This window comes from Musa acuminata, chromosome BXJ2-9, assembly GCF_036884655.1.
Source record: "Musa acuminata AAA Group cultivar baxijiao chromosome BXJ2-9, Cavendish_Baxijiao_AAA, whole genome shotgun sequence".
Classification (NCBI taxonomy): Eukaryota; Viridiplantae; Streptophyta; class Magnoliopsida; order Zingiberales; family Musaceae; genus Musa; species Musa acuminata.
This window is the reverse complement of record NC_088346.1, coordinates 45,562,054-45,674,744: the sequence shown is the minus strand read 5'-3', so window position 1 is coordinate 45,674,744 and position 112,691 is coordinate 45,562,054. Positions and strand designations below refer to the sequence as shown.

The following is a 112,691-nucleotide window of genomic DNA, read 5'->3' as shown; positions in this document are numbered from 1 at the left end:
TCCTTAAATCGCTGGCCAAATTTTTACACTTGCTATCTGAAGAGAAGGGGAGAGGAGAATATGAGGTAGCAACTAGGAAACTTCTGGCCTATGGGTGTTTGATTCCCTCTTATTTATATAGACCCAATATCAACTTAACCCTAATGAATCATACCCTATTGGATACTGGGTCTCTATCCAATTATCCAAGCCTCTTATATTAGTGGGTCTCTGCCTAATAATCTCTTATTCGCTCTTATTGTATCTCATCTAAGGGATTCAATAATTCAGGAGCTTATTGGATATCCAATAAGATAGGACTTCAGCGAATATCTCATATATGAATCTCTACTCGTTGCAACACCTACCATATATGTGTGACCTTCTAGGTCCAATATCGAGCTGGTCGTGAGTCATTCTTGTCAGAACTCTTTCTGGCTCAGTGAATTATTATCTTTATAATAATTCACTTGACTCATCGATTGTAGACAAACTATGCCACTACGCCACAGTCCCTAGATGATATAAGAGAATCCAATCCTTTGGACCTATTTATCCTTAGTTATCGTGTACCCATAGTCTCCTAACCATATAATATCCTAGAGACTATATACTAAGCATGGTGCTCTCAGGCCCATACGGTTTCTCCTCGAGTCTCACTCGAATCGGATTTTCTTAGATAACTCTTTCTCTCTTCATCCGAATAACCTTAGCCAAGGATTTATCTGAGTAGGAAGACACAGGATATTCCTCTCATAATATCAAGAGTGGATGATCCTCTATTGACACTTAATAGCTCTCGTAAGGTTGGTTGCCACTCCCAATAACCGACTATACTAGATTTGAAACTTCTAAATTTATAAGTATAGTATCAAAGAGTAGAGTACTCATATAGGACATCCTTGGTGTCTCAAGTCTAAGGACCATATACACTATTAGGACTACATAATTGCTATATGATAATAAAACATCATCAACCATTCAATATTCTGTGAGCGGATCAATTAGTGAGTTCATTCTCTAATGAGCACCTGCACTGTATCCTTATTGTCCTCACACGAGCAACTATGAGATTTGTTGCATCCATCATATGAATGGGTATACAACACGCTATCTGTCCAGTTATCTTGATATCTTTCTCGAGTAACATATGACCGAGATTATTTAGGGTTTGTATTTAAAGGTGAATTAGTCTCATTATCGTGATCTCATCACGATACGATTCCCATTGTATAGAACCATGAACATCACAATGTGTATATATATATATATATATATATATATATATATAAAGTGATAAAATATAAAATAATATAATAAACAAAAAAAATGTGTGTCATGTCACACGTGTCATCACTCACATGATTGGTTTGCAAGACACCTATGACTAACACAGACAAGACCAAAGTGTATCTCGGGACTACTTTGAATTTCTTTCATTAAACGATCTGCACTTCAGAAGGACCACGGGTCGATCACCACGATCCAGTAAAGCCTTAGGAGTCCACCTATCACTTCAATCTCATGCTCAAATGCACACACACGATTCGTTTGGGCTTCTAGACGAGTAAGTGCTTTCGAGAGAAAACCAGACCATGTTGACTCTCTGGTCAATGACACCAAGGCCACAATAACCGAGATATCAACGACTTTTTCTCTCAATAGATTAGATCCTATTTACATAGGTCCCAATTCTAATGCGAGATTTACTATTTTTGTTATTAATGTGGTAGAGTTGTCCAAACTGAAACTGAACCATCGTTACATCAATTGAAGAATTTCCAAACTTGGTGTACTTTTCTAGTTTATGCTAAAAAATCAAAGATAGCAAATTTGTATCCATGTATCTGGCACTCTGATTTCCCCCAACAACTTCCCCACTCTTCTAGTTAGGTACAACCACAGTCTTCCTTTTCAGCATCAAAATTGGTATATACAAAATTTCTCATAGTGAATTTGTTCTTCAATACTTCTATGGATCCAGATTTCAGGTTAGGACATCAAGGTTGCAGCACTTGCAGCATTGAATCATGAGACAGAGCCTTAAAGAATGTTTTATCTAGTGGTTTGATAGAGTTGGATCATGACACAAGCTAACTGTTCATCATCTTGTGAGGTTCCTGACTCATGTAGGGCAAAGAATGTCTTCACATAGACAAAAGGCTGTCAGTGTCATGAATGGCAAATGGTGGAGGACAATATAACTCGCTTCTTTGTGTTAAACGAGACCTGAAACTTTATTCTTATGCAAACACAGTAGACCACTCATTGTGGGGATGAATGGACCTGCAGTAATCAATCTTGTCACATACCAACTACTAAAAACTGAGAACAGAGTTTAGCAACATAACCATTCAGTGTTCGAGAAGATACCTCCATGGAATGAGACAGGTGAGTTTAACAGTTGCATGAAGACAATTTGGAGTTGTCTGTCAATCACCCAGGATGTCTCCATCATGACCATGATTGATAACAACTCAATGTGTTATGCATGGCCATGGATAAAAGTCTTCATATCATCCAATCATCCAGGAAGCCAATTAACATGAAGATTGTTAGTTAGATAGTTCATATGAGGACATATTCCAAGTAATTTCCATGAAGATTGGTAGTTAGATAGTTCATATGAGGACATATTTCGAGCAAAAGCACTTAAAAATCAGCAGCAAAGTCAAATGTCAAGTATACCTGTGATTCTTTTCAAGAGAACAGTGGAATCAGGTCATAATCAGATCAGTCGAAGGTCCTAACGATAGAAGGATCTCATGATCATGATGTGGGAACTGCAATGGAAACAATCACCAGCTTAGTCTTCTCCTGTGAATGAAACTGAAGGTTGAATGATCTGGCAAAACAGCATGCACAACATGTCAAGCTTAGTTCAGTCACTGCCTGTTGGGACAACACAATCAAGAATGCTGAGAGTAACAGAAAAAGAAAAATACTGATAGCAGACTTCTTACCTCAATAATTATGTACTTTCTGAGTATATTGAATCATGTTCTTGTACCTCATTACCCGGAAAAATCCATTAGGTCAAAATCTTGATCCAAGCTCTAATTCCACTTTCAGCTGAAACTTCAAGCTGCATAGAGAATTACAACAAAAAAAGGGTAGATTTGCAATTACACAACTAATACATCTTATATTGACAATCATGTGACAATCCATTCCCTGAAAAATTTTAAAGATTGCAAATGACAAACCAATTACTGGTACAAGGCTCAGACTAATTCATCTCTAACATAATGTGGAACCTCAGTTCAATCTTTATTAGGTTGAAATAGTAGTTTGTATTCATATTAAAAATTAGATTGTAATCCCATGATTTATGGGTCACTTCACTCAGGCTGTCTCCCCACAGAGACCAACAACCAGATTCAAAACTGTTTACCTCCAACATGGAAGCAGAGTCCTAAGCAAATAATGATCAACCTCTAGTGTATCTTCGTAAAATGAGGGCTGAAGTTCCTTTCAATGGCACCAATAGCTGGTAGTTTCCAACTTTTGGTGATAATGAAGATCCTGAATTAAGATCCCCAGGTGACAGGGAGCTAAACCAGACCTAAGATATGAACACTGAATCATCATCATTGTCTATTGTGTCAGCTTCCTTCACTTCCTGAATCATCTTCAGAATCTGCCATGTGGTTGGCCTACTTTCTGGTGGACGGATGCAGGCAACTGCAATATCAATGATCATTGTAAGGCCTTCGTTGTTGGCTCCATCTTCCCTTGATGATCGAACCCAAACTGGGAGTTCGGATGCCATAAGAACTGGATGCTGTGATGGAGGCTTCCCTGTGAGGAGCTCCAATAGCAACACTCCAAAGGCATAGATGTCAGAACTTGGGGTCAGCTGTTGGTAAGGATTCTGTGTCTCAGGTGATCTGCATCCTATATCATGCTGATTCTCCAATGGTTCCAGAAGAAATGCGAGACAGTTGTCGGTCAGGCAAGCCTCAAAATCAGAGCCAAGAAGAACATTGGAAGACTTTATGTTGCCATGGGCTAATCGAGAAGTTTGATGTATGTATGCAAGGCCCTGCACCACGTCATCTGCTATCTTCAAACACGAGGTCCAGTGAAGTGGCTTAGTCCGTATGGATCTTGAACCTGGAATGAGTGCCACAGTTCACAGATTACTGAAATGAATGTCCAATCCAAACTAATATATTTTTTAAATGACTGATTAACATGAGGATTTTGACCTTGGCCAAATTGTGGGAAAAGATACATGTAGCCAACACAAATAGTTGGCAACAAGGCCTTGTGTTGTTACTTAACTCTTCAATGGTTCTTAATTTGTGTTGAACAAAACTCTATGCTTTGTCACAATTAAATCCAATAGATATACTGGCTCAATAACTGGGATAAACAAACTTGCTGGACTCAAGTAAAGTTAGATTTGCCACTCAAAGCTCAATTGTTTATCTTCCAATCACACACTGGGACAACATAGTAGATAAGAAAGGGTATAAGGCATGAAATTTGCAACCTTTCTTCATAACATAACATTGTTGAAATTTCTGTTAAATCACATGGCACCTAATACAAGGTGCCCTGCAACTCAGCCACAGTTGATGCAATGCAACTTGTGTTTGGTAGCTTGCATATGCAAATGAAGTCGAACAAGTTATCTTTGTTTGCAAATGTGCATTATCGATAAATAGAGGTTACTGATTGTTCCACAGTTCAAATCTGAGCTGTTGGAACTGAAATAAATTCTCTGGCGGATTATGAAATCTAACGATCTCACATGAGTCACATTAAGACTAATATTTGAGGGACTATAGGTTCTCCCATCTGCCAGGATAATGATGGCGAGACAATCTGGTCCTGAACTTCTCCAGCAAGCAATGGAGGTTGCACTAATTAGAGAATGTCTTTGAGAAGCCCAGACTCAGATAGAAGTCCTAGACTCATACATGAAGGTGGTCTCTCAGGTTCCAGGTTGGTGACAGTGTGCTCCTGTGAGGTTCACCTACTCACAGATACCATGCTCTGGTGGCCCATTCAAGATCCTTGAGCAGCTAGGACAGCATATAGATTGGTGTTGCCTCCATCACTAGCTACCAGGCTTCATAATTTCCATATGTGGATGAACAATATGTTCACATCCACTCACACCAAGTTTACTGCTGAGCTTTAGGAGAACATGTCACCTGAGGAGAGGCTCATATTCTCTCCAATTATCATTTTACCACCGAGATGGATGACAATCTCTCAAATTACAACTCTTTCTCATTTGACAAATGTCAAGAACACCTTAGAAAACTGTCCGCACTCTTAGGTTCATTGTAATGTCAAAGTTTACCATTTATGATCTTTTCCCTACCATGATACAACAACCACAGCTTGTGATTGCTCCCTACAAAATCCTTTTTCTAGTAGAATTACATGTTCACTAAGAAGAAAGGATTTACTATCTGTATATCTACATCACATAGAAAAAGCATAAGATCTCTCTAATGATAATTGCAATTATAATGGTAATGGTTACTTCAATGTTATTGGTAATGGAAATGATAATGGTAATAGTAATACTATTGGTAATGATCATAATATTAATGGTAATAATATTGGTATCGATATTGGTAATGATAGTGATAGGAAATCATGCAAGAAGTCAATACATGCTTGATACTTCTAGTTAGGTCCTAATTTATCATTAATCACTTATAAATTAAGATTGACCTACATTTTTGTGCTAATTACATGACACCTGATAAAGAAAAGTAAAGGGCAGTTAAATAACTTCAATTGAAGACAAATTCCAACAGATTTTGAGTTCAAATTCCTGTTTTATCCAAATCAAAAGGTAGATTTTCACTAATCACCCATTAGAGATTAAACAATTTTAACGAGAGAATAAGGATGGGAGCAAGTAAAAGAAGGGGGAGGGATACAAGCTCAAAACAACAAGTGTGAATCAAATTTACACCATATTGGTATTAATCGGTAACAATTGAATTTCGATCATATCAGGTACATGAGATGTACTGACCACTATGCCTCACATTTTCTACATATCGAAACTAGCCCGCAAATATATACCACGGCATATCATCTATTTCGTGCCTTTTTGGATGATGTGATAGCCCATGATGATAATACTAATAATAATGGGTATTCAAGAATTGTTTACTCCATAAAGACAGCATCTCATATTTTTGGCCTGTCCTATTCCTTATAGTTTGTTATTTTCACCTAGTGGAGGATTTAAACTTTTTTCTCCACAAGTACATGCAGAGGATGTTAAACAATTCAAATCTTGTATTCACTATGTTGGGTTAGTATTTTATTGTTGATAATTTCAATTGTACCTTTGGTATCAAAGCCTTTTTTCTCTCACACCTTGTTCCATAAATATTATGGAGTCCTGAAATCTATTCAATCTTTCCATATCTAAATAGGCATCTAAGATTTCTCTCAATGCAACAACAAGAAAAATGAATGACAGAATTGAACTGTGGAATAGCAGAATAAGAAGGTGAAGGGATCATACCATGTATAAGGGAGTGAAGGCTACCATTCGGATGGTAATCATACACAAGCAGCCTCTGTTCGTTTGCTCGGAAATAGGCCCGTAAAGGTACCAAATTATGGTGCCGCAGCCTCCCCACTGTGTCCATGTGCTGCTCGAACCCCTCTTGCGCCACTGCCCCCAGCTTCGTCTTATCCAGCCTCTTCACGGTGACAGCCAATCTACTACCCAGCACAGCCTTGTACGTCGGCCCGAGGCTCCCTCTCCCCATCATTTCGGCCGAAGCTCTCATCAGCTGCTCCAAGTTGTAGACCGGCTCCTCGTCGGCGCAGAACACCAAGCATCCGTTCTTCCCCAGCCTCTTCACCCTCTCCTCCGATATCGCCATTGCCAGGTCCGCCGCCGCCTCCAGCTCGTTGCTTGTGCTCTCGGTGTCCTCGTTGTAGCTCCCGATGTTAATCTCGGAGATGTTGTGGACGCTGTTCGCCACCGCGTTCTTCTCCGGCGTGTGCGTCTTCCTCTGCTGCTTCTTTCTCTTCTTCCTTATCAGGACCAGTGAAGCAGCAAAGATCCCGATTAGTGCAATTGCGCCTATCAAGGACCCAATTGCCGCCACATCCTTCTTGTGGGAGACCCGTGACCGTGAAGGCGAGACGGGAAGCAGCGTTCCCCTATTTGGTCCTGCTGGGACGGTGGGCCAGGGGCCAGTCGGCGAGCTGCCTCCCCAGGGGAAGAAGGTGGACGAGGAGCATTCCCTCCGGACGAGCGCACCGCAGAGACCGGGGTTGTCGGCGAAGACCGAGGAATCGAAGGACGCGAGCACGACGGTGGCGGGGACCGCGCCGGAGAGGTCGTTGTCGGAGACGTTGAAGTTCTTGAGGGACGACTGGTTGAAGGCGGGGAGCGAGCCGTTGAACCGGTTGGCCTCGAGGCGGAGGGTGACGAGGCCGTCGAGCGAGGCGAGCCCCGGGGAAAGGGGGCCGGCGAGGCGGTTGTGGGAGAGGTCGAGCGCCAGTATGCCGCGGAGGGAGAGGAGGGAAGCGGGGAAGGGGCCGGTGAAGAGGTTGCGGCCGAGGTAGAGACCGCGGAGGCCGAGGAGGAGGGAGAGGTCAGCAGGAAGGGGGCCGGCGAGGGAATTATTCTCGAGGCGGAGGACGCGCAGCTGGTCGAGGCGGCCGAGGGTGCCGTTGGCAATGACGCCGTCGAGGCCGTAGGAGGAGAGGAGTAGGCCGTCGACGCGGCCGTCTGGGGAGCAGGAGACGCCGGGCCAGCGGCAGTGGTCGGAAGCGCGCGAGAAGGGGAGGCGGCCGCCGGGGTCGACCGCGGCCTTCAACGCGAGGAGCGCCCGCGCGTCGCCGTCGATCTCGGAAGACGAGGCGCCATCAACGGAAGAAGAGAGTAACAGTAGTAGTAGTAGTGGTAGTAGTAATAGTCGTAAAGCGTGACGATTGAGCTGCTGCTGCTGCTGCTGCCGCGGCATTGAGTTAAGGAGAGACTGGGAAATGATTGCCGGAGAATCCTGCAGGGCGTTTGTGGGGATTGGGAATGATTGCATTCTTTTGGTGGCTCTGCGTCTCTCGTACTGTTTTCTCCGAGCAGAGAAACATATTTTTCTACGGAGAGGAGAAGAAGGGGACAAATGGAGAGAGACCAGCGGAGAGATCATGTAGACACGTGCTGAGGAGAGAGAGAGAGAGAGGACGCAGTGGCCGACTCCATACAGCGACTTAAGCGACGAGGAGACGAAAAATTGTGACGATACATTCAAAAAAAAGCGCGTGGGCCCGACTGCTTCGTGGCACGAATTCTTTGAGTCACGAACGGAGGAATTGACTTGGGGCGCGCAGGGTCGGCAGTAGGTGTGGGGAGTACTTCACGGCGCGACTTGGGTTGCGGATGGATCGAGACGCTAACAAAAGTAGTGACTAATGAATCCAGAAAGCGCGTGGACACACGACTGAACTTACGAGATCCAAACGGGTGAAGGGCAGTGAAACGGTGCACGATTCCTCCCACGATTCGAGTTATGAATAGAGTAATATTAAGAAAAACAAAAATAATCCAACGAACGCGTCACGCACACACCTCCTGACACGACCTTAGTCACGCAAACGAGGAGAGCTCCTTCACGCCACTAATTTTGACCACGATTTCAAACGGTACAATGATTAAAAGAAACATTACGTTATAACGACTCATGACGCATTACCTGACGGATTTAATATACGCAAATGTGAGCTCAGCTCACCTAAACATTTGACCCAATAAAATTTGATCTCTATCAGTTTTGGAGAATATAATTTTATTGAAATGTATCTTTCATTCATCGTCACAAAGTTTTGGTATATATCTTTTAGTATTTAGTTGATATACTATTTTTATTATTTTAGATTGGTGGCTCTCTCAATACAAAATAATTTTGATGTATTAAGCATCGATAAACGAAAACGAAATTCGAATTCAAGATCTTACGATAATCTATAAAAATCTTTAATATATATAAGATTTGATTTTACCCTGCATCTATAAATTCTTTGGAGTATATAATCTTCTTAAAATGTATTTTCATTCATCGCCATAAAGTTTCATGTGACTCTAATTTCATGGCTAAGAGAGCTGCACATCTGTCATGTTAGCCTTTCAAGAACAACTTCCCTACAAATTATATAACTCATTTCACTGAAGACAAATTCTTACATAATGAATCATATCAGAAACATAAACATCTCTTTTTTGCAGATTAAGAGTGTTAATGGTAACAGCTGCTGGTTATTATATACAAGCAGCTGAAAGTGTTTATATTTTCACTCAACCTGATGTCATTTTCCATAATCACATTTGTCAATGTAATCTAGATTACATACAAAGGAAGGAACAAGTGGAAATTACACAATCGAAAAACCACACCAAAACTATACTTCAAGCATAGAATCTATGTTCTTGCTCTCGACCAGAATCTGCACTTACAAACCAAAACTCACCAAAGGTATGTCAAACACTTGAATCTGTGTTATATGTGAAGGTTTCAATGATGATACTATGTTAAGCACCCAATGGAAGTGCAAGCTTCTTGAAGCTGCTTCTTTTCCTTCGCAGCAAAAGCTTTCGCAGAAAACCGAGTCCTCCTTGTCTCTTAGGTACAACCATGAGCATGCCTACATCAGGCCCACCTTTTTGCTTGCTAGAATCGGTCAAACCAGAAAGCTCACCAAGTGACTTTTCCGGCGACGGCTGTGTGATACAGTTTATCGGACTTTCGTTCATCTTGTTGAGTGACAAATTAGCATTTGGGTAATCAGAAGCTGCAGCTGGTGGGTGGTTTATGTGGATCTTGTGTTCATATAGCAAATCTGCATTTGGGTTCTCGGAAGCCGAAAATGGTGGATTTGGTGCTTCGGTGCATACGATTTGCTTCTTGTTCGGAGAGTTACCCTCCTCATTTTTTGAATAACCCTCTGATTTCATATTATCAAGTGATTTGGGCCAATGGTTTGATTTCGAAGCAGCAGGACTACATATCACCTTGTCAAATAGAGATGCATCTTTCGGTGATGCCAATGCTTTCAATTGCTTCCCTAGGTTTAAGATGGTTTCTTGGCAAGCGGCAAGTTTTTCTGAAGCTGCAACTATATCACATTCCTGCAAGATCATAGAGATATAATTTTTAGTTCTTGCTAGCAAAAAAATTTCATAATCATGATATGTTATTGGTGCAACTAAAGCAATAAAGTTAAAAGTTAGGTGCCACTAGTTGAGAATCAAATTCACATGACTTCAAATCACAACTTTGATTCAAGAGTGTGTAAAATCAGCATTAGTTTTACCTTCTCACAAATCTTCACTATAACTGTCATAAGTAACCCTGTGACAGTTATAATCAATTATAATCACACTAATCTAAGCCAGTACGTACAGATCGATAGACCCAGGGTGAGATAGGGTAGGATTTGGCTGATCCTTCGCAATTTTGACTGATGCGAGGTTATCCTTATAACAAATCCCCTTTGAGCATTTTTCAAGGCAACCATAGGGCTGATCCAGTTAACACATCATCAGTTCCTCTGTATTGACCACAAAACAAAGTCGTCAAGGACTGACATTAGATGGATTGTTACGGTACTGATACCTCCTCGTACCAACACTTGGTCAAGATAGGTCAGCACTTACCAAACGACCTAATATCAAAATCAGGCAGCTATTCTTGATTTTTTCTGCTTTTGCCTTAATTTTGTATCTTTATATATAATTTAAGAACTATTATGATTTATATATCACATAACATCATACTAATCTTAATACAAATTTCCAGTAATAAGAGCTATCAAATATTGAACTCATATAACTATATTAAAATTTATACTGCACAGTACACACCAATATGACATGCCTAATCAAATAACAAAACAAATGTTATGATGCATTAGGAAGTGTGTTATGTGGTTGCAGGAGGTCAACATGATAATTTTGCAAAATCTAGTATTGAAATTGCCCTGAAGGCATATATAATATTGATAATATGTGTGCCACACTAGTGGATTGGAATAGCAATAGTCTTCTAACTAATTTCTACAATTAGTATGTGGGATTGCCCCTAGCAATAGGATCTAAATCATCTTTCACAAATTGGGAATCAAATGAGTCAACCTCAGCCTCCTCTCTTTCTATACCAAGTTAGGTGTTGTAACTGCAAACACATTATAATACATGTAGACCAAATTCTCCTAACATTTGTACATGCTGATGATACAAAGTTTTATGTGAATCAAGGAACTGGACCATATATTTTTAACGGCTGGATGATATGATCTACAAGAAGACTCACCTAATAATTTTCTTTAAATTAGATACTGATCTTCCATAATGTAGCCACCATTAAACTATAAAGTTGTGACAAGAATATGCATCAATAATATGTTTATTTCAACAATACTAAATTAATATAACCTGAAGAGGTTATATTTAGTATTTTCTTTGCTACCAGAGTCCATGTTGTGTGGATTGAAAATAACAATGTTCCTAGAACCGTTGGAAATACATGCCACATAAAGCTAAGTTCGTACATCCATAAGTGACTTAAAAATGTGGAAAACCATAGCATCATAAAGCATTTTAACTTACTATGGCAGCAGCTGAACTTTTAATATTTGATTTATCAAATTGATGATAGTGCTAAAGTAGAAAACTACAACAAACTAAACTAAAATTTCTTGGTAGGTCTGACGAAGATACATGTGTTTATCTTGATGAGTTTAGTCTGGATCCACCAAGTTCTTCGTGGCTCCAACCAAGACCAAGAATCTAACAAGATCGGCTAGCAAAATCTGCCAAGATTCGCAAGATGAATCTACCAAGATCCTTGATCTTGGCGGTTTCAGCTAAAATGTTCACAGATAGTGTAGACCTATGCTAGAAATGGGAAGATCTGATTTAAACAATAAAAGTAAGGCTTCAAAACAAATTTATGCAGACATGTAGTTAAATAAGAATGAACCTAACCATGAAATCATGAGAAAAACATAAAGACATGTAAATTAAACAAGAATGGTGATTTAAAAGTAAGATAAGAAATAATACTATAGATTTAGCCTCAATTTTGAGTTTACCCTAGATTGGAGAAATAGCTAATCTTCCATAAGATCCTAGCTTAATTTGGATGAGAATTAAGACTCCAAGATTGATTTGACAAAGCAGGAGAATGAGAGGCTGAAAGAGAGTGAGAAAAGAATGAGAGGAGAAAGGAGGTCTCAGGTGGGAAAAGAGGTGGGATGGGCTGGAAATTAGACCATAGGCATACCACCTGGTTCGGTGGATGTACCATTCCAAAACCACATGGTATGCCTGGTTCAATCAACTTACTGAGCAGTACGGCCAGTATCAACTGGTACCACCTCATAAATTGAGTTCTGCACCCTGTTTTGGTTTCAACTGGTAAAAATCCAGTTGGTTTTGAAGACCTACATTCATAACCCCAGACCAAGTAATTATTACCCATTTCTCATTTACAGTGTACCCGTAACTGCAAAATAAGATCAATTTACATTAATAAATTATATAACTGCAGATAACATGCAAATTTGTAAATTTGAGCTTCGTCTCAATCAGCAAAAAATAACATATTGACTCAGTTAAATGAATAAAACTATGGACAATGCCTTCCAAATATTCTCACTTCTCCTTTCAGGAATACTGTAAATGAAGCAGTAAGATTAATATAGTCTTTTAACTCAGAAAGTGATTTAACAGAGCTTACTGCTTGGATTTTCTTTTCTTCTGGGCGCATATCTTTGGAAGTTTCTTTCGATGAAGCACTGTGTCAAACAAGATTAAAGATCTCAGATGGCATCTGCAGAATTTTGAATAAAAGAGAGCACTCAAAATAAATTGTTCACACCTTTCTAACTGAAGCTGTAGTTCAAGACAGGTTGCCTCTAATTCTTCACAGCAATTACTTTTTTGTTCCAGCTCAACTTCAAGGGCTGAGAACTTCTGACGAACCTCATTCAACTCAGCCTTTGCAACTGTTAGTTGTGTTTCTAGGTCTTCATTAGTCAAATTTTGGCTTATAATCTGGTCTTCAATCTTTACCTTGGATTCCTTAAGTCTTGCTAGTTCTGCTTGTAAATTGGAAATGCTTTCTTCTGATTCGTGGATCTGAGCTATCAATTCTTCATTCTTAGCACTAGATGTTTTAAGCATTACCTCCAAATCATTCTTTATAGACTCCATACCCATGATCTCATGTTTCAGTCGTTCATTTTCGTCTCTCAGTTTGGATTCAATATCTTCCATTCTGGATAAGATGTATAGAGCATTTGTTGAGGATGAAGGTATATTTCTCTCTTCGGAAATAGAGGATTCTTCATGTGTATCTAACTTATCTATATCCTTGGTTGTGTATGTTAGAGCTTTTAGTTCATTGTCACTACTGTATGATGAATCTGCATTCATGTGCTTCCTGACAGTCTCTTTCATGTCTGAAACATCTTGAAGGGAAAAACAGTGGTTTATAATCCAGTCCAGAGTTGAAGTTACTTCAGCGGTGAACTGTTGAAGATCAACCTTCCCATGCAACAGATCATTACATACAGCAACAAAATTCTCTAAAATAGTAGTGAGTTCAGAACCTTCCCAAAGAAATGCACGAGCAATGTATCTATTTGCTAAAGAAGCACCTTCATTGTCTATAGATAATCCATGTCGACCATTTTTACTTTTAATATTTCTCTGAATGATTCCCTCAACCAATTCAATAAGCTTGAGGACAGGTTTCTCCAAGACTGACTGACAAAGTTGGATACTGCTTTTACTGTTCACTATGTGTGTACTGATTGCTCCATCAAATGTATCTGATGAAGTGTTTTTAGGTTGCTGAGGTAATTTGTCATTGCAGTGTAGGGTATTTGAATATTTTGGCTCAATAGAACCATCCCAATCACCCAGAGCAGCTCTAACATCATCAAGAATGGCATTTAAACTTTTTTTCATAATATGATGCTTTTTTAAAATGACCCTTAAAATATCCTGTAGCCAAATAGGATAGTTTTCTAGTGACAACTCCTTAACTTGAGTTTCATTGTTTGTTTCACCGAAATGAGAGAGATCCTTGATTGCAACAAGCTCCTTATCTGTTTCTTCTGATAGATCAGGTTCTGTACAAGATTCTTTAGTGGTCACACATTCATTGTTATCTCTCAACGTACTGAATGAACTTTCAAAATGTTTATCCACAGTAATTACTGCTAGTTTCTCCATCTCAACAAAATCATCCATCAAACTTAATTCTGATATTCCAACACTTTTGCATGATGGTGAAGTGAGTTTTCCACATTTGAAATGCTCCAGCTCAGAAATTAAAGCAGAAGCCCATGATTCAGCACAACTAACATTATCTTCATTGCCACCATTCTCCGAAATTGATGAAAGTGGAAGGTCATGAGACACTGGGCTGCTCTTTGCTAGCTCAAAGCATGCTTGTCCTTTTGATAATTCCTCGAGTTGTGTCTCAACCTGTGATAGTTTGGATGCCGTACGAGCAAACATGATACGTGATGCCTGAAGTTCATTGTTTTTCTTAGTCAATGATTCTTTGAGAATCTTGTTCTCGTCTTGAATTGCACGTAATCTCACAACAAGAGATGTCATATCTTTGCTTGATGTATCATAAAAGCTCTCTAACCCAATTTCTGTCCTTTTCTTTCTTGTTTCAATGGCATATTCACTCAGAATTTCAACCTCATTTCTCATTTTAGCTAAAGCTGCTGGCCCTGGTAGTCGCTTCCGGACCATGACACGCAATTTTTGGCATTCTGTTTCCAGCTTAGCAATCTTTTTAATGCTCTCTAGGTGTTGCCTATGAGCAGCATCAGCTGATCTCCGATTGAATTCTCTCTCCTCATTTCGAATCTCAATCTCCTTCTGAAGAATGCAGACCTCATACTTCAGAGATGCATTGAATTTCTCTGATGAATCAAGTCTGGTTATTACTTCTGTTAATTTTGATTCTGACTTGGATATAGACTCGCTCAATTCTTTAAGCAACTGTTCTTTGACCTCTATAATTCTATTCAGGTTGCCATTTTCAATAACAAATTCAGTGAGCCTCTTATTTGTCTCAATCAACCTCTGTTCTAACATGCCTATCTTCTCCTGTTCTCTTGATATTTTGAAGGCAGCATTGTTAATGAAGAGCTGCTGGTCTTGCTTAACAACACGTAGTTGTTGCATGCATTCTTTTAATGCCACATCTGTTTCAATTACTCTTTCTTCGGCACTTTTTTTCTGAAATAAAGCATCATCCAATTGTTGCTTTAAATAAAGTGCCTGAGCTTCTGCTTTTTCCCATCCTAACAAGTAGAGCATGGTGAACTTGTAAGGCAAAAAGGAACATGTAAAAATCTTTCATTTTATGTGAATTTAGTGTCCTATGCAAAACTTCAGAAAAAAATGTTAAACCTGCAATTGCTTCCTCAGTTACTTTTGCTTGCTTCGCCAAAAGATCATCTTTAGCATTGGACTCAGTGCGAACAGATGATAGTTGTTCATTTAAGTCTTCTAAGGATCTCTCTAACTCAAGGGCCTTCTCTTTCTGAATACAATCATCAACAAATATAGAATGACTCCAATCATAAGAAAGGAACGACATTTTATCATTGGAGACAAAATAGTTTGATATTTCTTGGGATCAGATAATAATATGTATTTTTAAGTGTCAACTATCTAATAGTGACTGAAAAGAGAAATGAGAATTACTCTAGTGAATAAGTGCATTTAAGCAGATAACCATCAGGACAGCTATGAACTTAAGCTTGATCTATCAATCCAAACTCCTACTTCCTCTCAGTTCCATATTATTGAATCTCCTGAAATCTTCAGTAAATTAATTCCAGTCAATTGATACTAAATTGTAACCATTATGGATTAACTCTTTTAATCTTTAATAGAACTTCATCGAATTGCTGGAACCTAATTAGGCTTCAATATATTTCAAAACTAGAATATATTTTTTAAAATATTTTATTGTATTTCAGATCATCTAATTGCAGTTTCCTTGTCAATCTTTCCTAAATCAAGTTGCTTTTGTTCTAAATTGGAGGTAATTAATAATTAATATTTGACTTTACTTAAGTAATTTGGACTCTAACTCCTATTAATAAACATATTATATAATATATATATATATATATATATATATATATATATATATATATATATAATCAGGGTTTGCCTTTTAGGTATTGGACCCGTTTCGGCAATCTACTAGAATGGTACGTACTTGTACCGATGTACCAACACACAGTATACTAGTGCATACCGGTGTTTCGACAAGGAAGAAAAATAGGGTAAAGAGGAAGAGGTGGTGGAGGAATAGAGGAGGAAGAAGGAAGAAGAAGAAAGAAGAGGAGGAGAAGAAGTACAGTGATAGCATACCTGGAAATCAAGCACAGCAGCGACAGCGTCCAAGTGGAAGTGACAGCATCACAGCAGTGAAGAGGCAGCACTGTTATAGTATCGCAGTGGCAAAGAGGCAAAAACGAGGGTTGCGACATCGTATGTTAGAAAAGGACTCACAAACTTGCTTTTTTTTTTTTCTTTTTTAACGATGAAATGGATTGGGGCCGATCAATTTTTAATTTTTTACTATTTTAATCAGACTGCTTGAAACAGGGGTGGTCTGCATATCAATCCACACCCAAACCCATACACACTGCCCATGTCATACCGTTTCGAGCGGTACAACAATTATATATATATATATATATATATATATATATAGTTAGTTAGTTAGTTAGTTAGACTTCACTGAATTTTTTAATTTGTTAATATCTATATCAATGCCATTGTCTTAGTCCCTGACTGTAAGTTTACATTTCAAAGGAAGATTAGTTGAAAGCCTTACTGATGTGGAAAGTAACTATAACCAAATCCTGACAATTCTAACCTTCTTCCCCTTTTAAGTATTATAATATATGCAACAAAAGAAGGGAAAATAAGTAGTCTTGATAGAATAGGATATGTTTTGATTTATCAATAACATAGAAGTATTTAACAAATCATATTTCTCTGCATACATCTGACAATATTTAGATCAAGGTCATACTTTTACACTTTCCATATAAAACACATCCAAACCAAAATTCAAAATCTTGGTCCAATAGCGATTTCAACACTTTGTTGGACCAGTACAGGTTTGGCATATTTGGTGATCGACTGACTTATACTGCCCAAAATCAATAAAGAAAAAAAATGAAAAAATGAATACCAGCTAGCACCAAGCTAATATGGTCTGATACCATTCCTTGGTTGGACCTATAAATATTGGTTGGTACATGTCAATACAACTGTTCTATAAACTATAGAAAATTGTGTCTAAACATTGCAGATCATATTGAACAGAGTTGATTTATCATATATCTATGATCGATTTCAAGGTGATCTGATTAGGACTTTATAAAATGAAGCTAGAATCCTAGCAGAGGACTCGAGCAACAAAACTAACACCAAGGAGATATGAATTATGTTATCACATTAACAATGAGATATGGGCTATAATATCTCATTAATAATGTACAATTATATATATACAAGAAGGAACTTCCTGCTGATGAAACAATAGTTTAGACTAAACAACATTCCATAAAAATTCAAAGATCAAAAAGTGCTGAGTATATATTTTGAAATCCTTAGAATGTCAAAGTGTGAGGTCCTGAAACTAGTTGTATAGTATGAAATGACAGTGTAGAACTACTCCATGTATGTTTTCATGAAGCAGTCCTGAAATTTGTAGTTCAGTTGCCACCACCTTTTACTAAATGCCAATATTATAAAGCATTCAGAAAGCATTATAAAAATACAAGGAAATTATAAGTTCAGTTCACTGAAACTATATATTGATTTCGAACAAAAGGTACCCAATTATTTCTTATTACTGGCCATTCTCATATTAAAAGAGGGAAGAAGGATAACAAGCAATGACCAATCAAGCAGAAGATGTGACTATTGCTTGCCTCAATGTTCTTCTCTGTAGATCTCTTCTTCCAAATCCATGTCTTGTTATCCATGATTCTGAAAAGCTCCTATAAAGCATGTAAAGATAGCAGTAAAAAAATTGAGGTTAAAAAGTTTTTCCAATTAATAGTAAAATTAAGGCATCCTATCCTATTCAACTATTCAGCATTTATATGACAAAAGAATTATCAAGTGGATGGACTGTTAATTTCCTTTAACAAACGAGAGTTGAGATGGTACGATAGACGAGTAGTACTAGCACAAGTGCAAAATGAGATGGAAAGTGAAAAAGGAGTAGATTCTAAACAACATCAGTGATGATTGCCCATATACATTCTTAATAACCTTGTAACATCTCATGATTTATATTATTCATCATGTAAGTTTTCTAGGTATTGTAAAGTTATTTAAAATTATAAAGTTATACCCGGTGAAAGTTTGACGAATCAACATAGGTTGATGATATTAGATATTTACTATAGAAAATGAAAGAAGAAAAAGAGAGTAAAAAATTTACTAGGACTAGATGGTGAAATTTTAAAGGCGATAATGTAAACACTTCTAAGAATAAGATGGAAAGAGATGTAACTTAGAACTTAGATAAGGATAATATTAATATTTTAAATTATAAAGGCTAATAAGATTAGGAGTTTAACCAAAAAGATTCTTGGTGAAACTAAAGGTAGAGATGTAACTTTCTGGTGGTGCAAGGAAGTTCAAAAAATAATTTTTACTAAGAGATCATATTTTAAATATTAATAAAATTATAAAAATAAGAAAAATTTATAAGATATAAAGAATCTAAAAAAGAGGCTTAAAAAGAAATTAGAATGGGAAGATATAAAACTTATGATAATTTTTATAATAAATTAGGTACTAAAGATAGTGAAAAAGATATATATCGAATTACGAAAGCTTCAGAAAAAAAGTATAAGGATTTAAATAATATTAAATACATTAAAGATGAAGACCAAAGAATATTTGTTAATGATAACGAGACTAAGGAAAGATAAAAAAATATTTTTATAAATTATTTAATGAATATTCCACATGAGACTTATATTTAATAATAAATAATAATGATAGATTTAATAATCATAGATTTATTCATAAAATTAGAGTTAATAAAGTAAAAGACACATTAAAGAAGATAAAAATAGTAAGAGTATGAGGCCTGATGGTATCCCTATTGAGGTTTGAAAAAATTTAGGAGACAAGAAAGTAGCCTAGTTAACTAGCCTATTTAAAAAAATCATGAGATTTGGAAGGATGTCTAATGAATAAAGAAAAAGTTTTTTAGTGTCAATTTATAAAAATAAGAGAGACATACAAAATTGTTCAAATTATATATAGAACTTTAGAAAAGAGTTATCAAAAGTATAATAAAGCTTGAAACAAATATATTTGAAAATCAATTTGGTTTTATTCTTGGATGATTAACCATAGAAACTATTTATTTATTAAGATAACTAATAAAAAAGTATAGAGAAAAAAATATTTGCATATTATTTTTATTGACTTAGAGAAAGCTTATGATAGGGTTCTTAGATATTTATTATGGTAAGTTTTAGAAAAAAAAAGTGTATCCACTAATTAAATTGATATTATTAAAGATATGTATGATAATGTAGCTACTAGTGTTAGAATTATAAAGAACGTGTCTAGTGAGTTTTCGATTAGCATAGGATTACATCAAGGATCCGTATTAGGTCTTTACCTTTTATGTTATTTGCTGATGATATTGTGTTAGTTGATGAGAGCCTAAGTAGAATTAATTATAAACTTAAACTATGGAGGTAAACCTTATAAACTAAATGTTTTAAATTAAGTATGATTAAAATTGAATATATAAAATATAATTTCAGTAATTTTAAAAATAAACATGAGAATATAGTTAAATTAGATTGACGAGAAATCTGTTGAATCTCGTATTTTGATGATGAAACTACTTGATATATGTTTATGATTTAATCTGCGTTTTGAGTGACGCAGGATGCTTCGATCAGGATGAGACAATTAAAGCAGGAAAATCATGTTGTGCCGAAGGAACATGTCAGAAGATTGGACGTCGGGCCGGTGGATCGGTCGACGTATCGACAGAAGGCTTCGGGCCGTGAACTCGGGCATCGGGCCAAGAAGAGCGGGTATTGTGCCAAGGATATCGGAGTTGCGGAGTCAACTGGCCGATTGGGCAATAGGCTGCAGGAGAGGACGATGCGCCGAAGAATCGGACGAAGCGTCGAGGGACCAATGACATGTCGGACAACTTGGTTAATTGCTTAGGATTAATTGTCTCGATCGAAGTTTTGTTTTGTTGTGCAGGATTAACTATGATAACGATGAAGACATAAAGCGAAACAAAGTGTCGGAGTCAAGCGCGAAGGATTTGTTGCGAGTTCGAGAGTTCGACGGAAGTCCGAAGATTCGTTGGGAGTTCGCGGAGCTCGCCGAGAAAGATCGGAGCTTGCCGAAGAAGCTCGTTGGAACTCGCTAAGAACAAATCGTGAAGTCTAGGAGCTTGCCGGGAGTCCGCAGAATGGTTTCCGAGAGTTCATCGGAAGACCGCCGGAAGTTTGCCGGAAGCTCGCTAGAAGAAGTCTTGACTTGCGGACTTTGTAATAGCTTAGAAAATGTCTTTAAATTCATAGTTAGCACGTTAATTAGGGTTAGGATTAGGTGTTAATCCTATAACCCAAGTAGGGGCCAATTAGGCCCAAGTTCGGGCTGGTTTGGACCAAGTTTGGAGCCAAACCAAGTGAGCTGGAATAGTGAAGAGGTGCCACCGCCAGGGTTGGAGGTAGCACCGCCCAGGCTATGTCTTCCTGCGAGGTTGGGAGGTGCAACCGCCCCAGCCAGGAGGTGCAACCGCCAGGGCTGCGAGGCTGGGAGGTGCAACCGCCCCAGCCGAGAGGTGCAACCGCCCAGAGCTCAGTCTTCGAGCTAGACTGGGCGGTGCAACCTCCTCTGCCAAGAGGTAGCACCGCCAGAGCTCAAGTTTCGAGCTCTGCCAGGCGATGCAACCACTGAGCTCAGTCTTCGAGCTCTGGCAGAGAGGTGCATCAGCCTGAGCTCAGTCTCGAGCTCTGCCAGGTGATGCAATCACCGAGCTCAGTCTTCGAGCTCTGGCAGAGAGGTGCATCAGCCTGAGCTCAGTTTGGAGCTCTGCCAGGTGATGCAACCACCGAGCTCAGTTTCGAGCTCTGCCAGGTGATGCAATCACCAAGCTCAGTCTTCGAGCTCTGCCAGGTGATGCAACCATCGAGCTCAGTCTTCGAGCTCTGGCAGAGAGAAGCAATCGCCTGAGCTCAGTCTTCGAGCTCTGCCAGGCGGTGCCACCTCTCCAGTCAAGAGGTGCAACCGCCTGATCCCAGAATTCTGGGATTTGATCGTTTTGAGCTCGAATTTTGAATTGGGTTGGGGCCTATAAATACCCCACCCATTCAGCACTAAAAAGATACAGACCTACACCGAAATCTTGATCTTTTCTGTGATTCTAAGAAGCTCAAAAGTGTTGTAAAGCCTTTAAGTCTCCTCCTTCTGTTCTTCAAGTTTTCAATTGTAAAGTGAGGAGAGAAAGGTCTGTAAAGGTTGTCTCCTGAGCCTGTCAAAAGGAGAGAAATTGTAAAAGGGAAGTTTGGCCTTCGCCCATTGAAGGAAGGCACCTAGTTGACGTCGGCAACCTCATCGGTGGAGGAAGCCAAAAGTGGAGTAGGTCAAGGCTGACCGAACCACTCTAAATCTCTGGTTTGCGTTTATTTTCGAGCACTTTATCATTACTGCAAACCTCCCTCATTACTACTGCTCTCTGCGCTTTCACGAACAAGTTCTAAGTGCTGTTCTTCCGAATCTGCATTCAGACGTAAATTCATATTTTCATACATTACAGTTTACGTTTACGTTTGATTCTGCAGAACTGTTTTCCGTGCTTTTACGAACGAGCTTCTTTGCAGTTTACACTTACACTTTAATCCTATTGATAACTGCAATCTGTCCTCTACGATTTTACGAACGAGTTTCAGCATTTAGACGTAAAACTGCATTCAGACGTAAATCGGCTTTCCTCGCTCAATCATCAGATCTCAGTTCACATTTACGTCTTGATTCCAACTGCATACTGCCTTCTGCGAGTATACAAACAAGTTTTTGAGTTTGGACGTAAATCTGCGTTTAGACGTAAAACTGCGTTTAGACGTAAATCTGCGTTTAGACGTAAATCTGCGTTTAGACGTAAAACAGCGTTTAGACGTAAATCTGCGTTTAGACGTAAATCTGCGTTTAGACGTAAAATAGTGTTTAGACGTAAATCTGAGTTTAGACGTAAACTGCGCTTAGACGCAAAACTGCGCTTAGACGCAATCTGCGCTTAGACGCAAACTGCACTTAGATACAAACTGAGAATTTGCTTTTGCATCATAACAGTTTTTGAACGAACGCAGCTTTTGGTTTTTAATCGCTGTAAGATTTCCGCTGCACAAATTCACCCCCCCCCTCTTAGTGCTCTCGATCCTAACAAAATCCACTTAGGTAAAAGTTTTAGGGTTCTCGGATCAATTATTCGATAAGATGGAAATATTGATAAAAATATTATTATAAAGTAAAAACATAATGCTAAAAATAGTGATGGGTGTCACCGTGTCAGGAGTCCTATGTGATGATCGGATATTTTTAAAATTAAATAAAAAAATTTATAAGACAATTGTAAGAGACTAATAATGTTTTATGGATCTGAGTATTGGGTAGTGAAAAAAAAAAATACACAAACGTTTATATTGCCGAGATAAGAATGTTGAGATGGATGTATGGGGTTACTAAGAAAGATAGAAAAAGAAATACTTTTATTCGTAAACAATTAAGTTTTGCTTCGATAGAAGATAAGAGAAAATTATTTAGGATGGTATATACATGTGTTTAAGAGACCTCTAGATGCAGTAGTCAGAAGGGGTAAAATGATTAATGTTAGTGGTACAAGAAGTGATAGAGGAAGGCCTAAATTGATTTTAGTAGAAATTATAAATAATGATTTAAGTACTCTAAACTTAACTAAACATATGACTTTTTACCGATCTCAATTATGATAAAAGATCCATATAGTTGACTCCAAATAGTTGAAACTTATGACCCTATTATTATTGTTGTATCATGTAAGTTTTCTAATGACTAAGAGAGTTCATTCCAAATCGTGATGAAAATCTTCAATTGCAAAATATTCATGCCCTTTAAGAAAGTTTTGTCAACTTCCATGCCCATTTTGAACTATTTAACGGTCTAAGATATCTTCAATTGGCACATTTTAACTTTTCCTTTTATATATCAAATATATACACAACTATATGTTTTGCATTCTGCACATAAATACATTCAAACATACATGTAAATATAAACAGAATGAATGATGAGCATTGCAGCCCAAAGAACTGAAAAGACAAATTTTTAGCTGTCATATAATCGAGAATCTTCATATATGTTACGAGAGGAACACACAGTATGGAACAGAATTGACAAGCTTGTATTTAAACACCCATATCCAATTCTCTAGCCTGTAGTGTCCATAAGTTAAGACTCACTAAAATATTTCAAGTAAATAACACGACAATTGCATCTTTCTTATAAGGAACATAAAATTTATGTTCAGTTGGCTCCAGATATATGTTGCGTATTCCTCTCACTGGCGGCTGAAATGATCATTGGTAAGTCAATATACATCAGAGAATGCACAAGGAGACACTAATATCAAAGTAGATCCGTACACCTTGACAGTTTCCTTCCTCACACACTAATATCAAACTCATTCTCCTCTGTTTTTACCAAATTCTACTACACCTTTAGATCCACCATTTTAATAACAAAAGCCCAACCTAGGAATCGGTCTTCTGGGTATCAAACCACTAAATCGAGCTTAGCTCCAAATGAATCACAATAAGTCTAGCTCCCAAAAACGAGGATATATTGGAATACAAATTTGTGCAAGATTCTTTTAGTGTTCCGAAAGGAGACACTAAACCACTAAATCATCACCATGAGGTTTCAATCAAAGTAGTACCTGAAGTAATAGTGATAAAATTGCAGTCTAGCAATCCAAGAACTCTAGCACTAAAAGTTCAGAAGCAAATTAATCTGTGCAAAGAAACTAGAAGCAATCAGTTCCAACTTTTGCAAGAAGAAAAAGGAACAAAGAAGGCAACATGGCAAAACAAAGTGGCTAATGCACCTTTCAAGTGCATCCCATTGCTAAGGAAGTTCCAGACAAGCCAGAAAACAAGGAAAGAAAACAGAATCTCCAAAACAATCGCCAGTAAGAGGAAACAAAAAGGAAACCCCGAACATGTGTAAGCTAAAATTCCAAGAGAGTTGCAGACTGACCTGACTTCACCACCGAAGCATCATTCTCAGCATGGGAGCCAAGAGTTAAGGACACGAACCACAAGAAAACATGTACAGTGAAGGGTAGAAGGAAAGGAAGGAGAGAGAAAGAGGCGATGGTATTTGGCAACGCGACCGGCTCAGTTGTTCTTTTTATCTCTGTTTTATTCTTTTCTGCTCTTAATTCTTTTCGTTTCCTGTTTCCTCTTGATAGGCGTGCTCGTCTGCAGGTTGGTGGGACAAAGCACACCGATTTGTGGGGGACAGAGAGAGAAGAAGAAGAGGAGAGTACAAAGGAGGGGAGAGAAAGGTGGGGATAAAGAAAAAGAGCACGTCGAAAGCTGACTCCACCACCGGATTATGCCTTTGGGTTACAGTGGAACGGAAACAGAGGACGAAGTAAGAGCAAAGAGTAAGAACACGGGAGGCGGGTCGAGAGCGAGGAAAGTGTCGGCGGCTACGTAGATCTGTCGGTTCGTGGATCCCGTGTCTTGTCCGAGGCTCTAAGCGCGAAGCGGCGCCTTACCGTCGCCTTTTTTTGTAGGCCCCATATAATTGTTCCGAGGCGGCGACTGGTTTGTGGAGTAATATCAGGTTTCTTGATTTCGACAACGCAGATGATCCCGCACGCAACAAGCAACACTTAGCCGACTCCACCCGCGGCGTACCGGTCTAGACAACCACCCTCGTGATTGGCCGCGTCCGGGGCCCCTCAACTGGGTCCCGCATGGGACCTCCAATGAGGAAGCGGTAACGATGAGGGATGGGACATAAATATGTGGGTAGACAAATTATTTCACTGCAATAAAAATAGAAAATTTTCATATGAAAATAAATAAAATATAAATAAGCAAAAGAAAAAGATTAAGGTTGCTAGTCAACACTAATCACAAAATAATCATAAGAAATGTACATATTAATATTAAGCCAAAATATTGGTACAGTGTCACATAACTCTACGTTGGATTTTGTAGTATGATAGGGACTAATATCGATGACTCATGGTAGGTGTAACATTGTTATCATGTGAGTGACGGTGATGTCCTAACATAGTTGGAGATATACTTTAATTGAAGCCAACCCCTAATAATCTTCTACTCTACCTAAAACGATAGAGTGGTTGAAGAAAGAAGTGAGTTAGAATAGCCGAAAGGACTGTGTACTTAGTTCATCATCCGACTTAATGGTTTGGACTTTGTTATGATGTCCATAGGTGATTAATTCGCTTTAATTCATCATTTATGATCAAAGATCAATTTTAGATATGGTTGTGCAATGAAAATAACTTGACAACAAACTCAAACTCAATTTGAGTCGATCCGCGATGATATACATATCGATAAAGGAAAAATAGAATAATTATGAATTTAATATTTAATCATATAGTAGCATAATATGAATTCAATCATTAATAAGACTAAATTATTATGATCAGATTTTTTTTTATCAGATCAACCCTAATGGTTGATATGTGGCAGTAATAGTGAAAGGCTACCAACAATTATTCCACTGTGCTGCTGTAGCCATTAGTGGAGGAAAGGCTCATCATAAGGTGGCACATTAGATGACTGACAATTTACATTCTTTTTCCTCTCTTTGTCCAATCATGTTTGACTATATATGCACCAGAAAATGACTTAACCTGCAAGAGACTCTTCACCATGTACAATTGACTCCAAGATTGGAACTTGAGATTCCAAGCATTAATTGCTGCAGCAATAGCTTTGGCAAACTAAGGAAACGAACAAGAAACAGATGCCAAGCACTCCTGTTCATGATCTCTTTATGCTTGCTTTCTAGTGTTTCTTCTCATCCTCTCCATTGACTTCATCTTTTATGGTCCCTCTGTCTCTCTCTCTCTCTTAATGGATGGATCCTACAGGGGTGGGTGGGTGCTGTGTTATTGTCTGCTGATGGATTAAATATGGATGGATTCTGGAGATGTATTCTACTGGTCCAACTTTGTCATTAGCTGGAATCAGCAACACAAGACAAACACCTTTTTCTCAGAGAAAAAAGAGGATACATATGTCAAATATACAGGCTTAATGATTGATGTTGTTCCCCATTCCTAACTTGAAATAGATTATTCATTGTTGGAATGTTCAGTGCAACCTGCAGGAGAGTAAATTTTTGAATGAGTGTGATGATTGCTTGGTCCCTGCCATGTCTCTTTTTCCTATTTCATATACTCCATCTCCCTCTGCATAAAAGAGAAGTTTAGATTTTAGTGTTTGATTGTTCAGTGCAAGCTGCAAAGTGATTGAATTTGGCATAATTATTACCTGGTCCCTCTTACATCATTCCTTTTATTCTTCTAAACAAGAGAGAAGTTTCCTTTAGATTCTTATTTTAAATAAATATATACTACTTGTAGAGCAACACAAAACAATCACATTTTCCTCATAAAAACAGCAACATATGCCAAAAACAGAGGCTTAACTATTTAACTTGAAATCTACTATTTATTTGATTGTTTAGTGAAACTGCAAAGTGAGCAAAAATATCAGATGTAATCCTCCAATGCCACTCCTTTTTATATAATATCGGATGTAATTCTATTATTCTTAAATAAAATTCCTGTGGTTAGGAAGTTTTTGATGTAATTCCCGATAACTTAGTCGGATTTCTTTACATATGCAATGGTATTAACCATTAAGCATGATTCACTTTCTTATCTTATATCATCGCCTTATGTAAAAGAGTTATGTGTGTTTTACTTTACAGATGTACTCAAATCAAGAACCTGATCAAAATAAATTTTTTATGATTAGAAAGTTTCTTGATGTAATTTTGGATGACTTACATAAAAGAAAAAAAGTTGGTTGATGGAGTTCCTTGATCTACTGTTCATCCTCCTCTACCTAAAAGAGAAAATTCTCTTAGATTGTTATTCATAATAAACAAACACATTTTCCTCATAAAAAGGAAAATATGCCAAATACATGCGCTTAATGATTGGTTGTGTTCCCCATTCCTAACGTGAAATATATTTTTAATTGTTTGATTGTTGAGTGCAAACTGCAAAGTGAGTACTGTTTGGTCCCTCTCATATCATTCCTTTTTATTCAGTATACTCTTCTCCCTCTACACAAAACAGTAGTTTATTTTAGATTGTTCTTCACAAAAAATTATAATACTTTTAAAGCAAAAGAAGACAAACACATTTGCCTCAAAAGAAAGCAACATATGTCAGGCACACATGCTTAATGATTGATAGTGTTTGCCCACTCCTGATTTGAAATCTATTTTTCAGTGTTTGATTGTTCAGTGCAAACTGCAAAGTGAGTCAATTTGGTATGAGTATATTGATTGGTTGGTCCCTCTGATATCATTCCTTTCAGTTCAATTGTCTCCCTCCACATCAGATAAATTTATATTAGATTGTTATTCACAATTAAATTTATTTTAGGTTTAACATAATTACCTTCTAATCAGGTGTTGTATAATCTTCCATTTAAACTAATATTTCTTAGAAGGCAATCATGTTATGGTTTAATTTTAAATTCAAATGATTGCATATTGTACAAATTAAAATGATTAAAAGTATACATGGACCAAATCATGATGAATTTTTCAGAATACTTACATTTAATATCATTTAAAGTATCATCAATGATTTGGGTTCTTGTATTAATTGGTTTTCAGCATATGAGTGGTTTTACATCATTTCTTGCTGTGCATGGTTAATAGACAGACAACATATAATTTTGTTTGGTTGCATACAAATATTAAATTATATGAATGATCCTTAAACTTTATTTCTAAAACTATATATTTTGTAGCAATCAAAACCTTCCATTATTTATTATTGAGGTTAGCAAGAAGAAAAAAGTGTAATCATAATTTACTTTAGTATTTTGCTGATTTAATTTCAAAATTATATGTGAAATAATAATAATTAGTTCAAACTGATTGTAAAAACTATTGATTTTTCTATGTTATTTTTGATATTTTTATTTTTTTATTGATTTTGATTGTTGATTGATATGTCAAGTGCATTCTAATTTTCATTTAATCAATTTTTTTTTATTTGGGGGGTTTTTTCCTCTCAATTTTGATATTTTATAGTTTTTATTTATTTTGATTGTTGATTGATATGTAAAGTGCATTTTTATTTTAATTTAATTATTTTTTTCTTGAAGGCTTTTACTCCTTTGACTCACTTGGCTCGTCTTCCTGATCGCTCTGTTCCAGCTTCCAGTCTTTCCCCTTCCTCCGATCCTTCGTTCTACCTCCCCAGTCCCTGTCGGATCGTATCCTTGCTTTGAATCGAAGCGAAGAAAAGTAGCGGATGGGCTACGGTTGCTGAGGAATTAGGTTTTTTTGCAACAAGAAATGGGGTCTACTCGTGGAAGTCGATCGTCCACCAAGATGTGGGATTCTGCCGCCATGGATGCCCGATTCAGCTCTCTGGAGCTCAGGGTATCCTTCGGCGATGTCTTCAGCGGGTAAGTGCCGAATCCATTTAATGGATTTGTTCTAACGTACGTCAAAATCCTTTTCCTTATTGATATTGATTATTGTGCTGGTTCTGTTGATTTGGAAAACGTTGGTTTCTTCGGTATTATTGGTTGCTTGATTCTTGATTTCTTGATGCTGATTTATATTGTTCTGTTATCGCTCTTTCTTTTTGATAGTTGGGGAAGTATTAATGAATGGCTTGTGAACGAAAGATGCATTACATTTGGCAAAATGCAAAGACAACACGATCTTGGGCTTGCTGATGCATCCGAACAGTAGCATTCAAGATAGCTAGAGACATATTGGTCTTTTGTGCTACTGACGTGACATGCATCCAAGTCATACGGAGAGGATGGCTATTGATGATTGTCAATGATGGATCGAAAGTTGAAATCCATTGGAAGTTAGAAGGGAAAAACATGGTTCAAATGGACCTTATGGACAAAGGAAATTTGGTAGCTTTGATGAGTGATTGAGATAATTTGTGGATCTAATGGCATAACTACAATGTTCATTTGTTGATGGAAGGTAAGGTCCTTGGATGACTTGTAATTGTAGATGCAATTACATAAAGTCACCTTCTGAGTTGTGCCAGCAGTAAACTATTCAATATCTTAAATGAAAGTTGATTGTGTGGGAAGTAAGTTTTTGGACAAAACATACTAACCCTGCAGAATGAGAATGTCTGGAAGATAAAGAATTAAAATGAAACTGAAGATTAAGAAATAAAATATTGGTCACTCATGCCAGGTATTGGTTGCGCTGGTGTATCTTGTGGTGCCGATCAACTCTAGGCGCATATAACCCTTATTAATTTTTTTTATCTTAAAAAAAAATTAAAATATGTTTAGAAGATCTGTTGTGGACCATATATCAAATATACATATGTAAAAATAAAAAAATTAAAATTACATGAAGTTAGCACATTTTACATGATACAGGATATATGTATTACCCATGCATCACAGTTATATAAAGTACCATGTTGGTTTGGGAGGTGGATCTAGGTTCACAATGTCAAGTGTGCGGGGAGCAATATTATAATTCTGAAAAATATTATATGAATGATATTGTTTCCATGATTTTTAATATTGATAAAACTAGAAACTGCCGCCGCCGAGGGGGAGATGGTTATTCTAGGTATGCAAACCAAAAGAATGATGATGCAACAAGTATCACCAAGGTCGTTAAGGATGCAAACCAAATTTCCAATTTTCGGTATGCTGTCATCAATTGCAGTATAACTTGCATATCCTTTGTTAATCCATCTTCAAATTTCATTACACCATATTCAAGGCAAGTTCGAGAGTAATGCTAGCTGGGATAGTGGTATAGATGAATTACAGGGCACCAGGACTATTTTCAACTGTGAAAAACCAAGTAGCCTAGTATCACAGGCACTGGTTCTATACTCATACCAAGGTCAAGGATAGATGAGTCTAAAGGAGGAACTGCTCGAACCACTGTAAGATAACATATTTATTTGACAGCAGAAAAATATTTATATCATCCTAATACAACAAATAAGGTAGAAAATAGAGAAAATAAGTGATATCTGCTTCAGAAGATGCATCTGATGGATTAGCACTGAAATTTTCAGTTCAGAAGGGAATAGTAGACAAGATGATGTAAGTTTTGTACTTTGGTATTGTGATGCGGAGGCTTATCAGGATATTCTGAACCTAAAGATAGATCTTTATTTCCATGGTCCAATCTCAAAATCAGTAAGGTATTCAATGTCTAACATTAAATCTATATTTTAAGGATCAGCTATCAGTAAGCGAATCAGGTACCACAGTAGTACACTCTGTGAAAGAAATTTTGGACTACACAGCATTTTATTATAATATTAAGGTAAAATGACTATCAGATCTTGGGATTAAAGATCTTTTATATTCTTCTGATGTGGGTAATTGAGATATTATGTTATTTCAACCTCTCCTACATGGTAGCCACTCAGCAGGTACACTTCATCTGAGGATGTGTCTATAAGTGGCTCAATAGTTCTCCATAGCGAAAATGATGAACCTGGTTCTCCTCATTTATGAAAGTCTAAGTTGGGAATTCAAGCAAAGACATCAAGCATCTCCACCGATAATAATGCTATGAACCTTGCAGAAGTTTCCTTATATTAGAACAAATACATGCATATAGAAGACTTGGATACTCTATTTCTGACCCTTTACTTCATGCATATGATGGCACACCATAGGCAGAAGCTACATTACAAGGGGGGCTGAGAAAAGGAAGTTATTGGGAAAGACATTTACTGAACAAAAAAAAAGGATTCTATTTAAAATGAAATGATTGAAAGGACAAACATCTTAGAATCATCTAGGTACATGAACTTTCAGATTTTCAATGATTAGGAATGTTATGTTTAGTTCTTGGTTGTAATTATTTCTTATAAGACTAGCAGCAGCAGCAGCTTTTTTCCCTGCATTATCATTGTTGACAATTGCTTCCCTATAGGAGGTGCTGTTTACGAGCTAGACATATTCATTTAGATTATATGCTCTAACTATGTCATAAGAATCTGCTACTTTTGTGATTATTCTTCTGTATTGTTAATTATGATTCTTTTGCCATTAGTTGTACAAAAGCTTGATAATCATAATGAAGATCGCTACAGCAACTAGATATATTTGAAAAAGAAACTCGTTAGAACCATGTAGTCCCGGTTAGATTTGTGGGAGCTTCTTAGGTTGGTTAATTGGAATTAACTTTGAGAGCTTTTTAGATATCTATCATTCCATAGATCCTACTAGATTTGTTCCCTTCTAGTTCATGACATGAGAATATAGCATCCTTGTTAATTTGGATCTACATATATGGTGATATCCTACAAATTAAGTCACCATAAGGAAAAAAAAATGGTTGCTGAAATGTGTGTGTGTGTGTGTGTGTAGGGTTGAGACCTAAAATGTTTTACCTTCAAATCAGTTGTAAGCCTTTAAATTAAAGATCAACTCTGTTGAACATGAGCTACATTGTTCACAGAGACTAATGAAAAATCATAATTTTGAAAGCATCCTTATACATTATGTAAAAGTAAATATATGCAGTTTTGGGAGCATAAAATATATTTTTAGTGGATCAATAATATAGAAATTATATGGATTTTCTATGAGTGAATGCTCTTAGAATTGTTCATTTTGTGTTAGTTTAATGAACCTTGTTTTTATAGATGTTTTAAATGTTGTAAGATCATGTTTAACAGAGGTGACATTCAATTTGCAAACTCCATGGTTGATTCTAATGTGATAGGATTGAGGTCTCAAACTTCCACGAGGGATTCTTGCTCAAATCTTTCTTTTATGTACATGTACGCAATTGATCAAATCAAGATCCAAATAAATGCAATATTTAACTAGGGTGCTAATTTTCCCATGTCAGCATCTTTGAAGCATGACATTGTAACAGAAGTTTCTGACTGAACGAAAAACTCAAAGCTTTGGTTAAGCTACAATTTGACTCAATGATAAGTCACATAGTAATAAATAACCATCTGCTTTTAGATTGTATTAATGTGTAATGGAATAAATTTTACTCTGATTCAAATTCCTGCAAAGAAAAAATTTCAACATACTTATGGCTAGTTTTAGTAGTAAGCAATATTAAAATCGGAATTGTGTAGGTCAGATGCAGGTCAAACACTACATGCATGACATAGTCTAAAGGTGAGAACTAAAGGTGAGAGAGCTAGCACCCTTTCTTCTTCATATAGAAGGGCATGCCATTATACCATTCTTTGGTCTTCATATGTAAACAAAAAATAACCTTGAGAGGTTGCACAACTTAAGCTCACAACTATTATCATCAAAGGAAAACAAGCATGTGGTGTCAGATGATTCAAAATTATGCATCCTATCACTCACATATCATGCGAAGAGTGTCATTCATGATCAGATAGAATGAGAAATGTACCTGCATTCCAATGATTTTACTGATTTGAGTTGAGTTTTTGAGATTGTTCTTCCAGTTGCCTCTCCAAATGGATTCCCACCAAACAGTCAAAGGTTAGAAGCCTGGACCAATAGATGGAACATGTGAGTAGGTATACATGAATGTAGCGTACTAAATGAGCTCAAGGTTGGATGGATGGAGAAAAGGAAGAAGAGAAAAGAACAGCTTGAGGTGAAACATTGTAACTACGACTCTCTTTCATTTGTAACATCTCAATCGTCCATTAATGACGTACCTTCCTGTCAACAGCATGGACTCCATCCATCATTCAACTACTAGTTCGTTCCATGGTGTGCGTGCGTATGTGTTTGTGATCCATATTTTTAGTTAAATTAAGAGTCTTTAGAAGTAATTTTATCGTCCCTCATGAAGTCTTGTTATGCCTTCATCTGTCTCTTCTTGCATTGTCAACTCATTAATCTTTAGCTAATCACAATGTTTATAAGTTTGACTAGCACCTATTTGATCTAATCTTAACATCAGTTTTGAATTTCTAATTTCTAAGAACATGACCAATCCAAAACTTTGACACAGACATTAAAAAAATATTTGTTAGAAAATGGTTGGTTCAGTGTTTTTGTTATGTTTTTCTTCCTACATCCATTTTTGTAGGTTTCTTCTTTTCTTTTTATAATATTATCATTTTCTTTTATTTTGGTATATTTCCTTTGCCTATCCTGTTTTGTTCTTTCGACTATAGAAGTTGACCATATTTTTCTCTTAACAACTTGACCATATTTTTTTGACAAATGTGTACCACATATATCTGATTCCACAATTTATTGCACATGAGTTGAATCGGACAAAAGCATCACTGCTTAGGTGTTAATATCATAGTCTTTGATTTTTGTTGAGATATCTGAATGATTAGTGTATTATATATATCACTTTAAAATGCAATAGATATTGTTTTTTAAGATCATGATCTTGGATAACATTAGAGAGACATATAAGAGGAGATTCAGTGCTGTCCATGTAACTCTACCAATGGGAGTAGAGAGAGATGGTGTGACAAGAAGTAGCTGTTCTGCTGTCTGAAATGAGAGAGGGTTTGTGACAAGAACTAGCTGTCCAATTAATTGTCTGTAGAAATGTGAGAGGGTTTTGGTGTGCTGCAATTAATGGGAGGATGAACAAGATATGTGACAATGGGGCAAGCAAAGCAGCACGCACCCCCACCTGCAAGTCTCACCGGCTTCAGCCGGCCCCTACTCTTTATATGCCCACAGTTTCTCCACCACCCAACCCAGACCAGCAAAAACCTTGGAAGCTGATCACATAGTTCTCCTACAACAAACATCAACACAGAGGAAGACACACATACAACAACAACAATGGCTTCTCAGAATGGCCAACAAAGACCGCATCAGGAGGTCGGTCACAAAAGCCTCCTCCAAAGCGACGCCCTCTATCAAGTACTACTACTCTCTCACTTCCTCCTTGCTCTCTCGTCCACCTTTTCTGATCCTCATACTACTTCTTGCAGTACATACTGGACACCGGCGTTCTCCCCCGAGAGCCCGAATGCATGAAAGAACTCCGCCAGATCACCGCCAACCATCCCATGTACTACATATCATGTCCTCATGCTAATTGAGTTGCGTGCAGTGGAAACAGTGCTGTTGTTTTAATCTTGCATGATCCATGCAGGAACATCATGTCGATCTCGGTCGACGAAGGGCAGTTCCTGAACATGCTGCTCAAGCTCACCAGAGCGAAGAAGACGATGGAGATCGGCGTCTACACTGGCTACTCCCTCCTCGCCACTGCCCTCGCCCTTCCCGACGACGGCAAGGCACGTATACCCGTCACCTCAGTCTTCAGCCTTTGTTTCTGTTCTCGTTGGTGACATGCTCATGGATCAGATTCTGGCCATGGACACTAACCGAAAGTACTACGAGGTTGGCCTGCCGACGATACAGAAGGCCGGCGTCGCCCACAAGATAGACTTCCGCGAAGGCCCCGCCCTCCCCGTCCTCGATCAGCTGCTGCAAGACGTGAGGGGGTTGATCTATCACTCATGGATGCGACCATTTCCTTCCTCTCCATCACTCGTTCGTTCCTCTGGCTGCAGGAGACGAATCACGGGTCGTTCGACTTCGTCTTCGTGGACGCCGACAAGGAGAACTACGTCAACTACCACCGGCGGCTGCTGGATCTGGTGAAGGTGGGCGGCCTCATCGCGTACGACAACACGCTGTGGGGCGGCGCGGTGGCGGCCCCGCCGGACGCGCCCCTGCCTGGCTACCTCCGCCACTACCTGGACTTCGTGCTGCAGCTCAACCGGGAGCTCGCCGCCGACCCGCGCATCGAGATCTGCCAGCTTCCGGTGGGCGACGGCGTCACCCTCAGCCGGAGGATCAGATGATTGCCGAAATGACATGTCTGTCCTCCGTTCATCTCCAATAAAATATATGCCGCATGAGGCGACTACGTTTGTCTTATTTCACGTGCGACCCAAAATAATTATTATAGCCAACCAAATAAAGTGGGTGTTATTAACCTTCTTTTTCCTTTTTTTAATTTAATGTTTTTTACTGTTTTAAATTTGCTCATCAATAGCTGTTCGTGATATAAATTATTAATTGAAGAGAATAAAGGTTGTTTACGGATGACTTGTTGATTCTTTGTCATCGGATTAACTCTATCAAAGAAATCCACTTATATATCCTCTCATAATCTTTTAATATGTAATAAAATATATTTTTTTATTCTCTCCCAAAAAAACCTCCAATTTTTATCGGGTAAGATAGATAATATCCGAATCCGACCGGACTCGATTTTGTTCAAAGGTAAAAGAGATAAAATCCCGGTAAATAGGAACCTTTATCGGGTATTCTTTGGCCAAGATCCGAATCCGATCCAATCCAATATCATATCCATCCAATTCTAGCCGTTCTTTTTTCTTCTAATAAATGAAAACATCTCTGGGCAGTCGACTTCCCATCAATTCCTCGCCACCACTGCCGCCGCCTTCTCCTCCTGCACTCGGTTTCGCCGTATTGCGGCGATCCATGGCCTCCACGTCTTGGTCCCTTTCCACCGCCTCTTTGGCCCATCGTCCCTCGCCGTGGCCGTCACGAGCGCCGCAGAAGACGGCGGCAGCGGTTGGTAGCCTCGGCCGATGCGGCTGTCTCCTTTTGCCTCCGTCTTCGATTCTCCGGAGGGGCCGCCGAAGAGAGAACTGTGTCGTTTGCATGGCTCCCGAGGAAGAGAAGATGACCCGCCGCTCCCCTCTCGATTTTCCCATCGTATGCATTTCATCCTGCCATCTCTTGATATTTCTATTTCCAAAGAAATTTTATCTCTTTGGCTTTGATTAGAAGAATTTAGTTCTCAATTTGATAACCAAATTTAGCACTTATGGGTTTTTTCGATGAAACCAAGTTCAGATTTGGTTTCGATAAAAACCATATTCAACATATTTTTCTAAGATTTGATTAGATATTTGTTGTCTTCCAAATTTGTAGTCGTTTATCTGCAGATGGAGTACCAAAATTGAGCAATTATCTGTAATTTTTGCCATGAAAGAGAATTTATTTCTTAGTAAAGTATTTGGAGTCGAGTGGATTGATTATTCATGATGGGAACAGGGATCTTTTATGGAAGTGCAAGGTTAGAAAGAAGGGTGTGCTTTGTATGGCATCCATAATAGGGGGTTTATTTGTTAGATTTAGGTTAAAGGATTTTGATTAGATGTAGGTTGAAGGATATCTTGTGGCTAAAATTTGGGGCTAATTACATATTTCCCCCCGTACTTAGGTTCTTTTAGCATCGCGGTCAATGTAACTTTTCGTGGTCAATGTGACTTTAAAAAGTTACATTGGGTACCTATACTTTTCGAAGTTGCTATAATTTACTCTATTTTTAACAACTTCGTCTGTTTCTTTGACAGAATCCACTGCATGTGACATCACGTGCAAAATTTATGCCAAAGTGAAAGGTAAAATAGTCAGTCCCCGCCTCGCACCATCGCCATCAACCCCGTTGCTTGCCGCCACATGCATCCCTAGCTTGTCAGCCCTCGCCCTGCACCATTGTAAGCTCCCCACCCCTTCTTGTCGAACCATTCATCCAATGGCGACGAGCATGCTCCAATAGTTCCAGCGCTCCGTAGGTGGAAGCCTCCCATTGGCCTGCATCTGAACCATGGTTGGTGTCTCCACTGTAGAAGCCTTTAAAAGCCTTCCTTGATGCTTCGGCACCAGTGTCTCCCCCGCAACGGCCCAATCGCAATGGGTGCGTTGATCCTCTGTGTTGACGGTCCCGTGGGTCTCTTCTTCGGGGGCTGACTGTTTAGTTGCAGAATTAAAACTTTTGACACTTCTAAGACCTCCTATTGCCTTTCTTTTGCTATGAGCTTCTTTGGACTTCGTAATGATGATTTTCATCTTGGATGGTGTTGAATATATCTAATTATGTTAACATTAATTAGTGTCATATATTATCATATCTTCTTTGTTGGGACCGTTAGAACCCAAAATATTTAATGCACTTACCATATCTCTTCACTTTTTGTCTTCTAGTTTATCCAAATCAGGGAGACCTGCTGTATCTTCTCTATTGTAGTTGTTTCAGACCTCTTTTTTATAGTTTTGTATGGATAATATCAATTTGCTAGTTAAGTGTGAATTTCCAATAATTTGAGTGTTTTCAATACACTGATCCATGAAAATACATAGTAGATGGCTTATATTAATACTTATATCATCCCCATGGGATGAAGTCAAATCTGCAAATCTTATTTTTATTCAACTTGGTTTAACAAGGGTGATTATTCTCTCCATTGTCAAAGAAACATGGGCTAAGATTATCGATGACTTAATTGATCTGAGGCAGGTACTTTGTGTTCGGTTAGCCTTTTGGGGTTACCTGCTATTTCCATGATATTAATCATTGAAACTCCGATAGTTTAACTGCAAGATGAGAAGATTGAGCAAAGTTTCACAAGTTATCAATCAGATATGACCTCTTCAGAATTGGTGAAGATTTCCTGAAGCAGAATTAGAAGATATAGAGGTTTTCAGTGAAACAGAAAAGACCAGTTTTCATTAAGATTCTGCACAATGTTGATCTCACTTGGATCTCATATGGCCTTGGACTAAAGTTGCTATAGACTTGAGGAGTCCTGAACAAGTTGGAAAATTGTTAGTTTAACCTAAGGATCTAGGAATATTCGTTAGCTTTTGAGGAATGTAAGGGTTAAGAATTCTTGGGCACATTTATTACATTGTATTATTGAGATTTTACAAAATAAAAATTATGCTATTGTTATGCTCAATAACATATTTGTTATGCATTATTGTATGATTAATGAGCCTCAAGTTTGAGATTATGTGTGAGCGTTTTGTATGCTATTTAATGTAATGAAATTTTTTTCTATTTAAAGAAAACATAGCTGTCATGCACACACTTTTAAAGAAAATATAGTTCTAACAAAGAATAAAGAAATGTGGTAGTGCTTTTATGGATAGAACATGGAATTATCTAGATGGCTTTATTATAATAATACCAGCATGGGACCTCTTTCAAGTGACACTGCAGAATATTCTTTTCATATAAAACTGCTTGTTTCTTTTTGTCCAAGTAGCAAGTGAATTAAGATGAGAGTTCTCTTGATGTACAGGTGGATACTCTCTCTCTCTCTCTCTTTTCTAAGAAAAATAAGCAAGCTTGTCTTGTTTGTATTACTTCTAGATGCTTTGGTGCATTTAAATCAGATTATCGGAGGATAAAGATAGAGGAATCATTTCCAATATATGTATATACACATGTCTATATTTTCAACAAACCTTGATAAGATCTACAAGGTTTGGATGTTGCTGCCTTCTTGATTAATTTGAAGCATTTAACAGATATATGCTGGTAAATTTTCTAGTATCCTTTTCAAGCCTATTTCTTCTTGGTATTGACGGATTAGTTCCTACATAAGGATGTGTATTTAAGTTTTCATGATTTGATGCTGATGAACTGATTCCTAAACAAATCAAACGAGTTGATTGATGAGAATTTTATTGAAGCATGTTGATGTTGACATATGTTGGTTAATTATACTTATTCTATATTTTCACCTTTGGTACAGTCAGTCACATATATGTTCACATGTAGGAATGGGAAAGGCCAAAACCTGGCAGAAGACCTGATATCTTCCCACAATTTAGCCCAATGAAAACTCCACTGCCAACTCCACTGCCAGAAGACCCTCCTGAAGAGGACGAAGAAGAGGAGGAAGAAAAGAATGAGGAGGAAGAAGAAGATCCAGATCAACAACCAGATGAGAATTCCAGGATGCAACATGGAGGATGGTTTTGAGCAATAACATCTTCCAAAGAGAAGTTTTTGATTTGTTGATCCAGCGAGGAACACTGTAACTACAGCCTGTATGAAGTTTCATGTGATACTTTTCAGTTATCCACAAATGATGGCTATAAGAGTGCAAACATTTCTTAGTTTTTTTGTGTCTGTTATTATAATATATGTGACTCTCTTGTTGTTTTGCTCTGATAATGCCGAAATTTGGCTTAGGTTTAGCGAAGATTGAATTTATTTTTGTCATAAACATTGCCTTCATTTAGGCACCATGTTGCACGTTGCATCCCTTCCTCTCAAGAATGTTGACAGTCGAAAGATATTGGCATGTGCCTTGTTAGTTAATATATTAACGGAGTTATCATGGAAAGAAAAGAATGTCTCTCTTGCCACTCAGGTTGATAAAATGTCAAGAGGAGGATAAATGTTAATAGGGGGACTTTCATTATGTTACACTAGGGGTCTTATTTACTAACTTAAGGATCGGAGGGATCATATTAAAGATTTTTCCCCGACATCAATCTTAGTGCAGGTGGTATCTCGGAAGCTCAGGACTTCTAACTTGGAGTTACCTCAAAGACACCTCATAGCCACATCAGAGGCCACCTCGGATAGTCCTATGCCCTTAGATATGAGCCATGTTAGTTGGACTTAAATATTGACAATGGTTTCCCTTAACATTTTTTATATTAAAAGGAGGGCCTGAATGGAGAGTTAACTCATGGAATGGTGGGCGCGAGGGTCACCATCAACTGAATGCAAAACGAGGAGCAGAGCAACTTAGGTGTAACTTGGCGAAGTATCTAAGCAGCATGAAGAGAGCCAGCATAGAAGATGAAACATAGAGCGAAGGCACAAAGCTTTCTTTGGAAAGAGATCAAGGACATGAACTCTTGCTGAGGAAAGAGCGGGATCATGTCATTCCATGGGTCCTTTATTATGATGTAGCAGACTCATCTTGGATGGTACCAAAGACGAAGGGAGCTTCGTGGCACATGCACCTTATCTCGGAGAAGCATTTGATGGAGAACTAAGGAAACTCAACTTACGGAGGGAAAGTTGGGTTTAGAAGGCCTTGGCACGGGGTAAGAGGACGCGGAGACGAGTACTCTTCAAGAATATGCCATAGTGCTACCATTCAAATTACCATAAAGGAAGCGATACACAATGTAGATTATGCTAGTATTGGCAGGGGCCCAGGATCCAAACAATGGTGCACTAATTTCAACGAAGTCGGTGGACTTCAAGAGCTACTAGGCGACGGATTGTCCTAGAGCGATGTTTCGTCTAAGTGTGACCCGAGAGTGGGTGGACGAAGGTCGATTGCCAAAAGAGCGAACACAATCGAAGGTGGAAGAGGCTCTGCGATGTGTTGGTAGAGGCCACACATGGAGGGATCACAATCCGAGTTCATCCCACAAGGATCAGAATGCAATGGAGATATCACCAGAAGGCGACATGGTGCAACGTATCGTGGTGGAATAGTTCATGACAATGCGATACATACGAATCTAATCCCGTGAGGGATTATATCATACAGAGGTATGATTGAGAGTTACTAAGAGCTCTACTTTGGTGAAAAACACGACAGCAAGAAAAGCTATGGATTCAAGGAGTGAAAGCCATGGTACTACAGAGGTGGGTCTTCCGTGCGTGTATCGAATTTTACATCGGGTGAAAGCTTTGATCATCAGCATATGACGGTTGTGTACCATCGAGGGAAAAGTTCAAATACAAGTACCAATGAGTCCCATGGGAGAGATTTGATCATGCAGAGGTATGATCAAAGCAGTCGAAGAGTTGGACTACTTTAGAGTTCACATTCGCTTAAGGGAGCCCGACAAATCAGAAGACAAGGCTGAGTAAGCAAACGTTACTACTAAGGAAGCTAAGGAGAACATAATCAGTGCGAACCCTACAACATGATGACAGAGGCCATGCATGAGAGTTGCAATCTGTCTTTCAATCGACTAAGATGAACTACTTGGAGAACACAGAGGTATTAAAGTAGGGGGTCAAAAGGGGCGAAGAAACGATGATAAGTTCAGAAGGACTTAGCTACCCAAATCAAAGCATCGGTTAGAATGGAAGTGAACTCGGAGGAGTGCCACAAAGACATATCTACAGATCGTAAAGATAGAGATGCAGATATGAGACGACAGATAGTAGGGTCATATGTATGACAATATCTACAGATCGTAAAGATAGAGATGCAGATATGAGACGACAGATAGTAGGGTCATATGTATGACAGCACCATGGTACTGTAAAGGCAACACTTCCGTGAAGTCATCGATCCATTGCTTTCATAGAGGGAGTCGTGAAAGGGGTCGAAGAGGTGGAGTATGCAGAGGCAAACTCCAAGTACTAAGATAGGGTTGAAGAATAAAGGCTAAGAAACTTTGTAAAACCGATGTCAACGAGCTTATCATCAAAATAGCCGAAAGTGAAGGACTTTAGGTCATACAAGAGTGCACGACCAAGGAACAAAGCAGGCAGTATGCGATGATGTACCTTTGCTACTCAGTGGAATAGGCAACAAGATTGATGGAGAGACTTACTCCAAGTTGAGGTGAAAACTTCATGTATTCCAGAAGTTCGATGGTATTGAGAAAGTGAATCACAATAGCTAACTCAACGCAAAGAGTGTAAACACTTCAAATACTTCAGAAGTGTGAGCAAAGAGTAAACGAAAGCCAATAACCAGCTCGATGCATGAAGTATAACTCTCGAGGAGACGGGAGAGCAAATGAGCTCAGGTTCAAAGACCCAAAACTTCAAAAGTTTACGAAGCGATATTCGTTAAAACTCCAACAAGCATCCACCAAGTTCTCTGATGAATTCATCATGTAATTAAAAGGTCAAATCATCGATTAATTCATAAAATTCATCATATATGCTTCTATGTTAACATGTTTATTTAATTATTATAATATTTTGATGTATATTATTATGAATTTAATAAGTTTTATGAAAACAATCTAAAATCTTATTTTAGATTTATAAAATATGTTTGAACCAAAATTCTGTTTGTTTGATTAAATATCCAACATTTATTACATCCCATTTAGTTTTATTAAGAGATTTTGATGGATATATTATCATTAATTATAATTATAATTTATATTCAACGAAATTAATGTATTAATTATTTTATCAAATCATATCATCACAATTGGTATCAAAATCAATCTAATAATTAAGTATAATAACAGATTCAAGTAATAATTAGTATTAAAACTACTTTGGTATAGGGTACGACGAGATTCGAATAGAATGAAGAAGACGATTAGATTGGTTGAGAAAATTCTTTAACATGTTAATTTTCTAATCATATTCTTTTCCTAATAAGATAACACTTAGTGCTAATATTGATCATAAGATACTTATGACATGGAACCATGTGTTACGTTGTCCTAATATGTTAATGTAGATATAAAGCTCCTTCCCATGAGATTATATTGAAGTATACATGTGAATGTATATATCAAATTCTTCCCATGAGATTATATTCAAAGTAAGTAATGAGTTCCAATCTATACTGTATCGTAAATCCGTTCTTTATTTGGGTTTGTATCATGTTTCTGTTTGCTAGTAAGAGATGTTTCATAAATCTAATCATGATTCCGAGATTCTTATCTGTCTCCGAATGCGCGAGGCTGCCGAGAAGCGGAGCGGGGAGCAGAGCTGCGGCGTTGTTTCTCCAGGGAGCGGTCGATTCCCGGCTCTTCCGACGAGGAAGAAACGTAAGCCCTTGTGCGTAACCTCTCCTCTTTCCTTCCCCAATTTATAGACGGGAACGAGAAAAATAAAAGCGAGAAAAAAAAGGGGATAAATTTCCGCTCCGTTTAAACCTTCGTATCCAAACACGGGAACGGAACAGAAAGATGAATCTTCCTTGGTATGTCCGGCACTTTTGGCAGCCGTACACGTGGACGCAAGATTTTACACTTGGTAGGAAATCTTTTTCAGTTATGATATGATAAATTCTGTTTTGATTTTATTTCTTAGAGTTGGAAAGACAGTTTTATTCCAACTAATAAAGGATTTCCTTCTTTGATGGGGTTTTTGCCCTATATAAAGGATTCTTGGGTTCCTCTTGGGTCAATCAATCTTTCTCTTCTTATCCTTATCCCTTTCTTGCTTGTATGATCAAGAAGTCACAATTGCAAACTTGAAAAAGAGATCAGTAAGGGCAATGCATCACTTGTTTTGTTATTTTGTTGTGTTTATCTGTTGATATGTGTAATCCATGAGTAGAACTTTCTGAACTGCATCGGTGACAGGGAAAATGACCTTGGCAATGAGGCTGCCTTTTGTGACTTACATGAGTCATGAAGATAGGTAACTTCTTGTTTGGCAAGATTGCAAACATTAACCCTCTTCAGATACCATGTTGATAGGAATTATTTCTTATGGTATTTGATAAGGGAGAGAGTACAAGGAGTTGTTAAAGAAGTTGATGTACCTAGGTTAATTAGTAGTGCAAACTTGTTCTTCACCAAGGCTAATAACTAATTATGTATGAATGCAAATATTTCTTGTTTTGTTTTTTTGATAATCTCATATATCTTTCTTTTAATATTCTTATAATAGTTATACTAAATTTTTTTAATATTTTTTATTTAAGGATAAATGGTGAAGATGAGATTCGAGCCTAAGATCTTACGATAATCTGTCAAAGTCTTTACCAGTTAGGCTATCCAACATTTTAAAATTTTTTAATATGTTATTTTTTATTATCCAACATGTTGATCCATAAAACATAATTGCCTTTATAATTATCTTATATTATCTTTTACATAATGGGTATATAAAAAAACTCATAATGGCCCTCTCCATTTTAATTATTTTATTTAATTTAAAGAATAAATCTCTCATTCTTATTGAATAAGAATTCTAAAAAAATTTAAAATTTTTACTTTTTTGACACTTCTTGTTTGTCCAACAAGGAAAAGATCTAGAGGAGAGAATTAGAGGATATAAAGGAAGAAGAAGAGGATATAGAGGAGGAATAGGAGAAGAGCCATTAGGCAGATAGGTAACCTGAGTAGCGGGTAGGCCGATGGTAGCATGACAGTCGGTTAATAGAGATTTGGGGTGGTTTAGCATCCTTAACCAAAACCTTGAAATAAATTCAAACCGTTTGAAATTGGCTAGCCCATGTTATGGTTTTCTATCAGATCAATATTTACCATCCAATAATAATAATAATAATAATAATAATAATAATAATAATAATAATAATAATGTGAAAATGGATCTCAAGTTGATAATTGGTGTAGTCCTATGATCACATGAAATTTGCTAGAGACATTTCTTAAGGGTAGGTTTTTATTTAATCATAAGGCTAAACCTTTGTGATCTATGGAATAAGGTTTTGGGGCATAATTGTCTCTTTGCTTACAAAGGTTAGATAACATTTATTGACTCTCCCTACTTAGAGTAATGGTAGTCTTGTGCACTAGTTTAGATAGCAAATTGTATCGATCATTTGTAATCGTCCCTGATTGTACCAATACATACTAAGTGGTATCAGTGTACTGACATGTGGTACATGGGTATATATTGAAGAAATGAAGAGGAAGAAGAAAAAAGGAGAAGAGGAAAATGAAGGAGGAAAAAGAAAGAGGAGATAGTGGAAGAAGAGAAGGAAGAATAAAAAAAAGGAGAAAGAATGAGGAAGAGAAAGGGAGAAGAGGAAACAATGAATGAAGAGGAGAAGAGGAGGAAGCATACTCAAATCAAGTGTACGATAGGCAATAGTAGGTGGCTTGGGCTCTATGTGTAGGATGAAGAAGGCTCATGTTCTAGTTGTTTAGTAAGTTTTTTTCTTTATTAAATATGTCAGATCTGACCACTCGAAATGGCGGCGGGCCACATAGTCAGTCATGCCTGACTTGGTATATATCGCTCGTTTCATATCGGCTTGAGCGAAATCACATGTTGCACAAGGCACATTTACATTCATTAAACTTGTGATTCTCTATTATATATATCTTTGAATCAATATAAATATAAATTCATTTTCAATTGACTATAATAAATCTCTATGAAACTCTATTATATACTTTTTTAAAAATACCATGGTACCTTTTCTAAATTTTTGTTAATTCTCTCAATAAAAAATAATTTCGATGGTTGATCTTCTAGGCTAAAATACTTGTTTGGCATTTCATTCTTCCTTCAGTTACACTCTCCAAGTTTCATAATGTGGCTTGTTGGTTTAATATCTCTATGCTGTTACAGATCAATTGCCACACTTTACAGGCAGGTGGCTTGAGTGGCACACTGTCAATAATTGAATTCCAATTGAGATAAAATTGTTAGGAAGAACTAGTGAAGGGACACTGGTTCATTTCCTGGACTATTGAATTCAAAGAGATGAGAATGCTCATTATGTCTTAGATGCATTAATCAATTCCATTTAGTGAGATCTTTCAGTCACTTTTATGACCGATATAGGCATAACACAGCATCTATATCACAGTTCTGAAACACATGTGCAAAATCACTTCATGTCAATCTATTTTGGTAATGGCCATGCTGTGACAAGCTAACAGATGATTATTAGCTTGAGGTGCCCTGAGATGCAAAATCTTGCTTTCATATATGTAATTCTTTTATTTTCTTATGTATATATGCATGATATCATGGTCTTTGTACATTGGTGGCATGGATTTTTCTCATATGTTTTGGCATGATGTTGTGTGGCATGATGTAACATGCTAAAAATTAGGCGGGCCATGGTACAAAATTGCAAACAACACAACATGGGTACTGTATAAGGTTCACAAAAAATTAGACTAGTCAAGGTTCATAATCGCAAAAAATTAGATTAGTCAAGGTTTGCAATTTTGTGTATTGATATTGTATTGGTAAGGACTTGTATTGATACAAAACTTGGCACATGGGAACATACCGAGTTTTGAAAAAAATACTTGAAGAAGAGTGAAAAAAAATAAAAAATAAAATTGCATGTTATAGGGTTGGAACCACCCAGTATCGGTTTAGAGCCTATACTGGGTGTATCACCTGATTTACCTTGGTTCGCGTACTAGGAATATGTTGGATGGGCAAATACCATCCATACTGAAATATACCAGGTGACAAGGATCATCGTTTTGAGTATTAGACCCATTTTCGTGATCTATTAGACTAGTAGTATATACCAAGTAGCAAGGTTCGCAACACCGTACCGTACCGGTATTTCGACCTGGACTCGGTACCGGTACGGTACGGTATACCGAGCGGTACACCCAGGTGTACCGAGCGGTACACCCAGTTGTACCGAGCGGTACACTCAGGTGTGTCGAGTACTGCAGCACTGCTACAGTGCTACAGTGCACTCGGACCGGTAACAGACGGTCTGTGTACCGGCAACCTGTCGGACCGGTACGTACCACCCGTACCGGGCGGTACAGTTCGATACTGCAGACCCCTGCCAAGTAGTACTGGTGTACTGACACACTACATCGGTATATACTAGTGTTTCAGTGAGGAAGAAAAAGAGGGAGAAGAGGAAGGAGCGGTGCAGGAACAGAGGAAGAAGGAGGAAGAGGAAGTGGTGAAGGAGGAAGAAGAAGGAAGAAGAGGAGGAGAAGCAATGGTAGCATACCTAGGAAGCAGTGAAGTAGCGGAAGCAACGTTGAATGCAAGCACAGGACTCATGAACACAAGCCCTAATTTTTATTTAGATTTTTTTTCTATCGAGTTGGATGGGTCCCATTATATATTTTTATATTTTTTATTGTTTTTATTCAACTAGACCTGGTCGCCTGAAATGAGGGTGGTCCGTGTATTGGCCTATGCCTGGATCGGTACATACCCGCCCATGTTATACCATTTTGGATGGTTCAACAGTCCTTGCTGGCATTGCAAACCTTGTTCGTAACCTACCCAATGGTGTGCTATCACAAACACTAGCATTCATACACTTAGTTTTATTATTTTGTGAAGTTTCATTGAAGTTGCTTCTATTCTGTTTACAACATAAAATGATATCATGATGGTTAGACAAGATGAATAATTAATTGGGGGGAGACATAGACAAAGACATAATATTTTTGAAGACTGTATAAGAATATATATTCTTTTAGGTTTATTGGTGATATTGTCTCATCAAAGCTCAATGGCAGGAATAGGTACATGTGAGAGACCTCCACAAATGGTTTTGATCACACAATTCATATAACCTAAAATGATACGGAATGGGTGTCTATTCATTAATGTAAATTGAAGTGGACAATGAAGTTGATGAAATTACATTCTCTCTTGTTCAGATTTATAGTTCTGTTATACTTTTAATGCCTATCACCAAAAGTATTAATTTCCAAACTGTTTAGTGGAGTATTAGTATCTTTAAAGTTTAACAAATGATTTGAGTTTCATTTCTTTGAATTTACATGTTCCTTGCATGATGCAATGAAAGGATGAGCTGTTGATGAATATTACCATGAGATGATTAGTGAAGTCAAGAAATTTACATTTTTGTTTGTCGGTTTGTACCAGCAGATATGGATCAGCATAGGTCATTTTAGTCAAGCAGAGAGGCAAAACCTATAATTACATAGAGATTCATTTAGGATCGTTTTTTTCTTGTGGGATTACCTGGATGATCAAGGATTGACTGAAGAATCAAGCTTTCTACTTGTAAGGCTAAGGCTGCATATATTGACCCTTTCTAGACCTTGCATTGGCGGGTCTTGTGCTTTGGTTTTGCTCTTTTTATTATTTTGATCACCAGCAAAACACAGAATAGAATCTTTACATATAATATGATTTTCGGATTTTGATTGCCTTTTCTGTAAATCTGGTTCATCATTACAAGGTCAATAAAGTAACTATTTGTTATTTAGAATAATACCTTACCCTTGTTCAGAAATATCTATCTATTCTGTAGATATTGAGCATCTAGTTGGACAATCTAAGGTATGCACTTTATATGATGCAGTACTTGTCATAATTAATAATAGTCTAATACTATAGTGCTGTCCTATTTCAGATGAGTATTCTGGACGTGTGTGGTAATGAAGAAATCAAAATACAGGTGAAGGACTGGAAGCCAAATATATTGTCAAATATTGGTAAAGAGAAAGCATATTCTGCAAGTGTAAATGATCAAGCAGTGTCTCCAAATTCTGTCATAAGTGAAGGATTTGAAGAAAACAGAAATTTGCAAATATCAAATAGATTCTTGACTCATTCGGGTATATCAGGACAAGGGATGTTTTCTGCTGATCGATTTAGCCCTGCATGTCATTCGAGTGGTTCTTGTGCTCCACTGGGCATGCAATTCTGGAGTGCTGGGGATTATGAAGTTCAACAATTTGTTGGACCAGCATCTCATAGTATGTGATTTTCTAGTCTAGCTATTGTAGTTTCTTCCAAAATTTATTAGATACTTATGAGCTGTCATTTTTGCATTTACAGATAATCAAAATCGTCTGTGTGTTCATCCTAAATTTCTCCATTCCAATGCTACTTCACATAAGTGGGTCTTTGGAGGTATACATACGCAACATGTTATTTCTTGTGGTTGATTATATTTCTTAGAAAATAAATTTACTGATTACCTTTTCTTTTTTAATGTTTGATATCCAGCTATTGCAGAACTTCTTGATAATGCGGTTGATGAGGTAGAATCTATATATATTTTCTTTAATACATGGCTTTATTTTCTTATTAAATTTAATATGGTTGTTTGGGATGTTCTTTTTTTTTATATGATTGAAATTTTAATTGGACATTGTGGATAATTGGTTTCTAAGAAAGTACATTCTAGGTTTTTATTTGCATTAAATTCTGTCTTCTTGAGATTATCAGGTGAATTAATTATGTTGACAAACTATGTATGCTGACAAATAAAATTTCTCTATATTGCTTTCATGATGCAGATATGCAATGGGGCTACTTTTGTCAAACTGGACAAAATTATTAATCAACGAAGTGGAAGCCCTGCTTTGCTGATTCAAGGTAATTTGTTCTTAGTTGTTATTAAAATAAAATCTAATATTTTCTTGGAGCTGCTTTCCTTCCTCTTTTGGAGGTAAAGGAGGTGTCCTACATAATTGAATTGTTCCTTATTTTTTATTTGTGATTTGTGTCAAGATGATGGAGGTGGAATGGATCCAGAATCCTTGAGATGCTGCATGAGTTTTGGATTTTCTGATAAACAATCATGTTCAGCCATCGGACAATGTATAGTTCTACTAATTGGTTGTTTTCAATTTTGTCATTATATATATTTCAACTATTTATAAAAATTGTTCAACATGTATGTCAGATGGAAATGGTTTCAAGACTAGCACAATGAGACTTGGAGCAGATGTGATTGTTTTCAGCCGCTGCATGAATAAAAGGTGTCACGCCATGTAAATACCATATGTCTTATTCAGCACAGTAAGAATTTTTCTAAAGTTCTAATTTTATTATACAAAAGATCCCATGCCGTCATCATTTTGGCACCTGGTAGTGATGCTTTGGAGTTTGAATGAGATGAGGGGTTGTATTGGGTTTGTGTCACATAATATCAGGTTTTTTGTATGGAATTGTACTGCATTGTTACACATATTACATAATATAGGTTTATCTACAACTGGGAACCCGGGGTCTTATGCCTCCAAAGTTTTCACCATCAAAAAGGAGTCTGTATCAGATGAAGAGTGAATATTTTAGGTTTGTTCGATTCGTATGGGGTTTTATGATTTCAATCAATTACAGGAGGACCTGGTCTTACTGATGCAAAGGGTTCAAAACTGAAGGAAGTCTTTGTTGCAGGAAGGGAAGTTGCATTTTATTCTTTTTTTTGGACAGCTCAACATATGCAACTTTCAAGATTTGCACTTTTCCTTTACAAGTAGCTTCCTAGATTAATTTTCTGTTACAAAAGAATTAAAGTAGTTTGAATCAAGGTTTTCAATTTCGAATAATACCGTCCGGCACTGGGCGGTATATATATATATATAGGCGACGTCGTCTCGTTTTTATATATATGCAGATTTTTTTTTACTTATATATATATATATATATATATAGAGGCGATGTCGCCCTGCCTGGGGAGAAGAGAGGCGACATCGCCGAAAAAGATTTTTTTACTTTATATATATATATATATATATATATATATATACTGAAATACCTCGCTCGGTATACAGTACCGTATAGTACCGAGCGAATCTCGAAACTCCAGTATGGTATGATATTTTAATCCTTGGTTTGAATTACAATATTTAATAAAAATAGGAGAAAATTATGCTTCTAATGCAATAAGTTTTATGTTGTTTATGATCATATCTATTTTTGGCTTTGGAAATTATCTAGCAGTTGCCCTTGTTTTTATACATTTCAGGTGCTAAATGGGTATTTGTGATGGTTCTATATCATGTTTATGCCTCATAACTCATAAGTCTTACCTTCATTAAATATTGAATTTTTAAAATAATGAATTAATATTATCTCTTCTTCCAGGGTGTTAACCCAGAGTATTGGACTCCTTTCTTACACTTTTTTGAGGCAAGAAGGTTACAATGATGTTGTAGTGCCAGCAGTATGTCCAAGTTAACAATTTTCCGTGGTTCTGTTTATATGTCTTTCTTAAAGTAGTTGATTATTAAATTTTCATGGCTTTCTTCATTTTGTTTAGAAACCATCTGTTAGTTATATGTCTATTTTGTTTCCTCTAGGTGGATTACTACTTTGATCCGTCCAAGGGTGTATTTACAAATATACTTCGAAATGGTCAAAAGCAATTTTCCTCCAATTTGTCGATGCTGTTGAAATGGTCCCCTTTCCTGACAGAAACTGAGCTGCTAAAGAATGTAATTTTTAATATTTGTTCTTTCCATGTCTTGTCCTAAAGTCTCGGTGATTTGCATTTTGACATACTCTTTGAAGCACATAAAATACAGTTCATTTCCAAGACATACTTTGGAAATGAACTGTATTTAATTTTACAATATTCTACCTAGCAAAAATTATTGGGGAGTTACATAAAAAGAATAACTACAAGAGCCCATAAACTTTTTCTAAACAACTTTTTACTTCTATTTTCTTAGGATTGAGAATTTCCATGGGTTATCAGCCCATGCTGCAAAATGTTGGTATTACTTTTTACTACCCTAATTATCTAAAAATATATGCAGAATGAAAGGACATCTCTTTCATCTACAAAATAGTCCAAAATTGAGATTCTTTTCTCTAATTTTTTTTCAGAAAGATATCAATGTTATTTATCACACTTATTCTTAATTTAAAAAGTTGTACATGAGATTTTCTTCTTGTACTGCTCCAATTTAGTGATGAGATTCTAAAAATATCATCTTTTATAAATATATATGAAATGAACTTTTTAACATTTAATATTTTGAACTGATAGTTCAAAATTTAACTTTCTTTGAGGACCAATTCTGCAATTTTCTCATATGATTTTTGGCTACATAGGAAGTTTGTCATGTTTGACCATGGAAATAAAGTCACAGTGACCAGAGGTACAACAACTTGATACGTGCTTATATCTGATACTTATGTACAACTGTGTTCATTCTTCAGCAAACATCCATCTCCAGTTGGAATGTGTCCTCGCAAAATGACTATTAAACTGGTTGAAATTGGCAAGACAAGTCATTGATTTTCTGTAGTAAATATGCTGATAGTGTTGCTGATGCATGCCTCCTTATTGGTTCATACTGAATACTTGCTCATGTATTATTACATTTTCTTCAGCTAAATTTAAGTCGAACTTAAAGTGATAATGCTCCTTTGTCCTGTACGGTTTTCAAGAACTTAAATTTGATCTTCATACTCTGTCAACAATGACAGCATTTTGTTTTCTTAATAGCTGTTGATTCATGCATGTATTTTGCTCATACAATTGTATGTATCTTCTCTTTCTTTTACACTAGCATATAAATTCAAACTAATTTTATTTGACTGGGCAGTTTGATGACATTGGACATAACGGCACAAAAATAATCATATACAACTTATGGTTTAATGACATGGGAAACATGGAACTTGATTTTGAATCTGATGAAAAGGTTCGCAATTCTACCTAATTTTTGAGTCAATGAAGTTATAATTTACTGCAATTTATGGTTAGGAAATTCTTAAACAGTTATATTTGAAGCCTTTGATCATTATGGATAATGTTACCAAATATCACATTTCTACCTTTTAAAAGGTCTTATTTCTATAGCTTGTGATTTTTTCCAAATTCCAAACAAATTGTCTCGAACCGTGGAAGTACATTTAAAAGCTTTTAGGTGTACAAGTACCTTTTAATGGCTCAAAACCTTTTGATCTGGTTTTACTGCTACTATTTTCTTTTTGCAGGATATAATTGTAAGTGGAGCACCAAAGCAGGTGGAAACAAACAACATTTCAGTGACACTAACACAAAACCATATAGCAACTAGACTTTGTTTTTCTCTTCGAGTAAGTTTTATGTTTATGAGTTAAATTTATCTTAGAATGCTTGTTTTGCTATTGACAGTTATGTTAGAAATCTTACAGGCATACTCCTCCATTTTGTATTTGCACACACCGGAATATTTCAGAATTATTTTACGCGGGCAGGAAGTTGAGCATCATAGTATAGCCAGGGATCTCAAATTCTGTGAATGTATCAAGTATAAACCACAAGTTGGAGGAAGAATAGAGGTTTGTGATAAAGTTAATGCATTTGCAACATTTGCAAAAGTTAGTGGTTAAACCAATGTTTTGCTATTTTGCTTATCCAATCTATCCGTATTATAGTGAAATGGAAAACTATTATCTGATTAGCTACTTTCTGACAGTTTGATCAGTACATGATTGTGCAAAAAACTAATGATGTTAGAAAAACAAAAACATTTTAGCGAGCTTTTTTAGTTGGACGATGGTTTTTGCATCAGTCTCAATACATCATTTATTGCATCGGCCTTGATGCATCATACTTATTGAAGAAACATTTGTGCAGAAGAACTGAAGAATCCTATTTGTACAAAGTTTAATATCTTATTTACTGATCAGGCTTCAGCTCAGTATTTGACCAGTTGTTTGCCAGATTAGTTTTCATGATACCAGTTCTCTTATCAACTGATGCAGCAAAAAATATTCTCAAGAATTAAGAAATTTTATGTTACTCAACTTTCTGGGGTGCTGATTTCTTGCGGTTTACATTTCTTTTATGTCAGAAGCAGAATCTAAAGGGTGCTCTCTCTATATGTATGTATATGTATATGTATATATTGTCAACCATAAGAAAACTTTAATGTCCTTCAATAATAATCATCTTGTATCTCTAGAATCTGAAAGATCTTTTCTTGTGTAACATAGTACCTCATACATTTTAGTTATCACGTTTCTCTCTCTTAATGCAGGGTGAGGTTATCACTACCATTGGCTTCTTGAAAGAGGCTCCACTTGTCAATGTTCATGGATTTAATATCTACCACAAGAATCGTCTAATCTTGGTAAGACGTATGCTTCATTTAACCTTCAATCATAAGCTACAAGTTTACTTCAGATTTAAAACTTATGGTTTTTATCTGAGAAATAAATTCTGGTGGTAAATTGCAGTTCAGATTTGCAACTTCTTTTCAAAGCCATTTGACTTGCTTGAATATTATGTTTTATGTGACTACAATTTTTTTTTTCTTGTAATACATATTAAATATTCTTTATTCTTTCAGCCATTTTTCCAAGTGGCATGCACATCAGGCAGTTGGGGTAGAGGAGTTGTTGGTAGGAACTCAAATATTCTCTCTTCTAATTTATTGATCAATATCCTGTTACCCTTTTGCAACTTGGCTTCTGCACACAAGTTGTTGGGACTTGCCACTGCCCATTAATCTTCTTTTATCCTTATTGGTACCTTGTTTAAATTCTTATAAATGTCTGGTCCTTTTAGGTGTACTTGAGGCGAACTTTATCAAACCTACACACGATAAGCAAGGTTTTGAAAAATCAAGTCTATTTACAAAACTTGAGACCCGATTGAAAGAAATGACATATGAGTACTGGTAAGATTTATTTCATAGTGTGCATATGGAATTTATACATGAAGAAAATGTACTTTTGTGCTTCTGTATCCACCTTTTTATAAGTTTCTTTTCTATCATTTAAGATCTAGAGGTCCTTGTATAAAGTATTTATAGTGATGCAAGCAACTATAGAGAGCAAGGTGTTAATTCTTAATTTTACCGGTTGGTAGGGACCAGTATTTACTCATCCGACTGAGTACTAGCTTTATAGTATAGTTTTAGCAAAACTAATATAAATCAGGTAAGAATAGTATCACATATATTTTTCGGGCTTTGAGGAGTTGCCTTGTGCAAGGTTCGCAATTTTGGTCTGTTCTGAATCGTCCTTCTGTTAATATTGAATTATCTACAGAAAAATTATTTGAATTGTTAGATTATTTTTTATACAACTTCAACTTTAAGATTCAAATGAATTAAGTGATCACATGTATATATATACTTGATTTTACCACCAAAACAAACGTCGGACCTCCATAGGAGTGGATCGAGGTCCTCGATCCTATGTATCTGTATATCAATATTATATGTTTGTCAGACTCAATCCTAAAATTGATCCCATAACATAGTGCATTGATACATCGTATGCTATTGGTGCATCAATGTGGTGATGGTCGTAAGTTAATCGTCTTGAATCACATCTGTCCGAGGTGGCTCCTGAGGCATGTATTAGTGAATGTCAGAACTTTTACTTTTGCCAGTGATCTGTTGCTCCGTATCATATTATTGCTCGAAGAAGTATGACCAACTATCATCGTACTGTTGTTGGTCGTAAAATTCTCCATAATACAACGACTGTGAATACGATGAGCTTCATTCTGTATCTACATCGTGTAGGCTCTGTGGTATCTGTTCAAAATCATCCATTAGCTTCCCCTTTTCCTTCCCCTTCCGTGCATAAACTTGACCAATATCTCGTCGAGTACCGGTCAAAAGTATCTCGTCGAGTATCTTGTTGAAATCGATCGGTACCAGCCGGTATAGGTCAGTAATGGTCGAAATTGATTGGTACCACCTGGTACAGCCTCGTATCGCCTGATATGCGACCAAATGCCTGATACCGTCCAGTAGCTGGCGGTCCGCGTGTCCTTTTTGCTGACGAACCGATACGTACTACCCGTACCTAGTGGTATGGTATGGTATTTCAAACCCTGCCAAGTGGTACAAATCGATATATTTTCTAATACTGGTGCTAAACAGTTGATTAGAGAGTTAGTGAATTCAACATCCTACTCTCTTCTTTTCCTTCCCTCTTTCCTTGCTTTTCCTTTTCCCCATTGTGGATGCTCTGTTTTCTTTTCTCCCAATCCCCCACCCTACCATCTCCGCCCTCTCTTCCTTTGTTTCCCTCCCTTTTCTTTTCTCCTCTCTTCTCTCTGTGGCCGGTGTTCACTGTTGTTGTCTTCTTTGCGGTCTTGTCTGCCTATACCTAGCCAGCAACAATCATAACTATTGTCCTCTCCCTCCTTCCTTAACACCTTTCCTCTCTCCATATTTCTGTCATCTTCTCTTTCCTCTCTCTCTCTTTTTATCCCCCTTTTAATGGCACAATTAATATATTTATTATTACAATTCAAATTTTGCTTGAAGTATAAGGACAACTACAGGTACAAGAAACATTAAAATGTGTTCTGGATGAAAGTGCAATTATTCAAATGATCCAAAGGATTCTAATTCTATCATTTTCATGTTTTGTGACAAAAACACTAAAAGGTGTAACATTTCTAACAAAGCAATGTCAAATTCTTGTTCTAATATAAAGATAAAAATTCATATTTTTATTTAAGTTCTTGTTTTAAGGAATGTCTATATCCTTGATTATATTTTCATAATTTATGTGAGATAAGCATCTTATTTTTCTGGGGGCAAACGCCTAGCATGAGCAGGAGGGACCTTAGCACCTTATATCGCCTAGTGCTTTCAACAACACTAGATGGGACTTGAATTTTGCACACTGCTTCAGTCTCATTGGGCTTCTGGAATTATGTATTTAACTAAAGCCAATTGAGATCGTGTTCTTTTGCTATGTTCTCTGAAATGAATTTCTTCCGGCAATAATGGCTGCATTTGCTCTCAAGCTTTTCCTAAAAGAAAATAGAGCACTGGCATGTAAGTGATACATAAAAGGCAAAATATAGATTTCCCGAGACAAAATAGTGGCTATAAGGTGAAACAAAAGTCTTGGAGTTTGTTTATCACTTTATTGTGTCAAATTTTGTTTGTTGGTTTGACACAGCCACTTCATTTGATGTATTAGTTCTGCTTTACACCTTTAGAGACTGTAATATTTGCCTCGTAAGGTTTCATGTTTTGCATTGACAGGGAGTATCATAGCCATTTGGTTGGTTATACAAAGAAAATTTCCCATTCAACACCACCTCTGGCTGTTGTTCCTTTCCCACTGCCTCTTTCCTCAGGATGCAACATTAGACCCATCCCAGTAAACCCTGAATTTTTAACAGACACAAGGCGGAAGTCCTCTCATACACTGCAAGGCATTTCAGCTATGGGTACATCGCATTCCCCCAAAGAAGCCATTCCTGGACAACTTGGTACCAAGCACAACGCAAGTTTTATAGAAGGTGATTTACATGCTTCTTCTATATTAGTAACAGCAAGAGTTTTGGTTTATGTTGTTCATTTTATGATGTACAAAATAGGACTGACGAGAAAAAGAGGATATGAAGATTTTAATGCTGCAAGGGAACCTCTTAAAAGACAAGCAATGATGTGCAGTACTAGAGAGAAAGCTGGAGAGCAAAAGAAAGGAGGGCAAACCAATTACAAGCCTGAGGTTAGTAAATAAATCAGAGTTGGAAGACATCATGGACTTTATTGTTAAACTATGTAATTTAATAATTCCTTTTAGTTGTCTTTTCAAAATTTAGTGATATTGCTCCAAATTGTGCTTACTATAGCTTCATGTTGTTATTACTTTTCTAGAGGTTAAATAATCATTCAAATTACTAGAAGAATGACACAATACACAAGGCTTCCACCAATGTAGAGTCTAGAAAGGGTCGATATATGCAGTCTTGATGCTTATAAGGATATGGTTGTTTTCATGACCCAAATTCTATCATCTAATCACAGAGAAGCAGCCTGTTCATGACATCAAGGCCCAATCTTTAAATTAATCTTCAAACTATAGATCATTCAAAAGTTGAATATAACAATGGTACATTTAGTAACATGAAAAAAGGTGACTTAATTTTTGACTTGAAGTACTTATTGAAGAGAATATATAAACTTGTGCATGTCTGTCTAGTAATGTAAACGTGTACTTATGTCCATCAGAGAATGAAACATAGGACAGGAACAGTGAATTTGCCTTTAATTCTGTATATGATTGTTGCTGATATATGTAAATCTTGTTGCAGTGGAGTAATTGTGAGAGGCAGTGTCATGTTCAACAGGTGAAAACCATGATGCAAGAAAACAATAAGTTACGCAAAGAGTGAGTGAAACTTGTCATTCAAGTACACCAATTAAATATGCTTCTTTGGTTTACCCTTATTGTTGATTATATGATATCCCTAATGGATCATATGAACCTTTACTTATAGTGGTTTTTTTCTGGTTTTTCTTTCTTCAGGTGCTTGGAGCAGGAAAAGATACAGGAAGGGCTGTTGCTCAAGGTAATACTTTAACAACCAGACACCCCATTTAAAGTTGCTTGTTTGAACTCAAAGTTTAACTATAATTTTTGAACATATACAAAAGTTAGTATAATCATGTTACATTGGACATATTCCATTGTCATATTTGTAATCTTGGATCTGTTTGGCAGTATCAAAATCTTGTACTTGAGCTTGAACAAGTTAAGCAGCGGTATGATACAATGTCGGTCGAGCTTTTATCTATGGACAACACTAAAGTGGAGAAACCATGAATTATGGAGAGCCTTCATGAGTACTCATTTGAGTTAGCAGGAACCATGTAATAGCAAAAGTTTTGAAGTTCCGAGTATATATACATCACAGGCCTAAAAGGAAATCTTATAAATATTAGCCCAACAAATTTTGTATTTTTGTACATATTTAACATCCAATATGTCCTAATACAGACTTTCTCAAATCAAGGTGCTCTTCAAAACAACCACCTTGTGCTTTTCTTGTAATCTTTTTATTTCTTCGTCTTCGGGCTCGAAATCAAATGTGATATGGCCTTGTTTGGTCATTCTATAATCTGAAGTAGATTGCATAGAAATGGTTTCTAACACTTTACAAGTTCATGTATAATATAAAAATGTTTCTTGCATCTCTTCTTTCTCTTCCATGGACACTTATTACTGTGGATTAATGGTGTAATTTTATGTTGCTTGCCTAATTGACAAATTGGATTGTTATATGGCAATGAGTTTGCTTGAGTTAGCTAAGTTAGTTTGGTTTGGTGCTCCAGTGTCCAAGATTTCCACTAATGTGAAGTATGAAGATGATCTATCAATATATGTAATTTTGCACCTAATTTTATGACTTGCTATTATAAATATTACAATTTTAAAATATATACATACGTATAATCATAAGCTTAAAACAATAAATGTCAAAAATATAAGGATAGGACATTTTGTATATAGTGGTAGTAGCATACTTGTGTTTGATTAAAGGATATCTAATTCATGTCGATTTCATAAATGTCGGTAACCAAAAGTGGAGTTAGGACCTTGCATCTATCTCATCGTCTCCAATCTTGAGGAGTGAAGAGGTGCAGAGAAGAGAGGAGAGGTCGAAGAAGAGGATCCTTAAAGTGAAGTTGGACCTCGAGTCTTCTCATCGTCTCCAATCTTGAGGAGTGAAGAGGTGCAGAGAGTAGAGGTCGAAGAAGAGGATCCTTCAAGTGAAGTTGGACCTCGAGTCTTATCAGATCCTAGAGATGCAGAGCAGAAAGGAGAGGAGAGGTTGAAGATGAGGATCCTTGGAGTGGAGCTACACCTTACATCTCATCCTATAAGAGAGACTTTGGAGAGTGATAGCTTAAATGCTTATGGTTAAGAAAAATATTCTCTAAATTATTTTATGAAAACTTGAGAAATGTAAGAAACCACACACTCAATTTTTGTATTTTCAGTAGAACCAATGGAGTGCCATATTGAAAAGTAATCTAAAGAGAATAAGAATTTACAATCAGAATTCACAGATCAAATGAAGGATTCCTCAAAATCAAATTACTTCATTGATTGTGATAGATCTTAATAATCCATTTTTTTACATTTCCGATTCAAAAGCTTCCTCTGAATCTCATTTTCTTCTCAAATGTAGGTAACAAGAAAGATGAAAAATACTCATTCTCAATTATGCTAATACCAATTTAGAGCCGATCGGCATCCGTGGCTTCTTGGAAACCAGTCCCGGAAGATCTCAAGGACAAGATCTATCCCTTTCCAGGTGCATTTTACTACTCTGCTTCTAATAACCTTTGCCTGATCTCTTCTGCATTTGATATTTTACTTACACTGCATAACATGTAAACATTAACAATGAGTCAAGTGCTGATCATAAACATGCATCAAATAGTAGTAATGAAAAAAAAAATCAGAAAATCAATTTCACAGCATATCATCTTAGTCGATGAGTTGCCAAAGCTATTATTTCTTTTGAAATTTGTAATGATTCAATTATAATCCAATTCATGATATCCAAGCTGATTATGAGTTCGAATCATGTGTTTATCATGTTTATTTAAAATTTGTGTAGTACTTTCCTCTTTGATCGACTTGTGCTGTACATTTGGATTTAGTTTCTTCTTTTAATCTAATCCAACTTATATGTGAGATAGGTTGTTAAAAAATTATTCATTTCTAAGGGCTTAAGTTTTTGGGATTTGTGGTAATATGATCAAAATCTCTATTAGAAAGGGTTTGTGATGATCCAATCAAAATCTTTATCATAGACTTAATGCTAGGTCAATCTATAAAGTCGTAAACTCCGAACCCTAAACTCTAAAACTTAATAACAATACGGAGTATGATGCCAAAGTCGCAAGCGCAAAATAATTTTGTTTCTTGTGAAGCTTACCAACAAAGTGTGTCCCCATTACAAGCAATCTTTTCAGAGATCCAATCTGGAACTAATTCTAGCAATAGTTTCAACTGTTCTTCCACTTCACCTGCAGGTCCAAAGTCCCACAATTTTAGCTTGGAAAAATCTTCAATTTTGCATAATGGAAACATCAATCAATTTCCAACCTAATGTCAGTTGGCATACCTTGATCAACTATCTTAGAGTGACTTGAGATTAACTTGTTAGTTAACTCATGCTTTGTCATGACAGATCTCTTCCATGACTGAAATGTGAGTAGGATCATGTCAAAAATATTTGGCAAGGAAGCTATCAACTTTTGCCGTCTAATAGCATCGGCAAAGCCAGCTTGCTTCTCCTGCACTGCTTTCTGCTCCTTCACATTGATCTGAAAAATACAACAATTATAACTTCACTTGCTTTGACGATGGGATTTGGAAAATATGAAGTCGTCGAAAACTGTTCACTGTGTCCAAGAGAGATTGTTAAGAGAATGGTAGCACATGAAACATACAGTCTTATGCAGCAATTTATATGGTTAAACAGCAACTTTGATGTGAAACATTTCCTTAAAAACCACTAAAGGATTCATGAAGAACATGAAATAAATAGGAAAATCAGCACAATGCTTATGTTTCCTCTGTATTTAGCCTAAATTCATTTCAATTTTCTTGAAATGAATCTGGGAGATACCGTTCTCCCCACTAGATATAGAATGGTATGAAACACTGCCTATATTTTAGGAAGAGGAACAGGTGAATTCAGTCAATCTAAAACAAACAAATGAAAGAAAGACAATGATCAGTCTGAACTGATAATATGTAAGATCATACAAAAAAGGTAAAAGAAGGAACTTGTGCCAATGAGAGCAAGATCAATCTGTCAGTGCATCAACCATGAAATAGTAGTACAGAAGGCATTTCAAGAAACATCTTCAGAAGCTTTAGAGCTAAAACACCACAGCAAGAAGATGTGATAGGACTCACCGACTGCAAGAGAGTTTTTGGTAGAAAATTGAGAACATCATCACTGGCAGACAGACTTCCATCATCATCACACTCATTTGCACTCTTTTCTGGAGTCATAAACAACTTTGTTCGGGCCGATCGCCTTACGGATTTGTTCGATGGGGTTGTCCTAAGTCTCTTTGATGTTGGAATTTCCGGTGTATCAGTCATTAACCTTAAAGGAGTGCACACTAGCTTTGCAGGAGTTCCCTTCTGAACATTTGATTCCTCATGAGGATAGTTATCAGCTCTGGGTGACCCTGCAGCATCCCTTTCATTACCTCCTTCTACAATTGGTAAGGTTGTTGAAATAGGAGAACTGAGCAATGACTTGTTAGATATGGCAGATGAATCGGCAAAGTTAGAATGATCATCTTTAGGACAAGCTTCACTAGAGCACATCGGTGGAGTTTTCTCCGGATTAAGGATGGGAATTTTGCGAGAAAAATGCCTCTTAAAAGATTGTGACATGTGAGATGGCACTAAAAATTGTTGCTGGATAGGAGCGCTTGATGAGGATTTGGTGCCTGATGGATCGGCATTGATGTTCACGCTCTTATGTACACTGAGCTTTGTTGGATTAAATGGATGCGGCAGCTGCTCCTCTGGAACCTCGTCTCCCTGAGATACAACACAATAAATCTATCCGCAATCTATGAATTATTGTACATCACATCTTTTTACTGCGTAAAATCATAAACAATTACCAAAATTGAAGGTGAATTAATGGAATGCTGTGAAATGTACCAGGCAAAATAATCATCTTCAAAAGGGAGCACAATCATACAACATCAAATAGTCAAGATTTCTGAGCAACCTGCACAGAAATCTATCTACACACAGGGGATGAACAGGGGATTTTTTTGGGTACCTGGGGATGATTTTTGAAGAACTCCACAAGCCTTTCCCTGAACACTGCCCGCAAGATCGAATACCCACTTTCACTCCTCCCCTTGATGTTCTTCGCTACCGCATCAACCTGCAGAGTGACCTGAAGCTCTGGCTTCATACAGCAAGTAGTCTCATCATGCAAAAGCACCTTCTTGATCATTATAGCTTCGGGCATGATGTGCTTCAACTGTGCCAAATGCACATAAGTGAATCTCCTGAGCACAGAAACTAATCTCATCAAACTCGCTTCATATCAAACCAAGAAGATCTGCAAAAGGGCAACCCAAGTAGATCAAACCGGCACCTATCCATCAAACTCTGAATACTGGTGCTGATGTTGGAGAATGTCGACATCGACCCCTTCAGCCGAAGCAAGCGGATGGAGCTCTCCATGCAATTGAAGAACTCACACAGTATCTCATACCTGATCACGAGAGAAGCAAATATAGGCAAAATGGAACCAAAAAAGCTATCTTTTATGTCGATCATCAATAAGGAGAACTAACGTACTTTTCAGGAAGTTTGGGAAGCGTTTTAGCTCTCGACGGCTTGGGAGTAGAACATGGCCCCGAGTCATCGACCGGCAGAGGGTCGAGACGGGAGCTACCTGCGGGCCTCTGAAGGCCGAGGGCGACCCGCCGCACCTCCGTGAGGGAGAAGGCGACGCTCCGGTTCCTGGCCCTGCGCGGGTGCTGCGCCGGCTTCTCCGGAGTCCAGAGCTGGTCCGTGGTGAGAGAACAGCGCGGCCTCTTCCTGGTGGAAACGGAAGGCTTTGGGCGGGCTTCGGAATCCATATCGTGTGCTGGGAAGAGAGAGAGAGAGAGAGAGAGAGAGAGAGAGAGAGAGAGAAGGAAACAGTGGAAGGAGGAGAGGGAGTGTTACACCGTCAACATAATATAAATACAATTGCATGAAAGAAATGAACGTTGGCGTTGAACATGACGACGTGCATGAACCTATTGACCTTTGAATCAGTGTGTGACAGACATTGAATCCATTCTTGATCATATTTGAAATAGATAAAGGTTGGTGGTATTAAGCAAAAGAAAAAAATTATATCGGATGAGAAATTATCTTTCATAAAAAGATTTGTATATAAGAAAGTTATAAAAGTTTGTTTAATCATGTTGGGTGAATAAATATGAATATTTGTGTTGAATAATCTTTAAGACTAATTATATATTATCCCTTGTAATTAGTCTATTTTTAGTATTTTGATCCTTATTTTTCAAAAATTATATTAAAATTTGAAATATTTAATCCCGTTACTCTAACAAAATCTCTTTTTTTTTAATCTCATAAAATTATTTTTTTAACTATGTATAGGGATCTTAATGTTTCATTTTCGTAAGTATAGAAATCTTAATGTAATTTTTGAAAATATAATGATCGAGATACTAAAGGAGACTAATACAAAAGATAATATGTAATTAGCTCGAATATTTAAATAAGTGCATGACATTATAATCCTTTTAAATAAATAGAGATTCATAACGATGAGTGACTTAAAATATATTATATTTCATGAGAATTTATCTTTGTAAATTGATTCGTTTATGATAAAATTATATGAGTTCGTTTATCTTCTTTTACGTTTTTTAATCAAACTGACAAGTTAAGTCTTGACTTTAAGATTTAGACCAAAAAAAGTTTTGAAGGAATTGAGGCAGATGTATAAAGATCACTTTTCTCCTTTATCGAGATCTTAAATCTTAATGAGGATGATTGTAAGGAGGTTATGATCGTTGATACCTCCATACAAATATAAACAAACATGTAATATTCTTAAAATTCCTACAAAGGGTTGAGATGATAAATATAATCGAATTTGAAAAATGAAACATATTCAAATAGTAAAAAGTTCCCTTAACAATTATATAAAAAGGTTCAATTATTTATAGTCTTCATTTAAAAATAAAAAGACATCGATGAGCTTTTAGACTTCTTACAATCATATGAATATCTAGTCAACAAGAAGAAATCAGAATAAATCCTCCAAACAAGACTCTCTTTAAAAGAGGCCAAAGCCACTACATCACAAACAATGAGGAAGAAATAAAAATAATATTTAAGGTTTAAAAGATAAAGATATAACAGGAGATACAAGAGGGCAAAGTTACAACCAATATAAATGACATATGAGTAGTGGTAAGATGTATCTTATAGACAAAATGTACTTTTGTGCTTCCATACACAAGTTTCATCTCTATCATTTAAGTTTAGGATACCATATTAATGGTGATGGAAGGAACCATGGTGACACTGGTACTGGTACTTGGATGGGACCACAACTTTGCAAATTGCTTTTCTATCACTGGGCTTCTGGAATTATGTATTTGGCTAAAGCCAATTGAGATCTTGTGGTGTTGCTATATTCTATGATATGATACAGATTTCTTGAGTTAAAACAGTAGCTATGAGGTGTAACAAAAGGCTACAAGTGTCTTTCTTTTATCAGGAAAATTTTGTTGTTGGTTTGATACATAGCAATTTGGTTTCATGTATCACTTCTGGTTTATACCTTTAGAGGACTGTCATATTTCCTCTTGGTTGGTTATAGAAAGAAAATTTCCCAGGATGCAACATTAGACCCATCCCAATGAACCCTAAATTTCCAACAGGCACAAGTTCATGTATCATGAATTTCTAATATTAGATCCATCCCACATCCAGTGTTTTCGGTGTTGGCTTACAGGTTCATGTATCTAGTCTTATCAAGATTGATCATAGTTTCTTGCATCTCTCCTTTCTCTTTCATCAACAATTATTATTGTGGATCAATGGTGTTTTTATTATTCTCTTTGCCTAGCATGATCTTAGGTTCAAATGTCCACTCTAGTATGTTGTTATGATGAGCTTGCATGATGAATTCAGTAGGGATTAAATTAAGAAAGTAATTTTGGTTAGGTGACAAATTGGATTGTTATATGCCAATGAGTTTGCTTATGTCAGCCGAGCAAATTAGTTGATCAGATACTCCAGTATGCAAGACTTCCATTAATCTGATATCGAAAAATAATCCAAAAGAAAATAATTATCAGATTTTCATCCATAATCAGAATTCAGAGATCAGATGAAGGATTCTTCAAATCAACTACTTCATTGATTGGGATAATATCATTTTTTAGTTTAACAGATTAATAAATCTAAATAATCGATACATCTTCGATTCACTGTAATAGCTTCCTCAAAAGCTCACTTTGTAAATGTATATATAAAGAATGAGACATACACAATTCCAACTAAGGCAAGAACCAGTTTAGTGCTGAGCAGCATCATCAAATAGCACAAACCACAGCTTCTCCGATACGCAGTCCTGGTAGAACTCAAGGACAGGATGTATCAGGTTCCAGGTGTCTTTTCCTACTCTGCTTCTGATAACCTTTGCCGAATCTCGTCTATGTTTGATACATTACTTACACTGCAGAACACATTATTAGTAATGAGTCAAGTATCTGGTCATAAATATGTATCAAATGGTAGTAACAAGGAAAAGAACAAGAAAGTCAATTTCACAGTACATAATCTTAGATGATGAGTTCAGCTATTGGTTTGATGGTTCTTTGAGGAAATAATCATCATTAGAAAGCCAAGAGCAGTTCTGAAAAAAAATGCATGCATAGAATAATCTGAATGCACTTTTTAAGTGGGGAGTTTCATAATTTGTACTTTGATTTGTGAACATATCAGTCATCTATTCCCTTTTGATACCTAAATTCATCCATGTACTATTAGTCAGGGGAGGACAAAAACAGATAGAGGTAAGCAAATGTCAATCTGAAATGAGGTAACAAAGGCCATAAGCTGGCTTGTTATATAATCCTAGATAAAAACTAGTTAATTTCTTCAAACATCAGTTTCTCCTGCCATTCTTATTAAGCCAATCTATAATGAATGCTATGGTAACCTGAAAAGTCTAAAACCTAAAGTATGATGACAGTATGAAGTATGATGCCAAGCTTGCAAGCACAAAATTAGAATTGTTTCTCATGAAGCTTACCAACAGAGAATGTCGCCATCGCAGGCAATCTTTTTGGAGATCCAATCTGGAAGTAATTCTAACAATAGTTTTAACTGGTCCTCCACCTCATCTGCGGATCGAAGTCCCAGAATTTTAGCTCTAAAAAAAGCATTATTTTTGCACAATGGAAACATCAATTATTTTCCAGCCTAATGTCAGCTGGCATACCTTGATCGACTATTTTACAGTGACTTGATACTAACTTATGAATTAAGTTTTGCTTTGTCATGACGGACCGCTTCCATGACTGAAATATGAGTAAGATCATATCAAAAATAGTAGGCAAGGAAGCTATCAACTTATTCCTTCTAATAGCAATGGCAAAGCCAGGCTCCCTCTCCTGCATTGTCTTCTGCTCTTTCTCCTTGATCTGAAAAAATACAACATTCATGACTTGCTTTGACAAAGGTGTTGTAAATATGGTCATTAAAAACTGTTAATGTTGTAGAAGGCATATAGCTAAGAAAATGAAAGCACCATGGAACATATAATCTCAAATAAATTTGACCTGAAACATCTCCCTCAACCGCTGAAGGAAAAAGTACATAAAATTCATGACGAACATGAGCTAAATCAGAAACACTCCTCTGGGTTTACTATTTTGTTAATCCTTGTTTTATGCATTCATTTTAATTTTCTTGAGATCAATAAGGGAGATGCTCTTCTCACCTCCTCTAAAATAGACAAAAAAGAACAAAGACAGCATGTCAATCGAAATAAAAGCATGAAGTAATTATCTTATAACACAATTCCTACATTTTAGGAAGAGGAACAGATTAAGTCATTTAAATGAATGATGCATAAAATCATCAAAAATAAAAAATAAAAAAAGGAAGCTGTGTCAACGAGAGCAAGATAGATCTAACAGTGCATCCAACCATGAAATTATGTTACAGAAAACATTTCAAGAAACTTCTCGAAATGATTTAAAGCTAATAAACCAAAGAAAGAGGTTGTGTTTAGACTTACAGAGTGCAAGAGAGTTTCTGGTAGAAAACTGAGAATGTCATAACTGGAACACAAAATTCTATCACCACTCTCCTTTTCCCCTGCTTCTGCACTCTCTTCTGGAGTCATAAACAACTTTGTTCGGGTCGATCGCCTCACAGACTTGTTCGACGGTGTAGAATCACAAGCAGGGGTTGTCCGACATCGCTTTGACGCTGGAATTTCCGGCGTGTCAGTCATTAACGTTAATGGAGTGAACATGAGTTTTGAAGGAATTTCCAACTGAACTTTTGATTCCTCATGAGAACAGTAATCAGTTCTGGACAACCCTGCAGCATCCTTCTCACCACCTCCATATACGCTTGATAAGGTTGTTGATACAGGAGAACTGAGCAATGACTTATTTGATATGGGTGACTTCAGAGTGCATTTTATGGCAGATGAAGCAAAAAAAAATAGAATGATCATCATCTTTAAGACAAGCTCACTAAATCACATCAGAGGAGTTTTATGTGGATTAAGGATATTAAAAGATTGGGACATGTGAGACGGCACCAGAAATTGTTGCTGGACAGCAGCATTTGACGAGGATTTCACTCTCGGGTATCCACTGATCTCTGTCAGATTAAATGGATGCGGCAGCCGCTCAACTGGAACCTCATCTCCCTGACATACAATTCTAGAAATCAATATGGCTCTAAAGCAATCCTCAATCTATGAATTATTGTACACCAAAATTGAAGGTGAATTAATACAGTGTTGTGTAGATAAGAGAAGATAAAACATTGTAGAGATTTAGTTACTTATCAGATTCAGAACAAATTACATCTTTTACTAAGTCCAAATTGGCTTGTGATATCTACTAAGCAAAAGAAATCATTGGAGCACAATCATACAACATCAAATGGGCAAGATTTCTGAGCAGCAGCCTGCAAGTCTTTGTGCTCACAAGGATTGCCTAAACAATAAGATAAGAAGGCTACTATGGCGGATTTTTCGGTACCTCAGGATGGTTTTTGAAGAACTCCACAAGCCTTTCCCTGAACACTGCCGGCAAGATCGAACGCCCACTTTCACTCTTTCCCTGCATGTTCCTTGCTACTGCATCGACTTGCAGTGTCACCTGCAGCTCTGTCTTGAGAGAGCAAGTAGCGACATCATGCAAAAGCACCTTCTTGATCATTATAGCTTCCGGCATAATGTACTTCAACCGTGCCAAATGCACGTAAGTGAACCTCCTGAGAGCAGAAACTAATCTCATCAAACTCGCTTCGTATCGTATCAAGAAGATCAAGTAGATCAAACTGTCACCTGTCCATCAAACTCTGAATAGTGGTGCAGATGTTGGGGAATGTGGACATCAACCCTTTCTGCCGAAGCAAACGAATGGAGCTCTCCATGCTATCCAAGAACTCACACAGTAACTCATACCTGATCACAAGAGAAGCAAATGTAGACAAAATGGAACCCAAAAAGCTATCTTTTTGGTGGATCACCGATAACAAGAACATACTTTTCTGGAATCTTGAGAAGCGTTTCAGCTTCGGAAGAATTGGGAGTAGAACAAGGCCCCGAGACAGGTCCCAGCTGCTCCTCGGCCGGCAAGGGATCGACATCAGACCGGCCCGTGGGACTCTGAAGCCCGAGGGCGACCTGGCTCACCTCCTTCACGGACAAGGCGAAGCCCCGGTTGCTGGCCCGCGGCGGGTGCTCCTCCAGCCTCTTGGGCGTGCGGATGAGGTCTGCGAGCTCCGCGGGCTTGTCCGACGGTTGCTGGGGCGGGGTGGGAGAGGACGTCGGCCTCTTCTTGGAGGGAACGGGAAGCTTGGGTGCAGCTTCGGAATCCATACCGGTGTGGGAGAGGAAGGTAGCGGAGGGGGGACAGTTAAATAATAATAATAATAATAATAGTAATAATAATAATAATAATAATAATTGAATTATGTAAGGAAATGGACCCTCAAACAATACACTAAATTTAATTCCTTTTATATGAAAATTTACCATAAAGATATATATAAAAACTAAAATGTTGTATAGATATATTGAACCATTGTCGAATGTATGTATGTATGACATTTAGTGTGTGACCTTTTATGAACTCTTGATTCCTACTATTAGATATTAAATGAGTAAAATTATATTGGGTGAGAACTTGTCTTTGTCAAAAATAATATTTATAAGAAAATTATAGGTTCTTTAATTTCTTTCATGGAAGCTCCATAATTCTCCTTCTCTCTTTCTCTTCTCTCCAATAATTATCAGAGATAGGTAGCTTGTGATTTCCAACTTCAAGTTGGTTGTGTCAACAAGAACTATAAAAAAATAGAATATATCAAGAAAAATTAGTTTAGTCGATGATACATGAGAGATGATAAATAAAGGGCATAAAAAGTAATCATATGGGATAAAAACAAGTCTATTGAGTTAGATGAATCGAGACTATTTTGAAGACTAAAAGTCTCACTAACATCTTAATTCATCTTTCATATGTACATTATTTTCGATCAATTGGATTGGGACGGATATATGCTACCCAATTAGTTCCGATATGACAACGAGCCAATTGAACATGCTATATCAGCATCACATCTAAGGCCTTACATATTTTGTGGTCAATAATAGTTACAAAACCAATATCATTTCATATAATCTTTTTTAGGAAAGTTTCTATCAAACTTAAGTAAATCTAAATCCTCAAACTCCTAATATTATGTCCTTTTTTTCACTTGTAACAAATCAAAACCAATTGAAGGAGTCTTCTACGCATCGAGATATAATCTTTTATAAGAATAGACTTCAAGAGATGTAAGTATTTTTTTTTGTTTTTAGAGTGGAATTCTTTTCTAATTAAATAATTTCTTTTGTCTCTTATAGATTTGATAATATTTGTAAAGGAGAATAGATTAAATCAATTTTGTATGTTGAATTTATGATCAAAATTTATCATTTTAGATTGGTATTAGAAAATATGATATGAAAACCAAACCTAAAAGAACCCGTAAGAATTTATCGGTGAATCCCAAACTTCACTACAATAATCTGTCACAACATAAAGGAGTATATGGGTTGATCTTAGATCTACCTCGCTAAGAATTCTTTTTCCTAGTTGGAACTTAGATTCTTGAAAAAGAGACTAGGTTAAATCAATTTTGTATGTTGAGTTGATGACCAATTAGAAAATATCCTAAAAGAACCCATAAAAATTTTATTTTCCTAATAGAAAATCCAATTTAAATCAATATTTATACTAAAAGCCTTCTTTAGCCTCACCCAATGATCCATCATTCCTCTTATCCTGTAATTGATATAGCTCGTGTCAACACAAATATCAATAACTCATCATAATATGAATAAAATTGACAGGACATCTCAAATGGAGCCGCCCTAGAAAACTCTAATCTAATCATATTATGGCTACTTTCTAAAGTGTCACAATCTCTTCAATTGTCCTTACCTTAATTCGAGACTCACTCGATTAAATATATAAGTCTTACATTAAATGAGCAACTAAAATTTGACAAGCATCTGAATGTAATAAGATATGAGATTTTCTCGAAAAACCATTCTAACATATGGATCTTCAAAATCAATATGTTTTCATATTTCAAAATAAATGGTCCCTATAACTATTACTCTCACCCTGCTTTTCCAACTACTTTACATGAAAATATAAAAAAAGTGATATTTTAATCTCCCTCCCACCTCAATCACATTCTACAACTATCACTAAAAAAAAATATTGTAATACTCCTTATAGTTAGATAAAGAGATGATGAACCCTTGGATCAACTGTATCTCATACTAGTGCTAAGAAGATAAGGAGGAAACACCTAACTCATCATAATACGCAGGACTTGTTCAAAGATTTCTTATGTTGAAGATCTCATTATTAGTTGAAAAATCTCAAATATCTCCATTCTCTTCTCATGCAAAAAAAAGTTGAGCAGAAACGCCTAACCTCAACTAACATATAAAAAAGAGGGAGCCAAATCTGAAATTGGTCGGTATAAGTTGATCAAAAAAAAAAAAAAAGATTTGGCAACAGACTCGAATCAACTCTAGTTCAAGCAAAATCATCGAACAAGAGCCTAGGTCGGACTATAACCATGCCCAAGTCACACTTGAGCCTAATGTTTGATCTATGGCCCACTCTAGGCCAAAGATACGTGTGTGCCTAATGCATGTTATTAACTTAAGACAATATCTCCCTTAAGATGAACCCAAATCTCTCTATTACGAGCTCTTTATCATTGTTTTAGCCTATCACTTATATTGTTAAAGTCGATTATACAAATAAAAAAGTAGCTTTACACCTAAAGCACAATAAGACCGATACTATGTACCTTTTATGCATAATATATCCTAAGAAAAAATAACATCTGAAGCACCTTACAAACTCAAAGTGTTCCTCTTGCTATTCTCTTAGAACCAAAAAAATATCTAAAGTACTTATTACAATCAAAGTATTCTTCTTACACATGCACATGATACATTCTCTAGATACAAAAAAGCATATAAAGAATTTATCATAACTCAAATTGTTCCTTTTGTATATGATATGTCTGTCCTAGACAAAAAAACATCTAAAGTACTCAATATAATCTAAAGTGTGTTGATTGTGTATAATGCTTCCATCTAAGACAAAAGAACATTTGAAATAATCGACATATCCCAAAATATCCCTCTGTTTTTGTTTAGTCAAAAATATCTAAAGTACCTAATATTATCCAAAGAGTCTTTATTTCCATTGTTGTAATCACCCATGACAAAGCACTTGAAGCACCCAACAAAACTAACACTACCAAGATGTACCATCTTGGTACATAATACATTCTCCCAAGACAAAAATATGTATTCAACATAAATTAGAGTATCTTCTTTATACGTGATGCATTTTCCTAAAATAAAGAAAAATTTGTTATGCCCGACGTACCTCATGTCTGCATGTAATGCATTTCTTAGGACAATAAATTATTTGAAGTTCCCAATAAGACATCTCATATATATAGTGTGTCCGCTTTAATTATCTATTGTCATGGATAACAATGGTTAAGACATCAAATTTAATATTAAGTTTAGATATTTTATTTTGAAATAAAATTAATTATCCGAAGGGTCTTACTGGAGATATAAATTTTGCAGCAATGGACTAAAATGAGATATAAATTTTCTATCCTTAAGTGAAATTCTCCTCTCGAAGATGAAACTATGCTCGATAATACAAAAAGGTTCAGAAGATAAGTCAATTTTACCTATTTGGATTGTAAATCAAAATTGACAATGTCAACTTCAAACGTAGAAATTATTGATTTCTTTTAATTGTTTACTTTGCATGAATATTTTTATTAGTCTTGGTCAATTTTAGAAAATGTCTATGGCATTTATATGAAAAATAATAAATCATTTTTAAGAACCAATACTAATTGCTTAATTATCCTAGTGGAGATGCCAAAGAATATATTGTTTATTCTAAGTATCAGGAATGATAGAATGATATCTTTAGAGACATATGGAAACTTTGATGATTTCAATATGCTATGAGCAAAAAAGATGGTATATGATGTGTCTTATATTTCTCATGAAACCAAGTATGGGAAGTATCTACTTACCAACTAACCAAGAAAAAGCTTTCTCATGAGCCAAATTTCAGATCACTGAAGCCACTTTAGTTAGTTCACACTAATATTCATGGTCAGATTACTCCAACAATTTTTTTTGCAAGCATCGTTATTTCCTCACTTGATGATTATACAAGAAAACTTGGTATATAGTTTGAAAGACAAATTAAAAGTCTTTCATAAATTCAGCAAGTAGTTATTAAAGATAACTACTATATCAATAGGATAGTGAATTCAATTGTAAAGCATTTAAATTTTTTTTGTGATGAGTCAATCATCTAACTATACCTTATTTATCCCAACATAATGATGTGGTAGAATGAAAGAACGAAAAATCTTGAATATAATGAGGAATATGCTTAAAATAAAGAATTTATCAAATGATCCATATGGGGAAAGGATTTGGTGATATCGATCCTTCTTCGAAGTGGATTTACGCTTTCTAGGAGGATTGATAGAGAAAAAATCTAGATTGCTTTTTGAAGAAGATTTCTTGAACAACAAGCTTGAATTTCTTATGTGATAGCTTGTACTTCTTAATGTTATAACCTACTATCACCTCTCTCCTTCTTTCCTTTTCTCTTCAGGGTCAGGTACTCTCTCTTTGAATTATAGTCAACTCTCTGTGTTATTGTGTTTAGGGCTGTCATACTTCCCTTTTAAGGATTTGGAGGGGAAGAGTCTTAATTAAAATTAGACTCTCAATCGAAATCCAACTTATACTAACCTAAGTTGAGACTTTGAGTTTGGTGAACTTGAGCTTTCAGTTTGGGTTCAGGCTATTTGAGTTAGCGAGATCTGAATTGAATTGAAGTATGACTTGAATCAAGGTTAAGCTAAGTTAGAATATGACTCAAACTAAGTTTGATTTCAATTAGAGTAGGACTTAATCTAAGTTTGATTGTACTCCTCCAATTTGGTGATTCAGCTCATATTGAATATAGAATTGAAGATGGGGAATTCTACTAATTCAACTTCCTTTGTGAACCACCTTGCTCAACTAGGCTTTTGCCCTTTGCTTGGTCAATCATCAAGTAACATTCTTTTCGACGATGATGTCTTTATCTAGTATATTCTCTTGGTCAATCATCAAGTCATCTATTAAAAATGGTTTCACTTAACTCATCATCTAGCATTGATTTCGTGGACACCTTCAAGTTATTCATGTTTACAATTGAGTATATTTCAATGTATGTTGGCAACTTGAGTTTGCAAATGTTGTCTCCAATCCACTTCAAAATTTTGAATGGTGATAACATTGAGTTTCTTTTCTTCTCCTTTTATTTGTTCCTTTTCTACGTGTAGCCAAACAAGCTCACTTTCTAGGAACCCATCCTTAACGCTTTATATTCTTGTTGAGTCCATTGAAGTTGGCATTCAATTTCCTCATGTACTTATCGAGTGAAGTTTCTAAGCTTGGAGTGTTATGTTGCCTTCTTCGAAGGTTTACGGTATTGAATTAATCATAAACTACACATCAAAAGAGCTTTAGGGTAGGTAGTTTAAATATACATCAAATGGTAATTTGGTCATAGAGTTATCCATTGCTCGACTGAATGTGAGTCAATACGATAGGCTTTCTAGCCATATCTTCCGACGTGGAGGCTATATCCTCATAGTACTAAGAATTCATGGTATGTAAATGAATGTGAAACATATTGCTTTTCTTCAATTGAGTGTCCATAATGGTACCAAGAATTCTCTAAAATTTATTTAAGAATCGTCAATCTCTATCAAACATGATTGAGCTTAAAGCCTGAAGTATGTCCAAACATATCGAAAAAATAATCATGCAATTTAAGTTCTTCTCTAGTGATTATTCTTGGCTTTGGCCACTCTCAGATCACCTTTGACATTATCTCTATCAATCTAGATTTTTCTCCCACTTATGACAAAGCCAAGTTAAATAGAGTGTTGTTTTCCAAACTCAGCACTTCTTCGGGTTGAGCAGTAATTATTATTTTTTTTCAAAAGATTGAATATCTTATACATGTGTTTAATATGTTCTTCTCTTGATGAACTATAGATGAGAATATCATCGAGATAGACGATGATAAAGTTACTGATGTGTGAACTTAGTACATCATTCATCAATCACATGAATGTGGCATGAACATTGCAAGGTCTGAATGACATGACTAATCACTTGAATATTGTCTTTCATGTGTTGGGATTTAGACCTGGTGATAAGGTTAGTTTGGTGATGATGGCAGTATATTAGAGCTGGTTTAATAGGTCATCTAGCCATGAGAAGGGATACTAATTTACTATGATATTATTGTTCACAGCATAGTAGTAAATGCATATGCCTATCATCTATCCTTCTTAGGTACCATCATCACTATGATCATAAGGGGAACAACTTAGTTCGATTACACCATTCTCGACTAACTAAGCTACTTGTCATTATACTTGTTTGTTCTAGAACAAAGCTGAGTTCCGGTTGTTCATGTTGAGATTCGATAGCAGTATATAAAAAATGAGTTGTATTTTGTACTCTACCGCTCGCTTTTCTCTAAAGAGGTTAAAATACTTGCAGTTGAATTCATATAACTTTATATCATCCTCTTTCTCGTATGTCATTGATAAGATTAAGGCTTGACTTCCTACCTCGATTGGTCAAATGAGCATTAGCACCAATTTTTAGTAACACACCAAAACTCCTAACGCAAGAAAAAGGATTTCCCCATGTTCAAAGCCGTGTACGTAAGTCACAGCTATTTCTTGGAATGTTATCTTCTAAGCAAAGGTATCAAGATATAAAGATTAAGTTTTCCTTACATATCTAAATATAGATCTGCATATCTTGCTCACTGACAAGATGTGATCTTATAAAGCACAACTTCATCAGCAGTCGAGTAAGCCACCAAGCAGCGACAGCAATTCCGACCAGCTTCTTGTTACCTCTGTTCAGGGGGTTTGCAACTTTGAGATGAAAGACCAAGAGAGGAGGGTGTGCGTCTCAGTCAAGCTGCCGGTGGTGGCCGAGAAGCCAACTGCTACCCTCTCCGGCAGGAAATCTCGCAGATCAACGGTGAGGGATAGGCTGGTACTGCCATTGGAGAGCCGATCTGCACCGTAGGTTACGAAGGCACTCAAATTGAAGGTGGTGGCGTCGTAGTTCACCCATGCATTCGCCCGTCTGCCATCCCTGACACGGCTGTTCCACGGCACCGTCTTGTTTGATATGATCGAGTTGACATCGATTCCAAGATGATCTCCCTTCGGATCCCATTCGTTAGAGAAGGTATCGAACTCCACCGCCACCGTCTTGACGGTCGTATTGTCGAGGGAGCTGTTGCTGAAGAGGCCGAGGAAGCCTCCCCTCGAGTAGGTAGGAAAGGTGGAACCGTAAGGCGACAGGAAGAAAGCCAGGCCGTCGGCGTACGACGACTCGTTGACGGAATCGATGATGAAGGAGAAATTCGTGGTGAAATCAGTCAGATTTCTTGTGTCGGCATCCCACAGGAGGAGCGGCTCGTTGTACACCACTCTGCCGGTGGCATATTGCATGGGGTACCGCGTAAGATCGATCACCGTGCCATTGAAGGATGCATCGTCCTCTATATGGAATGACTGGTCGTCCTCTCTGAAACTAGTGAAGTTGAAGGAGAGCGAGCTCACCAGAGGAATCACCATCACTGCAAATGAAAGGTGGATGACAACAGAGAATAAGCTCCACTTGTGCTGCGCCATGGCTGGTCGGTCACAGATGAACACTGCAAATGCTTCTGCAGTGCAAGGCTTAGCATAAGTAGACAGATGACCAGAGAGAAAAATCGCCAGAGGCTTAGCATACAATAATGCATGTTACTTCACAAGTCAAGTCAACTGCAGATGACTTGACTTGTGAAGTAACATGCATTATTGTATAAAGCTGATTGATCTTCATATACTATGATCTTTATTGTGAGTTCTGAATGAGTGAATCTAATGTATGATTTATACCTTTGAACATAAGATTAGAATTATGATTCAATAAGTAACTTTCAGGGGGGTTGGTGTGTCTCTGTCATTCAACCATCTTGCATCAAAGAAGAAGGCTGCAGTTTGAAATACATAATAAACTAGATTGAAATACATCATGTGTATTGATGTAACTCAAAACAAAATCGAAAAGTCATCAAGAAGAAGATTCATAGAAGCATCAGAGTGCAGTTCCTGGAAACTTCATAGAAGAATTCAAGAACCAATCTTGACTGAGAGATGTCCCTAAGAAAACAGGGTTGGAAAGTTCTATTGACTTATGCATGAAGATTTTGAAATTTATGTTTCTAATGCTACTCTTAGATTCAGTAACTATCAAGGCTAGCATTTACTCTAACATCATTTGAAACAATTAATATATTAACTTAATAAATTTGGATCACTTATGCAAAATATAGATATTGTATGCATATATTAAGCATTATTAAGCGTATAGATATTTATTGGGCCTTCGACCCATGATTAATGCATATGGATGTTTCGACAGAAAAGAAGGTTCTGATAATAAATGAACAACTAAGATAATCGATAATAAATTATAAATCCACAGACTGTGAAAACAAAATCTAGACGTCAATCTTTGATCATATGTAGAAAGCAAACAACTCATTTCACTTCTAACGATGTGTCCAAAGATTGAATCTCCTCTGCGGAAGGCATGCAGTACATCGGCACCGGCATCTTGGGAGGAAGCTGTGACAAAGGCGTCTCAAGATTGCCTGCTTCATCGATGGCCGCAGACTCCAATCCGGATGAGCACACCACAGCCCTACAACCATGAGCCACCCATGGTTCTACGTCGAAGTTGCCATGGAGCTTCTCGTATGCTGCCTCCAGAATCGTCCTTCTTCCGAAGAGATCCCACACCCACTCAACTAGTCTTACCTTATTCGGCTGCTCCGCCGGTTCCACCGGCCTTCTGCCGCACGCGATCTCTAAGGCAATGATTCCGAAGCTGTAAACGTCGGATTCCTTGCTCGCCTTGCCGGTGGTGACGCATTCTGGGGCCAAGTAACCCATCGTGCCGGCTAAACCATGGTCGGCGAGCCTAGCCAACCCAAATATTTGGAGTCCGGCATGGTGTTGCGAGGCTTGATGTCCCCATACACCACATAATATATTATTATAATTTTAAATTATAAAATTATAATAATATATTATCATAATTTTATCAATAACGAGAATCATCTCGTAAATTATGAAATGATTTAGATAAATATTTTATATTTATTATTAATTAAAAATTATGTAATTATCATATTTTTATAATATCTCTTTGTTTATATAAATTCATATTCACTATCAATAAAATCTTAAATTAATTATTTTTTATCATATTAAGCTTTATATTATACTAAACCTCTTCTCTACTTTTTGTTGTGGTCTGTAATAGCTTATCTCTGTAAATTGTTCAAGACTTTTTAGGGACTCAAGCAAACTTTTTATGCTTAATATTATAAACTTTAAACATATTTAATCTTAATTAAATTTTATAATTCTTGATCTGATAATTAGCTTGAAAACAAGTTTTCGTCTTGGCACCAGCCTACCAACTGCACCGGATTCCGGTGCCTCAGCCGGCTTAAGCTTTTCCCTCATATGACCCTTGTACACCGACCTGAATCCTCTTTCCCCGAGCTTCGCCTCCTTGGAGAAGCCCCTCGTGGCGTTGGCTAGCTCTTCATTGGGAAACCTCTTTGACCCTCTTCCTCTTGAATTCATTATCATCAATGGTGTCGTCACAGTCCGAGTCCTCTTCGTCTTCAACCTCCCTACCAGTGTACTTCTTCCTCCACGGAACGAACCTGATGGGGATAATAAATGGCAACAAGACTCGCGCAGACGTCAGCTGTCCCGGACGACACCTCACACCTCAAACGACTCGACGGAACCTGGTCAGACGAGCCAGAACGCGCACCGAGGCCCATTAACGACCTGTTTAGACTCGGTCCTTCACGCCACGCCAACACCAGTGTCAGACGCTACCAGAAGTACGAGCTTGCTCCCTGCAAGCGGCACATCTGGAAACAGTAAGCTTCCCTATAAATACCCCCGCATTCCAAACAGAAAAGGGGGGGACGAACATAGATAACAAACTCCACTCCACATCACTAACTTGATCGTCGGAAGGGTCGGGCCGAGCTTCCGACCTGACCTATGTGCAGGCAAGGAGACGAAGCTACTTCCCCGGGACGCAAGGAGAGGGTGCCTTCCCCCTAGGGCATCCCGACGAACCCAAGCGTGACCCAGTCCGCGCGGTCGGTCACTTCGGCAATCCCGAGAGACCTCGAGCAAAGATCCCCGTCATTCAAACCCGAACTAAGCTGCGTCGGCCCCGAGACACGGCACAAAGTTGTTTACACCAACAGATTGGCTCTAGAAGGAGGGCCAATGTCGAGGGATCCTCTGACCGACCCCTACGAAGCCCCTGCTGAGGGACCGTTCCTAGCGAGGGCGCCGACCGAGCACCCCTCGCACAATGAGCCGAGGACGGACGATCCCGCCACGACCTCAGAACGCTATTAGCGTTTGTTCAACGACCCGGGCCTACTTCTCCCCGAGGGCGCACCGAGTGTCCCCTCGCTCGTGTCGTCTGAAGCCTTTCAGGACCTCGCCCTTCAAGTCCGGGCCTTGGCAGGAATGGTACAGACGGTAATCCTGATCGTTTCCCATGCGACAAACCCATCAGTGGCCCAGCCTGTGCGTCGGTTAGACCCACTTGCGCCCGCTCACACGACTACCTCTGTCCCCCCCGGTTCACCTCTGGCTCGGGTGTTTCCCTTGGGAAATCAGGCGGGGGGAAACCCTCCCGGTTGACCCGAGCATGAGCCGATGTCTGCTGAATCAACGGGCTCTATCCGGGCCCAGCTGCACTTTCTCAGTCAGCGACTTGAAGATATACAGAGAGAGGTCCGGACCTCAAAGAGGGAGCTTGGGGACGAGGCGCGCCGGGGGTCACCATTCGCGGTCGAAATACGGGATCACCCGGTCCCCGTGAACTTTCGACTCCCCTCCCTGGACGCTTATGACGGCACCACCGATCCCGCCGACCACGTGGCCACCTTTCGGGCCCAGATGGCGTTATATGGAACCTTTGACGCTCTAATGTGCAGGGCGTTTCCCACGACCCTGAGAGGCTTGGCCCGTTCTTGGTATAGCGGCTTGAAGACCGGGGGAATCACCTCCTTCGACCAACTCGTCGAGGAGTTCGAGCTCAACTTCTTGGCTTTGGCTCGACCAAAGCCATCCATCGCCCTGCTCCTCGGGCTGAACCAAAAAGAGGACGAACCTCTCTCTCGTTTTGTGAACCGATTCACCACTAAAATCTGAGGCTTATCAAGTGCTCACCCTCTTTATTGATGTAGGCATTTATGGCAGGTCTCCGTCCCTCTAGTTTCTTTTGGTCCCTCGTGGAATGACCCCCCTCCACTGTTTCAGAAATGCTCCAGCGGGCCAATCACTATGTCGCGGCAGAAGCCTGGATGTCCGGGAGACGCGAGGAGAATAAAAGGCCCCGGGCGGAACCACCGACTGGGCAGCTGGCCGGTCCGCTGAAACGCAGAACGGATCGATCCAACCCAACTGTACGCAGATCACCCTCCCCTGCTTTGGGAACATCCCGAACTCAGATATTCCTCCAGATACAGGGGAAGGGGCTGCTCCAAACCCCCTGCACCGAACCCATGCCCGCTACTGTGAGATCGGTGGGCGGCTGTATAGGAGGTCATACTCGCTCACCCTCTTACGTTGCCTCAAGCCCGAAGAGGTCGAGTCGGTCCTCGCCGAGGTCCACGGCGGTATTTGCGGTGAACACGTAGGTGGACGCACACTGGCATTTAAGGTACTCCGTCAGGGGTACTATTGGCCCACCATGTGCCGAGACGCAAAGTTGTATGTGCAAAAGTGCAAAGCATGCCAGAGGCACGCGCCCACGTCGCGGCAACCGGCGGTGTCGCTTACACCCATGGATTACGCGTGGCCCTTCACACAGTGGGGAATGGACCTGCTCGGCCCCTTTCCACCGACTTCGAGATAGCGAAAATATATTATCATTGGGATAGATTACTTCACCAAATGGGTCGAGGCCGAACCATTGGCGGCAATCATGGAGCGTCAAGTGGAGGCATTCGTGTGGAAGAGCATTGTCACCCAGTTTGGTCTGCCCAGGGTCATCATCACGGACAATGGGACGCAATTCGCCAGTGCTCAGTTCAAGGAATTCTGCGCAAGCTACGAGATACAGCTGAGGTTCAGCTCGGTTGTGCACCCTCAAACGAATGGGTTGGCCGAGGTAACCAACCGAGCTATTTTGAGCGGCCTCCGAAGGAGGACACTTGCGGCCCGTTCGGCCTGGGTCGATGAACTCCCGAGCGTCTTATGGTCCTTGCGGACCACACCCAATATCCCAAACGGGGAATCCCTATACAGCTTGGTGTTTGGCGCAGAGGCTGTCTTGCCCGTTGAAGTGGAGGTAGTCACCCCCCGAACGGAGTCCTATGACGAGGGTACGTCGGTTGAGGGACTCCGAGCCAGACTAGACTTGCTCGAGGAGAAGCAAGCCAACGCGCACCTGAAGGCCCTCTCATATAAAAGAGCCATTGCTAGGATTTACAACAGGAAGGTACGTTCTCGACCTATTAGGCTGGAGGATCTCGTACTGCGCAGGGCCAAGGTGAGTAACCCGACCCGAGCATGCAGTAAACTCTCCTCCAGGTGGGAAGGACCCTATCGGGTCATCGGGGTCATCCGACCGGGCACTTACCGGCTCGCCACGATGGATGGCTGTCCTTTACCCAGGACATGGAACGTCCAAAACCTTAAGAAATTCTTCGTGTGAGAAAAAAGAAGACAAGCAATATGAAGAAGTGCTCTTTTTATTTAAGGAAAGCTAACATTACAAGACTTGACCCCGACTTACAAACCGACCAAAAAAAAAAACACAACACACAAAATACAGGACCCTCTTATTACTATGGGACGTCCAGGCGATCGTCAAAGGGGACGTCTTCGGGCATGTCCACCTCCAGATCCTCGGGGTGGGGAGTGAAGGGGTCTTCCTCTACCTCGAGGCCGAGGTGGCGAGCGCGGAAGCGGGACGTTGCAATTCGGTATCCATACTCGAAAGACACTCGTCCCGTCCGCGTCAGCCCGAGTTCAAAACCCTCAGACTTCTTGTATGCCTCGACGAGCTCCTTATCCTTGACGGGTCGGAGACGTGCCTCCTCTGCCAGTGCTTTTGAGGCCGCTCTCGTCTCGGCCTTTGCCTCCTCTAGCTTTTTGCTGAGGGCGCTCGCCTCCGTCTTCAACAGACGGAGCTTGGTCCGCTCCACCCTTATGGTTTTCTGGAGCTCCTCGTTTGATTTCCCGGAGGCCTCGAGCTCCGACCTGAGGCGAGCCGCCTCCGCCTCCGAGTCCACCGCGCGCTTCTCGGCGGCCGCCATGGCTTCCGGGCCGGCCCCGGCTCGGGCCTCCTCGACCTGACGACGGAGCTCGGCGTTGCGGTTGACGAGGTCCCCGATGACCCGGCTGGCATCACGCACCCTGTCCATCAGGGCCGTCGCATAATGAAGGTCCTGTAAGAAGGAAGACGGGTCATAAAGAACAACGTCGGAGAAGCACTTACCCAGGTCAGGGACTTGGTAGACTTCCCAAGCAAAGCCTCCAAGGGCAGGGTATACAAATCCCGAGCCATGTCGGGATGAAGTGCGCCTCGAAGGAATGCCGCGGAGGAGTCCCCTCCGGCCCACACCTTGTCCCCTCGGGATAGGCCTCCCCAGCGGGCAACCAGGGGGTCGCTTGCCTCCCCGGTTGGGATCTCGCCCACCAGCCGCGTCGGGAACGGCTCCTCGGCCCCGGATGGCAGCCGGCACAGGTCATGTATGGAGGGAGGGCGCGGGCCCTTCCCGGCCGCCTGCCGACTAGCCCCGGCCTCGCCCCGACGGGGGCCTGCTTTAGCTCCCTTTGAAGGTTGTGCCTTCGCCTTCTTCCGAGGGCACCCGGACTCGACCTCCAGCGGTGCGTCCTTCGAGCCGGGCTGCGGGTCGACCGGCAGTGCTGGAGGGGGAGCTTGCGACGCCTAACCGCCTAGAAGCGATCGAAGGTTCACCATTTCTATAAGAAATAGGAAAAATATTAGTACCAGAATTGAGCCATGCAATGTCCGAACCTAGCGTTACTGACGTACCCGGAGGAGTCGGGCTGAGACCCGCCTCGACCAACCATTGCTCGGTCATGTTCCGGAGGGCCTGGAAGTTGGGGAGAGCCTCTTTAAGCCTCCCCAGATCCTGGCGCTGTGCTTCACTCAGGCTCGGGACGGTGTTATCGACCGCCCTCGCAGACCACCGAACTCCGAAGCCCCAATCCCTTACACGGCTAACATAAAAAAACCTCCCCTTCCACCCTTTGTTGTTTGAAGGGGCCCCCCCGACTCGAAAGACTGCCCGGGCAGATAGAAAATAACCCCCCGGTCCCTTGGAGAGAGAGATAGTAACAGGAACGAGACAGGTTGAGGGTGGGGGTGATGTTGGCGTAGTGGCATTCCCCCAGGAACACCACTAGGTAGCGCTAGGAGTTCGGCGCCACCTGGGACGGCGAAATCCGCCAGAGGGAGATGCATGACACAATGAGGGGGTGAAGGGGAAAACGCAAACCCGCCTCCAGGGCGTCTAGAGTCAGGGCAAAACCCTTCGGGACTGGGTCATATGCCCGCTGTCCCGATTCGGGCGCGCTGAGGATATAGACCTCCGGGATACCATAACACTTCTGGAGTCCCCCCAGTGATGACCCGCTCACGGAGGAGTCTAGGTCATGCTGCCACATCAAGGCCTCGAGGGCCCGCGCCGCTTCCCCATCGGAGGATTCAACGGGGGACGATGGAGGACGTCCCTCCCTGGCTCCATGGGAAGGGGTAGAGGAGGAGGAAGGAGAGGATGTCATCCTCACTGACCTTAACAGGGGGCACTACGGGAAAGGAAGGGCGACACAGGAGGCGAGGAGGATGACTGGAAGGAAGATGGCAAGACCCGAAGGAGAAAACTCGGCAACGAGAGATGGGAACGAAGCCGGGCGTTCGCTATTTAAGGGAGATATCCCGCCAGAACCAGCGCCCCTTCGCCTCCCGAGAATGGGCGGCAGCCCACCCGCGCACATGCGTGACCGTCACGTCACGACAGGAATGCCAAAAGATGCCCCGCCTTAATGAAAGCCTGACGTGGCAACTTCGCTGAAGCGGCAGAGCCCTGATGCCTCGATCTCAACGTCCGAAAGCGTGCGGCGAAAGCAACCGGCGCCCCCCCCCCCAGAAAGAAAAACAGACATATAAGTTTTCGGCTCTCGCCACTGTCAAAGCGGGCAGGGAGAGGCGACAGCCTAAGTAGCTCCTTGGGCTAGCCCGCCTACGTCGTGCTCCTCGGCCACATGTTGCCCGGGACACACTTGCGTGGCCAGCCCGCCTGCGTCGTGCTCCTCGGCCGCATGTTGCCCGAGACACACCTGCGCGGTCAGCCCGCCTGCGTCGTGCTCCTCGGCACATGTTGCCCAAGACACACCTGCTCGGTCAGCCCGCCTGCGTCGTGCTCCTCGACACATGTTGCCCGAGACACACCTGCGCGGCCAGCCCCCTTGCGTCGTGCTCCTTGGCACATGTTGCCCGGGACACACCTACACGGTCAGCCCGCCTGCGTCGTGCTCCTCGGCACATGTTGCCCGAGACACACCTGTGTGGTTAGCCCGCCTGCGTCGTGCTCCTCGGCACATGTTGCCCGAGACACACCTGCGTGGTTAGCCCGCCTACGTCGTGCTCCTCGGCACATGTTCCCTGAGACACGACTGCGCGGCCCGCCCGCCTGCGTCGTGCTCCTCGGCACATGTTCCCCGAGACACGCCTATGCGGTCAGCCCGCCTGCGTCGTGCTCCTTGGCACATGTTGCCCGAGACACACCTGTGCGGTCAGCCCGCCTGCGTCGTGCTCCTCGGCACATGTTCCCCGAGACACGCCTGCGCAGTCAGCCTGCCTGCGTTGTGCTCCTCGGCACATGTTCCCCGAGACATGCCTGTGTGGCCCGCCCGCCTGCGTCGTGCTCATCGGCACATGTTCCCCGAGACACACCTGCGCGGCCCGCTCGCCTGCGTCATGCTCCTCGGCCCCGTGCTCCCCGAGACCATGACCCCCGCTCGGTTTGCTCCATTGGATCCACCCGTCGGCCACACGCTACCCGGGTTCACCGCCACACACGTGACCCTTCAAAGATGAAGCCATGCCTCGGACCCCCCCATTTTACGGTATGACTTCCTTCGGGGGAGGAATATGTTGGAGATAATAAATGGCGACATGACACGCCACGACGTCAGCCACGCCTAGACGATACTCTGCCCAAAGAGGGCAATAATGCCGACGCGATGTGCACTGACGTCACCCGCTCCCAGACAACGACTTCGTCGTCGTCTGACCCAACATACTTGGCCGAGGCAAAGGAGAACGACGACCGAGGCACGCCCATGCCCTGCGGCAGTCCGATTCTTCACGCAACGCCGACGGCAATATCAGACGCCATCAGAGGTACGATCCTGCCCCTGCAAGCGGGCACATCAGGAAATAGTAACCTTCCCTATAAATACCCTCGCATTCTAAATGGGAAGAAGGGGGGAAAAAGACCAACATAAGAACGAACTCCACTCCACATCGTCTAACTTGATCGTCGGAGGGGTCGGGCCGAGCTTCCGACTCGACCCGTGTACAGGTAAGGAGACGAGGCGATTTCCCCGGGACGCAAGGAGAAGGCGCCTTCCCCTGAGCATCCCGACGATCCCAGGCGTGGTCCAGTCCGTGCGGCCGGTCATTCCGGCAGCCCGAGCAAAGATCTCCGCCATTCAGCCCCGAACCAAGCCGTGACGGCCCCGAGACACGGCACAAAAGTTGTTTATATCAACAGTAGGGAAGCTGGAATTATATGGGGATAAGAAGAAGGCCATGCCATCGCCGGACGAAGGTTTATCCAGAACGTCGATGACGAAGGTGAAATGAGAGGCGAAATCAGCCAACTCTCTGGTTTCTGCATCCCACTGCTCTGCCCACGCTATACTTGATGCTACCAGTGAGCTGATTCCATGTGAGTTGTACGCCGTCGTTCAAATATGCATGATCCTGGATTGATCAAAGGCAGAGAAGTCGAAGGAGAGAGCAGTGGCCAAGGAGACAAGAATCGACACGAACAAGAGACCAAGGACGATCCTTGACTTGACCATGATCATGGCTGAGAGGTCATCAAAGATCGAAGCTAACAGCTTCTTCTTCTGTAGAAGACAGTGAGAATTCATCAGGGAGAAGCGTGAATAGTGGTCGACAGCAGCAGAGCTGCTGAATGGCCTCAACAAGTATAAGGTTTTTGCGAGTCAACGCAGTTGCTCGTGAAAGCAATGAAGTCAGCGACTTGTCTGAATTCAAATTCCAGCAATCTAACTAATGTGCAGTGATCATTAAATCGATCGAAGCCTTTAGCTCAAAGAATACTCACTATCATAAGCAAAAGAATCTTATGCTTATCCAACTCTTGAAAGAGCCCTGTAGCCACATCTTTGTCAACACACATCTTAAGAAACCAAGTGAAGCGCAGCTTGTTTTTCTTGTGTCAAAGTCATGAATCCCAAATGTACTAACAATCAAGAAAATTAATTTTAAATTCATGAAAAGGCCTCCAGAAATTATTCTAATAAATCTTGGGAAGATAAAAGATGATGGGGTTTTAGCCATAGAATTATTTATAGAAAGAGGAGCACTTGGCTTGCTCTGTTTTTCTTGAGGAGTTCGTGATAGAAATTTTTATTGTTCTTATGTATGTTGATTCATCAGTATCATTTTTCATTAATTTATTTATCCTTTTTCAACCGATAAATTAAAGTCCCAAATAAAGCAGAGCATCACAGTATACTCTTTTCATCAGATGCACCTCAAAGAATCAAAGGCAAAATTTGGTTGAAGTGTGTGCAGATAACATTACTACAATGGAAGAACTGAGCAAAACATTTTCTGATACAAGTTCGCCAAGTGCAGATAACATTACTGCAATGGAAGAACTTAATTACTACCAATGAAGCATGTTACACGTCAACTTTGTGCAGCATCCGTTCGTGAATCTTCTGATACGTCGAAGTCGGAGAGATGCTAATGTTGAGAGAATTTGTAGAGTGCGTAGCAGTCGGTGGTTTCACATCGGAAGAAGAAGAAGCTGCACTTGCAGAAGATGAAGCTGCAGCTGAAGCTGCACTTGCGGAGGAAGATGTTGCAGTCACAAAGTTGGACGAAGTTGCAGGGGCGGCCATGTCGTCGGAAGGGTGGCGGTAGACCGGCCTGGGCCGCCTCGGAGGAAGCTTCGGCAATGGCGCCTCGGAGTTGAGCACGTTGATGGCCTGCTTGATCGACGGCCGGAGAGTCTGGTCGGGATGGGCACACCATAATCCGACCACCATCAACCGCTCCATTTGCGCCTCCGTGAAGTTGCCATTGAGCCTCTTGTCAGCTGCTTCAAGGACTGCTCCCCTTCCATGGAGCTCCCACACCCATGCGGCCAGTAACATTGCCTCCATCGGCCTTCTCCCACACGCGATCTCCAGCGCGACGATTCCGAAGCTGTAGACATCGGATTCTTTGCTAGCCGTGCCGTTGTGGAGGTACTCGGGAGCCATGTACGGCAACGTGCCTGCCAGGTTCGTGGTCCGAAGGCCGCAGTCATGGTCGACGAGCCTGGCGAGGCCGAAGTCGCCGAGCTTGGCGTTGAACGCGGAGTCGAGCATGACGTTGCTGGGCTTCACGTCGCGGTGAACCACGTACGGCTCGCACTCCTCGTGGAGGTAGAAAAGGGCGGAGGCCAAGCCCAACGCGATCTTGTGCCGCGCCGGCCACCCGAGGGGGTTCTCGGACCTGTAGAGATGGGAGTTGAGGTTCCCGTTGGGCATGAACTCGTAGACGAGCAGGAACTCGCCGCGGGCGTGGCACCAACCGATCAGGCGCACCAGGTTACGGTGGCGCAGCCGGTTGATGATCTTGACCTCGGAGACGTACTCCTTCCTTCCCTGCTTCGAATCTTTGGAGATCCTTTTGATGGCAACGTCGAGACCATCCAGATTGCCTTTGTAGACCGACCCGAATCCTCCTTCGCCAAGCTTCCCCTCCTCGGAGAAGTTCCTCGTCGTGTGGACCAGCTCCTGGTAAGGAATTCTCTTCGGCCTCCCTTCTTTCTCGAACTCATCATCAATCGTGTCATCACTGTCCACACCATCTTCGGCTCCCACAACGCTTCCAGTGCCACCTTGGTTTCTCACGGTCCTAGTAGTGGCCTTCTTCCTCCATAACAAGAACCAGAGTAAGCCACCAAGCACGACAACAACTCCGACAACAGCAGCGACCACAATTCCAACCAGCTTCTTGTTACCTCTGTTTTCTTCAGGGGATTGCATGGTTGAGGTGAAAGACCAAGAGAGAAGGGTGTGCGTCTCAGTCAAGTTGCCGGTGGTGGCCGAGAAGCCAACCGCTACCCTCTCCGGCAGGAAATCTCGCAGATCAACGGTGAGGGATAGGCTGGTACTGTCATTGGAGAGCCGATCTTCTCCGTAGGTTACAAAGGCACTCAAATTGAAGGTGGTGGCGTCGTAGTTCACCCATGCATTTGCCCGTCTGCCATCCCTGACACGGCTATTCCACGGCACCGTCTTGTTTGATATGATCGAGTTGACATCGATTCCAAGATGATCTCCCTTCGGATCCCAATCATTAGAGAAGGTATCGAACTCCACCGCCACAGTCTTGACGGTCGTATTGGCCACGGAGCTGTTGCTGTAGAGGCCGAGGAAGCCACCCCTCGAATAGGTAGGAATGGTGGAACCATAAGGCGACAGGAAGAAAGCCAGGCCGTCGGCGTACGACGACTCGTTGACGGAATCGATGATGAAGGAGAAATTAGTGGTGAAATCAGTCAGATTTCTTGTGTCGGCATCCCACAGGAGGAGCGGCTCGTAGTACACCACTCTGCCGGTGGCATACTGCATGGGGTACTTCGTAAGATTGATCACCGTGCCATTGACGGATGCATCTGCCTCTTTTTGCAATGACTGGTCGTCCTCTCTGAAACTAGGGAAGTTGAAGGAGAGCGAGCTCACCAGAGGAATCACCATCGCTGCAAATGAAAGGTGGATGACAACAGAGAATAAGCTCCACCTGTGCTGCGCCATGGCTGGTCGGTCACAGATGAACACTGCAAATGCTTCTGCAGTGCAAGTCTCAGCATAAGAAGACAGATGACCAGAGAGAAAAATCGCCAGAGAAAAGTCAACTGCAGATGACTGGACTTGTGCAGTAACTTGCATTATTGTATAAAGCTGATTGATCTTCTAATACCATGTTCTTTATTGTGAGTTCTGATGCAAAAACAAAGCTGCATCTGCACATAGTCTTTCTTAAGAGAATGCTGACAAAGATCTGCCCGCAGGAATAAGATGAAGGTTTCAATCGATGGTCAATGCGCATTGTTATACTGCAACTGAGCTTATCCAGTGTAGGAATTTGAATTTAGACAAGCAGTGACTTCATTGCTTCCATGAGCAAATGTGTGCATAGAAAATGATTGATTGGAAACTATTAGTGATGTATGAATGAGTGGATCTCATGTATGATTTATACCTTTGAACATAAAGATCAGAATCATGATAACTTTCAGGTTGGTTGGTGTGTCTCTGTCATTCAACCATCTTGCATCAAAGGAGGAGGCTGCAGTTTGGAATATCTAATAGACTAGATTGGTGTCGATAAGGTCAAGTTGACCATTTTATACAAAATTGATGGTGGATAAATCATGACCTGATCATCAGTCTTCAAGAAGAAGATTCATAGAAGCATCAGAGTGTAGATCTTGGAAACTTCATAGAAGAATTCAAGAACCAATCTTGACTGAGAGAGGTCCTTCAGAAAACAGGGTTGGAAAATTCTATTGACATATGCATGAAGATTTTGAAATTTATGTTTCTGATATTATCCATAGAAGAAAAAAATTGCTGCTTCTATATTCAGTCACTACTAAGGCTAGCATTTACTCTAATATCATTCGAAACAATTAATGTATTAACTTGATAAATTTGAATCACTTATGCAAAACAATTAAGCTCAAGCGACTAACGTAAACCGATTAAAGTCTTCCAATGCTAAAGTGACTAGTATAAATCGATTTTTGCTCTTTTCGCACATCCGATGTAGTACTAAAATAGGATATATGATGCTAAATTGGAGTATTATAATTTTGCTCCATTTACATGAAGTTAAATGGAAGTTTACTGCAATTGCTCAAGTCAGAAATAACATCATCTGATCTGTCATCAACAGGATTAAGGTTGAATATTTGGTTCATTATGAACTAAGAAGATCTGCAATTGACCTTTGTTATATATACAGAGTGGAAAGAGTCATTGCTTCATAATATGAATGATGGGAAGGGAACTAAAAGTCTACCCCTGTCAATTACTATCTGGTTTACTGTGATATGTAATCTTCCTGAAAGGAGTCATTCCTTCATGATATAATTGTAGGGAAAGAGACATGGATTATTTTATGTACATAAGAAAAACAAGAGGCTATGCACAGATGAGGATTACTAACTGATCCAAAAGTTTAAGATATGAAGTCAAACTCTCTTATGTGATCATGTTTGGACCAAAAATCAATTTTTTTTTCTTTCACTTGTGAGATCATGATCAAGCTTTCCTATATATAGAGTTTCAATTAGATTTAACAATGACTTTTGGATTATGTCAACATGCCTGTCATATAGTAATCTTAGCTTATGTTGGAAAATTGTGCAAGGAAGAAAAAGACTTAGTAACCATTTAATCACATATTAATGTGTCAACCACTTGAAATTTAAGTAGGAATTAAGCTCTATCCAAGGAAAGTTCAAGGAAGATGAACATATAAATTAGTAAATCAACAAAGATTAGGTCCATCAATTTTTATAATAATTCATTGTTAAATATACTCTACGGAGATTTATGATTAGACAATATCAATATAAATTAGTAAATCAATCTCATCATTTTTAGACTACGCGATAGCTAAAATGAATATCTCATGGTATTAGAGTCGAAAAAATCTCTAAACAACATAATATTAAGAATTATATCAAAACAAAAAAGATCAACATGGGAGGTAGAAGAAGTGTTGACACCATCAATTTTAAGATTGAGAATAGCTTGGGAGTGAGTAGATAAGGTTGGCTCTCTTTGACCTTTGATGGAGATGAATGGCTCTACTACATCAAGCTAAAGGAATGAGGTTATCTCATGAGCCTTTAACAAGTCTTCTTTGTTATTTTGGGTCATCCATTCATGGTTGACCAACACCTACACCACATGAGGTCTTCTTGGTCACGTGATCATGTGGTCCATTCAAAGAATGTATTTTCACATTTACCTTTTAGACTAGTCATTTAAACATGCAAGACCAAAAATATATTATTATTATAGTTTTCATATGCATTACATTAATTATAATTTTTTGTATGATTTTTAAAAACTATAGACATTGAATATTTTCTACCTCGTGCTTCTCGTTTTGTTTATTCAATTTCTTTAATCTCCTCTTTTATAAAATGACACGTCGCGAGAACAAATCTAAAATTCTTAAATAAAGTTATATTAATATTAATCTTTCTCTTTATTATTTTTTATTTTCTTTTCAATACTTATTTTATTGAAGACTATCACTAGTAGTAGTAGCATCTTCTGGACATTTAGAAGTAATGGTTAATACATATCAAAAGTACAAAAATAATATCTTGGTTAAAATTTATATTTCTTTAACTCTATTTTTCAAATATTAACTGATTTTTTAAAATATGCTATTTTATAAATTTAAACAAAAAAGTTTTTCAAAAAATAAACCATTTTATAAATTTAAACGAAAAAAATTCCTGATTAAAATTTATATTCCTTTAGATGTATTTTTTTAAGATTGAATATTTTTTATAAATACACTATTTTATAGTTGATGAGGGTAATAATGGCGATAAGACTCGGGTTGACGTCAGTTGCCCCAGATGACGCCTCGGTTGACCTGACACCACCTGGTCAAACGGATCGGAACGTCGACCGAGGCATATTAAACATTCTGCTCAAGCTTGATCCTTTATGCCACATCAACACCAGTGTCAGACGCTACCAGGAGTACGAGCTTATCCCCTGCAAACGGGCACATCAGGAAACAGTAAACTTATCTATAAATACTCTCACGTTCTAAACGAGAAGAGGGGAGGAGAAGGATACCAATGTAGATAACAAACCCTCTTTACCATCCACTGACTTGATCGTCGGAGAGGTCGGGCCGAGCTCCCCAACCCGACCTTTGTGCAAGCGCGAAGCCGAAGGTCCCTACTAGACGCGCAAGCATGGAGTTCTGGCCCGGAGGAAACAACAACCCCGTCCCGATCGAACCACCGTAATCGGCCACCTTAGTAGTCTCGAGGAACGTCCAGGGAGATCCCCGTCATTCGGACCCGAACTAAACCACGTCGGTCCCGATGCCACGGCTTAAGATTGTTTACACTAACAATAGTAAACAAAAAGGTTTTTTAAAAATACACTTTTATAAATTTAAACCAAAATTTTGTTTTTTCAAACAATTATACCACTTTATAAATTTAAACAAAAATTTTCGCCGTTGCCGGGGATCGAACCCGGGTCACCCGCGTGACAGGCGGGAATACTCACCACTATACTACAACGACGTTGTTGAAATGTAATATATTATATATATATAATATTTTTTGTTAAGGAGACATAAACGAACTTTTTTTTGCTCGTAATTACAAATTAGAAGTATATTTTTCTCCCTCGAGTCACATTTGAATGAAATATAACACAGAAATTGGCAGTAAATGCAAGACTGGTTATTTAAAATTGAGGTTCTCTCATGAGCCTTTAACAAGTCTTCTTTCTTATTTTGGGTCATCCATTCACCTACACCACATGAGGTCTACTTGGTCACATGGCCATGTTGTCCATCCAAAAGATGTATTTTACACATATTTACCTTTTAGACTGGTCATTTAAAAATGCAAGACCAAAAATATATTATTATTATAGTTTTCATGTGCATTACATTAATTTTAATTTTTTGTATGATTTTAAAAAACTATAGACATTGAATATTTTCTATCTCGTACTTCTCGTTTTGTTTATTTGATTTCTTTAATCTCCTTGCCAGACCAAATCCAAAATTCTTAAATAAAATTATAATAATGTTAATCTTTCTCTTTATTCTTTAATTTCCTTCTCTCTTACAACAACAGCTACTGCTATTATTTTCTTCCCTTTTATTTTTCTTTCAATACTTTTTTTTTTTTGAAGACTATTACTAAGAAGTAATGGTTGATACATATCAAAAGTACAAAATAGTATTGGTTAAAATTTGTATTTCTATAACTATATTTTTCAAATATTAACTACTTTTTTACAAATCCACTATTTTATAAATTTAAACAAAAATTATACTGATTAAAATATATATTTCTTTAATTATAATATTTAAGATTGAATATTTTTTATAAATTTAAACAAAAAGGTTTTTCAAACAAATATACCACTTTATAAATTTAAACAAAAAATTACTCGCCGTTGCCGGGGATCGAACCCGGGTCACCCGCGTGACAGGCGGGAATACTCACCACTATACTACAACGACATCGATGTAGCTGTTGAAATATAAAATATAAAAAAATATATATATATAATATTTTATACAGTCTTTATTTGCTCGTAATTACAAATTAGAAGTATATTTTTCTCCCTCGAGACACATTTGAATGAAAAATAACACAGTAATAGGTAGCAAATAACAACACTCATTCAGGCATGATTGATGGAACCAGTACTCAAAAAAGGAGAAAATTTCACTGACTAAAAACTTGGTGTTTGATTGGATGTTGGACCAAGCAGATTTAACATTCATTTCTCACAAATTAATAGGTCAATTTGAGCAATCATAGGCTTGTTGCTGTTAAATGAACTAGTTTTCTTTGTTGTTAGATCAGACATGGTTTGATTAGAAAAGTGATATATGACTGCACAATTCCATCTAGTATCTTCTACATCCTCTTATGGATGAGCTTTAATTTCTTGGTCTACCCAGTGATGGTGGAGATGCAGAATTCATGGCACCAACTGTTGATTCATGAAAGATTCTTCCATTTTGGTTTGTCTGCAGGAATACTGTGGAGGTTTGTTTCCTGGCATTTGATCTGTGCCTTCTTCCACATGCTGTAGGATGAAACAAAGGTGTCTGCAAGTTTTACTTCTGATACAAACCACACATGGCAAGTTTTTAGAATTTTCATGTTAACAGGAATCTGAACATTCTGCAACAAAAGGCCTTCAAAAGTTGAGTTTGATAAGCTTATTGCTATGATCACTTCCATCAGTGATTTAACTCTGAAATGTGGTCATTGGTGGAAATCAGATTGTTATGTGTCACCAAGAAAAGGGAATGTAGTTAACAATGACTAATTGCTTTAGTATCTGATGCTTTGAGCCCCACATCCAAATGCTAATTCTGCCTTTTTGGTGCCAGCACATGACTTGGAGTTGTTGTTGATTACCTACTAATTAATTCTGCACCTAAATCTTCGCAGAACCGATGCATTTGAGAACATATCATTGTAGGGAATTCAGATCAATGATATGATCTTCTCTGTTTAAGATTAATGTTTCAGCAAGATTACTTCAATCTCAGACTTCCAAAGAAGATGCATGTTTTGGTCTGCAAACCCTACCACTGAGAGATGCTGCTCAACATCAATGCCATAGCTTAGCTTGGAAGGTCTCCATTGACAGCCATCCATGTCCAACTCCTTTGGCCTGGTCCTCCTATAAACAACTAGAGTGATGTTTCTCACCACCTATCCAACACATCACCACACCCACCTACCATGAAAGGGATGGGGGTGTTCACTCACATGTGGAGCTTCCCTTGGATTCTGTTCTAAGTTCTCATGGTCATTAGTACTGGTCCCTTGTTCCTTGCTACTCCATGGATCATCAGACTCCTTAGCTGAAGGTTTGGAGGCACAAGTGTTGTTGGCAATTGAAAGTTACAGAGCCAGTGTGTTATGAAAAGGACTGCAGAGCCTTAGAGGAGGAGAACAAAGACAGGCAAACATGGGGAGCAGCTACTTAAGTCCATTCCCCACCAATGGAACATATAGGCTGTCCCTTTTGTCCGTCTCACAAGAATTCCCTCTCTCTCTCTATCTCTCTCTCTCTCCATTATATTGTATCACTGACAATTAGGACAGCAGATCCAACAACCATCTCTTTGGTTCTCATCCCATCTCATTGCTTCTCCTTCCTGTTGGTTCCATGCAGTAGTCATCATCTCTCATCATTCTTGTGATCATAGAAGTCATGGGTCCAAGAATCAGGAGAAAGAACCGTGTGTGCTTGGCGCAGCCACTGACACCTCTGGTGGAAGGTCCTGACCTTGATGATGCACATGGAGAAAGAGCCAAGAAGGAGAAGTACTGGGAAGCCATTGGAACATGGCTGCGACTGCACAAGGATAAAGGCATGTCAGGGAGCCATTTCTCGATTCCATTCCATGGGAGCGGCGCATCGAAGTGGACCGATCTGAGGCTAATTCTTAGTGTCTTGGGGTGTCCATTAGCTCCACTGCCACTGACTACTGAACCAAGTCACCACTTCTCCTTCAAAGACAGTCCCATAGTAATGTCTTCCTCCATCTCTTAACACTTGCCGATCTTTGCAGGTGCAGCTTTTGTCAGTAATTCCCTCTTCTTGTCGGACTGATGCAGGAAGCTTCTTCAGCTCGTTATATCATTCAGCAATACTTGGCAGCAACAGGATGCTTGAAACACCACGAGTCCATGAAGAGCATGTATGCAGCTGGTAGGGTGAAGATGGTCTCTCGTGAGACTGATGGTCCATCAGGGAAGATTGGTGCAAGATCAGGTGCAGGACATGGCTGCTTCGTCTTGTGGCAGAAGTCGCCCGGAATGTGGCTGGTGGAGCTGGTGGTGGCCGGCTGCAAGGTGGCCGCCGGCAGCAACGGTAAGGTGGCGTGGAGGAACGTGCCTTGGCTTGGAACAGACGCAGCCAGAGGCCCCCAGCGGCCGCTGCGACGCATCATTCAGGTAGGAAAGTGCACTCTGCTTCAACACGTTCTACTCTAAGGAACTCTGTTCACGTAATCCTTTCCTCCATCCTCATCGATCACAGGGATTGGATCCAAAGGGCACAGCGAGCATGTTCACCAAAGCCCAGTGTCTCGGGGAGAAGCGCATCAAGGATGAGAACTGCTTCGTCTTAAAAGTATCAGCGGATCGAGCTACGGTTGCAGAGAGAAGCGATGGGCCAGCTGAGGTGATCAGGCACGTCCTCTATGGATACTTCAGCCAGAGGAGCGGCCTGCTCGTCTACATCGAGGACTCGCACCTCACAAGAGTGCAAGCCACGGGCTCCGACACCATGTACTGGGAGACCACCATCGGAAGCACCATGGGGGACTACAAGGAGGTGGATGGCGTCCTTGTAGCTCATCAAGGGAGGTCTGCTGCAAGTGTTTTCCGCTTTGGCGATGCGTCTGCCCAAAGCAGCAGGATAAGAATGGAAGAGGAGTGGAGGATTGAGGATGTAGTCTTCAATGTTGCAGGGCTTTCGGCTGACTGCTTCATCCCCCCCAGGGAGTTGTTGACCAGCTTCCACGGCAAATGATCACTGCAAATGCTCAACTTTACAATCTGGATGTGGAAATGGATCTCAGCACGTCTCTGTGACATCAAAACTGTCAATGGCAAGAACAGGGGATTATATCTTCTTGCCATAATTGCAGCTTCTTGATTGAGTACATGATTTGTTTCTTTGAGAAGGATTAATACCACCTAATCGTCTCTTTTTCTTCGAAGAAAAACCAAGATTAAGATCTAAACTGAAACAAGTCTGATACAACCAGATTCGTTCGCATCAATGTGATCCAAAAAGCTCAGGTCCGGAGGAAGATCCAGCGGCCAGTTACAATCAAAAGATGAGTTTCTAGCTCAACTAGCAAGCCAGTAAGCTGGACGATTGGCTTCACGTCAAACATAGACGAATGAGCAATCCAAAGACCATGCTGTTAGAGGGTGAATATTTTGGATGACCGTATCAATGGTCGAAGAAGGAGAAAGAGTGCTTCAAAATAGTATCGATGATAACTTTGGGATTCGATTCCACAATCGAGTGCTGGATTCTCAGCTCCAGAGCCTTCTGCATGGCCGCTTGAACGACCCGCGCCTCACAAAACAAGCTATTGTTCCCCTCCAGCCGCCTAAAATTACAAAACACACAAGCAACATAGAGTTCCTTCAAAGTGAATCCACAGCCATCACAATTGAGCCAAAACAATCTAATTGTTTCTTGAAACAACAGCAGAAGTGAAGTGAAGTACAGTATTTACGGGATATAAAGAAAATAAACTTTTATATATGAACAAATACTAACAAATCATAATACATAACGAAATTAAATAAAAATATAATTAAATAGAATATCAAGATTTACATGAAAAATCACGAGATAAACTAGAGATAATCCACTATAAAAATAATGAATATACAAATCTCAATCTTGTTAGGATCGAGAGCACTAAGAGGGGGGGGGGTGAATTAGTGCAGCGGAAATCTTACAGTAATTTAAAAACGAAAGCTGCGTTCGTCCGATAAAAAACGATTTCGATATAAAAGCAGAATCACAGTGTAGTTTGCGTCTAAGCGCAGTTTGCGTCTAAACTCAGTTTTACGTCCAAACGCAGTTTTACGTCTAAACGCAGTTTTACGTCTAAACGCAGTTTTACGTCTAAACGTAGTTTTGTGTCTAAACGCAGTTTTGCGTCTAAACGCAGTTTTATGTCTAAACGCAGTTTTATGTCTAAACGCAGTTTTACGTCTAAACGCAGTTTTACGTCTAAACGCAGTTTTGCGTCTAAACGCAGTTTTACGTCTAAACGTAATTTTACGTCTAAATGTAGTTTTGCGTCTAAAAGCAGTTTTGAACCTTGAAAAGCGTTTTACGTAGAAAGCAATTTGCAGTTATAAATGGAATCCGAATGTAAGCGTAAACTGCAGTGTGAAGATCGTACGAAAACACGATTTACGTTTGAATGCAGATTCTGAAAGATCAGAGCTTAGAAACTCGTTCGTAAAGGCGCAGAGGGCAGTAGCAATGTAGGAGGTTTGCAGTAATGATAAAGTGCTCAAGGTAAAAGCAAACCAGAGATTTAGAGTGGTTCGGTCAGTCTTGACCTACTCCACTTTTGGCTTCCTCCTCTGACGAGGTCACCGACGTCAACTAGCTGCCTTCCTTCAATGGGCGAAGGCTAACTGCCCTTTTACAGTTTCTCTCCTTTTGACAGGCTCAGGAGACAACCTTTATAGATCCTTTCTCTCCTCACTTTACAACTCAAGACTTGAAGAACAGAAGGAGGAGAACTTTAGGACTTTACACAAATTTGAGCTCTTAGAATCACTGAAAAGATCAAGAATTCGGTGTGGATCTGTATGCTTTCAGTGTTGAATGGGTGGGGTATTTATAGGCCCCAACCCAATTCAAATTTGGAGCTCAAAACGATCAAATCCCGGAATTCCGGGATCAGGCGGTTGCACCTCTTGACTGGAGAGGTGGCACCGCCTGGCAGAACTCGAAGACTGAGCTCAGGCGATTGCACCTCTCTGCCAGAGCTCGAAGACTGAGCTCGGTGGTTGCACCGCCTGGCAGAGCTCGAAGACTGAGCTCGGTGGTTGCATCACCTGGCAGAGCTCAAAACTGAGCTCAGGCTGATGCACCTCTCTGCCAGAGCTCGAAGACCGAGCTCAGGCGATGCATCTCCTGTCCAAAGAGGTTGCACCTCTCTGCCAGAGCTCGAAGACCGAGCTCGGTGGTTGCACCTCTTGGCAGAGCTCGAAACTTGAGCTCTGGCGGTGCTACCTCTTGACAGAGGAGGTTGCACCGCCCAGTCTCGCTTGGAGACTGAGCCCTGGGCGGTTGCACCTCTTGGCTGGGGCGGTTGCACCGCCCAGTCTCGCTGGGAGACATATCCTGGGCGGTTGCACCTCTTGGCTGGGGCGGTTGCACCGCCCAGTCTTCGCTGGAAGACATAGCCTGGGCGGTGCTACCTCCAACCCTGGCGGTGGCACCTCTTTCACTATTCCAGCTCACTTGGTTTGGCTCCAAACTTGGTCCAAACCAGTCCGAACTTGGGCCTAATTGGCCCATACTTGGGTTATAGGATTAACACCTAATCCTAACCCAAATTAACGTGCTAACTATGAATTTAAAGACATTTTCTAAGCTATTACAAAGTCCGCAAGTCAAGACTTCTTCTGGCGAGCTTCCGGTAAACTTCCGGCGGTCTTCCGATGAATTCTCGGAAACCATTCTGCGGACTCCCGGCAAGCTCCTAGACTTCACGATTTGATCTTAGCGAGTTTCAACGAGCTTCGTCGGCAAGCTCCGATCTTTCTCGGCGAGCTCCGCGAACTTCCAACGAACCTTCCGGTGAGCTTCCGAAAAAGCCTTCGGCAAGCTCCCAACTCATTCTCGGCTAGTTCCGGTAGCATTCCCGACGAACCTTCGGACTTCCGTCGAACTCTCGAACTCGCAACAAATCCTTCGCGCTTGACTCCGACACTTTGTTTCGCTTTATGTCTTCATCGTTATCATAGTTAATCCTGCACAACAAAACAAAACTTCGATCGAGACAATTAATCCTAAGCAATTAACCAAGTTGTCCGACATGTCATTGGTCCCTCGACGCTTCGTCCGATTCTTCGGCGCATCGTCCTCTCGTGCAGCCTATTGCCCAATCGGCCAGTTGACTCCGCAACTCCGATATCCTTGGCACAATACCCGCTCTTCTTGGCCCGATGCCCGAGTCCACGGCCCGAAGCCTTCTGTCGATACGTTGACCGATCCACCGGCCCGACGTCCAATCTTCTGACATGTTCCTTCGGCACAACATGATTTTCCTGCTTTAATTGTCTCATCCTGATCGAAGCATCCTGCGTCACTCAAAACGCAGATTAAATCATAAACATATATCAAGTAGTTTCATCATCAAAATACGAGATTCAACAATCTCCCCCTTTTTGATGATGACAACCACTTGATGACGGAGTTAAACTTAACTCCCGGAGTTTAAACAAACTCCCCCTACCAATATGCCATATTGATAGAACCTTGAATTCAAACTGAATTCAAGTCATTGCAATATTCATCATGAATACTTGCAACACGTCAACATGAGCATATGCATAAACTTATGCATCACATGTCATGTCATCAACATACTTCTCCCCCTTTGTCATCAACAAAAAGGAGAAGTATCACAATCAAGTGTTTGTGATATTGATTCAACTCATTGCATGAAAAACATAGTATCAAGTTTTATCATCATGCAATCTTGGAGCTAGAAGATTTAGCAAGTGTTATATCATGCTTAGAACATTCATGCTATCAAGTTTTAGATATTCAAGTTTTATAACATATAAGATAGCACATTTTCTTCTTTTGAGATAGCAACTTTTTGCTTCTCTTTAGACCAACAAGCTAGCAATTTTTATGATATACAAGTTTCACAATATATAAGCTAGCAAAAATTTCGAAAGCAAATGCAAGATAGCTTTCTTATGTAAGCTCATGATTCTTGCTTCCTATTGCAATGTGCAAATTGCAAGTTTTGCTTCTTGAGATATTCAAGATAGTGATGTTCAAGAAGACAATTTTTCTTTTTGAAATAAGCAAGTTAGCAATCTTTGCTACTTAAGATAGGCAAGCTAGCAATCAAGTTTTTGCATCTTCTTGACTTGTACAAGCTAGCTATCTCCCCCTTTGTCATTGTAAAAAAGAAAGAGAGAATACAGTTTTGTAGTCCTCTTTTCCTTTTAGAACGATTTCAAAATCATGACAAATGATGAATAATCAAGTTATGAATGTCAAGACAATTTTTCATCATGAATATTTTATCATTGCATGCATCTTTATCATAAGTTGAAGTATTACATGCATGATATCATATCACCATTCATAATTACATTAATGTTTCATATCATGATGGTATCAATTTTGTCAAATTATATCCTACCATGCATGATCAAAACTTCTCCCCATTTTATCATTGAAAACAAGAAGAAAGTAGGGGAAAGAGCATAAAAGTGTTAAATATTTCAATCATTTCAAAGCATTTACATCATAGATCAAGTCATGATTCATGATTCATTATAAAGCAAGTTAGTTTTCAATCATCACATAAGGCTTTTAAGGAATTTTTGAAACATAGAAGAATGATTAATTTAAGCATACAATGTTTCAATTCATGAATACCACAAGATATTATTTGTGACTTCAATTTTGCAAGATCAAGATTATGATTTAGATAAAACTTATTCAAATCAAATTATTAATTTGAAATTCATAATCTAGTCATTAAAATTAATTTCGAGATTCACAAAATATCATGAAATCATTAATCTCGATCAGATGGGAAAAGCATTTTTTAAGAGATTCTTTTTCATCTAAGCATGCCTTAGTCTTTATATGCCAAATTAAGATAAGCATTAAAGTTCAAGACATAAGGCAAAGAAATCTTGTATTATGAAATATATGATATCAAGGCTCACGATTCATTCGAAAAGATATAGTACAAAGAGCAACTTGAAACATTCTTATCAAGATCACATTTTAAAATATTCCAAGTTTCAAGATATCAATATGACTCTTCATTGAATTGCATTTCATTTGAAGAACTCCTTTTTGATAAATGTAGGGAGCATAATGAACGATCTTGATTTATAAAGAGCTCCATGTTATAATTACCAAGATCATGATTTTAATAATTATTCTCTTTAGCAAAGAATCACAAAAGCACTTTATTTTTGCATAAGAAATCTCATTGTATTATGATTTATAAATTCTTTTTCTGCACATGAATCATAGGAGATATGAACGTGAAACAAATCTTTGTAAGCAAAAACACTATCATTCATATTTCAAGATGGAATTTATAAGCAGGAATCATTTCATCAAATCCATTTTAGAAAAATATTTTTCATAAGTGTATGAGAGAATCTGATTGTTATGATACCAATTGTTAAGTGAATCCAAAAATGAAATTAACACTTTCATATATTCAGACATGATTTTTGCTATAGATCTTAAAATTAAGTCAAGAAGATCAAACAAGCTCATGATCATGGATAACTTAAAATCACATGCATAAAATTGTTAATAACCATTTCATATTACATCTTTATGCATTACTTTAAATCAAACGTGATTTCATTCAACAATGTTAATCAAACATGATACACATTATTACTTCTTAACCATGATCAAAATCATTTTGTTTGTTTATCATAAAATATGCAATATTATTTTCGAAATTATCAACATGATCATAATTTTTGTATTTTTATTTTTAAACATGTAATTTTCAAGAAAATTAATTCTAAACTAAAAAAGAAAATATATCATGAAAGCATCAAGTAATTTCAAAATAAACCAAAGGCATTTTAATTACCTCAACGTCGTAGGCTGGTAAGGCGTATTTTGTCGCCTCGCTTTTGTTGACTTTCTCGTCTTCAGATGAGCTCGATTCATCCCAATTTTTGTTCTTCTTCTTGCGTTTAAAGCAAGTAGTTCCATTCTTTTTGCTTTTTAATTTTCGTTTCATTTGTAGTTTAAGTTCACCATCACTTGAGCTTACGCTCGAGTGGTCTTCAAATGTTCTATGTCCCAAATCCTTCCTGTTCTTTGGAAGGTTGGTTTGTTCATCATTGTCCTCATCACTTGAGTCATCGCTCAAGTGGCATTCATTTGTCCAGAGTTCCAAATCCTTCCTGTTCTTTGGAAGGTGATTGTGTTCAACATGTTCATCATGTGCATTATGCACCATTTCATATGTCATCAATGAACCAATTAGTTCTTCAAGTGGTAAGTTGTTTAGATTTTTAGCTTCTTGTATTGCAGTTACTTTTGAATCCCACTTTTTAGAAAGAGAACGCAAAATCTTGTTTACGAGTTCAAAATCCGAAAAACATTTTCCAAGAGCTCTTAAACTATTGACGACATCCGTGAAACGGGTGTACATGTCGCCTATAGTCTCGCTTGGTTGCATTTGAAAAAACTCAAAATCATGCAATAAAAAGTTAACTTTCGAGTGTTTGACTCTACTAGTTCCCTCGTGCGTGATTTCAAGAATTCGCCAAATGTCAAAAGCCGTTTCACACGTAGAAATCCGATTGAACTCATTTTTGTCCAATGCGCAAAATAAGGCATTCATAGCCTTTGCGTTTAAAGAAAAATTCTTCTTCTCCAAAACCGACCATTCGTTCATCGGTTTGGAGGGAAGTTGAAAACCGTTTTCAATGATACTCCATAAGTCTAAATTCGTAGAAATCAAGAAAACTCTCATTCGAGTTTTCCAATAAGTGTAGTCCAATCCGTTAAACAACGGTGGACGAAAGACCGAAAAGCCCTCTTGAAGAGTCATTTCTCTCAAGTGTAAATCCGAAATGAGAAATACCCCGCTCTGATACCAATTGTTAGGATCGAGAGCACTAAGAGGGGGGGGGGGTGAATTAGTGCAGCGGAAATCTTACAGTAATTTAAAAACGAAAGCTGCGTTCGTCCGATAAAAAACGATTTCGATATAAAAGCAGAATCACAGTGCAGTTTACGTCTAAGCGCAGTTTTGCATCTAAGCGCAGTTTGCGTCTAAACACAGTTTGCGTCTAAGCACAGTTTGCGTCTAAGCGCAGTTTGCGTCTAAACTCAGTTTTACGTCCAAACGCAGTTTTACGTCTAAACGCAGTTTTACGTCTAAACGCAGTTTTACGTCTAAACGTAGTTTTGCGTCTAAACGCAGTTTTGCGTCTAAACGCAGTTTTATGTCTAAACGCAGTTTTACGTCTAAACGCAGTTTTACGTCTAAACGCAGTTTTACGTCTAAACGCAGTTTTGCGTCTAAACGCAGTTTTACGTCTAAACGTAATTTTACGTCTAAATGTAGTTTTGCGTCTAAAAGCAGTTTTGAACCTTGAAAAGCGTTTTACGTAGAAAGCAATTTGCAGTTATAAATGGAATCCGAATGTAAGCGTAAACTGCAGTGTGAAGATCGTACGAAAACACGATTTACGTTTGAATGCAGATTCTGAAAGATCAGAGCTTAGAAACTCGTTCGTAAAGGCGCAGAGGGCAGTAGCAATGTAGGAGGTTTGCAGTAATGATAAAGTGCTCAAGGTAAAAGCAAACCAGAGATTTAGAGTGGTTCGGTCAGTCTTGACCTACTCCACTTTTGGCTTCCTCCTCTGACGAGGTCACCGACGTCAACTAGCTGCCTTCCTTCAATGGGCGAAGGCTAACTGCCCTTTTACAGTTTCTCTCCTTTTGACAGGCTCAGGAGACAACCTTTATAAATCCTTTCTCTCCTCACTTTACAACTCAAGACTTGAAGAACAGAAGGAGGAGAACTTTAGGACTTTACACAAATTTGAGCTCTTAGAATCACTGAAAAGATCAAGAATTCGGTGTGGATCTGTATGCTTTCAGTGTTGAATGGGTGGGGTATTTATAGGCCCCAACCCAATTCAAATTTGGAGCTCAAAACGATCAAATCCCGGAATTCCGGGATTAGGCGGTTGCACCTCTTGACTGGAGAGGTGGCACCGCCTGGCAGAGCTCGAAGACTGAGCTCAGGCGATTGCACCTCTCTGCCAGAGCTCGAAGACTGAGCTCGGTGGTTGCACCGCCTGGCAGAGCTCGAAGACTGAGCTCGGTGGTTGCATCACCTGGCAGAGCTCAAAACTGAGCTCAGGCTGATGCACCTCTCTGCTAGAGGTGGTTGCACCTCTCTGCCAGAGCTCGAAGACTGAGCTCGGTGGTTGCACCGCCTGGCAGAGCTCGAAGACTGAGCTCGGTGGTTGCATCACCTGGCAGAGCTCAAAACTGAGCTCAGGCTGATGCACCTCTCTGCTAGAGGTGGTTGCACCTCTCTGCCAGAGCTCGAAGACCGAGCTCAGGCGATGCATCTCCTGTCCAAAGAGGTTGCACCTCTCTGCCAGAGCTCGAAGACCGAGCTCGGTGGTTGCACCTCTTGGCAGAGCTCGAAACTTGAGCTCTGGCGGTGCTACCTCTTGACAGAGGAGGTTGCACCGCCCAGTCTCGCTTGGAGACTGAGCCCTGGGCGGTTGCACCTCTTGGCTGGGGCGGTTGCACCGCCCAGTCTCGCTGGGAGACATATCCTGGGCGGTTGCACCTCTTGGCTGGGGCGGTTGCACCGCCCAGTCTTCGCTGGAAGACATAGCCTGGGCGGTGCTACCTCCAACCCTGGCGGTGGCACCTCTTTCACTATTCCAGCTCACTTGGTTTGGCTCCAAACTTGGTCCAAACCAGTCCGAACTTGGGCCTAATTGGCCCCTACTTGGGTTATAGGATTAACACCTAATCCTAACCCAAATTAACGTGCTAACTATGAATTTAAAGACATTTTCTAAGCTATTACAAAGTCCGCAAGTCAAGACTTCTTATGGCGAGCTTCCGGCAAACTTCCGGCGGTCTTCCGATGAATTCTCGGAAACCATTCTACGGACTCCCGGCAAGCTCCTAGACTTCACGATTTGATCTTAGCGAGTTTCAACGAGCTTCGTCGGCAAGCTCCGATCTTTCTCGGCGAGCTCCGCGAACTTCCAACGAACCTTCCGGCGAGCTTCCGAAAAAGCCTTCGGCAAGCTCCCAACTCATTCTCGGCTAGTTCCGGTAGCATTCCCGACGAACCTTCGGACTTCCGTCGAACTCTCGAACTCGCAACAAATCCTTCGCGCTTGACTCCGACACTTTGTTTCGCTTTATGTCTTCATCGTTATCATAGTTAATCCTGCACAACAAAACAAAACTTCGATCGAGACAATTAATCCTAAGCAATTAACCAAGTTGTCCGACATGTCATTGGTCCCTCGACGCTTCGTCCGATTCTTCGGCGCATCGTCCTCTCGTGCAGCCTATTGCCCAATCGGCCAGTTGACTCCGCAACTCCGATATCCTTGGCACAATACCCGCTCTTCTTGGCCCGATGCCCGAGTCCACGGCCCGAAGCCTTCTGTCGATACGTTGACCGATCCACTGGCCCGACGTCCAATCTTCTGACATGTTCCTTCGGCACAACATGATTTTCCTGCTTTAATTGTCTCATCCTGATCGAAGCATCCTGCGTCACTCAAAACGCAGATTAAATCATAAACATATATTAAGTAGTTTCATCATCAAAATACGAGATTCAACAAATCTTTTGTCCAAAACCTTAATAATACTCTCAAGAAAATAATTGAGATACAAGAATCACGTCACTGTGCACAATATCTAAATTCTCCCCAAGTAATCACAATAAGAATCTACTATAGATCTGATCTGAGATAAAAACATTACTGGATGATTTAGAATAGTCTATCTATGTTGTCTTTTTCTTTTTCCTTTTCATTCTCTTATCTTTTTACCCCTTTTTAAATCAAGTTGCTGCAACATTTTTTCTCCTTGTTGCTGTAGTTTTTCTCCTCAAAAAATCACAGCCACCATACCCCCCTAATTTGATCTATGGTTAGGTTTAAGGGGGGTAGGCTGTGGGGTGTTAAAGCTCACAATGGGCTGAATTTATGGGCTTTTTAGCCTAACAAACTCCCCCTTCAGCCCATAAGGAAGGTTATCTCATGACTCTTCAATGTGAAATCATGTCGACCAACTATCGACATATCTCCTATCTTTCTTTTGGTAAGATCTTTGTCAACATGTTTGCTCTGTTGTCATCCATATAAATTTTCTGAAGCTACAACTGCCTCTCTTCAAGTATATTTTAAATCCATTGATATCTGACATATATATGTTTTGACTTGGAATGAAAAGTTTGATTCTTATACAAATGGATGACACTCTAGTTATCACAATTCACCACATAGTTTTTCTGTTTCAACTTGTAAAATTCTTTCATCCATAATATTTCTTTACCAACCTTTGTAGTAACAATATATTCTGCCTCTGATGAAGAGAGCAATACACCTTTGCAATCTGGATTGCCATGACACAGCTCCCCCTGTAAAAGTAAGTACAAAACCTGATGTGAACTTCCTCGTATCTATATCTCTTGTTATATCTACATCTGTGTAACCTGTCAACATAGGTGGTCCATCTCCAAAGCTTAAATAAACCTTAGAGCTTCCTCTAAGATATCTAAAAATCTACTTCACTATTGCCCAGTGATCTTTGCTTGGATTTGCAAGAAATCTGCTAGTAACACCCACTGCATATGCAATGTCTAGCCTCTTACATATTATCGCGTACATTAAACTTCCAACTACTGAAGCATAAAGAACCTTTTTCATTTTCTCCTTCTCCTTATCACTTGATAGACTCTGTTTTGAGTACAACTTGAAGTGACCTACAAGAGGAGAACCAACTGGCTTTGCATTACTCATACTGAACCTTTCTAACACATTCTCAATGTATTTCTCCTATAACAACCAAATCTTCTTGGTTTTTCAATCATAAGAAATCTGCATGCCTTATATTTGCTTTGCTGGCCCAATGTCCTTCATTGCAAAAGACTCACTAAGTTTCTTCTTCAACCTGTCAATTGTAGACATATCTTTCCCAAGAATAAGCATGTCATCAACATAAAGTAAGAGAATAATAATATTCTCACTAAACCATTTGATATACACACAATGATCTGAAGCCTTTTTTGTATCCACTTTCTGTAATAAATGAATCAAACTTTCTATACCATTGTCTTGGAGCTTGCTTTAGCCCATATAAGCTCTTCTTCAACTTGTAGACAAAGTTCTCTTTACCTTTGACTTTGAAGCCTTCTAGTTATTCTATATAAATTACCTTCTCCAAATCGCCATGAAGGAAAGTTGTCTTCACATCTAACTGCCCAATCTCAAAGTCTTAGTTAGTAGTAATACGAAGAGCAACACAAATATAAGACATTTTAACAACAGAAGAAAAAATCTCTTAAAAGTCAATACTTTTCTTTTGACCAAAGTCTTTTATAACTAATCTAGCTTTATACTTTAGTTGAGAATAATATTTTTGAGTTTTCAACCTAAAAACCCACTTGTTCTTCAAGGCCTTCATTCCATTTGGTAGTAGCACCAAATCATAAGTGTGGTTATTCTGAAGAGCATCCATATCTTCCTACATAGCAACTAACCACTTCTTTTTCTACTCACTTTCAACTACTTCATGGTAACTCTTTAGTTTACCTAAATCAGTAAGCATCACACACTCATCTATAGAGTATCTTCTGGAAGGTTAATATTGTTTAGAAGATCTTCTCAATTGAGGTTCTGCGAGAAGTTACTCTCCAACTTCTTCTTGCTCATCATGTCATGCAAGTAGATCAATATCAGGCTATAAGTCATCTTCCTACACATCTCCCCCATCACCCTAATATACTGGAGGAGTAATTGGGTCACAATCTACTAATCATTCTATAGAAGTCTTGGCTGGTGCCTTCTTCTTCAATTCCTCAAAGGTTTGATCATCAAATAAGATCACATCTCTGGTTCTATACACCTTTTGTTTTTCTGAATTCTAAAGCCTGTAATTAAACTGGTCATGTGAGTAATCAAGAAAAATATATTATTTAATCTTACCATCCAACTTAGACCTCTCATTATCTGGAATATGTGCAAATGCACAACAACTAAACACTCCCAAATACTTGTAAAAAACATCTTTCTCTAACCATACATGCTCTACAACATCACCATATAGGGTTGTATATGGTAACAAGTTGATCACATCAACTGTAGTCCTCAAAGCCTCATCTTAAAACTTTTTGGGTAGCTTAGCTTATGAAAGCATGCATCTGATCTTTTCCATGATGGTGTGGTTCATCCTCTCTTCAATAGCATTATGCTGAGGTGTACCAAGAACTATCATCTCATGTTGGATGTCATGTGACTTGTAATAATCATTAAACAATCATGTATACTTATCACCATTATTTAATCTTATGTATTTTAGTTGTCTTTCTATCTCCCTTTCAACTCTAAAATGAAATTCTTTGAAAACATTAATAACCTGATATTTAGTCTTCATAGCATAGGTCCAAACTTTCCTAGAAACATCATCTATATAAGTGACAAAATAAAGTGCACCACTAATACTAGAAACATTAACAAATCCATCCGAAGTTTTTATTTTCAAATAACTATATACATATGTATAAACACGGTCTAAGATATGCATATTTCTACACATAGTAGGACTAGCAAATGAAACTCTGTATTATTTACTAGCCAAACAATCAATATAAGGGTTTAAATGTATACTTCTAAGGTCTGGCAATACCTCTATCTTGGGAAGAGCTTGTAGTCCCTTCTCACTCATGTGTCTGCCTATGCCACAACTCGATGCTGAAGTCTTTCTCTGTAGTATTTAGTTGCTCACCACAAGATTTGGCCTGCAATCTGTACAAAGTGTGACATTTCTTTTCATTAGCCACAATAAGAGAACCCTTACTGAGCTTTCATTGCCTCATGTGAAATCTGCTATCATAGTCTTCATCATTTAGTTTTCCAACTGAAATTAAATTTAGCCTCAAGTCAACCATATGTCTCATATCCTTAAGTACCAACTTGCAGCTAAGATTAGTCTTTATATAGATATCACCCATGCCAATGATGCCTGCCGTGTCATAGTTGTCTATCTTGACAACACCAAATTTTTTAGTCTTGTATGTAGCAAAAAACCTCCTCTGTGGTATAGCATGATAAGAAGTACCTGTGTCAATCACTCACTCAAGATCTTGACATACATAAGAAAAAATGTCATCATAAGGAGATAAAATCAAATAATCACCACCCTGCACTATAACTGTGATATTATCTTTTGACTTTATAGACTCCACTTCTTTTCCCTTTTTCTTGCTCTTCTTTAGTTGCTTACATTGATTCTAGTAATGTCTTTCTCACCACAGTTATAGCAAAAAATATCTTTTCTTGATCTTGACTTGCTTTTACCTATGCGTGAATTACTTTTATCCTTTGACTTGGACTTTGATATTCCTCTATTCTCTTAGATAAGTGCTTGTGAATTATTTTGAGATGTAGCTGAATTCTTTTTTCTTAACTCATTCAATAAACTGCTTGTTACTTGACTTATTGTGACAACACCATCTAGCGCAGAATTACTGAGAGAAACCACTAGTGTCTCCCAACTTTCTGGCAATGAACTAAGAAGTAACAATGTATGCAACTCATCATCAAGAGATATTTTCATAGAGGATAACCGGTTAGTGATACTCCGCATTTCATTCAAATGCTTAACAATAGAAGCACCCTCTTTATATTTTAGGTTTATAAGTTTTCTAACCAAGAAAGCTTTGTTGCCAACTGTTTTTCTTTCATAGGGATCTTCCAATTTTTTTCAAAAAGAATATGTAGAACATTCAGTAGAAACATGGTGAAAGACACTATCATCAAGCAACTGTCGAATAAACCAAACTGTTTTTCGATCTAACCTCTTTCACTCATAATCTGTCATAGTTATGGGTTTTGCACTTTTCCCCTGCAAATATCCATACAAATCTTTGCAATACAAGAAATCTTCCATTCTTGATTTTTATATCATCCAATTGTTTCCATTCAAGCTAATCATGTGAGAAATACTACCGGCCTCCATGTTCAAATACAAAAATTAAATTACCAAAACCTTACTCTGATATTAGTTGATAGAATATAAAGAGAAATAAACTTTTGTATATGAACAAATACTAGCATGCCATAACATGTAATGGAATTAAATGTAAACATAATTAAATAGAACACCAAGATTTACTTAGAAAACCCCTCTGAAAGGTAAAAACCATAGGGTAAACTAGAGATAATCCACTATAAGAATAATGAATATACAAATCTCAATCTCTTGCCCAAAACCCTAGCAACACTCTCAAGAGAATAATTGAGATATAAGGATCATGCGCTTGTGCACAATATCTAAATTCTCCCTAAGTAATCATAGCAAGAATCTACTGTAAATCTGATCTAACCTGAAATAAGAACATTGCTGGATGATTAAGAACAGCCTCTATGCGTTGTTCTTTTCTTCTTCCATTTTCTTCTCTTATTTTTCTATCCTTTTTTGAATCAAGTTGCTGCACTTTTTCTCCTCGTAGTTTTTCTCCTCAAAAAATTATAGTCATCACACCCCCCCCCCCCCCCCCCCCCCTTGTTTGATGGGCTGTGGGCTGTTAAAGCCCATTATGAGCTGAATTCATGAGTTTTGAATTATGTTGCAAAATTTCAAAGGTTAACTTCTCTTTGATATGCAGTGCAGATATGAAAAGCATGCACACAGATGATGATGACAATAGGAATCAACCCAATGGGCCACACCCATTGCATTCCTCAAAAAGAAAGCTTCAAAACCAAGTAGATAGATTTCACTTGAACAAACTATGGCGATGACATTTATGCATTAGCGCATGACTAATTTCATTAGGCTCAATCCAAAAAAGCCACCTCAAGGCTGGATTAATTATTGAGATGGATTGCAATCGGTGTCTATTTGAAACAGACTCAGCAACCCATGGAAAGGATGTATCTTGATGCATTATCCATATTATTGTTGAATTGAAAGACTTGCACAACAATTACATCCTATGATGTAAAGTATTATTTTCGCGAATGTAATCATGATATAAATTGAGAAGGGCTAAAACTGAGAAGTCTAATATTTTATGGGTGAAATCATTTCTAGTTGGTTTATATTTTGAAATCATTAGGAAACCATTAGTAAACATATGACTGCATGAAATGCTACTGCATTTGGCTTGGAAGACGTCACCTACGAAGAGAACAAATATGTCATCAGGAAGAAGGTGACATCTGTGTACTACACTTTGTTTAAAACCCAAGGCAGCTGGCTTTTCTTCTTGTCCCCGTGCAGAAGCAGTAGCAGTGCCCAACAAAAGATTAAAGTGAGAAAGGGAAGATAAGACAAAGCAATGGTGGGAAAAGCAAAGCCAGAGATAACACCCAGTCATCCACCCCGACGTTGACACCAGGAAGAAGAAGACAAAGGAGGGCAAGCAACTTTTGAGTGCAGCAAACATAGAAGACCTCCATCGGCAAATGAATGATTCAAGTGAACAAAATGGTGATCGATATGAACGCAAGAAATGTGGTGGGCAGCGGCCATTAATACCTCATGTTTGGTCACCTAATCATTTGTGTAGTTCCTCAAGAAACCTTATAGAACACCAAATCATGAGATAGTTTGTTTACTTTCTCTCATTGTAATGCAAGTCTGCACGAATGTTTTTACTTTTCTTGTGCTGTTTATGAGCCATTGATGAAGCTTTAGGAGTAGAAATAATGAATTGGACACCAATTCAACCCAAGAAACTAATGCTTATTAAGCCATGCATCGAGCCCATCTATCAAACCTAATCAAACTCTCTCTCACTTAAGAATTATCCTCTTGGTGTGTTGCATGTAAATGTAAATGAATTAAATGTAGCATCAGTTGGTGTTTACTTTCCTGAGATCATCCATACTTGCACAAGTCAAGTTGAAATCTGGGGAAGAACAAGATCGCAACTTGATCAGACATGGAGTATGCATGATATCATCTAATCCATCCTGCTGAGTACCTAATCAAACCATCAATTACCGGCATGCAGTGCATGAATCATGTACCGACACCTGCTCTTGTGTAACCACACCGACACAAGTCGACCAAAGGCAGTCAGCATTCCAGTTGGACTGTTTCAATTATTCTGCTGCTTGTTGAAGAATGTTCTTCTACTGGAATTAATGTTATATCACTCACATGTGTTCTGATTCTGAAACAAACAGGCAATGGCAAAGGAGATGGGAAAGGTTGATGAGTACTGATCGGTCCTCTCATATATAGAGTGCAATCCAAGCAACTTCTTCTTCTTTTGCCTTGTGTTTCTTATGCTTACTCATGCTTCTGTGGAAATGGTCCATGCTGCTGTCACACACGAACGAAAGGACGTGGATACCTT

At 39.0% G+C, this 112,691-nt stretch overlaps 9 protein-coding genes and 3 non-coding genes across 18 annotated transcripts; 4 read left to right on the top strand and 8 right to left on the bottom strand.

Moving 5' to 3' along the window:
* Positions 1-3,220: 3,220 nt before the first annotated feature.
* On the bottom strand, positions 3,221-8,105 carry LOC135623625 (probable inactive receptor kinase At5g67200). The gene is made up of 2 exons (XM_065126791.1): positions 6,488-8,105; positions 3,221-4,095 (listed from the first exon to the last, which is right to left on the bottom strand). The coding sequence occupies exons 1-2, from the start codon at positions 8,019-8,021 to the stop codon at positions 3,545-3,547; spliced, it is 2,085 nt and encodes a 694-aa protein (XP_064982863.1). The 5' UTR covers positions 8,022-8,105; the 3' UTR covers positions 3,221-3,544.
* Positions 8,106-9,174: 1,069 nt separating this feature from the next.
* LOC103998914 (filament-like plant protein 4) lies at positions 9,175-24,775 on the bottom strand. 2 transcript variants are annotated; one of them, XM_009420523.3, is made up of 7 exons: positions 24,332-24,733; positions 24,012-24,085; positions 17,971-18,039; positions 15,419-15,551; positions 12,858-15,309; positions 12,717-12,774; positions 9,175-10,105 (listed from the first exon to the last, which is right to left on the bottom strand). In XM_009420523.3, the coding sequence occupies exons 3-7, from the start codon at positions 18,022-18,024 to the stop codon at positions 9,509-9,511; spliced, it is 3,294 nt and encodes a 1,097-aa protein (XP_009418798.2). In that variant the 5' UTR covers positions 18,025-18,039; positions 24,012-24,085; positions 24,332-24,733; the 3' UTR covers positions 9,175-9,508. The 2 variants fall into 2 exon arrangements, with proteins under 2 accessions (XP_009418798.2, XP_009418797.2); XM_009420522.3 differs by lacking the exon at positions 24,012-24,085 and having other exon boundaries at positions 24,332-24,775.
* A 3,729-nt stretch (positions 24,776-28,504) lies between these two features.
* LOC135623624 (caffeoyl-CoA O-methyltransferase-like) lies at positions 28,505-35,373 on the top strand. Its single transcript, XM_065126790.1, has 5 exons — positions 28,505-34,176; positions 34,248-34,327; positions 34,412-34,556; positions 34,627-34,758; positions 34,836-35,373. Exons 1-5 carry the CDS (start codon positions 34,096-34,098, stop codon positions 35,127-35,129), a joined length of 732 nt encoding a protein of 243 aa, XP_064982862.1. The 5' UTR covers positions 28,505-34,095; the 3' UTR covers positions 35,130-35,373.
* Positions 35,374-35,676: 303 nt separating this feature from the next.
* Positions 35,677-39,210, top strand: LOC103998912 (uncharacterized). The gene is made up of 2 exons (XR_010491448.1): positions 35,677-36,012; positions 38,870-39,210. It is a non-coding gene; the product is annotated as an uncharacterized LOC103998912 (transcript).
* A 3,120-nt stretch (positions 39,211-42,330) lies between these two features.
* On the top strand, positions 42,331-59,623 carry LOC135623622 (protein MICRORCHIDIA 6-like). 6 transcript variants are annotated; one of them, XM_065126785.1, is made up of 20 exons: positions 42,331-42,816; positions 48,075-48,420; positions 48,503-48,577; positions 48,674-48,708; positions 48,967-49,045; positions 49,181-49,270; positions 49,356-49,443; positions 50,540-50,618; positions 50,755-50,889; positions 52,009-52,107; positions 52,403-52,504; positions 52,583-52,729; positions 53,431-53,523; positions 53,743-53,794; positions 53,961-54,072; positions 56,413-56,672; positions 56,751-56,884; positions 57,471-57,547; positions 57,686-57,728; positions 59,352-59,623. In XM_065126785.1, the coding sequence occupies exons 1-20, from the start codon at positions 42,595-42,597 to the stop codon at positions 59,391-59,393; spliced, it is 2,310 nt and encodes a 769-aa protein (XP_064982857.1). In that variant the 5' UTR covers positions 42,331-42,594; the 3' UTR covers positions 59,394-59,623. The 6 variants fall into 6 exon arrangements, with proteins under 6 accessions (XP_064982857.1, XP_064982856.1, XP_064982855.1 ...); XM_065126784.1 differs by lacking the exon at positions 59,352-59,623 and adding an exon at positions 57,881-58,350 and having other exon boundaries at positions 49,356-49,431; XM_065126783.1 differs by lacking the exon at positions 59,352-59,623 and adding an exon at positions 57,881-58,350.
* On the bottom strand, positions 59,488-62,924 carry LOC103999015 (CDT1-like protein a, chloroplastic). The gene is made up of 7 exons (XM_018831418.2): positions 62,519-62,924; positions 62,313-62,432; positions 61,989-62,223; positions 61,097-61,738; positions 60,297-60,498; positions 60,108-60,198; positions 59,488-59,545 (listed from the first exon to the last, which is right to left on the bottom strand). Exons 1-7 carry the CDS (start codon positions 62,800-62,802, stop codon positions 59,488-59,490), a joined length of 1,632 nt encoding a protein of 543 aa, XP_018686963.2. The 5' UTR covers positions 62,803-62,924.
* A 2,447-nt stretch (positions 62,925-65,371) lies between these two features.
* Positions 65,372-68,825, bottom strand: LOC135622085 (CDT1-like protein a, chloroplastic). The gene is made up of 8 exons (XM_065123725.1): positions 68,491-68,825; positions 68,289-68,408; positions 67,981-68,215; positions 67,533-67,643; positions 66,999-67,394; positions 66,198-66,399; positions 66,009-66,099; positions 65,372-65,429 (listed from the first exon to the last, which is right to left on the bottom strand). Exons 1-8 carry the CDS (start codon positions 68,823-68,825, stop codon positions 65,372-65,374), a joined length of 1,548 nt encoding a protein of 515 aa, XP_064979797.1.
* A 6,683-nt stretch (positions 68,826-75,508) lies between these two features.
* Positions 75,509-76,294, bottom strand: LOC135622084 (seed lectin-like). Its single transcript, XM_065123724.1, has one exon. The coding sequence runs from the start codon at positions 76,292-76,294 to the stop codon at positions 75,509-75,511; it is 786 nt and encodes a 261-aa protein (XP_064979796.1).
* A 10,241-nt stretch (positions 76,295-86,535) lies between these two features.
* Positions 86,536-89,015, bottom strand: LOC103998911 (L-type lectin-domain containing receptor kinase IX.1-like). Its single transcript, XM_009420519.3, has one exon. It carries the CDS (start codon positions 88,940-88,942, stop codon positions 86,681-86,683), a length of 2,262 nt encoding a protein of 753 aa, XP_009418794.2. The 5' UTR covers positions 88,943-89,015; the 3' UTR covers positions 86,536-86,680.
* Positions 89,016-92,274: 3,259 nt separating this feature from the next.
* On the bottom strand, positions 92,275-92,346 carry TRNAD-GUC (transfer RNA aspartic acid (anticodon GUC)). Its single transcript has one exon. It is a non-coding gene; the product is annotated as a tRNA-Asp (tRNA).
* An 884-nt stretch (positions 92,347-93,230) lies between these two features.
* On the bottom strand, positions 93,231-93,302 carry TRNAD-GUC (transfer RNA aspartic acid (anticodon GUC)). Its single transcript has one exon. It is a non-coding gene; the product is annotated as a tRNA-Asp (tRNA).
* A 1,690-nt stretch (positions 93,303-94,992) lies between these two features.
* On the top strand, positions 94,993-96,668 carry LOC135621876 (uncharacterized). Its single transcript, XM_065123485.1, has 3 exons — positions 94,993-95,338; positions 95,428-95,766; positions 95,852-96,668. Exons 1-3 carry the CDS (start codon positions 95,021-95,023, stop codon positions 96,344-96,346), a joined length of 1,152 nt encoding a protein of 383 aa, XP_064979557.1. The 5' UTR covers positions 94,993-95,020; the 3' UTR covers positions 96,347-96,668.
* The last annotated feature ends 16,023 nt before the right edge of the window (positions 96,669-112,691 follow it).

Coding starts and splice junctions, on each gene's coding strand:
- LOC135623625 (XM_065126791.1), bottom strand. CDS start 8,021: ATGCAATCATTCCCAATCCCCACAAACGCCCTGCAGGATTCTCCGGCA. Junction 4,096..6,487: donor CCTTCACTCCCTTATACATG/GTATGATCCCTT, acceptor CACTCATTCCAG/GTTCAAGATCCATACGGACT.
- LOC103998914 (XM_009420522.3), bottom strand. CDS start 18,024: ATGGATAACAAGACATGGATTTGGAAGAAGAGATCTACAGAGAAGAAC. Junction 15,552..17,970: donor CTACAGAGAAGAACATTGAG/GCAAGCAATAGT, acceptor GATTGTATTCAG/AAAGAGAAGGCCCTTGAGTT. Junction 12,775..12,857: donor CTACAGCTTCAGTTAGAAAG/GTGTGAACAATT, acceptor TGTTTGACACAG/TGCTTCATCGAAAGAAACTT.
- LOC135623624 (XM_065126790.1), top strand. CDS start 34,096: ATGGCTTCTCAGAATGGCCAACAAAGACCGCATCAGGAGGTCGGTCAC. Junction 34,557..34,626: donor CCCTTCCCGACGACGGCAAG/GCACGTATACCC, acceptor CTCATGGATCAG/ATTCTGGCCATGGACACTAA. Junction 34,759..34,835: donor TCGATCAGCTGCTGCAAGAC/GTGAGGGGGTTG, acceptor CTCTGGCTGCAG/GAGACGAATCACGGGTCGTT.
- LOC135623622 (XM_065126783.1), top strand. CDS start 42,595: ATGAGTTCCAATCTATACTGTATCGTAAATCCGTTCTTTATTTGGGTT. Junction 48,709..48,966: donor TTGATAATGCGGTTGATGAG/GTAGAATCTATA, acceptor TTCATGATGCAG/ATATGCAATGGGGCTACTTT. Junction 57,548..57,685: donor AACAATAAGTTACGCAAAGA/GTGAGTGAAACT, acceptor TTCTTTCTTCAG/GTGCTTGGAGCAGGAAAAGA.
- LOC103999015 (XM_018831418.2), bottom strand. CDS start 62,802: ATGGATTCCGAAGCCCGCCCAAAGCCTTCCGTTTCCACCAGGAAGAGG. Junction 62,433..62,518: donor CTTCCCAAACTTCCTGAAAA/GTACGTTAGTTC, acceptor TCTCGTGATCAG/GTATGAGATACTGTGTGAGT. Junction 59,546..60,107: donor AATGGGGACACACTTTGTTG/GTAAGCTTCACA, acceptor CATGTTATGCAG/TGTAAGTAAAATATCAAATG.
- LOC135622085 (XM_065123725.1), bottom strand. CDS start 68,825: ATGGATTCCGAAGCTGCACCCAAGCTTCCCGTTCCCTCCAAGAAGAGG. Junction 67,395..67,532: donor CTGTCCAGCAACAATTTCTG/GTGCCGTCTCAC, acceptor TGCACTCTGAAG/TCACCCATATCAAATAAGTC. Junction 66,400..66,998: donor CAGAAACTCTCTTGCACTCT/GTAAGTCTAAAC, acceptor GTATTTTTTCAG/ATCAAGGAGAAAGAGCAGAA.
- LOC135622084 (XM_065123724.1), bottom strand. CDS start 76,294: ATGGCGCAGCACAAGTGGAGCTTATTCTCTGTTGTCATCCACCTTTCA.
- LOC103998911 (XM_009420519.3), bottom strand. CDS start 88,942: ATGCAAGTTACTGCACAAGTCCAGTCATCTGCAGTTGACTTTTCTCTG.
- LOC135621876 (XM_065123485.1), top strand. CDS start 95,021: ATGGGTCCAAGAATCAGGAGAAAGAACCGTGTGTGCTTGGCGCAGCCA. Junction 95,339..95,427: donor CCTTCAAAGACAGTCCCATA/GTAATGTCTTCC, acceptor GGACTGATGCAG/GAAGCTTCTTCAGCTCGTTA. Junction 95,767..95,851: donor CGCTGCGACGCATCATTCAG/GTAGGAAAGTGC, acceptor CATCGATCACAG/GGATTGGATCCAAAGGGCAC.